Source organism: Hydractinia symbiolongicarpus, chromosome 12, assembly GCF_029227915.1.
Source record: "Hydractinia symbiolongicarpus strain clone_291-10 chromosome 12, HSymV2.1, whole genome shotgun sequence".
Lineage (NCBI taxonomy): Eukaryota > Metazoa > Cnidaria > Hydrozoa > Anthoathecata > Hydractiniidae > Hydractinia > Hydractinia symbiolongicarpus.
This window is the reverse complement of record NC_079886.1, coordinates 16,685,471-16,806,802: the sequence shown is the minus strand read 5'-3', so window position 1 is coordinate 16,806,802 and position 121,332 is coordinate 16,685,471. Positions and strand designations below refer to the sequence as shown.

General features: G+C 33.3%; 9 protein-coding genes and 1 long non-coding RNA gene across 12 annotated transcripts in view; 5 read left to right on the top strand and 5 right to left on the bottom strand.

Moving 5' to 3' along the window:
• Positions 1-1,960: 1,960 nt before the first annotated feature.
• On the bottom strand, positions 1,961-13,539 carry LOC130621991 (sorting nexin-13-like). Its single transcript, XM_057437384.1, has 30 exons — positions 13,407-13,539; positions 13,024-13,139; positions 12,215-12,413; positions 11,819-11,940; positions 11,210-11,328; positions 10,823-11,136; positions 10,465-10,514; positions 10,305-10,396; positions 9,700-9,824; positions 9,505-9,610; positions 9,249-9,304; positions 9,070-9,150; positions 6,603-6,674; positions 6,429-6,533; positions 6,286-6,350; positions 6,148-6,182; positions 6,050-6,067; positions 5,601-5,635; positions 5,088-5,181; positions 4,868-5,007; positions 4,682-4,786; positions 4,236-4,346; positions 3,795-3,929; positions 3,618-3,671; positions 3,268-3,335; positions 3,106-3,183; positions 2,870-2,938; positions 2,672-2,784; positions 2,513-2,564; positions 1,961-2,430 (listed from the first exon to the last, which is right to left on the bottom strand). The coding sequence occupies exons 1-30, from the start codon at positions 13,437-13,439 to the stop codon at positions 2,286-2,288; spliced, it is 2,907 nt and encodes a 968-aa protein (XP_057293367.1). The 5' UTR covers positions 13,440-13,539; the 3' UTR covers positions 1,961-2,285.
• Positions 13,540-15,719: 2,180 nt separating this feature from the next.
• Positions 15,720-21,263, top strand: LOC130621997 (uncharacterized). The gene is made up of 2 exons (XM_057437390.1): positions 15,720-16,207; positions 17,337-21,263. Exon 2 carries the CDS (start codon positions 18,045-18,047, stop codon positions 19,122-19,124), a length of 1,080 nt encoding a protein of 359 aa, XP_057293373.1. The 5' UTR covers positions 15,720-16,207; positions 17,337-18,044; the 3' UTR covers positions 19,125-21,263.
• Positions 21,264-23,217: 1,954 nt separating this feature from the next.
• On the bottom strand, positions 23,218-26,090 carry LOC130621894 (uncharacterized). Its single transcript, XR_008980954.1, has 2 exons — positions 25,925-26,090; positions 23,218-23,949 (listed from the first exon to the last, which is right to left on the bottom strand). It is a non-coding gene; the product is annotated as an uncharacterized LOC130621894 (long non-coding RNA).
• LOC130621893 (uncharacterized) lies at positions 24,618-29,127 on the top strand. The gene is made up of 4 exons (XM_057437262.1): positions 24,618-24,746; positions 25,103-25,307; positions 26,727-26,852; positions 27,150-29,127. The coding sequence occupies exons 2-4, from the start codon at positions 25,112-25,114 to the stop codon at positions 28,214-28,216; spliced, it is 1,389 nt and encodes a 462-aa protein (XP_057293245.1). The 5' UTR covers positions 24,618-24,746; positions 25,103-25,111; the 3' UTR covers positions 28,217-29,127.
• LOC130621891 (tripartite motif-containing protein 3-like) lies at positions 28,965-36,806 on the bottom strand. Its single transcript, XM_057437261.1, has 11 exons — positions 36,023-36,806; positions 34,498-34,707; positions 34,282-34,376; positions 33,540-33,940; positions 32,679-32,952; positions 32,249-32,336; positions 31,961-32,026; positions 31,209-31,871; positions 30,971-31,112; positions 30,770-30,891; positions 28,965-29,856 (listed from the first exon to the last, which is right to left on the bottom strand). Exons 1-11 carry the CDS (start codon positions 36,413-36,415, stop codon positions 29,548-29,550), a joined length of 2,763 nt encoding a protein of 920 aa, XP_057293244.1. The 5' UTR covers positions 36,416-36,806; the 3' UTR covers positions 28,965-29,547.
• An 8,856-nt stretch (positions 36,807-45,662) lies between these two features.
• On the top strand, positions 45,663-57,386 carry LOC130622032 (ATP-citrate synthase-like). The gene is made up of 30 exons (XM_057437426.1): positions 45,663-45,825; positions 47,103-47,225; positions 47,301-47,363; positions 47,444-47,542; positions 47,756-48,058; positions 48,196-48,314; positions 48,387-48,526; positions 49,481-49,542; positions 49,623-49,740; positions 49,922-50,076; positions 51,008-51,202; positions 51,282-51,352; positions 51,777-51,829; positions 51,908-52,023; positions 52,113-52,217; positions 52,302-52,393; positions 52,747-52,933; positions 53,251-53,361; positions 53,444-53,509; positions 53,632-53,693; positions 53,769-53,862; positions 54,070-54,174; positions 54,444-54,493; positions 54,584-54,648; positions 54,901-54,986; positions 55,078-55,221; positions 55,316-55,429; positions 55,925-56,007; positions 56,355-56,431; positions 56,731-57,386. Exons 1-30 carry the CDS (start codon positions 45,679-45,681, stop codon positions 56,838-56,840), a joined length of 3,315 nt encoding a protein of 1,104 aa, XP_057293409.1. The 5' UTR covers positions 45,663-45,678; the 3' UTR covers positions 56,841-57,386.
• Positions 57,387-59,182: 1,796 nt separating this feature from the next.
• On the bottom strand, positions 59,183-71,974 carry LOC130621305 (dnaJ homolog subfamily C member 10-like). Its single transcript, XM_057436605.1, has 31 exons — positions 71,823-71,974; positions 71,458-71,569; positions 69,693-69,780; positions 69,407-69,481; positions 69,289-69,334; positions 69,107-69,199; positions 68,945-69,005; positions 68,613-68,680; positions 68,224-68,315; positions 67,918-67,986; positions 67,142-67,290; positions 66,854-66,921; positions 66,442-66,727; positions 65,763-65,931; positions 64,506-64,726; positions 64,022-64,244; positions 63,801-63,940; positions 63,654-63,724; positions 63,250-63,331; positions 62,908-62,920; positions 62,745-62,813; positions 62,509-62,645; positions 62,358-62,428; positions 62,190-62,271; positions 62,062-62,074; positions 61,619-61,831; positions 61,261-61,544; positions 60,905-60,917; positions 60,284-60,501; positions 59,506-59,613; positions 59,183-59,439 (listed from the first exon to the last, which is right to left on the bottom strand). The coding sequence occupies exons 1-31, from the start codon at positions 71,874-71,876 to the stop codon at positions 59,294-59,296; spliced, it is 3,534 nt and encodes a 1,177-aa protein (XP_057292588.1). The 5' UTR covers positions 71,877-71,974; the 3' UTR covers positions 59,183-59,293.
• A 5,132-nt stretch (positions 71,975-77,106) lies between these two features.
• Positions 77,107-94,551, bottom strand: LOC130621461 (uncharacterized). 3 transcript variants are annotated; one of them, XM_057436747.1, is made up of 19 exons: positions 93,697-94,551; positions 89,139-91,724; positions 88,405-88,918; positions 87,886-88,085; positions 87,261-87,412; positions 86,516-86,660; positions 84,996-85,136; positions 84,011-84,136; positions 83,658-83,798; positions 82,862-82,990; positions 82,341-82,466; positions 81,889-82,188; positions 80,840-80,982; positions 80,243-80,337; positions 79,348-79,568; positions 78,719-78,978; positions 78,190-78,406; positions 77,708-77,886; positions 77,107-77,298 (listed from the first exon to the last, which is right to left on the bottom strand). In XM_057436747.1, exons 1-19 carry the CDS (start codon positions 93,749-93,751, stop codon positions 77,206-77,208), a joined length of 5,823 nt encoding a protein of 1,940 aa, XP_057292730.1. In that variant the 5' UTR covers positions 93,752-94,551; the 3' UTR covers positions 77,107-77,205. The 3 variants fall into 3 exon arrangements, with proteins under 3 accessions (XP_057292730.1, XP_057292729.1, XP_057292731.1); XM_057436746.1 differs by lacking the exon at positions 93,697-94,551 and adding an exon at positions 92,956-93,576; XM_057436748.1 differs by lacking the exon at positions 93,697-94,551 and adding an exon at positions 92,929-92,982.
• A 4,508-nt stretch (positions 94,552-99,059) lies between these two features.
• Positions 99,060-114,313, top strand: LOC130621462 (uncharacterized). The gene is made up of 16 exons (XM_057436749.1): positions 99,060-99,387; positions 104,900-105,022; positions 105,218-107,769; positions 107,847-108,079; positions 108,560-109,402; positions 109,536-109,747; positions 110,553-110,713; positions 111,051-111,186; positions 111,579-111,701; positions 111,948-112,070; positions 112,462-112,593; positions 112,709-112,831; positions 112,903-113,055; positions 113,134-113,250; positions 113,336-113,458; positions 113,760-114,313. The coding sequence occupies exons 1-16, from the start codon at positions 99,306-99,308 to the stop codon at positions 114,026-114,028; spliced, it is 5,505 nt and encodes a 1,834-aa protein (XP_057292732.1). The 5' UTR covers positions 99,060-99,305; the 3' UTR covers positions 114,029-114,313.
• Positions 114,314-116,441: 2,128 nt separating this feature from the next.
• The window catches only part of LOC130622134 (WD repeat-containing protein 37-like), a 7,138-nt gene continuing 2,247 nt past the window's right edge, over positions 116,442-121,332 (top strand). The window contains exons 1-12 of the mRNA XM_057437546.1: positions 116,442-116,475; positions 117,416-117,658; positions 118,070-118,204; positions 118,557-118,615; positions 118,688-118,829; positions 119,177-119,248; positions 119,391-119,435; positions 119,519-119,607; positions 120,224-120,263; positions 120,366-120,425; positions 121,017-121,133; positions 121,264-121,332. The exon at positions 121,264-121,332 is cut by the window's right edge and continues 73 nt beyond it. Coding sequence (XP_057293529.1) covers positions 116,442-116,475; positions 117,416-117,658; positions 118,070-118,204; positions 118,557-118,615; positions 118,688-118,829; positions 119,177-119,248; positions 119,391-119,435; positions 119,519-119,607; positions 120,224-120,263; positions 120,366-120,425; positions 121,017-121,133; positions 121,264-121,332 — 1,105 coding nt within the window. The remainder of the gene's footprint in view (positions 116,476-117,415; positions 117,659-118,069; positions 118,205-118,556; positions 118,616-118,687; positions 118,830-119,176; positions 119,249-119,390; positions 119,436-119,518; positions 119,608-120,223; positions 120,264-120,365; positions 120,426-121,016; positions 121,134-121,263) is intronic.

The following is a 121,332-nucleotide window of genomic DNA, read 5'->3' as shown; positions in this document are numbered from 1 at the left end:
TTTATTAATTAGGTAGATACATAACGACTTGAACAATATTGTACCTTGATTGGTGACATGTGGTTTGTGCTGCTGGCAGTGTACTGATGTAATGTTTAACAAAAGTCTGAGAATAAGTAAAAACAAGTTTGGAGGGTACTTATTAAGAATACATAAAACAACAATACCCATGTTGAGAATACTGTCTATATCTTCTAAAGTGCAAAAGTTTTTTAAAGTATACATTTTCTGAAGGTCCCAATTGCATGGTGTTATTTTTGTCATAAAAGAAAAAAACGGAACACATAACAAATTATCAAACACATTTTTTGAGTTGCTCTAGAGCAGGGTTGCCATCCAAAACAAAAACTGAAATTCCAAATCTTTCCAGGACACGTAACAGAAATTTTCAAAATTTTCTATATGATGGTTCAAATTTTTAGGGACAAGAGGAAAAGATTATTATACATAAAATTGTTTTTTTTTATATATGAGTGAATACGAATTCTTAACAGTATAAGGTAAATGTGGGATGAAAATACAAATCATCACAGGATAATGAGATCAAATTAACAATTAGCTGCACATAAATAATTAATAGGGGCTAAGTTCAGTGTGTTTTTAGGAGAAAACATTTTAACTTAATACAAATTTGGGGGGCTTTTAATTTTATTTTAAGGAATACTTCTAGACCAATCTGATCAAATTAGCACAGTATATTTCTAATATGCAATGACACACCAAAATTATGCAAGAGCAGTTTACCTGCAGTGATACACCGAAATCTCTTTGCTGGATGGCTAAAACATGTCACTGTTTTCCAATGTTGTCTAGTTCCTGATAAATAAATAAATAAAAACAAACATACCTTATGGATGATTGAAATCTTCAGCATAGAGTGTAAACAATGAAAACAACCTCTCCCATCTACAATTGGGTTTTCCACTGCCATCTTAAAACTTTTCTCTCTCGACCATTTGTTTTTATGTTGCTTGATGTCACTTCTTTTTCTATATCATCTTGAGGAAAGTTATTTTCGAAGTAAGAAATTTTTCGTGAATTAGCAAAATTTTGTGATTTTTCCATGCCATTCATAAAAAAATTTCTTACAAAAAACATACCAAAATTCACAAAAATTTAGTGGTGAAAATTAAATATTGTCTGTGCACAATCTAGTTAGATAAGATAGGAATGAGACGGTTTCCTAGATAACTCGTAGAAAAGTGAGAAAATCATCCTCATCAATTATCCTCATCAATCACAACCACACTATTACACTTTGGGTTTTTAAAATAATTTCTAATGTCTGTACATTTATAAACTGCTATTATCCTTCACTTTCTATCAGCACTTTTAGCATTTAACACTTTTTTGTAATAAATTCCTGCAAAAAATATTGTACACGCTGGATTCACAAAAAATTCTTTTTGTAAAATGAAGAAAAAATGATCTGAAAAAAAAAATACTAAATTTCTTATAACTAGCATAATACAACACAATATTTTACGAATACATTTTACTAACAGATAGATAAACAGAGACAACTTCACTACAAAATAAATAAATAAATTTTTACTTACCTAATGACACAATCAATAACACTGGATGGACTGATATAAGGCTGGCAAATTTCGTATCATAAATGTTTTTTCACTAGGATAGGACACCACATTTTCTGATTTAATTTGCGGAATATCTCCATTGATTAAAATAAACAGAAAAATAAAATCTTCTCTTTCACATTTCACATTTTGCAAATTTGTATTTATCGATAATCCTCAGGTCCTTTTTTATTGGCAAGGTATAGAACAACCTCATTATGTTTCCACTGAAGGAAAGTGTTGGCTTTGTGGAAAGGACACTATTCATTATAAGTAAATTGTAAAAATATGCTTTTTTCCGTAATTTCATAGGTCATTTTTTATTCCTTAACTTTCCATTTAACATACCAGTCCACTTATATACCAGAAAAACAACAACGTCAATATAAATATGTCTTTCAAAAATAAATTCAAAATACCTACATCTAATTCTTTAACTAAATTACACATAAAAAAGGATCATAAAAAAATGTGAACAGGTTGAAAGTAAAGGAAATTGAACAGGGAGAATATCAATTCTTGCAAATCTTGGGTAGCCCTGTCACTGGATTTTCATAATCATATATGCTTTTAAAATTCAACAGAGTTTTAATAGAGATTTCAGATTTTGTGAGGTTGGTGCAGTGAAGATGTGAAATAAAAAGTTTAACCACGGTACCTACTCAAATTGTCATAAAAAATAAACATATAATATACAATTAAAAATCAAGTTCTGGATGACTTGCTTTTATGTATTTTTTGAAATATTTCATCAAATTTATTTTCTGGAAATGTTGTTTCTAAAAATGCTTCGAACATAACGTAAAAAAGTCTTTTGTTGAGATTTACATGCTGAAATACATCGAATACTCTGAAAAAATGATAAAAGAAATAAAGTTGGCGATGCCTTGTTTACAAAATCAAATTCAAACCAAAGAATCAAATAGACATACCTACTACCACCTTCACGGACGACTTCAGCTCCTAAGAATCTTTTTAATTCATCTATTGGAAAAAACATCTTAATTAACCATGAAAATCCTAAATTGTATTTCACTTTGGTTTTCACACAACATAAATCGCAAACTGTTGGTGACACTAAAAAGTAATACCTGGTATGGAACCAATCATTTTTGCTTTTGTAACCATTCTAAGGCGACGTTGAACATCATATGGTCTTTCTGGTGCAGCCTCTGCCAATACTCCACCAGGCCAATAGGAATCTCTAAAATAACAACCATGAAAAATAAATAATGACAGCTTCAATAAGGTCAGTTCTTGACCATTGTGTTACCAGTTCAAATTATTACCGAAACTGTTTTAAATATTCTGCAATTTGTTGCGAGTTTGTTGCAAAATCCACGTAATCAACAATTTTTCTAAACAGAAATATTAAAGAACATGTAACATTAAACGTGCAACAAAAACCAACTTACCATTTATTATAATCTGTGGCATTTTTGCTGCATGGAACAAATCTACTACTTAAAAAGGGACATACTCAAAAGATGCTCTATAATTGAACTATAAATGCATCAACTCTTACCTGTTAATTCGATCACCAAAAGTTGCTTTAATAATTTGTCTTAATATAACCACAATACGCCTACGCAGCCATTGATTTCTAAAAAACCAAATTGTTTCTCTTGCCGCAATTCATAACACCCGTACCAAGCATATTAGATATACAACAATAACAGCTTTATACCTGTGTTGCAGATCAAAAACTTCATCCATGAGAAGTAACAAAATTCGCAGAGGAATGTTTTCATCAACCTGGAAAAGCCATGAAGAAAAAAAAACATTCTCTACACTAAGCACTTTTGAAAAAAAATATACTGCCATTGAGTGTGGTCAGGTGTGTTAACTATTTCAATAATTTTACACTTTTTTGAAAAAGTAAATAGGTGAAGATTAATACTTTTATTACAGTCAGTTGTTGAATATTTTTATAACCACCCTCCCTTAATCAAAGAATAAGAGAATCCATTGGAATATTACATAAATAATGATGACAAAATGGAAAAAATTACTGCAAAAAAAAGGATAACAACAAACCTCAGTATCAAAAGCATCTGATAGTTTTCCAATATTTACATCTTTTTCTACATTCTAAAAAATTGATCCACCATTCATTCCTGATTAAGTTACCAAACTAACTTTCTCAGAACAATTGGTTTACAATAAATGCACTGGTATTTTTAAAAGAAATGTAAAACCACTGTCAAAATTTACCTTCTCATTATTTTTGCTTGACTTCAATGATTCACCTAAATCGCCAGACCATCTTGACACTGTATCAGCTCTGCTTTTGACAGCGCGTGTCACTGACGAGAAAGAACGTTGCATGGGTTGCACAATGTGATCCATCTAAAGTGTTTCAGTAAAAAATTGATTACAAGTTAAATAAAATAGATAATATGCACCTATTATTTTACATTACAGCTTGATGTGCAGTTTTTGTCAGGGAACTTGGATTGTTTTTTTTACAGTGTTACAAAAAAAGGCCAGCTTGTTGTACATATTCCAGCCATCATATTTGCTTGATCTACACATCTTGTCTCACTATTTTGTGCATCCTTATGACAAAGTAACCATTCAGCTACCATTTTTAACACACAAAATACAGCTACATGTATTAAAAAATAAAAACAGTTAGTTGAAAATTATTCCCACCTTTCTAGATAATAAAGATTTTCCTTTAAAATAGTCTCCTTGTTCAAGAAATCCAGCAATTAATTCAAACATTCCAGGAAATCCAGACAGCAAATTTGTGTCTAGTAAAGGCTGTAGTGTAAAAATGACAAATTTAAGAGGCAGCTGTTAAAAGTTGTACAGAAGAAGAAAGTACAAACAACTCTTGAAATAGTGTATAACAATATTGAATATTAACAAAAATCACAAATTTTTTGTTGCAACCAGAAAAATTTCCGCTGAAAAAACAAAGAAAATAAAAAGTTTTACAAAAACAGAATTGTTTTTTGAAAATCAACAAGGAAGTATCACAGCATTTAATTTTTCTTGCACAAAATTAAACAAAGATGTGGAAAATAAGGGAAAACGAAAGGAATTTTCAAGGAGATTAAATGGATTCGTCACCCTGAAATAAAAACAAAAAATACCTGAATATAATCTTCCAAGGCATTGCGTCGTTTCTCAATAAATTCTTGATCTTTATTTCCAAATGTCTTTTTAGAAGGGAGATTTAACCAAGTTAAGGTGGGAAACTAAAATAAGCAACTTTATAGCATATACCATAGCATTATGAACCCACCAGATCGAAGTACAAAACTTAATGGGTTAATTACCTTCTCTCTTAACTGCATGTGTAAATCATGAAAATCAGAGTAACGTCTCATAACAATCCAATTTCTGGAACCAGAACTTGTTGTACGACAAACATGAACAGTATAATTTACAAAGGAATGTCCATCTTGCGTATATAAACCTGTGTATAAAAGTTTTATAAATCATCCTACTTGCAACGAAACTGCTTCCATCAAGTTAAAAGAATCATTGTATTTTTACCTGCTTGTCCAATAAGTGCTGAGTAGCGCAAGTCACAATCAGGAGTCCAGGTCTGACCATGAAGAAGATCTTCTTCTAGTGTTGACCGTGTTGCCTACATGGAAGATAAAATTCCTTACATAACACATCAAATAAAAAAGTTGAAAAATCAGGTATTACTCCTTACAAATGGACTTTAGTGTTTTAATAGGCCAAAACTTAAACGAGCTACACGCCTGGCTAACGTTCTTGTTGTGCAATAAAAATTGCACTTCACTGTAAAAAATGAATGGATAAAGTGTGCAGCATTATAATATTTTCTGCAGATATATACTTAAGAACTTGAACATTAATTTCGCACATTCATTTGTAAAATTTAAATAAAAAAATTATTTGTTTTAAATTTTGTAACTAACTCAAAGTTCTAGTGTGCATTTTACCACATCCCGAAATAAATTATGTCACCAGTGGTTTATGGGAGTGTGATCACACACCACTTCTGTCTGGGCATTAGTTATAACTTCACTAACTTACTGTGGTTGATGTACTGGCAATCGAGGCTGTGTCGTCTGAAAGAACAGCATACAAATGATGGAAAATGTATTCTATCTTAAGCACATAAATTGTTGAAGACAGAAATAATTGTGGTATAGATTATTGCGGTTTTGGCTCAAAATGACAAAAATTTATGTCACAAAATGCAATCTACCTTTTTGAATCGCAATAATTAATGTCACAAAATTATTGAAAACATACCAAAATAATGTGAAAAAATAGTAATCCATTTGAACAAATTTCAATGTTAACTGTAGATTATTTTAAGTTTAATAGAATAGAAAACCTGTAAAAGCAGGAAAAATCATGAAAAACACTTTTATTGAGAAAATAACGTCTGAATGTCAAAAGAAATTATTAAACACAATAAAATATGTTGCAAAATGCATATAAAGTAAGCCAAATCATACAAAAATTTACAATCTTACCATCCGAATGACCATCATCTAGAAAGGATCAAAAAATTATTTTTGTATATTTATATTAACTTTATATACTATAAATACTAAATTGACAGCCATATTACCTGACTTATTTAAAAGGTCAAGCTCGACAAGACACCTAAAAGAAAAAAGTAAGTGAATTATTTATCTGTGACCAAAATTTTTACATGTTTTGTGGGTATTACAAATTTAGTAAACTGGTGTATGAAAGATTATCATACTTCAAGTAGGAGGTGCTGTTTAGAAAGGCACCATAATACTTTGGACTCTCCAAAATCTTGTAAACCTAAGAAAAACAATTATTTTTAGGTAATGGGCATAACAATATCAAGATCAATAAAATATTAATAAAAAAACAACATACTGCCATATGAGCTGCATCAAAGTAAGCACCACTGGGCTCGCTACTTTTTATATCCTTTACAATTTTTCTAACCATTTGATCATCAAGAACTATTCTAGGTGAAGCCTAAAATACATTATATGTTAAGTAACACTTACTAAGACATTCTAGGAATTCCTGGTAGTAAACGCATACCTTAGGTGATATGTATTCTTCGTAAATATTTGTAGCAGCTTGTTTAAGTTGTTCAAAATTCTCTGATGTTGGCTAAGTAAAAAAGACAAAAATCTAATTTTAATATCATACTCTTAGACCATCTATGTTTGATAGTTTCTTTATCGTCTTTGTTGCTTTAAACAGAAATGCAGGATGGATATGTATATATTTAATAAAAATAAAGAATTTCTTGTAAGGCACGTCCACAGAATTATCATAAAAAATGTTGTATCATGTTTTCATCCTGCTTTTTAGGTCTCCCCATAAATTTTAAGTCCCCAATAATTTTAGCTCATCCCATAGAAAAACTTTCTTATAGGCCCTCAATAATTTTAAGTGATGTTTTAAATAAAATCAGCTTCTCAAAATTTAAAAAATGTTGTGTATAATAAAGATAGTTGTTTTAGTTAGTTACATTTATTAAAGTTTATCCCTAGCGGGATGACCTTTTCAGACTTCAAGTCCTTCTCAACTTGATTAAACTCCTCTTTTAGTGCTACTTCTATGTTGACCTAACTAATACAGCTTTTCCTAAACAAACATGTTATATAAATTTGCTAGATTTTAGTAAGAAGGGGGTAGGTTGGGTGAAATTAATGATAAAAGCATGATCGACAGGTTGCAAACGCTTATGTTCGGTACAGCATTGGTCTAGCTTAATTAGAACATTTGCTTTTGTAAAGGGTGGATGAAACAGTAAGCATTTGCCATTAATATCAAAAAAGCGCACAGGGACTTATTTATCAAAATGAGTTAGTGGGGGCTTATTCATGAGGGGGGGTAAACAGGAGGCTTATAACATTATGCAAAATTTTAGTGTGCAAAAAAAGAAGAAGAGCGATTTCAATAAACACAACATATTTTTTTCAAATGTAATAAAAACAACGAGAAAATCGTTCTCAATATCACTATCTCCTTCTTCCTCCTTGTCTACAATTGTCTCTAAGGAAGCCAAATCAATCATTTCTTCTGCATCTGGGATAAATGGGTTGTCTTCCGTCTTGTTTACCAATATTGTATTTATTCACTGAGCATTGCAGACCAGCCTGACAGGGCTGATGCTCTTTAAAACAATGGTTCCCCTTATCATTCCAGCAAAGTATGTTGCTTTAAGGAGGAATATATTCGAAAATATATTGTTCCACAACTTGCACGAAAAAAAAAAAACACCCTAACTATATATTGAATGTTATAACCACGAGTGTTATTAATACCTTAACCTGCGAAATAAATACCACTAATCAATTGTTTACAGTAGTATTTTCTCAGTCCCTATCAACTATATTGAAATTACTGTGAATTCAAATGGGGTGGTTTATTTTTCAAACTGAGTTTTGGGGAGGGGGCGTATTCGGGAGAGGGGGTTATTCGGGAGTGGAGGCTTAATCTATTATTTCAGTAAGCAGCGTTAGGAATATATGGCAGCATTCAGCAATGTCGACCTAATCTAATACAGTGAAGGAAAAAATTACAGACATAAAAAATGGCCAAATTGCAAACAAATGGAACATTAAATAATTTTTTCATCCTTTCTGTTCCTGTAGTAGTAACATCTTCAGATGGGGACTGTAATAAAAACTGTGAAAATATTGCTTTATTCCATAAATACTTTGTGTTCTTTTTACTGGAAACAAAGTTCATTATGGATCTCTGATTGCTTTTACTTTATGCAGTTTCAATCGCCAGCTATTATGACACTAAGTAATAATGGTGAATAGCGTTTTTGAAGGTCTAGAAAATTCATGGTATGTTAGGCCACTATAACTACACACCAAAAATTGAAAAGAATTTTGTATATCGTATAAAAAAAGGTCTAGGATGTTATACGGATGATCTCTCTCCTGTACGGCACAGTAGGCAAGAGTCAGACCTGTCCTCGGTTTGCATGGAGAGGTTATATTGAGGACTCTATCATTGAGTATCCTGTACAGTTCTACCTTGTGGAACTGTGTCTGTGACAAACATTTTTAAAGCACGTCTCTGACAACTTCTGCGATATACAACTCTGCAATTGTGAATTATTTAAGCAATCTCATGGTGAAGGTAGGACAATAGGATTTTACTTCATCTGACTGTATCAGTTGTTATGGAGGAAAAATGTATATTATATGAGGCTTCAAAAAAATTTTGCTGTCGTAAATATTGTGCTGCTGTCGTAAATCAAGGTTATTACTGAAATTTCTGAAAATTATTTGCTGTCGCGAAATTTATTAGATTGCCTCTTTGCTGGTAAGTGGGTTTTGACTTGAGTGTATTGCGTACACTCATCCTCCACTCTGCAAAAGGAGGATTTTTTTTAACAAAAGGGAACTTTATCCAATCAAAACAGTGCAACATCACTACCAAAATTCTGAATCAAGTGCTTGATGATGAGATGTCTTTTAAATGTAAATAGCCTAACATAATAATAACAGAATTTCGAAAAAACTAAGGAACATGAACCCACAGCAGCTTTGTGTTTATCTTGAGCTTTTAAGGTTTCTTCTGCTAATATTGACAACTGTTGAATAGCGGTTGCACGAAAACCCTAAATTTATCAAAGAGAAATACTTGTACATGAGGCAACTTTGATGGATTATTCTATTCTAAAAAAAAACAAAAAAACAAAAAAAACTAAAACAATACCTCAACAGTAAGGTGAAAGAAAATATAATGTTCTGCATTGTATGATGCCATAAATTCTAAAAACACATAGTACTTCAATTAAATTACAAAAAAAGGTTTTATTGGAAAAACAACCTAATGTAAAAGCTCAAGCAAATACCTGTGCTAAATTGAACAATGTGCCTATTAAATGAATTTTAACCAAAAAAAATTGTTTGTCCATCGATGTTTAAAAAATTTTTATTGAAATTATGTATTAAAAAATAAAACAACTTACCAATAAAATATGATAACGCTGTGTTGTCATCAAGTAATTCTCGTAATGTTAACTTTGGAATATTTTGATTAGGTGAAAGTAATTCCATTAAATCAGGCTCTGGTTCCTATTACACAAAAGAAGGTGTTGTTAATAAAAGGACTGCTAAAGAAAATGACAAACTTATATAGATCTTTTGATGAAATTAATACTTACCATTGCCATCATGGTATCACCGACCATGCCACTTTTCAGTCCTCTGATAGTTGTTATGCATAGTTTACGCACATACATTAAACTACTCAACTGTTTTTTCACACTTATTTCTGACTGATTTGAATCTAAAAAACAAGTATTAAATCATAAGCTACTGCTAGTTGTTCCATAAAACCTATTATATTCTGTAAAAAACAAAATACTTTGATGCAAAAAATCATAAAAGCAATAAGAATTTTCTTTTTTAGGTTTACTGATTTGATTTATGACATTATTGACGAGTTGTTAGAAAGTTTAAAAGTAAGAGGGCTGTGGTCCAATCAACAGCACAACAATTAGCAAGTGCCATTACCACACTTACAAGTCAAACCCAGAGTTTTTCAGGAGAAACGTGTGATTGCATGCGCGCATCACCACGCACAAAGTGATTAGGGAGGTGCTATTGATAGCACATAAAACATCAAATTTTATAAAAAGGCAAACAATGTAGCACACCTAAAGACACACCTGAAACATTATTGTGTGCTTTTTTGCTGCACACATGTCAAATCAAAGTTTGTGTGGCATTAATAACGAGTAACTGATATTAGGGAAAATGAAAAAACCTAAAACTTGCAAATCTTGTGAGCGCAACTTTGCAATTTCAAGATCAACTTTCTTTTTAGTTTCTTCTACATCTTCAATATCATCACTGAATCTAAAGTAAAAAGTTTCAATCAGCAAAGCAGGATGTCACATAAATACATAGAAAAGAACTGACCTTACCTTATAGTGGTTAAGAAGGATTCAACTGTAAATGTAGTTTCTTTTGAACACTATAACAAAATGCAGTGTTGTCTACAAACTAAGGTCTTTACCTGACACTGGTTTTAAGGGGAATTAAGATCTACATTTTTTGTATAAAATTTGAACATATATGGGAATTTTATGAAGAGGCATGTTTTTAAAACGAGAAAAGATAGAGCTAAAATTTCAGGATGTCCTATCTTACATATAAAAACTCAGCTGGTACATGTTGAAACCTTAGTCCATTTTATGTGGAATGACTCACCTTTTATTCCACCTTTTACCATAAGTTTTTTTATATTAGAAGTATAACATAAAAAAATTAAAAATAACTCACCAACCAAGATATGGTTTGGTTTACATAATCAGGGTCACATATCAGATTAACTGTAGGAAGAATAACACTTGTGGCAATAATTTCCCGCAAGAAAAGTCTGATCGTTTTACTATGAAAGTCTTCAGGAGGTAACAAAAAGTACAGAAGTACTTCAGTTAAATCCTGCAAATAAAGTTGCTCAGCTTCGTCGTCCAAACAAATCGGACCACGTGAAATACCCTTTTCAACTTCTGATTCAACAGCAAAAAACATTTCTTCTAAATCTATTTCAGCTTGTACTTTACTCTCCTCTGGAGTTAAATTGCTTTGAGGGACTAAAATATGGAAAACCATGTGTAAACTATAAAAAGGAAATCACTATACATAGTTAGGAATGAGAAATCTTACTTCCATCCATTTTTTGACGCTCCAGCCGTTCTCGTGTTATTCTAAAGATTTTCAAATGTGTTGAAACCTCATCTACAAGCCGTGTTGTTAGAAAGGGAACCCATTCAACTTCTTTTACTCTAAATAAACCAAGACATTTTCATCATGGATTTTTTAATTGATCAATTTACTAGAAAGCAACATCAACAGAGATTAAGGCTTTTGCCAGAGAGGGACACTACAAATTAAACAATAAGATATTGTAACTCCTTTTAACTAGCCTAAATCCGAAGTTTTTTTGAATGCATTGAGTTATTTTAATAACTGAAAGCTGTGTGTTTACATTCTTACAATCCAGGTCATGTGTTAATTCAAAGAGACGTTTAGAAGTGAAATTTTCAATATTAGCTAACCTTATTTGCTAAATTAAAAAAAACATTGAGAAGAACTCTTCAGATTCTATATATAGTAAACTTCTTTTTCTTTAGATTAGCTCTAGTGAGTTATGACGGCATAAAAATGTTGTCATAACTCACTAAAAATACCATAGGCCAGACAAACAATGATCATTTTAACATAATGTTATTAAGCATTCGTTTCGTTTCATGTTTAGAATGTATACAGACCCACCTTGTTGCAAAGCTTATTATACTTTTTTGAATAATCAAACGCAACTCATACAAAAACCTCTCATCATCTGAGATTGTAGAGTACCAGTAATGAATATAGTCACGAAAGAAGAACTGAAGAATCTAGAAAAGGTAGAGAAATGAATAATAATCATACATGCAGTATTAAGAATGAATATAAAAGTAGTAAAAAAAGACAACTAATTTCATTATTTTTAGTGTATTTTATTCATTTTACTTAAACTAATTATCTAAATACAACAGGGTGATCACTGGCTATTTATGTACATTTTTTCTCCAATATCATTTTCAGGAAGCAAATTAGGAAGTCACAGTTCACAATTTGTAAATGAAAAATGCACAGTTGGTTCATATTAATAATCAGCAACTGACTAACCTCCTGTAAGACTTCATCAATGCAACTTGATCCTGTTAATCTCTTGTCATACTTGTAGCCTTGTGGAGCTTGTTCGATATTTTTAAAAACAGATGGAATACCACAGTAAGGCTCTTCATAAGCAATTAAATGTACATCATCTGATGCAAGAAGTTCATTAGATCGTTTAACACTCCAGTTTCCTATCGCCACAAGAAACCTAACAAAGATGCATTGTGTACAGGGTAAACAAAGTGTATTGTGTATAGGGTAAACAGACATGAAATAAAAAATGTGACAAATCAGGACTTTTTATTGCGGACCTTTGGTCAGTTCAACAGTTTATCGCAAAGTTCTATTGTTTGTAAAATGGCCATAGCCAGCTTTTCTACTTTGGTGATTGTTTAATTTCAAACTCCCTTTGAAAATTCATTGTTGTTACCAAAATTTCCTTGCAAGACAATGAGGTTGAAATTTATAATCAAAGTAATCAAGGAGAGTTACATTCTCATTTTTGTAGCTACAACCCTCGTAAAACCTCTGTTCTCATTTTCAGTTGAATAAAAAAATAACAGTGACTCAATGAAAATTGAGGGCCTTTGTGTGAACATTAAGGAAATGTGCAATACACTACAACTGAGAGCATATAATAAAAAAAATTAATGACTTGTCTTTCTTATGATTATTTGAAAAGGATTTATCACTAAATTTTAAAATTTCTAAATAAAAAAGCATATAAATTGTTGTTTCACGCTCACTATAGTTTGAAATGCAACATTATTACATCAGACACAGCTGTATGTTAGTTGATGCAATTCCATTTGACATACCCTGCGACGAATAGTAAGATGTACAGGATAAATGAAAGTGATCCAGCTATTCCAAATGTAGCAATGTAAAGTACCAGTGCCAGTGTAGCCCAGTATAGTGCATAAGAACTGCCTGTCTGAAATAAATTTTATAGATTTATCAACAAAATAACAAGGAAAATACACATTATAATATATGTATTTTATTTTAAAGGGAAGAAATTTTGGCATGAAATAGTAGGAATTATTAAAAACCCATTAAAATTTTTTTGCAAATATATTCCGGTAAAAATTATTTATCCTTGTACTTTGCCATAAAAATAGAATTATTAAGGCAACTTAGGAAAAATGCTGGTGAACGTTGCAACTCATAGTGCAGTGCAGGTCTATAATTTTTCACAAACCTGATTTCTACTATTTTCTTCTGTTGATTCCATTCTTACAAGAATCTTTTCAATACTTGTGGCGCTGTTCTCATAAAACCCATATCAATACCATAATTTACTAGCTCTAAATATTTAGCATGACAAAATACAGAGAAATGTAATAATATATAATGGTTTGACTGAAAAGTAATTGCCTATGATATATGATAAACAGTAACACAACCCATTTAAATTCAAGCAAGCTTAACAGCTGGGCATTTTCTAAAACCAAGTGTTTAAACTTTCTTATATTTTATAGCTAGTTCCACTGACATTGAGGCAAAAGTGATTTTTTATCTAAGGTTCTTAAGAAAACATTTCTTAAGATAACATTAAACAGACGTTTTCACAAGTTACAAACTTGTATAAAATAAATTTAAAAAGTGTATATGGAGTGGAAATTACATAGACATGACATTATTTTTAGGGATTATTACATAGACTATGATTTAAAGAAATGAATGAAATTTTCTACTTTGAAAAGCACTACAATTAGATGATTACATAGGCGTTGCGAACATTGCAATCACACACAAACCTTGCATATACCATCATTACTATCTTAATAATTTTTTTCAAAATAGCATCAGACCATCTTTAATAACATCCTTGTTTCAGAGCAAGCAAGCGATGCTTGTCTTTTTCAGCAGATGCTGTGTATAAATTAAAATTTTGGAACCATAAATTATATTTAGCATATAATATAAAATTCACTATAGTATAAATGATGTTTGGACGTAAGTGTCAGCAAAATTTTGATGCCTAAAGCAGAATTAGTGCAAACTGATAGTGCAAACCCTTCGTCGTTGGTAATCAGGTCTTACACAAGAAATTCAGCCATGCAGTTCTTAACGAATGCAGAGGTGAACACCGAAGGAGCACAGATGAAGCAAGTCTTCAAAACTGCACCTACAGGCGGAGCAGCCATTACCATGGATTAACTTGTAGATTTAATTGTAGATATAATTGGACCTAATTTCTGTCACAGGAGCTCGATAACGAGGATTTCACTGATCAGGTAAATCATTTATTCTGTAAAGTATGAATGTTAAAAAGTTATATGTCAAAATGGGGAGTTCACTTCGACGAGCCAACATTCCTTCGTTCGTATGATATCCATAACCTGAAAATGATACAAAATTCAAATTCTTATCAACTGCAAATAAATTTTATTTTAACATCTAAAATCAAGCTGTTGATTTTCTATTTTGTGCATCACTCTCCACATAGGTCCTGAAGCGTGTGAGACATCACACTATAAAGCAAGTAAAGCTTCAAGCGAAATATTGAAGCAGTACCAGTTCATTATAGCTATATTTTTTATATATACTTATTTGTGAAAGGTCGGTTTTGCCAACCTAATAAATTAATTTTCTCGGCATGCCAACCATGGAAAGAATATAGGTCAGCATGTATACAAGCTGACTTCAACTTAATAAAGGTTGGTTTTCAGGTCGGCATTGCCGAGCGCCGACCTAGATTTACAGGGCTGTGTTTAAATTTTCAAGAGTTGTTATTTTTATTATTTAGATTTTCTAGTGACCATGAATGACACCTACAATCTATAAGGCCATCATTAAAAACAATTTTGTTTATGATCAATCCACTAGGTGAAAATATTTTCAAATAATTTTACCTTGACCATCTGTGCAACAGACAACTATCCTTGTTTCCCACACATAGTCTTATTCAACACTTACACTTACTTAAATTTTTTATTAATTACAAAAACAAAATTGTCTTGCCATGCAATCTGGTTAACTTATCCTTGAAAACAGTCAACCTCGTACCCAGCACAGTTTATTTCTTACCTAACGAAACTGAAACTTAACCTTGCCATCCCTATATATTAAAAAAAACCTAAATTGGATTGACGTTGCAGTGTCTTTTGTGTTTTGACAGCTGTGAGAATTTTTAGCTTACTTGTGAAAGTCGTTTTTCATTAGTTTGTCTTCACTTGAAGGGATTGATGCAATGATTTAGTAGAGTTGCTGCACAGATGGTTAGTTCTTTCCAGAATTTTAAGAAAAGGTTGGTTGAAAAATTTGGTCTATAAAGGAGGGATTTAACATTAATCCTTTAAGAGTACTGTAAGCTAAAAGAATCATCACTTATGTAAAACTTTTAACTTTACTACATAGGCTAGATAGTTGGTTAGATGTGCATATTGTACATGGTTATTCATCATCATCATCATTCTTGGCTTAACTTCCGTTTTCCATGCTAGCATGAGTTGAACGGGGTATATTAATGACCCTCTTCCAATCTGACCTAGACTGTGTTATCGTCCACAAATTTCGTCCCATTAACGAGACGCTATAAGACGAAAAAGTTAAAAAAAATTCGTCTCGTTTTGTTCTTAATTGAAATTGAGACGATTTAAAAATCGTCTCATAAATATCAGGAGACGATATTTTGTCAATTCGTCTCAGAATAAAAAAAGTGGAACAAAATATTTTAAGACGAATTGAGACGAATTGAGACGCTGCGGTAAAATCACGGAGACGAATTGAGACGAATTAAGACGCTGCGGTAAAATCACGGAGACGAATTGAGACGAATTAAGACGCTGCGGTAAAATCACGGAGACGAATTGAGACGAACTAAGACGACAGGGTTTCTTAAACACGAAAATTTATTTAAAAAGCTAGTGTTTTTTAAAGTGGTTTTAATGTATTCAGATATTTCAGATAGCGACAGCGACCTAGATTGGTTGTTTACGGACGATTCTTTGTCCGATGATGAAAATGAAGATTACATCAACGAAATTTTACAATGCGGTAAATATTTATTTTTATCTCGTCGTAAAATTTTCAGCAACGGTCTTGAAAACAAAAAAATATATAATTGCCCAATTTATCTTGTGATTTTTCCGTAGTCATGAGAAAAAAACTACTATAATTATAAAACTATATATTTTCTTTATTCGTAAATTTAAAGCTCGATGATGCAAAATCTTTAAAAGATTTGTTGTTTTTTTACCAACAACACACAAATATTCGAAAAACCTCACTATTTTAACTTTTCTCTTCGCACATGCCGGTGTGAGCATAAGAAGTAAATAATAGCAATTGAAGTTTGTTGCGATATTGCTTCTGAAAATTACGAAAAAAAACTATTTTTGCTTTATTATTTTTGTCAACTTGCACTGTTATATTAACTTAATGTATAATTATACTTATACAATTGATTATGGTGGGCTGCACATTGCAAAAAAAAAATTATTAACAATTTTATGTGACAGAAACGGCTTGTCAGAAGCAAATAATGTTCCGCAAAAAAACTGTGTGACGTGCGGTTGCATTACGTAAAATGATTTCAGACAAATTAGATAGCCGCTTGTTTAGACACTCAGTTGAGCAGCCTAGTGCCCATGGATTAAGATTTGAATCATTTTTTGTAAACTATCACAAAAAAAAATCAAATGGATAAACTTTTTTCCTTTAGCCTTCAATTTTGTCAATTCAATACGCGATTTGTTTTATAAAAACTGCGTTTTTAAGAGCGTTGAGGCTGAGATTTTGCCAATAATTAAGAACATATTAAAAACGTACTCAACCTGAATTCCTTCACAGATTATAAGAACAAAATAATGTATTCCAGTAATCTTTTTTTGTTTGCTTGAATTTTTTATATTTTGTGCTGGACTTAAACATATTATCTCATGTATATAAATACATAAATTTCAGAAACTTTGGGAAAAATATATCAATAAGAACAAATAGAGGCTAAATTCTGAAGTCGTGTTCTTACTATTAAGAACAAAATAAGAATAAAACAGACTGAAAGTCTCAAAAGTAAGAATAGCCAGCCTCAAGTCAGATTTTACTAAATAAACATTAATAAACTTGTTTAGTAATCACTCGCGTCATTATTTGCATTTATAGAATAGTCTTTTTCTTATTTTAGCTTCAAAAAAACGAGGCAGACCAGCGCTACACGAGCAACATCCGGGCTTGGTTCCATGTATCGCATCCTACATAAGTCAGAACTCGGCCGAGGCCCATTTGAGGCGCAGAGACAGTATTATGTACACAAATGGTGTAAGCTTAAAAGATATTGTCTCTCACATAAAAAGTACGCTCGGGTTAAATGTGAGTAAGAGCGCAGTGCATTACCTCATGAGACCGAGGAGAAAAAAAACCACTTCGAGCAAGCGTCACAAATCGTTGGTTGATGCACGTGTTCCGCCCAAGCGCAACACGGGAGAAAAAAAGATCCATGAAGATTTTCATTTTTCTTGCTCCCAAGTTAACTTGGTTAATGAGTTAGCGCAGTTATGCAATGAAAACACAATCTCCTTGTCAGTTGACAACAAAAACAAGGTGGATGTTGGTATTCCCGCCACGAGTAGACGTGCGCAAATCCGACGTTATCACATCGAAAATGAGGCTCCCATTTACAATGACCACGACTTCCCCTATCCGAATAGTAAATTAACCCCAGCAGGTTATCAACAATTAAAGGTGAGAATAACAAGATCACGCTCATTATCTCCAACCCGCCAGCCTTTAAAAATAAATAGAAAAAGGTCTTTGTCTGAAGGAAGCATCCAGTTTTTAAACTTTCCAAAACTTACTTTTTGCGAAGGTTACCACACGATGCGGCAACTCGGTCATGTACGAATACATGGAGGAAGCCAGTGAAGAGGAAGCCAGTGAAGAAGAGCCCACAGGTAATGTGGAAGATAGCGTAGCAGATTCTAGCAAAGAGATTACGGATGAGAGCCACCTACCAAGTGATCAACTAAAATCCTTGGACTTGGTATTTGCAACCAAAGCAGTCAAAAGCCTTTCACCGTATAAAACCTTGCCAGGCCTTTCACTATCTAAAACCTTGCCTGACCATTTACCATCCAAAACATCGCCTGATCATTCACCTTCTAAAACTTCGCCAGCCATTAATCTTTTGACTCCGGAAAATTTTCTTTTTAATATCACACCAGAATTACCGTCAATCGTGTCCACTTTAAAAAATGATCCTGCTACCGTCTCCACAAGCTCTTTCATTGCTGATTGTGTTCAAAACATTCCAAATTTTAACATTGCCGACCATGAAATCGATTTTGAGTCCAACAATCTGGCACAGGTAATCCACGAAACAAAAAGAAACACTGATTTGATACTGGGCCTGTGTCAGAAGTTGGACACAAAAGTAGACGCTATAAGCGCAAGAACTGCTGTGCTTGAGAGTTACATCATGAAAAAAAGAAACTTATACGAGGCTAAAAATAAAATTTACCAGGAACCATTGCCCTTGCCAGCAACAATTACCCAGCCACCGAATAGTTATGTTGAGATGCTGGAAAATAATTTTGATCCGCTACTTTTCTTGCCCACAGAACATGATGACATGGGCATGGAGACCACGCATGTTGAAGCACGGCCGCAAGTCGCAACTCCGCAAGCCACACCACCCGTTGGTAAAAAAAACCCGCTACGCAAAATTAACCCATGCTCCGCGTTAATTAAAAAAGAGCTGGGTAAGCGTTTCACCCTTGCCGAATTAGCAGGTGGCAGGTTGAATGGTGGCAAAAATAAAAACGTGTTGTCACCACGAAGAATGGGAATAATTTTGCAGAAGGCCAGGAAGGAGCATAAGGAGGAATTTGAAAATAATATAAAAAACAATTTAAATGAAATCATTAACTCAAAATGTCGAAAGGCAAGTCAGAAAATAAGGGACACCACGGATTGATAAAATAAATAGACGAAATTATTTAGGTCAATTCTCACGTTCCGAACTTTTTTTTTCTCGCATTCTATAAAAAACCTTAGGCACAGAAAGGTCAAAGTAAAAGTGTTTTTGCATACGTATTTAGCTACGTATTTATGGACTGGTTTCTTATAAAAAAAACGTGCATAACGTAAAATGTTGAGATGATTGATTTCCTAAAACCGTGGAAATTTCAGATAAAATTTTTTAGCTCCTTATTCTGACTTGTCTTCGTATTTTAAGTTTTTATTTTAATATTGTTTGAAAAAGAATTTGTTCTAATTTATTCCGCGCTTTTTTATTCTCGCACTTTTTTTATTCCCTTACAAAATAAAATGTCTTACAAAATAAATTTTAGATATTTCTAACTATGATTTATCATAGTTAATAGAAATATCTAAAATTTATTAACTCCCTATTTTAACTTTTCTTCGGGTATAGGTTCAGCATGTTTATGTTTCTCATAACATACTTAAAAAAAGAATCAAACTGATAAAAAAAACGACAACTCACTCGCACGTGTGCTCTGACCCTCTGAAACCAATGAATGAATCACGATTCGAACACAGAGCAGAAGATAAAAATTGTTACATTTTTCTTCTTGAAAAATTCGAAAAGGACGGTTTCTCTTAGCTCCCCAACATAACATTTAAATGTATTAAGTTAAAAAGAGCTAATATACTGAAATGTACGAACCATTACAGGCAGAATACACCTAAATACACCTAAATACACCTGAGAACAAACATCTTGACATAAATTTTGCTTTTATCCCTGATCTGTGTACTGGTTTCGTTTAGTTAATGAATACCATGTTAAGGCTATTTTCTACCTCAAGAAAATTTTCGGCGATTTTTGATTGGCTAATTTTAATGTTTTTCGATGATGTGACGTTTGCGGAGGAACGCCAGCCATTTCGAATATATCTCCCAGTAAAGACGAGCTATGTTTCGCATCTAACTATCTATATTTAATATCTATATATTCCTTCCTAACAACATATTTAAAGAATCCTAATCTTAAAGAATATTTATGGCTAAATTCAGTTTCAGATATACTTACCAGTAAATATCGAAAATAACTCAAGATTCCATCTGTCACGACCAATAATAATATTTTTTGTGAGATTTGTTTCGCTTTTCCACAACATAGTTCCAGCTTCGAACGACGAAGTTTGCTGTGATAAAATGTTGCCAAGTTTGATAAATATACAGACCGTAACATTCAACAATCGAACGAGTACAAACAATGTAGCTTAAGTTAATCAGTAGCTGTGCCACTGCTAGCCAGGAGACCCAGCGTAATTTTTCTTACCACCGGGAAATCGGAGTAGTTAAGGTGGGAAAATTACGCTGGGTCTCAAACGATTTTTCTGCGGCCAAAATCTGGCCGCGCTTTTTGATTGGCTAATTCTATTGTTCTCTGCTCACGTGATTATTATCGGGGAAAGCCCTTTTCATCCCGAATATTCCAGCGAGTGGTTTCACTCACCCTAACAAACATTAGTATTCTACAAAGTTTTTACCAAAGTAAGATTTGACCAAGCTTGGTAAACAACTCACAGATAAATTAAAATGTCCTCCGAAGCGATTAGTCACATTGTTCGATTTAAACTCGGGGTTTCCGCTGAGTCATTCGTTCGCGTCTAAGCTTTAGTTTGAGAGAAACTCATTTTATCAACTGAAGAAGAAAGCTTAGTTAACTAGGCTATGCCACTGCCGTTCCGCTAGAACAATGGAATAATTTCTTTTTCACGGAACAAAATCACGCTGGGTCTCCTGGCCAAGATTTAAGTTTCGTGTTAAACTCACGGAAGTGTTCGAAAATATTTTTCAACTTTTGAGACGAATTTATTATAGCAGAGACGAATTGAGACGATTTGAGACGAATTAAGAAAATTCATAGACGAAATGAGACGATTCGGAGACGAATTTGTTTTTAAAATATGATATTCGGAGACGAATTTGTGACTATCAGGAGACGATATGAGACGAATTAAGACGGTTAAGACACTACAATGTTATCACAAAAAATCGTCTCGTATGAAAGAGTTAAGACGAACAAAACAAATTTACAAGACGATTTAAAATGAGCCGAATTTAGACGAAATTTGTGGACGATCCCTTACAAATATTGAGGGATATTATACCCTGTCTGTTATTTCCAGGAGTCATGGTTTAGATGGGGAGTTCTATAGCTAGTATTTATTGTTCATTTTGATTAGGGTAAGCACTCCACCAGACAACTCCCTGCAACAACCAACGGCCCACACACAGTGTGCCATCTTCCCAATTTCCCTCACTTGGCTTGGGTTAACACAGGGCTATGGTAACATTCATTCGCCTCGATATCTGTGAGGCTAGAGCCATGTAAAATATGCACATCTATCTATCTATATTAAATCACTGCTATGGGGAGTCGAATCCTGGTCTCACAAAGTGCAAGAGTTATAACCACCTTATACTGTTATGTATTGAGTAGATTTTTAATTGCAATAATAAAACACAACACTGCTCCACTCCAAACCCTTTCTCCATTTGATAAAAGATATATTTACACTATATGTTTTTGATGGTGTAAAAATTTAATTCACCACAGTAGTGTTGTGCACAAATACTTTTTAATTTATAGCTAACTAGAACAGCAGTTGAGTCTACTCATTTTGTGCTTCTTAAGCCTGCTCAAAGGCCTGCAGTGTGGTGTTTTTCTGCTGAGTGCTTTAAAAAGGTTTGGATCTTATAAGCTTGGTTTCCAATAAAGTCCATTATTGTTGTGCAACAACTGTGCAACAAAATTTAGGTAATTGGAAACCTAGCTAAACGTTCCTAAGAAAGGGGGTGATGCCAAGAAAGGAAGAAAGATTTTGATTTGAGAGGGGGAGAGCTTTTTCTGGACCCTTATTTCCATGGACACAGGGTCGTGGAAAACCTGAACCTGGACCTGAACCTAAATCTTAGATGTTGGGATCCGATAATCCCGATAAATTGTTTTGTTTTCTTTTTGTTGTTGCACGTGAGTAAAGTATAGTAGAAAAGAAAGGAAAATTCGAGAATTCAAAAATTCAAGAATTGTAAAAAATTTGCATATAATGGCAAGGTTTACCTTATATTTTTAAGTTGAAAAGTTTACATAGCTATACACAAAGTATTAGGAACATAACTTCTAATCTCATACCTAGCTAGCTGTGTCTTTTTATTCTTCATAGGGTTTTTCTTGTAGCACATTTTTGTTAACAATTTATATATTAACAAATTCAATTACTGCATTGATACAAACAAGATTCCATGATTGGATAAAGGAAATTTGAAGCTTGTCACATGCAGCTCCTGAAATTCAGGAAAATAGAGTATTTCGGAGATTATGCGCCATTATGGATTTTCGAAGCCCTGTGGTGCAAGTTGAACTTTGAACCCTATATGCCATAGTAGAAAACTTTCTTAAAACACACAAAAAGAAACGATTTTTGTAAACACTCTTAGCGTGCCTAGGTCTTCGTATGTTTTTATCTAAGTAACAGGGGATAGCACCAGACAACATTTATTTAAGCGTATTGATTTGATCTATTAATTAATTAGAAATAGCAATTAAATACACGTGTAGGACATAGGGATACTGAGTGTCTTATTATTATTTTAACGCTGAAGTGATGTATTTAATCAACTTTAAACATATTTTTACGATAGGATTATGCCGCTTACAACGTATGAGGATTTTTAGAACTTAGTGCGAGGCATCTGACTGACTTCTTTTCAGCTCTTACAACGTATAAGGATTTTTTAAAACTTAGTGTGAGGCAGCTGACTGACTTCTTGTCAGCTCTTACAACATAAGATTTTTTAGAACTTAGTGTGACGCAGCTGACTGACTTCTTGTCAGCTCTTACAACATATGAGGATTTTTTAGAACTTAGCGTGAGGCAGCTGACTGACTTCTTGTCAGCTCTTACAACGTATAAGGATTTTTTAGAACTTAGCGTGAGGCAGCTGACTGAATTCTTCTGGACTGAGTAATAGTTGAATCAATTGCTAGAGCTTTTTCTGCTATGGAACTTATTATGCCAATAATTCAAACGAGCTTCAAAGAGTAATTTATTTATTTATCATAAAGATTTACACTTTAGTAATAAATTACTGCTATAATTGCGTGTCCTGATAAAGAACCGATAAAGACATACGTATATATAACAAAAAATCATGTAAAATATACATTGTGACTGAAACAAATAAAACTAAACTCATCATTTTTCCCTTTTGATATTTTTCAATAAGGAAAGCGTACAAAAAAATTATAGGGCAATAGCAAAAGCAGGGAAGAGAGACAGGTATTATTTCTAATACCGCTCTTGGAAGACTTCAGATAGGAGTGTTTAGGTAGACGAATCAAGGGACAAACATACGATTAGTGTAATTATCATCGAAAAACAAAATTATCAAAATATCAAAATAATAAAAATTATTTGCAATTAAAATGACTACTGACTCTATTCCTAAAACTTTGCGACCGAACCTGTTCACTGTATCTCTTTGGGCAGTGTATTGAAAATTTTTACACCCATTATAGAGAAGAAGCCAGATTATTTTGCGAGCTTAAGTTTCACTTTAGGAATAAATAACATTGTAGAGTTTTGACAATGGATTATAACTCTCTAGACCTTCACAAATATTACAACCTAAACATTTCTTTACAAATCCAAAAACAAACTTCAAGTCCAAATCCAGTAAAGAATTTCCAAAAGCAAAAATTTCTCTCTAAAAATCCAAGTTTAAAATCCAATGACAATATCTTTATAATACACAATTTTAAATATCTAAATATAAAATGAAATTACCTTTAATCAAGCATTAATTACTAATTACAGACTTATAGCTAGCTACAGTACAGTGTCCTAAAAGCATTTTTGGGAGACCTCTAGCTAGCTAGTTTAAAGATTTTTAGGATATATTAAGTTGCCTTTATTGTACAAAAAGAAATTAAAAGTACAAATAAGTGCATAATAAAAGTATCTTTCAAAATATATATGATAAAATTAGTATCACAAACATAAAAACAGATAACAAAAAGCAAAACTGTCCTGCCGCCAGCACGTCCTTTAGGGAAAAGACTGAATAAAACGTGAAGTCCAAAGTTCAACTTGCACCACCTGGCTTCGAAAATCCATAATGGCGCATAATCTCCGAAATGGTCTATTCACTTTGGCAGCTATATTGCCGATGTGATGTAAGATCACGTACACAAATACTGTTTTTACGTCGGCAATTTTGGAAATTTGGTTAATTCACTTACATGTGTTCTTCTCTTGTTTTGAATTATATATTAAAATAATTATATAGCTGTGGAGTTAAAAAATAAAAATACCTGCATGCTCAAGAACTTGTTTTAAAAGTGTGCAACAGTCATAGAGAATAATACTTGTGTTGTTTAGAAAATTATACAGCAAGTTATTCTCCTCTCACTTAAAGACAGAATATGTTTGCTGTAACACCCTCCTTTATTGTTACATGTTTTTCTCCTTGTTGTTGACAAAAATATGTTATTTAAATGTGATATTGCAAGATTGTTGTTAAATAGACCACCATATGGGAAAAAAATACATGAAACAACAAGGTAGGATAAGTTTTCGGCAATACCTTCTTCGCTATCAATTCTAAATAATTTTAATGCTGCAGAAGACTTTAAATATTGCTAACTAAACTAAAGCCCCCAAAAGATTTTTTACTAAGATTTAGATTTTCTTATAGGCACAAAAAAATTAGTATTTTTTATAAAAATAACATTTCTGTTTTTCTTATTATATATTTGTTTCTTAGATTATTTTTCCTAGTTAGATTATTTTAGCATTAGTCTTACATTTTAGCTAGCGTATTTTCACCATCATTATATAATTATCATAACAAAGGCTTTTCAACCTGTGTATATATGGACGTCAAATAATGTGACAAAAATGCTTGTTTTTTTCATAGACTAAAAAAATGCCTAAAACTATTGGTAGTAATAGTGAAAACATATCGCCAAATGCATCAAAAGATACAAATCATTTTTTCCAAGCAAGTGATAAGCCTGAAGAGTTTGCTGAAATCACCAATATAAACTTTGTTCGTCGTAAACGAATACATTGGCCATTTCTCTTGTGGTTGTATCTAAAAACGCTTGGATTATATCATAAAGGTGAACCTTACAATTTGTGTTAATGTTGTTCTAAAATAATCTTTTAGTTCCAAGTATATACTTTAGTTTTGTGAAAAAAGGAAAAAACTAGACTTGAGTCATTATTCAAGGAATAACCAGGATAGGGCAATTACTCTTTCCCTCTCTGAATATTGGAGACCTTTTGGTCAGGTCATATAAATAATATACAAATAATATCATGAAGAAAAAGGGAATATATAAAATGTTGTGTGTTTAAATGTCTTTTTGTTAGTTTTTCTTTGTCAGTCTTGCATTTATTTTGCATTTGTTATAAGTTTGTTTGTTTGGTTTGTTTTTTCACGTTCATTTTTGTTTCATTTTTTGGTAATTATTTTTTAGTACGTTTTTCTTATAACAGGCCTTTACGAACATTTATAGACAATGCTGCGGCAAATAGCCCTCATTGTTTCGTAAAGTCCCTGAATGGAAAGAAATGATTTATGACTCTTTATAGGACTTGAGCCCATTTGTAGTCTAAAAAAGACAATTGCCACAAACAACACAAACTGTGTAACCAACAAATGTTTTCAATGAAATAGAGTAACTTTACAGATTTCACTTGTACAGGAGGGAGTACATGGATTTGACCTTCTTACCTTCAGGTCTGCAGTACTGTGAAAAGTTTTTTAACATCGTGGTTTATGTTTATTCCATGTTACCACGTTAACGCACAATGGTTTTTTTTTAAACAAACGTGGACTTCACCATGGACTTCACCATATGTTTCGTGGACTACACAAACAAAAATTAAATATTAAACAATGGTGCCCACGGTAGATTACTTCTATTGTAGAACAAAAAAGACTATTAGTTTATCAATTATATATATTAAAAACCGAAAGCAAAAAAATAAATTAGCATTTGTTTTATTAATTCGTTGTCATAAAGCAAGCTAATATTAGATTTTAATCCTTCGTGAATCAAGCGGAGTCAAAAAGGTTTTAAATAAAACTGTAAAGTTTTAAATAATTCTTCCACAAAATTTATCTCCATTTTTTGGTTAAAAAAACACAGAGATCTGTTTTAAATTATAAAATAATAAAAAAATTAAAAGTTCCTGTCGTTTTCTGTAAGTTTAAAAACGTGATCTTATGAATCTCTTCACTCTTGAACTATATGAAATGATAATTTCTACGTCTAAGATTCTTTATGCGTTTAATGCGGACCTAGAAAACGTTTATTTATAGGTTGTTTCATTTTTTAGTGTTACTTGTCGCCAAGTCTTGCTTTTTAGACAAGGCATATTTATTCGAATTTATTGCATGGTATATACAATCTAGCGACTTTATTTCATGAATTTAACTTTTAAGGTCAAAATTGTTGGTTTAATTCTGTAATATTGTCATAAGATGTTAAGAGGACCTACTTTTCCATGCATTTTTTTCTTGTTTTGCGTAGCACCATTTGTCACCGTCCGTCGATGTGCGAGATGCAAAGAAGTCGGTCATGAGCAATTCACCACATCTCAGTCATTCAAGTTGTTTCATTGCGATATTTGTGAAAGTTTCTTGTGGGATCACGAAGGTATTGGTTTGGTTTTAATATATTAGAGTGGTTGTTTAAAGCAGATTAATTTTTTCATGAGCATTAACTCAAATTTTCTGCTCGCAAAACGGGAAAGGCTTCCTTGCGAAAACCAATTTTTTAGATTTCCACTATTTTATTCTTAAAATAACGCAGTCATTCGCAAAAATAATGCTCGCCAAAAATCTCACAATATGTTTTACGAAAAAACTTTTTACTAGTAAAAATTAATATTCTTGAGCGTATTGAGAATTATTTAGGAATACTTAAGTATGCATTTTTTTATTACCAATTCAGGCGTGGTGTCGTATATCACAGACCGTGATATTGGCGCATCCAGGTTAAACCACAAGTTCAGTTTCTTCCTCTCTAACTTTTGGTTGTTTCTCATACTGCTTTCCACCGTTTTGTTGTTTGCTGTGGATTTTATAAGATATGAAGACCACAATGACGACCTTGTAGAAACGATATCAACGTTATGCATCCAAGGTTTATTGACGGTGCCAGTGCTGTGTGTCTGTGCTTGTAATTTGCATTCAACTTGGCCGCAGTGGGCACCAGGTGGATGGGCGGCCGCATTAGGGCCAGTGTTTTTAGTGCAACGTTTGCGATGGGTGAACATGAGAAAAACTAGAGTGGCCGGGTATGTTTTGTTTTTCTTAAGCATTTTGTTTATAACTTTGCAATGCACTCGCTTAACGCAGGACTTATACGCATATGGCAAGCACGTAACGTACATCACACCCATAGACTATTTCACTGTATCCATTGGTATTTTCAATTTCGCCGGTATAGCTTTTGTTGTGTATCTGCTGCGTCGAAGTTTTGAAAAAGAAGTGCGTCTGGTCTGCAAGTTTACCCGGCAGCACATACTTGATATGGATATATGTCGGCAAAGATTAGCCGAAGCTTTTGATACATTTCATAAATTCCGGGAATTTACGTCGGGCTGGATGTCGATGAATGTTACTTTCGCCGTCGTCTCTTTCTTACTTGAAATTCATGTGTGGATCACAGCAACAAAACCAATGCCGTACTTTCGCTACGAGCGGTTGATTTTTCTTTCGGCTTGTTTCATACTCCCGATATTGGCTGTCGGAAACGTGAGCGTGGATTACTTGTGGAATCGAATGATTCGGATGATCAGTCGCATGAGGAGTGCTGACAACGAAATGCAGTGGGACAGAATTATGCAGTTTCTTCAGGAGCAGAGACCTGGAAATCGACCGTGGCAGTCGTTGATGGCTTTTATACTTTCGATAATTGCAGTTTTTGCCGCTATACAATTCAGGATACTTATTAGCAAAGCGATCAATAGCGCAACCAACATTAGCAGTCTCAACGTTACAGAACTGTACAACTAAAAAGCTGGTACTATTTTCCCCTATTACCATTTGGTATTATTAATTTGTTCTTCAAACACTGTTGCGTGTACAGCTTTGTTTTGTTAGTTCACTGTTAACCAAAGCTAAACCTTAGAATTCTGAAAACTATCTTTCTGTGAGAAAATGCTTTGTTGCGCGAATGAAGTCGAGACCTGGCACTAGATAAAACCTTCTTAATTTTGTTACGGCATGTTTCTCTTTATCATCCATAATATTCAATTTTAAATAGTAAATAATGTAATTTTATCAATATTAGTTGACTTCTTTTACGTTTTTTATATAATTTTTTTAAGATTAGGTGTCTATTTTATTTTTATAGGATTATATTTTTATTAAGTGTGTTTTTTAACAGGTGTGTATGTACATATCATACGCAAATCCCGTGTATCGATTACATGAGTATCTATTTTTTTATAAGAAACAGAACATTTGGCTTATTTTACTTCACATGTTCACCCAAAAATCATTCTTAATTTGTTTCGCAAATTTGCAACATTTTGACTTTGTCTTCTTATTTTTATCAAATTATAAAAAAAAGGAAAATGAGTTTCTTTCTATTAATTAAACAATTTCTATTGCCGCGTTAGAACAAAATAATAGATACAGGAAAAAGCTTGGCATAGTCCTTTATTCCTAAACCGATTGCAATATGAAGGTGGAATGATGCTTTTTGACTGATTTGGACAGGTTTTGACTTGATATGGATAATCGAAGATAATCTAGAAAATGTGATTAACATGGACGATTTTTTATATATATAAAAAAATTATTTATCATATTCAACAGTAACACCAAGAAATAATTTATTGGGCATCTAATTTTCATATATAAAGATGTTTTTTTATGTTTGTGGGTTGTAATTTTTGTTATTAACGTGTATATATTATATAGATGTATGTGTTTTTCACTTTTCGGCCGACCACAATATATACAATATTTCAAATGTCTAACAATACTTTCTCTGCCAATATTTGGTTTCTATCATATTCGCGGGAAAAAGGAGAGGCGGAAAAGAGCTGTTTTCCAGTACCCCTTGTGTCTTATGTAAAATTGAAATGAAATGGAACGGATCGGATCGGATCGAATCAGAATTGACAATTGTGATTTCCGAAATCTGATTGGTTGATAAAATGTTTCGTTTTGATCCAAATTGAAGGGTAAAATCTTTTCTTGCGAACAGGAACGGACGAAATAATATAACTTATAAAAGAACAAAAACTAACTACGGAAACTTGAGTATCTATAGTTCTTTAGTGGAAATTCAGCTTCGCCTATTTGATCGTTCTCGTTCGTAAAGAGCTACAGACTTTTTATTGATGGTTTGCTATACTGAAAATCTGGATACGATTATTTTTCAAATCTGCAGCAGCAATGTTGCCGTTAGAAAGAACAGCCAATCCGTGAGTGTCATTTAGCTCTCCATCGTGCTCTCCTTTTGATCCAAACTTTGCGTAGAACTCTCCTGTTGGCTTTATAATTTGAATGCGATGATTATCACGATCTGCCACTATTAAGCGACCTTTAATATCTATTGCAATTCCTGTAGGATGAAGAAATTCCCCATCTTTATCTCCTTTCATGCCAAAGCTTCGTATGAACATACTGTCGGAGTCGTACATCTAAAAATAAGTAAAACATCACACGAACAAGGTATTAAATGCAGAGTACTCGGCGGTGTAGAAACCAGGGCGAAGTACTGAAAATCTGTGGTTTTTTAAGTCACATAGAAAAAAAAGTTGTGAAGTTTGACAAAGTTTTGATTATGCAACCAAAAAAAGTTGGCCGGAACTCTAAACTCGACTTAATGTCAATGCGAACACAAACTGAAAGATTAAGTAGGGCTCTTCTGCGCTTTCTTTTAGGACGGCTAATATTGGAAATGACCATTTCGAATGACTTTTATTTTATATTTTATTTTTGAAATGAGAAGTAAAGATACTTCAGCAGAAAGTTACAAATTTTCTTGCATAGTACTACCTTAGTCGTGCTAATTTTCACACGTAATAATTTTTGTACAAGGAAGTTTAGTGCAGAATTACCCATGACATAACAATAAGACACATCAATGATAATGAGCAATAATGTTCAGGCTATGGAAATACCACTATCTCAGCCTGAGCATTAAACATCATGTTGGTTCAAATCATTTTCCACCAAGCGTACGGTGGTCACGTAACAAATTTACACAAATGTGAGAGCACAGAGATGCGAGATTGATAAATAAATGTAAGAAAGAAAGGTAATTTCAAACATAATCAGATAAAAAGTTGTGTTTGATGAGAAAAAAAAGAGTTTCACGAGATTCACCTTAGGAAATTTGGTTTATAGACTTTTAGTGCGGAGAAATTATTAATACAGTATACGCAACAGTATAATTTACTGGAAGTATTGTAAAAATCAGGGAAAAAAGTCTTACAAAACACTTTTTTGTGATCATCCTGAAATGTGCTATTTTCGGGGTACTGATTTTCATGACTTTTTGTTAAAATTTTAAAAAGTTCATAATAGTAAATAGGAAAGCTATGTATTTACCTGCACTTTGTTGCTATTCATATCTGAAACATATATATTGCCTTTTAGGTCTGTTGCTACGTAACAGGGATATTGCAGTTCTCCCTCGCTTTGACCAAAATGACCAAACTTTGACCATCGCTCTAAAAAAGAGTTTAGCTACATCGCGAATTATTTGCGTTTGGAAAGAAAAATACTTTTACTGTAGAACAAAATAACAACCTAGTATAGGATCCAACACATAGACGCAACAGTTAGTGTAATCCGCAATGATGATTCTACCAGAAATATCAACGGCGAGTGTAGAAGCCTTTAGCTGGTTCAAAATAAAACGTCGTTGAAATTCTCCATTGCTATTAAAAATCTAAAAGTGAACAAGGGTGTGTTTTTCAAGTTAATCTTTTTCCAGGCTTAATTTCTAATTGCGCAAAAAAGGAAAAATATCTATTCAAGTATTTACCTGTATTCGACCTTTCAGTCTCTCACATACAACGATTTCACCATTCGTTCCAACTCCTACCCCAGTTGGACTCTGAAACTCACCATCATTGCCACCCTTTTGACCGAAACAAAACAAAAACTTTCCACTTTCATCAAATACTTGTATTCTGTTGTTATGGCAGTCTGTTGCTATAACTCGTTTATTTATATGATCACTCGCGACGCCAAACACACCATGAAATTCTCCATACTGCGTGCCTCGCCTGCCTATTGAGAACATGAATCTTGCAACAGTTTCTACCCTCAGGTTGTGAAAGTTCGAGATTTTGATGTTGTTCTCCTCCTTACTGTCTAAATAAGCATTATCCATGTCTCTCTTGTGTTTTGATTTTGCACTTTCCATCGTATTTGTTCTGTGAGATACTTCCTCGTTGTTTTTGTAGCTATATTGGTTAATATCCAAACTTAACGGTTTGGAGTAACTTGGGGGAGACCTCTGTTCACTCGGCGCAGGACTTCGATTGACAGACTGCGGAGCACTAACTGCGTGTGCGTCGATGGTGAGCTCCTTCAGAAGAGACGTGTTCGGCTCTGATCCTCTTCGAGACCCTGATTGTTGATTAGAAACTATCACAGAGAACGGACTCCCTAGTATTGGTTTGTTTTTTAGTTTAATTGACAACTAAAACGTAAAAATAAAATTCTGTTACAGTTGTTTACCAACCGCATGAACTGGTGCATGACAGCTTGGAAAAGAAAGTGACTTCTCACCTTGTGTAATCCAACAGAATACGTGCGATACGACAAAAGAAACGTGCTTTCATTCTTTTCGCGAATCTATAAAAAGTCAAGAAAAATTTATTTTCCTCAGTTGGACATGTTTTCATAGCTACTGTTGTTGCTATACGGGGGTTGAAATTTCAAAATAACCTGCTCGTACTATGCCAATCTTAAATAAAAATAACCCCCGTCTAAAGGTAAATTTCTTGCTAAGTTTTGGTAAATTAAATAAAAATAAAGGATTTATCGGGACAAAAGAGTAGATTTGATATAACTTACATCAGGTAGCAGTATTCCGTACTCTGGTGTTTCTATCTCTGCGTCAATGTCACTACGTGCACACGGTGTTTCGACTCCATGTTGATTCCTATAAACAATTTGCGCCACTTTTCATTTTCCGAAACAAGGAGGGCGTTATATTAGAACAGTAAAATTGGAACCAGGTGCAGATCAAAATGATGTTTCTGTATTTGAATTGTATTTGAAAAATGCTTACGTACACCTTAGAACGATTATAAATTGATAAAGGAATTGGTTATGCTTAAAATATTTGTCCTGTAAATTCGCCTAATTCAAATTATTTTCACACAATCGTAATGGATAACCCGAGGCTCTCTATTAATAAGTGAAGACCGCCATACGCATATTCCACTATTGGGGCACGGGCGTTAAATGTCTCTCAAAGCATGAATGTATCATATAAGCTTACTTGACGACAAGTGTTAATTGGGACATTTGTCCTTTGACCGCCGATGTGACATCTCCCAACACAAAACAGTTGAGGAACACCTCTCCGTTTGCAGAAAGTTGTCCGTATGATTGGATGGCGGTAGTGATGCTGTCAATGTTGGTGTCGCAACTGATTTGATCGTCAACCTCTGGTTCGATAGGATACTGTATTTTTACAGAGTTCTTTAACTTTTCACATACTGCGTGTTTGATGGATAAGATTTCAGCATCGGTGCCGGTTGAAAGAACTTGTTCTAACAATCAAAAAAAATTTCATTGTAACGATACACGATAAAAAATAACAAATGAGCAGTTGAGCTACTTTATTGTAAGAAAAATTCGCGAAAATGAATTCCACGGCACTTTTGAAAGTCTCAAACATTGAAATTTCATTCTGTGAAATGTTAAAGATTTAACCTCAAAAATAATTCCTGCGATATTCTTAGACGCTGCATTTAATTTATAAAAGCCCTACTGGTTATAGTTAAAAAATTCACTGCAAAGTATTAAAAATCTTTAAGTGGGTAATCAACGTTTAAAATGTTAATTCAAACTCTAAAATTAAATCGCTCAAAATTTCCTTTTTTTCATTTTGAGTGATTTAATTTTTGATCATTCGCTAAAATATGTTTCCGCTAAATTCATTGAACTTGGTCAACTGCGAAAAGTAATTTCGTGAAACTGCAAATATTTCGCGTTTTTTTTCAAAACGCAAAAAAAAATTTCACACAAAAAATAGCGGTACAACATCACAATAAATCGGCAAGGAATGTATTTAGTCTATTCCAGGAGGATAGAAATCTCTCTATCTTAATCTCCTAAGTCTATTGGCACAACATACCTGCAAATTTCTGCATATCTTCCAGCTTTGAAAATTCTGTTTCTAGTTGCTCTAACTGTTTGTTTAAAACAAGTTTTTTCTCGTTTACCACCTTCGATATATCTTGTAACAACATGCGTTCTTTCTCTTCGATCATTTTGATTAAACGAGGTGTTCTTTCTTCAATTTCGGACTTGATGAGATCAGATCGCGTTTCTAACTTATGCTGTGTGTCGTGTAAATGCGATGTGGCGCGGTTGAGCATGGGTAGTTTTTGCTCGATTATTAATTTTAAAGAAATAATTTCGTTTCTTTGTGAATCAACAGCTTGTTTAATTGGTGTGTATTCATGCTTGTTTTGCTGGTGTGTGGTGATGACACACTCGCGACATATAGTCGTTTGACATGTGTTGCAAAAATACCTGAAAGGTGGAGGCAATAAAATCTATTATTTTAAGTCACTGCCAGGAGGATAAATAGACATCGATAGATGTTAAGGTGGATGTTTGTCTATCTCCCTAGGCCAGTGTCTCGCTGTATCGACGAAAATAAAAGGTGAAGGTTGTTATTCCCAACTCAAAATCGTCATATTGTATTTCTCGCTTACCTATTTAGAACGCAATGTTTATTGCTTTGCTCAACAATCCATAAATATACCTAAAAATTCTTTTCAGGTTCTTTAACCCCTAAAACACCCGGTAATTCTCAGAGGATTCTTATTATCAATGAAGTCAAAAAAGTTATGTTTAGTGGTACAACTCACGTGACTTTCTCATCTTTGTGTAATTGGCAGAACACTGGTCTGTGTAGTAATCTCGCTATATCATCACTTCTCTTCAGCTGTTCTAACGTCAAAATCTAAAAAAACTGCAGTGTTTATATTCTTACTAATACCCTTCAAATGCCACCAGACAGTTTGTGTATGGAAAACGTATATACCTTAGTACGTGTAACCAATGTAATGCACAAGAGTACAAACCTGATGATCCTTAGTCATTCTCACCCTACCATGTGCATTATGACAAGCATAGCATAGGAAATCCATGCAGTCGACACATCTGGCTGTAGCAGGTAACTGCTCGTTGCAGCTACTACATAACATTGGAATCGACGTGCTGTTTCTCACTGCTTCCATATCAATCATATTGTTGATGACGAAATTCGGTGGAAATTCTGCTATTCCGTTGATCTATAGAAATTTGGAGTAGTTTAGTTAAACTATGATACAACATTCGAGACAAGCATGTGACTAATCTTTCGTTGTAGAATGACCACGAAATGACGTGATTATTTACTTAAGCTCCCTAAATTGTTTAATTTGAAACATCGTCTGTGCAAAAAAATGAATAAGAAAGTTTGAAATCATGAAATTATAGCATTGCACATTTGGTTAGCTGAAAGATATATAAAAATGTGGTCGTTAACCCGTGAAAATACGTAGCGACTCGGCTACCATTTTTAACAACAAATGCAGCCATTATTACAGAAAAGCCATCGTTCTGTCAATATACAGCCTTCAATAAAGTGTTTCTTATTCTATCTCCACGATTTTTCATGATATGCGAATGGGTGGGGTACCGCAACAGTATGTTTTTCTTGTATAATTATTATTTATTCTTTCCTATTTATTTCCATTTGAAACTTTCTTTTATTCTTATATTTTTGTATATATATATTGGATTACAGTGAATAAAATCAAGATAGTTTTTGATTAGTTTTTATTTGAAGTATATTTGCTTTCACAACGCGCTAATTTATCTATTGTTTCTTTTCGTTAACATACTTATTTTCTCATCATTTTGTAGCATCTGGAAATATAAAATCCTGGAAATTTACGGACAAACTTGTATATCTCTCAGCGTATATATAGCGACAGATTCCATTTCCCGAACAAGTTGATTATTGAATAAGTTTTAAATTATCATAAAAATCATTCTCATAGCCTATGCAAGTATCAGCTCTAATCAACGCTGGTAATTATTATTATTCGCCCTAGTTGAAATTGCCGAATATAATAAACTCTATTTATGTCAAATTCGCAATAGACCGGAAAGCCAAAACTTAATAACATCCGCAATTTTCAATGTTCTTGCATATTTTTTTGTAGGAATTGAAATTCTTGCTTATTTTGAATATAAACCTTTTTTTTATAAACGTTTTTTCACCTTATTTTTTTATCACAACGTTTCGTAATTTTGAATCTAGTTTTACCCTAATTCCAATTATTTTCGTCTCTCTGTGTGTTCAAAATGATCACCGAACCGCTACTTCGTGTTAAGGATACACGAATTAACCATGCTTGAAATATGTACACTAGGAAAACACGTGCAGTGTACCACGGGCTACATTATGTCTATATTATGATGATCAGCGTCTGTCTGTCTGTCTGTCTGTGAGGCGAAATAATAGATACGAGTAGCAACAGGCGAATTTCTGTGGATTTTTCCACGGATTAAACACTAGTGGTTAAAATCTTTCAATGCAACTTCAATTACTTGACATACCTTTAGCATTACTTCTTTTCGACACAAATGACATGTGAGCGTAGTTGACCTTGGGTTTACGGTATGTTCTAAACAGCGTTTACAAAACGAATGTAAACACGGAAGTAACCTTGGATCCGAATAAATTTCACCACACAAAGCACATAATATTTCTTCTTTTACAGAGTTCTTCTTGAACGCTAGAGGCGGAGGTAGGGGTGGTGGTTGTGAAAAAGAACGCCCATACTCGTCTCGAGAAGATTGGCGTTCTACACGTCTAGTTTGTGCTGATCTCTCGTCGTTGGTGTACGATCTCTGGTCATCGTGTTCACTTGTTGATCTGTGATCTTCTTTACTATGATCCGTAGAAGACTGGTTACGAATAACGTTAGGAACATTTCGAAACCAATCCATATCACAAACAGTTTATTGTCGTTGAAAGAAATTACCACCATATGTTTATAGCGATTATTTTTTGTACAAAAACGCGTACATATAATCTTTGTCGTCGTAACCGTTTTTTAAAGGAGAAATTTAATAATAATTTTTATCTCCTTTTCTAGAATTTTTTTCCACAGCGAAATAAAACCCTGAATATATAGACTACGGAAATTTTTTTTTCGTACTTCACTTGCTTATGAGTTAAACAAAAAGAGCTAGCCTTCCTATTGTTATACCAAGCCGTTGCAGCTGCTTTTCCATTAGCGACTATCAATGAAAACAGTTTAAAGTTGTTCTTAACAAACGAATTTGCAATCAGCTTAAAAATATAACCCACCTGAAAAAAAAAGTGGAAAACTCAAAATAATTTTATAATAGCCGTTTTTTAAAATACAATTTAAAATAGCCCTGGTATTGAACTCTTAGTACTCAGATTTTTTTAAGACTTTCTTAGCAGAATGTAAACGAGAACAAAAGAACTAAATGATTGAAAAGGGGGTCACTTTTATAAAAAAAACCTCTACCCTTTGCAACAGGCCTGTCTTCAAAAATAGGTTTGATTATGAAAAAAACGTGTGTCATATTTATCATAAAGGCAAAATACCTTGCGAAAATTCAGTATTCAAAGTTCTCTGAAAACTACGCTCTCACTGTTTTCTTGTAGAAATAAATCGCAAAATACGTTGGATGGAGTGTTACCATTTGTAAGAAAACATATCTTTGCATAAATCATCCTCGTCCCCAGGGTCTCCCGGTTCCTGGGTCGTTATTACGGAGCCGCAAATAAATTAAACAATGCAAAATGCCCTGGGAATGAGGTTGTGCGGGAATAAGGCTGTGCACAAAAGTATGTCATTGTTTTATCATCCATTAAAAACCAGCTCATATATTTTTAGTTAAACTCTTTCTTCTTTAAGAACTTTTATTATTTTACTTTGTTGTTAGTTAGTTTCATTTGACCCGCTTCACCTTCTTCAAATGTTTGGTCAAGCGATCATAATTATGATTTTTTCCCGCCACAAACAGATAAAGTTGATTATATCTAAAAATAGAATTTGACAACTTGGTTGTTAGAAAAAATCTACAAAAGCGTGGGAGGTACCGTCCTTCCTTCTACTGCATATTCTTTTAAATGTTTTATAACAAATGTTTTCAGAATTTAAATTTTGATATGTAACAAACAAAACGCACGTGACGCATATGATAGCTTTCTGAAAATTTTTTTGGAAAGTTATAATGCGGCATTTCCAGAAGAAATTAAGTTTATTAAGACCAAAACATTCTTTAATCCCTGGATGACTAGGGGCCTCCAAAAATCTTCCCGAAGAAAACAAAAACTATATGAAAAGTATTTAAGAAAGAAAACCTACGGGAATGAAACACTGTATAAAAATTATAAAAACCTTTTTGAATTGATAAAAAAGCGTGCTAAGAATTTTTACTTCAATGAACAAATTAATAAATACAAACATAATGCAAGAAAAACATGGAATATCATCAAGGAAGTGATTGGTAAAATAAAAATTAGAAGTAATAATTTTCCTTCAAAACTTGTAAACGACGAAAATGAAATTGAAGAACCATCTTTGATAGCTGAAGAATTTAACAATTTTTTCACTAAAGTGGGGCCGACCCTGGCGTCGAAAATAGGTCACAGTGCAAAATCCTTTAGATCGTATTTGTCATATTATGATAATGAAATAGAGAAAAAAGAGCTAAGTGAGGAGGAACTAGAAGCAGCATTTCATTCTTTGCAAATCAACAAAAGTCCTGGCTTTGATCAAATCAGCAGCAATGTCTTAAAGAACTGTTTCAATGAACTAAAATCTCCACTACTGCATATATTTAATTCATCTCTAATTACAGGCATTGTTCCTAAAAAGTTAAAAATAGCTAGAGTTGTCCCAGTCTTTAAAGCAGGAGAAGTTTGTAAAGTATCTAACTACAGACCAATTTCAATACTCCCTTGCTTCTCGAAGATTTTAGAGAGAATCATGTACAACAGAGTTTATTCTTTCTTGAACACTAACAATATTTTGTATAATAAGCAATTTGGATTTCAAGCAGGTCATTCAACTGATCACGCAATCATTCAGTTGAGTCAGGAAATATTTCAAGCCCTTGATGAGAATAAATTTACAATTGGGGTCTTTATTGATCTCAGTAAGGCATTCGATACAGTCAACCATGAGATTCTATTAGAAAAACTAAAATATTATGGCATAAGAAATACATATCTCGCATGGTTCAATAACTACCTCTTCGAAAGAAAACAATATATTTCTTATGACGAAGGAAACACTAACTACAGGATTATAACATGTGGAGTACCTCAAGGGTCAATTTTAGGGCCACTGTTGTTTCTTATTTATATCAATGATATATTTAGAGCATCTAGTGTCTTAAATTTAATTTTATTTGCTGATGATACAAATTTATTCTTTACTCATAAAGATATAAACGTACTTTTTGAAGCTACTAACCTAGAATTGGCTAAATTGGTTGATTGGTTTAAAGCGAATAAATTATCCCTTAACACTTCAAAAACTAGATATCTTTTTTTTCACAAACTTAGTAAAAAAGATGAAATACCTCTTAGGTTACCTGGATTAGTTATTGATCATGTAAACATAAGAAGAGAATATTCAATGAAATTTCTTGGAGTTCTCCTAGACGAAAATTTAACTTGGAGAGAACATATTAAATTAGTGGAAAACAAAGTTTCCAAAGGCTTAGGAATCTTATATAAAGCCAGTTCCGCTTTGAATAAGAACTGCTTAAGAAGCATATATTTTTCCTTTATACACTGCTATTTAAACTATGCAAACATTGCATGGGGTAGCACTAATATAACAAAATTAAAAAAACTGCACATTCAGCAAAAACATGCCAGTAGGATTATATTACGACAGAACAAATGTTCCCATTCTAGACCATTGCTAAAAGAACTGGGTATTCTTAATGTATGTCAGCTAAACATTTTTCAAGTCCTTATTTTCATGTATAAGATTAAAAATTTAATAGCACCAAATATATTCATTACATTATTTAAGAAAGTTCAACATAAATATCCAACTAGATTTTCAGGTAATAATTTCCTTCGGCCAAAAATCATATCTAATGTAACAAAATTTTCAATATCAAACCGAGGCCCAAAACTCTGGAGCATGCTTCTAAACGATGAGATAAAAAGCATTCCATCTACAAAACAATTTAAAATTGCACTAAAAAATCAGCTGTTACGAAGTAATAACGAACAAGTCTTCTTCTGAAACAACACTACGTGTGATAATTAAACGCTTTCTTTTATTTAACATAACATTTAATATTTTATTAAGTTTTTAATTATCAATTTTTATTTGACGCTCTTTTTAATGACGGCTATGTAAGGTGTGAGATGATAAGACTGCATAGTCTTCTACTTACTCCTGCCATTTTATTCTACGTACGTGATACAGTTATGTATATATATATATATCCCAATGTAGAAATTTATGCCTGTACTTATGTGTATGTAGAACTTGTATCTGTAATTTTGAAATAGTTGTATGTAAATTTCTTTTGGCGAAAAAAAAACAAAAAAAAACGTGTATGCTCACCACGTAAAAATTGCACGCTGGACGTCAAATTAACAGAGGTGCTGCATTTTGTCTTATGAATTTCTCTTCAAGAAGGCAGACGAAATTAGGGAGGAGGAGGGGGGGGGGGGGGTGGTTGGGTAGGTGGGGATCCTAGCTGTGGGAATTGAAATTTAATTGCTTAGTTTCTTTTGAGATGGATATGAATCCATATGATGTGCCTTATTTTTTTACGGGAGATTTAATTTAATCTTCCGCTACAACCCCGTTCCCAGGGCATTTTTGCCTTCATCTATAAGCTACATCGCTTTAAAACTGTTGTGATTGTTGTCACGCATCAGCCGTATTCCATTATTAAACTCCGCGGTAAGATGTGAAAAACTTGGGCCACGCCTATCATAAGTAGAACTTGACATACCGTATAAGTATGGCGATAACCTCAATGGAAAAACAAGCAGTCATATCTGCTACAAACAATATTCTGTGTCAATGAATATCCTTATAAATCCTTGTAAATCTGCAAAATTCCGTTTACTCTATTATACCTACCTCTCTATTATTTCTTTCTTAATAATATTCCTGCCTCTCTTTTAAATTCACCTCTCTTGGCTATGGGTTAAGAAAATAGTCCCGTCTCTCCGATAACCCCGCATACAAGACTTGACTGTAATTTTATTAAAAGCTTCATTACTTCTGATTTGTTTTCATCAAATCTGTTGTTAATGGGACGCTGTATGTCATAAATACTAAAATGGTGTTACAATTAGAGCACCTTAAGTATAAGGGAAAAAGAGGTTGGTTAAATATTATTATAATAAGGAATTCAAGAAGAAAAACGCTTAAACAACCATTATATAATACCTTTAGTTATTTAAGCCTAGACGACGCGGATGAATATTCGGTACCCCTAAATTCAAATGCAGTACTAAACACAAAATGATCTAAATAAATATTAACCAATGAGCATAAAGCTATTGTGGTCACGTCCTACCCTTTTAAATAATAAGGAAATTAATCATGTTTGTTTGGGCGAGTGAGACCACCATTTTCGCTTAAAACATTATAAATTTCCTGATAATGATCACGTGAGCAAACAACATAATAGTAATTATTAAAAAATACGTTTGCTGCCTCAGCGTAGATTTTCCCACCTTACTATTCTGGTAAAAGATTTCCGTTGGGTCTCCACAAAAAACGCCGTGGTTTTATCCGCGTCAGGTTAACCGACCGAGGAGCAAAGAAACCCTGGGACTAAAATGCTAAAACTCCTCGGGGAATAATAATATCCCTTTCTAGTGGAAACTGACCCTTAAACACGTGGCCACTTTCGTGCAGACGTTACAAAGCTACAAAGAGTGGAAAACCTAGCTAGCAGCAAAGTATTCTTTCAAAGCCAAAGGATAGAGATAGATAGATGTGCATATTTTACATGGCTAGCCTCACAAATATCGAGGGATATACCCTGTCTATTATTTCCAGGAGGGGCCATGGCTTAGATGGAGAGTCCTAGAGTATTTAATGCTCATTTTGAGCTACGCAGACCCAATTAGGACCCGCGCTCTACTAGACAACTCCCGGCAACATCCAACGGCCCACATAGTGTGCCATCTCCCCAATTTCCCTCACATGGCTTGGGTTAACCCGGGGCTATGGTAACATTCACTCGCCCATGTTGAATCGCCGTCAAGAGGAATCGAACCCCGGTCGCCCGCACAGAGTACGAGAGCTATAACCACTAATCTACGGCGCCACAAGGCATGTATAATTCGTACCTGATAGTAGAATTTTTTGTTGAATAGTGAAATTTTCCAGCATCTGTTTTTGAATATGACTGGCTAGGACACAAGAAACTGTTATGTAATTTGCCTTGGTCTTATCAAGTTTAACATCATTATATCATAAAATCATAAGGAACAATACTGCACGATCACAAGCCCCTAAAATGGCTCACTTTTCTTCCAAATTAAAAATTCTTCTCTTCTATGATCCAAACAGTTCTCTTCTCTATTCTTACACTTATCTTCTGCATGTTGGCCATTCTCTTCTGCACTTAACACTTCTCTGTGTGTGGCCCCAAACTTTCTCTTTGCAACCAAATTTACAATCTGGTCTGCAATTCTACACCCATGGTCTGTATATTTTTATTTGCTTTTCGCAAGAATTATACTTGGCTAACACATGTTTTATTTACCAACAGCTTATTGTAGCAGGTCTTGATGCATGTGCATGAATAAAAAAATATCACGAATCAATTCAAATCATTAGCAGAAGTAATTTTGTTTATCAACAGACAATAAATGGCAAAATAAATGGCTGTCCAGACTCCTCAAAATCATGATGGTAGTGTCCACCAAGCAAATCACATGCTTTTCCTTTCTAATCAGCATTAGGATTTTAGGTTAAAAACAAAGGTTTTTGTTTTTAACCTAAACCCAGACCAATAGAAAAATAAGAATAATGACCAGCAATTTATTTTTATAAGGATAAAAAGTGTGTATTGAATAAAAAAGAAATCCCTCAAATGGAATACCACAATATATTGTTATATAAAGTTATATGGTCCACTACACATAAATTTTTTTGAGATTTACTAATTACTGAGAACACTTGATCTTTTTTATGGCTAAGAGATGTTATTTATTCACCCTTCTCCTTAGAAATTTTCGCCATCATCTCTTTATATTATGAAAAGGCAAATTTCCTCGGGACGAGGGTGGTCATTTATTCAAAAACGCGAGTTATAAAATCCAGCACAATCAATATTTGGGATTGAATTGGGTCTGGGATTTTTTTAAGTTCATGGAAGGGAAGTGTTTTTACAGAAGAGAAGACAGTTTAAGTTGTTGGCTCATTTTCTGTATTAAAAAAAAGAAGTAAACAGAGTGACTTTGATGACTATAGACATTATGAAAATTTAGTATATAGTGTTTTATAAAATTTAGTGTTTAGTAAACATGGCATCATAGAGTAGTGGTTATAGCTCTCCTACTCTGTGCGGGAGACCGGGTTCGATTCCTCTTGACGGCGATTCAACATGGCCTAGTGAATGTTACCATAGCCCTGGGTTAACCCAAGCCATGTGAGGGAAATTGGGGAGATGGCACACTGTGGGCTGTTGGATGTTGCTGGGAGTTGTCTAATAGAGCGCAAACTCTAATTGAGTCTGTGTAGCTCAAAATGAGCTTTAAATACTCTAGGACTCTCCATCTAAGCCATGGCCCCTCCTGGAACTAATAGACAGGGCAATCCCTCGATATTTGTGAGGCTAGCCATGTAAAATATGCACATTTACCTATAGTTATTGCCAATAACCCTACTTAAAACATATCTTAAGCATTTGTAACTTTTTTTTTCAAAATATTTCAAAAAACCTATTTCACTTTTCTTCATGGTCAAAGCATTCTTAATTCATAACAGTTTACTTCCTTTTTATTATTCCTTAAGAGCATTGTAACAAAAAAATATTTAAACAATCGTTATCTGAAACTTTGGATTGGTGTATGCAATACTTTAGTTCTACTGCACATAAAACTTATCTAAGGCTAAAAGAATCAAATTGTGCTGGGAATAAAGCACAATGTTTTTTTTGGCATTTGATATTTTTCAAGATATAAACATCAGCCACAATATGTTATTTTAGGATAGGATACCATCATTAATTTTTATAGCGGAGGGGCAAGTTGGATATAGAACACTCCATTCTCAGTAGCAAGGCCTACAAAAATTTCCTAAAAAAAATTTGAAAATCCTCAACTAAGTTAGGATCAAAATAGTATAGTAACAGAAAAATTCAGCACCATATTGGACCAAACAATAATAATTGTTCCCTGTATAAATATATGACTCTATACCAATTCTATGTTAATTTTTGTTGTAATCGTGTTCAAAAATTTGTGACATAAAGAATAGTTTCACCATTTAAGGCTTTTTTTATAAATGTGGGTTGACTTAGTTACTGTCTAAAAATTTATTAAGTATCGATGATATAATGTGCTTAATCAAGTATTTTGAGAAACTGTAGGTTATCGAATTTTGTGAGTCATAGGGCTGTTTATATCTTTTAACATTTTTTTTGAAATACTGTGTGTAATATATAATTAAATTTGACAAATTTAAAATAAATAAAATTGGTTATAGGATGTTATAAATTTCCAAGTGATGTTATTATATAAGACAGTTATTGTGAGTTTAATTTGAGCAGTTTAAAGCGTCAGTTGTTTATTGAAGTGAAGCAACTGTGGATTATATACATTTATCAAATCAAATGATCTGAAAGTTGGCACAATTGTTCTTTCAACATATTTGGACATGCTGAATAACTCAGATGTGTAAGATTAAAATAATATCGCTTCCAATGTGTGAATAAGACCAATAAATGTGCAAAAATATCAGAAAACTTGAAGTATAATAGTTTATCATATTTTAGAAAAGTTTATAAATATAACTTAAAGACACTGTTATATTCATTAAAATTCATTACTATGGTGGTGCTGGGAAATATTACTTGATAACAAAATATAACATAGGTGTTTCGAACTTTTCAGTAAAAAACAATTATGTATATTTATGGCTTCATATAAAAAATAATTTCATAATTATTTTATTTTATAGAAATTAAGAGGCCTGGGATAAGCAAACAAAAAAGTGTCATTTTGTCAAAAAAAATTTGTTAATCAGTTCAGCTTTATAATATCTATACATTGATAAAGATCACACATACCTTAACAGGTCTAAAATTAATGATGACAGAAAATGTCAAAATTTGCTATTACTTAAATATGATGACATCATAATTTATGCAAAATAATTAAATCTGAAATTCTTTACATGTGAATATCTTGAGAACGAAAAAATCTTTTTAAAAAAAATAAAAAGACTTGTTACCAATTTTTTAAGCCCTGTAATATAAACCCAACGTCATTTTATACCTCAGGTTTCTTTTAACCCTATTCACCCCCCTCCCCCCACTTTTTTCATAACTTTTCATAAGCATATATATAGTTAAATAGTTAAACGTTGATATTTTGTTAGTTTTTGTAACATTTTATTTAGCTTTAATTTTCCAGGAATTTTGTTTTGGAAAGAATGCTGAATTTTTCATGTGTGGAATATTTTTTTTTAATTTTTAAAATATTTTATAACCTTTATGATGGGACCTCTGTGTATATTAATACATTATTTTCTGTTTCACATTAGTGAGATCTACAAGGCAATATATACAAATATTTTTCACTTTTCAAATTTAGGATAATTTTTACATCAATCGTTGTATCACTTAATTCCTATGATAGTTGCAACAAAATAAGCATTAACAGTGACCTAAATGTCAAGTTCACAGCTGCAAGAAGGTTTTCTTCTATACCGTCAGTCTGTATATTTTTGTGAACTGAATTTATATTCCTAATTCAAACCCTAGCATGGTTTATTTTTTAATCTAATCTTGTACTTACTAACCTTATTTCAGGAAATTAACTAGTCACAAAATTAACAAACACGAAATTCACACAAAGAAAATTAATTCAAGTGCCTAAAAAATTTAATTAATGCGATTTAGCTCAACTGTCTTACAAAAAGTATTAAATTAATGCGAATTACAAGCTTTCTCCATAATTCTAATGTCCTATATTTATACACCATTTTAGTTAAATATACCCAACAATGTCATCTAAAGCAATTTTCGAGGGAGATGGAAAGCGTTTATTGAAGTTACATCTCAAGGACGATTCCTTCAAGAGTCCATCATTCATCAACATCTCTGAGCATGATAATTTGGACGAAATATCAGTGGATTGGCCTAAAGAAGAGGTAAGGTCTTGTATTGTTGTAAGCATGCTACATAACCTTTAAAACTGATGTTGCTTGCTTTATTTTTTTACACCATTTCTTAACACTGACATTGTCTCTAACTATTGAGGGTACTAAATGGTACAATGATATTATAGTAGAAATGGTTAAAAAAAAATTTTGTTTTTACAATTTTGTATTATTTAAGACCAGTTTGTTTAGCTGTTGTATATATTTGTTGTTTTTAGGAAATTTATTGTTGTTTGCCAGGATATTTTACTGGCTTTGTGACATGTAACATTATGCTCACATATATCATGTACAATACCCACAATTCATGACACTATTGCAATCTTTGCGATGTTAAAAATCTGAACACAATATCATGAGCAGATTTGATTCTGTAAAAATAGAGAGGCAACCTTTTCACATTTGATAGTTATAGGATTAAATTGTGTATTATGTTGTAAAAGTGCACTCTGTAATTTATTTTTATTTTTTTGAGCATCAATTATTAGGATTTTTAATTATAGGAGGTACTTGGTTTGCTAGTGGGTACAGTGTACCCACTAGCAAACAAAATATTATTTTTAGGTGAAATATGTGTAAAGTGTTTGGCAAGGATAAAACAAATGATTATTGAATAAACATAGAGCGAATACTATGAAAGTAGTTAATAACTAAGTATAGCAAGAAAAAAGAATTTTGTAGTAAAGGAAAAAGTGTAAAATGTAAACAAAGTTGAGTATCTGACTAATATCTACTTTCTTATATTTACTAAGTGAAAAAATAGTAATTAATTAGGGAATAGAATATTATAAAAAAATTAATAGTAAAGGTCAGCTAATGGACTCAAACCTCAGTTCTCATGCATTAAACTTAGACCACTTAACCATTAAAAAACTGCAGTGTGTAAAATTTATCTCTTTGAAATAACTTACTAAGCTCTCTCTCACTCTCTCTCTGTTGTTTTTGTTTGCTTTCGTATGAACCCTGTTCTTATGCCTAGGGTGAATGTAATCTTTAAGTGCTCCCTAAGTCGTTCTGATGACAATATTTCCAAATGCCTTCTTTCATAATTTATTTATGAAAAAATTTGATGTGATGATATTAGACAAAAATAAAATCTTTTGTCCTGTTACAACTACTCCTCACAACATTGATGAGTCACTTAAAAATTATTTTTGATTATTTCTGTCAACATAACTTTGTGCAGACTTCTCGAAAATATATTTTATATGATTAGTATCTTTTATATGATTAGTGGCTAACATTTTCATGGTAAATATTTACTTTAGAAGTTGGTTGTAAAGCCTGATCAGTTGATCAAGAGACGGGGTAAACTGGGTTTGCTGAAAGTGAACACAGATTGGACTGGTGTGAAGGACTGGTTAAATTTGAAACGTGGTCACGAAATTCAAGTATTTAATTACTTGTTTTTTTAACAATTTAACTTGAGAATTCGTAGCTTTAAAAATTTTGCTTTCTTTTACTAGGTGGAGAAGACTACTGGCAAATTAAAGAATTTCATTGTGGAACCTTTTGTTAAGCATGAACAGGTATAGTGTCAAGTAACAACAGCAATCCAACATTAATCATAAATTAAGTTTAAAAAATTATTCTTTTATCTGTTATTCAGAATGAAGAGATGTACGTATGTATTTACACACAAAGAGATGAGGATGTCATATTATTTCATCACCAAGGTGGAATGGACATTGGCGATGTTGATGGAAAAGTATGGGATTGTAACTTTACCCTGTGTAATTTAAAAATCTATTTAAAATGCTATGATCTTTGATATAATTAATGTGTACCTAACACTTAATACAGCAGTTTGCGAAAAAATTTATGTGCGACACATAGTGTAATGATACAATATTTTGTGTTTGTTTTAGTGTAGTATTATATTATAAAAATGTTCTCTAGTTCTTGTTAATTTTGCTTTTAGGCGCTTCGGTTAACGATCCCCATAGGAAAGGAATTGGAAATTTCTCGTATTCAATCGGAACTTCTGAAAAATGTTTGTGACAGCAGCAAAACACGCATTGGAAGCTTTATCAAAAATTTATTTGTAGTTTATGTTGACCTTCACTTTACGTATTTGGAAATAAATCCTCTTGTTGTAAAAGAAGATGGAATTTATGTTCTTGATCTTGCTGCAAAAATTGATCAAACGGCAGAATATTTGTGCAGTCGGCAGTGGGGGAAAATAACATTTCCACCTCCCTTTGGTCGTGAAGCCTACCCTGAGGTTAGTAAAACAAAAATGTAAGATTTTTATCCAGTTTTTGTGATATTTCAGCATGTCACTTAAAATTATTAGGATGATTGAATTTTAGGCAATTTCAGTTTGATTTATAAAGAACATTTCCCTTTTTCTTCCCACAGGAAGCATTTATTGCTGACCTTGATGCAAAAAGCGGTGCGTCATTAAAATTAACAGTTCTAAATAAGAAAGGAAAAATTTGGACCATGGTTGCTGGTGGGGGAGCATCTGTTGTATACAGGTAAGATTTTAATTTGCTTTTGTGGCATAGAAATGTATTTTGTGAGCATTAAGTATAATGATTTATTTGTAGTGATACCATAGCTGAACTTGGTGGAAGCACTGAAATGGCAAACTATGGTGAATACTCAGGAGCACCCAGTGAAACTCAAACTTTTGAATATGCAAAGACGATTTTAAAATTGATGACCGAAGGGGAGCCATTCCCAGATGGTATATTTGTTTTTTCTTTTTTTTAAATTTTCTAAATTAAAGTGGCAGTAACCCTTTTAAAAATCGGATTTTTTTTTTACATAATTAGTTACGAAAAGTTATTTTCCGACTATATATCCATATTTTTTCTGTTATAACACACTTGTCACGATTACATGGCTACAATACTATTATCTTTCACCAAAAATATTCAGCCTCAACAATTCCTCTTTAAAATAAAATTCATGAATAATTAATTAGTTCTGCCGAATATAGTTTAAGTCTACGCGCTTGTGAAATTGCACAGAAAGAAATGACGTAATTATTAAAGAGAAACGTTAATAACAACAAAGATGGCGCATTATGTAGAAATTTAAGATGATCTTCATTATGTTACACTGCACAAGCTTCAAATTTTTATAGCATTTTTGTTTTACTTTAAAATTTTCAGACAAGTTTGGTGAACCATGCAGCCATGATACGGTGTGCGGAAATCTTTTTATTCGGAATATTTTAACAGCGTTCGATGCAGCAGGGGATGCTAACAAAAAATCTTTTGAAAAAAACAAAAGGCTATTGTTAAAAAAATAAGAATGAACAAAAAAAAATCTGCACACCGTTTTAGCAGGGTTAACCCAAGGTTCATTTAAAAATAGAAGCTGATGAAAAATAACGAGATTATAAAAAAGCGGAGCTTGTAGAAGCCGATTTTTTTCTTGTTTATGATACATTTTTAAATATAAATTTCTGCTGACTCAGCAATTTTAGTGTAAAGTTAAAATCATTTTATTATGTTTTAAGGCCTATATTTTTAGGAAATGGCAAAAAAATGGTATAAATAAAACACTAAGTAAATAATTCAGCTGTTTGGACAGCTAAAAATGGGTTACTGCCACCTTAATAATATTTTCAGTTCAGTTCTCTCTTTGATTCCCTTTATATTTTAGTTGTGTTTATGTATGTATGTATTTTTAGGAAAAATATTGATTATTGGAGGTGGCATTGCCAACTTTACAAATGTATCAGCCACTTTCGCAGTAAGTGGGATTGTCATAAACTATTTCTAGCCATCTCCACTCAAATATTTGTGTTGAAAACATTCTCTAATGATTTCTAGGGTATTGTTAAAGCTCTACAGATGTATCAGCAGGAATTAATCAAGCATCAAGTTAAAATTTTTGTGCGAAGAGGTGGTCCTAATTACCAAGAAGGTTTACGCATCATGAGGGATCTAGGTAACATTCTAAGCACTTGATTTTACAGCTGACTGTTATTATTCTGAATTTTAACCTTGATGTAGCTCTAGCCTTTTATCTGAAGCGTTTTTCATGTTCAAAGTAACTACTAATTCTTTTTTATGGTTTATTTTACCTCCTTATAAAAGTAAAATTGTAATTGAACATTTTTGGTTTTTAGGTGAAACATTAGGAGTCCCTATGCATGTGTTTGGAACAGAAACTCATATGACTGCTATTGTCGGTATGGCTCTTGGTAAAAGAGAAATACCCGAGAAAGCATCTGTTTGTGATTCAAATGATGCAGCTAGCAAAATGTTTTTCAATTCTCACGATGTAAGTAACATAATAATCTGTCGATATGTAACCAATGAAAAGAATTAGTATTGGTAATAACCAGTCTCATTTAGTGATGGTGTGATAAGTGTAAAAACACTATTACTGAGTTTAAATAATTACAAGATTATCAGGAAATATTTTAATTCTCAACATTTTAAAGATAATATGCATTATATGTAATTAAGGGCTAAACTGAAAATGATTCAGCTGGGTTTTTTCCCCATATGAACAACCGTAAGGAATTCTGTATAAAATTTCTGTATAAACTTCCTATGAAGTAAAGTGAAACATTTAAAACGTGTTAATAGCTACCTTACAAATTTTTTTAAAACTCTAGAGTTTGATATTTATTTTAGGTTAAGATTTATTTAAGGTTTATCTCTTGTATTTATTCTATATGTCTTGTAATATAACATTTATGTATACCTGTCTTCTGTATGGTCGTAGAGTAAATAAAGCAGAATTCTTCCATTTTTGAATTTCTTTCTATGGGCAACAGATCACATGACTATGTACATTAAGACATTTTTACTGCTGACATCAGCACACTGAGACCTTCATTGCTATGTACCATTGCATATATATTTTCTTTAAATAGAAAGTGAGACACTTTAAGTACATTTTTGGCTAAATACCTTAAACATAGGTTGCTGTAAGATGCCTAGAAAATTAGAATATTTGTTATTATTTTAAACTAGTCGTTAGCCCGTGGAAAATCCACAGGTTCGCCCATCCTTTTTATACCGCATTGCGTGCTTCTCGCTATTGCACAGCTAAGCTACCACTTTGCGTGACAGACAGACAGACAGACGTATACAGGCATTATAATATAGATTGTTACACAGTATTTACAAAGTTTTACTTGTTTTTAAATAGTCAGTGTTTCAATCTTATTTATTACAACTGAGCAATTTTTTTATTTTTTAAGGAAAGTACATCTGGTTCTGGTACTCCGAAAAGAAGGCATAGTTCAGAATTAACGTCCAGTCAAGAATCAGCCAGAAAAATTGCCACACACGACAGCGATTATGTGATGGTTGACAGTCAGTCCCATCTACCTACAGAATTGTTTTCGAAAAGAACAAAAGCTATTGTGTGGGGAATGCAGCAGAGGGCTATCCAGGTAACGTCAGACACAGTGACATCACTATATCAAAGCATCTATATAAAGATGTAAATATTAAACTCTGTTTTTATTCTAGGGAATGTTGGATTTTGATTATGTTTGTTCAAGGAAAGAAACATCAGTGAAAGCTATTGTGTATCCGTTCAGGTTTGTGCAGTTCCCTAAAAATACATAATGAAGGTTCTTACATGTGTGAAACAAAACTTCAAAAAAATGATACATTCATTATAACAGGCATATTATCTGTATGTCTACTTTGAAAGCTCTCTTTTTAATGCATAAACAGTGAGAGAATGCATGTTTGTGAAATCCCTGAAAATGTATTTGTTAGCTTGACTATGTGATGTTTGGCTTTGTGCAGCACAATATTCGTGGTGCAGAAGTGGAGCCAAGTTTCTGTGTGATGGGATAATATGTAAGCCATCCAGCAAAGATTAGCTTCTGATTAGAACTTTTTATGCTAAGACTGCTTTTGAGAACTTTGCTACTTTAAAAATAATAAAAACTTGTTTTCAAAAATAAAATCTAGCTTTTTAGTTCATACATTTATTTATTCTGTTTTGTTTTGTAGTGGGAACCATAATCAAAAGTTTTATTTCGGTCACAAAGAAATCATGATACCAGGTATCTTTTTGGAAAATATTTTTCTTAATTTTTGAAAACATGATGCAACTATTTAACCTAAAGAAATATTGCTTTAAGTTTACTCCAAAATGGAAGACGCTGTTAAAAAATTTCCTGATGTTGACGTGCTTGTAAATTTCGCTTCATTGCGATCAGCTTATGATGCCACCATTGATGCTATTCAACACAAACAGGTCGGCTGCCATTATGGTTTTCATGTTATATGTGGTCATAACTACGCCAATGCGTTTAGTTATGATAATTTAAAGTATTTTCTTTGTAGTTCCGCACAGTTGCTATAATTGCTGAAGGTATTCCTGAAAGAGTGACGCAAAAACTCAACAAGAAGGCTAAAGAACTTGGTGTAAACATCATTGGACCTGCTACTGTATGTAAACTACGCAACCTTTGATAGATTCTAAAGTGTTGTTTTTGAAACTCTTTCTCTGGCTACTATTTTTCTTGTGTTTAGGTTGGTGGCATTAAGCCAGGTTGTTTCAAGATCGGAAACACAGGTGGCATGTTAGATAACATTCTTGCGTCAAAACTTTACAGACCAGGAAGGTGAATTGATGTCCTAGCAACCTTATGATTTTTTACGTGTTGCCAAAAGGACGATTTCTTTTTCATTTAACGATTTTTGTCAATTATCTAAACATTAAAATGTTTAGCAGTCATGGAACCAGGAAACCTGGGAATCTACTCCGAAAAATATTTTTCCTTAAAAGAAAGTCGAAAATTGAATAATCACCTTGAAAGACACTCGCCTTACGCCAGTAATAAAGCAAGAAGCATTGCTTTTGACATAGCAAGTTTTCGTGTCTTCTAGAATTCAAAGCTTTGTAGAAATGCAACTTATAGGTAAGTAGACAAAAATGTAAACTTTTTGACAGTACATGTCCTCCTATTACGTTTAGCGTCGGATACATTTCACGCTCCGGAGGCTTGTCAAACGAGTTAAACAACATTATTGCACGCAACACTGATGGCGTTAATGAAGGGATTGCAATTGGTGGAGATAGATACCCTGGGACTGTATTCATTGATCACTTCATGCGCTACCAAGCAAATCCTGACATTAAAATGATGGTGTTGCTAGGGGAGGTTCGTTTTTTGTGTATACACATTTAAAATGATGAAATCTACTATGTTTTAAGGGGATCTTGAAGATATGGGAAAGGATTTTCTCTGGATAGCTATTTCATGATTTTATCACATCTAGAGCGTCTCCATACACCTTTTATCTTAAAGGCTTGTTTTTAGTGAACTGCATTTTCGGCTTTAGTGCAAAAAGCTCATATTTTTTTTTGTTAGCGTTTTTTTGTTAGCACAGTTAGAGATTTTTGAGAAAACTGTGAGGACAGTATGCAAGGTGTTAACGTGCTGTGAAAATTACTATGAATATTAATATTAATTTTCAGGTCGGTGGTGTGGACGAGTATGAAATCTGTCAAGCGATCAAAAAAGGACAAATAACAAAACCTGTTGTAGCATGGTGCATAGGAACTTGCGCTGGAATGTTGTCTACTGAAGTAGGTGTCTTAAGTGTTTCAGCAAGTTAAAGTAGTTGCTATCATCTTAACTATTTCTTCACTCATTTTTTGATTTTTTAAGGTCCAATTTGGTCATGCTAACGCCTGTGCAAACAGTGAGATGGAGACAGCAGTTGCAAAAAATAAGGTAACTTTTATGTGTTCGTCTTAAACTTTATTATCGCATCAGTTGATGTTAACTTGATGATGATCTTAGACAAGCAATGCTTTTTTGTGTGTTTTTATCTGGAATGTTTTTGTTTCATCAAGGCTTTGCAAGAAGCTGGTGCACACGTCCCTCGTTCGTTCGATGATCTCGGAATAACAATTAAGTAAGTTTCTGTTTTCTAAAGCTTTCTCACCGCTGAATCACAACAATTTTTTACCATATTATGTACCTTGTTTAGACAAATCTTTGACAATCTGGTGGCTGATGGAACTATTGTTCCGAAGCCTGAAGTTCGGCCGCCCACGGTTCCTATGGACTACAGTTGGGCGCAAGTAAGATTTTTGTAAACCACAATGGTATACTGTAAAACCGAATTTGTTGACTATATCGGAAATTACCCAACCATGTTAAAAAATTTACGTCTTAGGAATTAAACAAATTTCTTCATAAATCTGGTGTTACAAATAAAGTCAACTGGCAGCTTGCTAACAACAACATTCCTGCATATTAGGGAAGTTTGAGGAACTTGATATTTTTAGGAACTTGGACTAATTCGAAAGCCTTCGTCGTTTATATCTGCGATCTGTGATGAAAGAGGACAAGAACTGCTATACGCTGGGATGAAAATATCAGATGTATTCAAGGTAACCACAATATAGCTACAATCAAAAACTTGTGCGTGTTTTCTACTTCGATATGAAGTTAATTAACCCTTTGCTTTGATCAGAGCACAACAGGTTGCGAATTTTATCCGAATTTCATGGGACAACAGAAGTCACTTTTATCTTGAAAATGTTAATGTTTTAGCATAGAACTTTTTTGGCACTTGGTATTGCAGATGTCAGGGACTTTCAATCGTGGATCGGCTCCACTAAGTTGGGAGTAATTGCTAAATTTCTTATTTTATTTTTAGGAGGAGATGGGCATTGGGGGCGTGCTTGGTCTGTTGTGGTTTCAAAGAAGGTCAGCTTGCACAAAATATATCTAATTTTCCTAAGAAGGCACATTGATTAGCTTTTAATTTTGCTCATTTAATATGTTTTCGTAATTTAGGCTGCCATCTTATGCTTGTAAATTTATTGAAATGTGTTTAATGATTACCGCTGACCACGGACCAGGTAAGGCATTGCACATAAAAATAACACTTGTTGTTGTTTCATCACATTCATTCGCTATTATTTCAGAGACTAGTTGTTAACCCGTGAAAAATCCACAGGGTTGCCCGTCATGTATCTGTCGCGTCTTGTGTCCTGTAGCACGACGTTTTTCTTGGGGATGACAGAATGCGGCTATTATTAATATGTCAACCCTAAAATAGTCCCAAAATAACTAAATGAGCATTTTTTATTGTTATTATTATTATTACTTAGCTGTATCTGGCGCACATAACACCATAGTGACGTCACGTGCTGGCAAGGACTTGATATCGTCTTTGTGCTCAGGTCTTTTGACCATCGTAAGTCCGTTCTATTTTTTCTTGACAAGCGTGTTACTGGAAACAACGTGTTGTTAATTCTTTCTTTTCGTTTCTAATTTTTTCACCCTAGGGCGATAGATTTGGTGGGGCGTTGGATGGCGCTGCTAATCAATTCTCTGAAGCGTACGATTCTGGTAAATCACCGATGGAGTTTGTAAATGACATGAGAAAGATGGGAAAGTTGATTATGGGAATCGGTCATCGTGTAAAATCGGTCGGTATTTGCATTAAAGAGGTTTTTCTTGTCGTTCGAATAGAGTGCTCTTTTTGTCTTCTACAGTATTGTAAGAAAAATAACTTTTTCTTAGATCAACAATCCAGATATGCGTGTTGTTATCATGAAAGATTTCATAAAAGAAAGTTTCCCACAAACACCATTGTTGGATTACGCTCTACAAGTTGAAAAAGTTACAACAGCAAAGGTGATTATGTGCGCCTTTTTACGCCCTTCCACGCCAATCCGGGTTTATGATGAATCTGTTTACACCTTGTATCATTCTTTTATTTACAACTTATACTGTTACGGCCTTAATTTTGCGGAACACAGTGCTCTATTGCAATTTTGATTTTTTCAACCCCTGTACCATTTTATTATGACCCTCATTTAAATACGAAATAGTGATTAAAACGGTTCATACAACGGACAAGAGTAGCTGTTAAATAATTTTGAATATTTTATATCGGAAATTTACCTTCTCATTTACCTCGAACCTCTATTATGATTAAATATACTAGACAGTAGACACAACGTCGAACTTGTCTTTGTACCACCTTATACAGGTGTAGAGAAAAGTCGCCAAAATACCTTCGAAACACTTTGAAATACATGCACAGTGCGTTAAATCTATTTTCAAATTTGTATAAGCTCTATTTGTTGACACGTAAGTAATAAGTACGTGACACTTGTATAATTGTAGAAACCGAATTTGATATTGAATGTGGATGGATGCATCGCTGTTGCTTTTGTTGACATGCTTCGTCATTGTGGATGTTTCACAAGGTAATTTGTTTGTTTGTTTGTTTAAAGATCTTCTTGTGTTTCTCAAAGCAAAACCTCCCAACACATAAAGCTTGTTTTAATTGTTTGAAAACTCATCAAATTTCAAAACACGAATTTGATTAACGCCACTTAGCGTTTCATGCTTTCCAACTAGATTCCACTACAGCAGGTACGGTTGAAATAGCAATTCTGTTACAGTGTTCTTTTGTTCGCGGATGATGTTACATCGCCTTGTTGTCATGCAGTTGAAACAGAACGAAAATAAACAATACAGCACGTATTTAGATGCTGCGTGAGCACTATTTTGATGAATCATAGGTTAATAGAAGTTGTTCTATTTTGTGTAGGACGGAAGCAGACGAGTATATCAAAATTGGCGCGATGAATGGTTTATTTGTGCTTGGACGCTCAGTTGGCTTCATTGGTAAGTTCCATCCATCGAATGTTTCTGCTACATTGTCAACACAGACACTTGCTTACGTTAAATTAGTAATGTTCCGGGACAATGTTGACGATGTAGTTTTTTTGTTGCGTGATATTGCGTGACACTTGGAAAAAAATTGATATGGATAGTCATTTTCTCTTTTTTTTTAGTTCGAGAATTTTTTTTTTATAAAACTGGTTGAGATGTGAGAATTTCGTCTTTTATATTTCACCTATCATTGTAAATAATGTAGGTATAGTTCGGCCACGAAAATGATCCTAACGTGTTTATTCTTGCAGGTCATCATCTGGATCAAAAACGATTAAAACAAGGTTTATACCGCCATCCATGGGATGATATCTCTTACGTCATACCTGAAACCGCCAATCCACCTGCGCCCTTTGAATAAATGTAACAGAAAACAATTATTATTTATTATTTTTTAATATTATTTTTTGTTTATGTGCCAGTGAATAAAAAAGTAAATAGTATGGAATGTTAAAAATAAAATTTTATGTTTTCGAAATATCCTCAATGACAAATCATGGGTCTAAAAAGTGTTAAATTTGTCAACCATTTTTCCAACTTGGAGCAACATATAGGTTTGGATTTACACGCTCTGTTGTCATAAACTCCACCTTAGCTGCATTAACGATATCAGTTACTAAACTCGGGGAGGGAGGGTTTGGGGGTTTCCTTAAGTAGTGTCTAAAACGCGACATATTAGGTTTTTGGAATCTTGAGATTTAGTATGTTGAAATTTTGGTAAATTAATCGAAATATTTATAGTTTTGATCTACTTGGTGTTTCTGTTACACGAAGTTTTTAGGACGGGGTGGAACATGGTACTAAAAAATTATTTATATTTTATTGTGGTATATATTTACAAAAATATGAATTTTGGGATTATTAAATCTTTGATAATTTTGACAGAATAATAAATCTTGGAGTAAAACCTGTTGTTGTTTTTTTTGGTTGGATTCTGTTGACTCCGAATAGACATCTCCAGGGGCAACAGGATGTCCAATTTATAGTGGAACCTTCTGAAGACTTTATACGTTAACATGCGTCCCTATCCATATTTCTTTATTTCCGCTATTCTCTCGAGCCTTTCATTGTCTATGAGTCGCAAAAATAAATATTCGCGAAAAAATCCAAGTAGTTCATACTTGCGAGAATTTGCAAAATTACGAAAAAATCCCTTCGCGGAAATTAATCTCGTTAGTCCAGGTAAATTAGTCCTAAATTTAAAGGTAGTACACAAGGGAATTATTTTTGCGACGTTGGCAAGTTCTAAGATTTTGTGGGAAGTAAATGTCGCGAGTTTCGCGAAAAAGAAGTTTCATCGCATTTTGGTTTCCTAATTTAAACAAATTAGTTCAATTAAGTTGTGTTTTTTTAAAAAAAGCAAATCACGAATTTCGCGAATAGCGAGTTTCTCAATAATTTTCTTTGGAACCAATTTTCGATAAATTGCAAAACTCGTAAAATGCCAAACATTAATTCCTTAAAGTAAACAAATTTTTATTAAAACATGTCTAGTTGTTACTTTTTAAATTGTTTGTTTTTTCTTGTGCCAGTCAAGCGATCCACATTTTATCTTACATACGGCTTTACTTTTCCTTTCTACATTTTCATTCTTTCAACAAAATACCAAGATAGCGGTGGACACGCTCTTGCTTGTTCTTGTATCAGAACTTATTGTGGAAAGACTAAAGAATCGATAGAGAGAATAAGCCAGCGTACGCGTTTCTTCCTCATATCAAAAAATGCTACAGGCCCTGGGATCGAGGTTGGCCAACTAATTATTGAAGACTGAACTGGTTTTCAAGAAATGTTTAAAATGAGTTTGGAGGACTTTTGAAATGTGCTGGGAAGGTATGATTCTTCTTTGGGCAATATAAGGTGCTTGTTCCATACGCTAACGAAAGGTTGACATTAATTCTCAGATATTTAGTTACCAAAGAATCGTTTAACTTTCTTTTCATTTTATTTCACACTTCGAAAAGAGATACATCATCACAGGTTGCTATGATCCCGACATTTATATTTTTACCTCCCTCTTGTAAAAAATGGCGCAAAAATGCCCAATAATGTGAGAATCCTTAGAATTTCTCACATGCATTGAGGTGGAATGACAGACAAACCGAAAATGTTGATTGAAAAAATGTGACCCGGAGCAGATTAATCAACACCATTTGGCTTCTTCCAACCCATTTTTTTCTTCTCCTTCAATTTTTACTGCCTGTCAAACGTATCCAACATTTCAACCAACAACAAAATTCCGCAATGTTAGATAAATGTTGGACATGTTTGCTCGTAGCTTTAGATATTTAATGGTTAGATACAACAAAAAAGTTCATGCTGTATCAGTGCATTTAAGGCGCAAGCAATTATATTGTTCAAAGTCAGGAAAAAGGCGCAGTTCCATTATCTAATAGGACTATTATCTGGGTGAACACGGAAAGAAAGGTAAGCTTTGTCAAAATCGTGGTACGCATGCAACTCATTTTCGAATCCGCAGCTTGAACATAATTTGTTGCTTGTAATCAGTATTGTTTAGACTAAAGTTGCTCGGTAATGTCGCAGACTTTACTACAGTTGCGTACAAAGAAGTTGCTTATAAAAAATACGTGTAACTTGGATGTCCCTTCTTCTTCTTTAACCGTGACGCGTTCTAATCTACCTTACGTAGACAAGAGAAAAAGCAAGTGAGGGCTGGGAACTACAGAAAACTAAAACTAACATGAATATCATTAAAACCTCTTCTCTTCATTTGAAAAATGTAGCCGTGTAAAAAGTACACGTAAAATTTGTAATTCAAAAATTTTCCCTCCCTATAAAATATAAATGTATAATTTGTTACAGTTCTTCTCTTGTCGCTTTTGCTTGCAAATAAACGGTGAACGCATCAGCATTCAGCTCGCCAGAATAATTTTCTACAAATTTACCGTTGCCGTAATATTTGATGGTAGGAAATGACGTCACACCATGACTATGACAGTGTTCTATAAAAAGTCATAAAAATATAGAGAAAGGCAATAAAGATCTGCACAAAAAAAAATCTCGCTTACCTCCATCAAGATCGCAATTTACATCAGCTATTCCCATATTAGGAGAGCTGGATAATCGAGAAGCTGCTTGCATTAAGTCAGCACGCAATTCTGCACAATGTTTACACCCTGGAATAGATTTGCAGTGTAGTTATGACGTAATACATGCTTTTTTTTGTTAAAAAACGCATTTTTTAGATCAAGTTTAGTATAGCTTAAATCTTTGATGATTTCAGGAAGGTAAGGGAAGAAATTTTTCAAAAATTATGTTTTATAAATTATGTTTTGTTACTTGCAAAATTAAGTTTCGCCAAATTGCACTTTTTAGTGCTTATAGTTCCGCAAAAAATAGGCAAAAGTTGTTTAATCGCGAAAAAAGATTCTCCATTCTTTTTAAAAAGCTATCAAACCGGAATATAAACGTTGATATTAAACACAGTAATTTTTCTTAGTCAGGACAGAATTCGTCAAAAAACAGTAGATCTTCTTGTATGTCAACGTGACATTATTGGCATGTTAAAATTCTAACACCCCGCGTTAATTATGAAAAAAGCGTGTAAATAAAAACACAAGAATCCAACGACGTGCATCTTTTGACACATAAGACCTTTTGGGGAATATAGGATAAGCTGCCTGCACCTTATCTAAAATCCTTTACGTAAATTCACGTAAAATACAAGCAATTGAAGGACGCAGTGTCAGATTCCACAAACTTTTTAATACAGGATTTTTTAATTTCTCGGTTTCAAAAGCGAAAATCTCCTACAAACTTTTTAAGAATGACAACAAACAAACTTACACTTCACGTGGAACATCACAAGTACGTGTTGCGTTTTCTCAATATGCGGTTCAAACGTGTCTTTTTGTAAATGCACCACAGAGCTTGGTATTTCCTCGAACGTATCTTCATCAACAGAAGCCGCACGCCGATCGTTGGAATCTAGGTTTTTCTTCATGAAATTCAACAAATTTTCATCAGTTCGGTGCTCTTCGAAATCCTCCACAAATACACCATTACTGAATATAAATGGAAAAACCATCTCTAGTCGGTTGGTTGAGAATAGGAACTAACCTGGTATATAATATACAACCCTGGCATGTCTACTTTGGCAGGAGTGTAGCTTAAAAAAACAACGCCGAAAATGCGCACAATATAAGCATTACGAAATCACCAACCCCAACGTCCTTTTCACTAATTTATGTAATGTTCATTTTTGCGCCTAACTATCTTTTTATTAAGATATTGTAAAGTATTTTTTATTAAAGCGGAAAATCAACACTACTGCTACTAAAGTCTTCTCCTCCAACCCGTACTTTTTGTGTTAACAAATAATTTCAAATCACCGTTTTCAAATGAGTCAATAGTTTATTCAATGACTTCAAGATGTAAAAAATATATAGGAAAAAATATCATCCTTACCTGTAATATTTCACTAAAATAGAAAAAGAGATTTAAAATTAGAAATACAAAAGAAAAACATTCGATTTAATCCGCCTCCTTGAACAACATTAGCAAATTTCGCGGGTAAAAAATTCGTGTAGTATTAAAATGAAAGAAACTTTGTACAGCTACAAAACTAAGATTGATTAGTTTATAAAAATCAAAATAATTAAAACCTGTTGTGCTGTTACGTTTTTTGAGTGGGTTTTCTAAAATGATAACTTCAGATACAATTCCCGCGTACTTATTTTCCTCAATTTAAGCAAATTCTAAAAATTCGCTAAAATTAGTACACTGAAGTACATAAGGTTGCGCAAAAGTATGTGACTACTTACAAGTCGGATAACCAGTCACTCCCTCGCGCTTCACTAATTCTCTTTCCTTCGTAGCATCAACAGCCGCCAAAACACCCGGGAAGTTTTCCTCTTTTAAATGCTTTGCAACCTGCATATACGCCGGTTTCATGCTAGTGCAATGACCACACCAGGGGGCGTGAAACATCACTAAAACGTCTTTGCCTTTTAAGAACTGATCAAAAACTGGCATTGTAAGATGGTGCACTTCGGATGGCTCATCTTTCCACTCCTTCACTACTTGTTCGCTCTCCTTCTGTCCAGGACTAAAGAGAAAAAAATGAAAACAGAAAAGTGTTTACGTGAAGACAAATAACAGTTGAAGCTGAAATGAACTTACCTTCTCATGAACTCTATTAAAGCTTCTTTCGTCCGTGGTTTTTGATACTTCATCACTTCTTTTCCATCCCTATATAACGACAGTAAAAAATACACGGCTTTTTTATTAAAGGCTGATATTTCACTTAAAACTAAAAACTTTTTAATAATCTGCTGAGCTACAGACAAGTTTTGTGGCTTTGATAATGGGACAAGGAAAAATTTTCTGCTAGTTTAGATATCTTTATAGCAATATACACATAAGCGTTTTCAAATCAAAGGTGAGACATTTCTTCCCAGCAAATCTCGATTTAGTCAAAGAAACTATAAATAGCTTTTAAAAATGTTCTCAACGATTGTTCAGTTTAGAACGTATAATAGGAAAAATTATGCTCAATGTTCTCAAAAAAATTGAAACGCTTATAAAAAAAAGCAAATAAAATAAATCAATAAAAAAAGACTTACTTGAAGTATTTTACTGAACAGCACATAAAAAATAATTCGATTCATTAGAAACAAGGAAAAATAACTTAACCAACAACAACAACACTTAACCAACAAACGACAACAACGACACTAAAAATCACTCTTACATGTTGGATACCCCTTGATATCATATTTAGAAGGTAACATCTCATTCGCAGTACAATCAACAGCTGCTAATTTTCCATCAATCTAAAATGGTTTAATACGCCATTTACAGCAAAGAAACAAACATTAACAAATAAAAACAAATAACAACCAAAAACAAATTTATGTACTTCACTATCATTATTGAGGGCTTCAGCAGCTTCACTGAACGCTGGTTTCATCTTTTTACAATGACCACACCCTACAAAACACAAAATATTAATTTCCTCGTCATTTACCTCCCTTGCAATCGAAACAATCAAAACTACGAAGACATCCTACACGGTGCATAAAACATAACAAGCACGGATCTGTGTTCCTCCATGAAACTACCAAATGTATCATCGGTTAAGTGAGACACATGTTGGTCTTCTTCAGCCCAGCTTTTTTCGACAGGTTTAGGCGGTAGCGGTTGTGGGCTGAACAAAAAAAAAAACGCATGAAGTTAGTAAGAATACGAGTTGGGTTCTCAAATCTAAAATGTCAGGTTGGAATGAAGAAAAATCCCAAAATCGTACTTAATCATGAATTTGATGATTTCTTCTTTCTCTCTACCTCCATCATAATCCTGATCTTTTACGCCATTTCTTAAAAAAAAGTAAGAACAGATTCCATACAAAATGTACTGTCACATTTAAAAAAAAATACTACTCGTTCGCAAAAACCGTAATTATCACGTACTTGAAATACTTCACTGTCATAGCAACAATGACGTCAACATAAATAAAAGAAGAGAAACAAGAACAGTAACGTTAAGCTTTGATATTGTCTGTTGTGATTTAGCTGGAGTTAGAATATAAGACGAATTGGACAGCAACATCCATCTTAACTAATGTACAGTTTTGTCTGGTTGTTAATATGTTTCAGAAAATTAAAGGTACGTATTCGTAGCCAAATATTACTCGTAAAAAAAATATTCATACAGAATACACCACTCACAATTCGCACCGTGGAAAATTGACTTTATAAAAGGGACAAGCAGGCAAACTTGAAAAAGGCATTTTAACAAACTACATCACTCACGTGTTGGGTAGCCTGTTATACTGTATTGTCTGCACGTGCCTGGGTTGGTCGTACAGTCGACTGCTGCAAGTTGCCCATCAACCTAAATAAATATAAACATCTAACCCGTTAGCAGAAGAAGCTTTTGGTGTGTATTACACCAGGAAAATTTATTTTTGTTGTTGTTGTTGTTGTTCAATCACACGTTATACTCTCCAATATTTAGCCCTTTTCAACTTTTTTACGTTTTTAAATGAAAGCTAACACAAATATCACATATTAAAAATTTATTTTATTTTCTTGAAATAAAAAAAACTTTGTAAAAATGTGTTAAAAAATAGAATGTGCGCGAAATTTAGCCGAAATATAGTAAAAACGTCTATAGATTATCGTAAATTAAACTGACCTACAGAAAAAAAGCTTACCTTGTTTTCCGTGTTGACAACTTTAGCAGCTTCCCCATACGCTGGTTTCATCCTTTGACAGTGACCGCACCCTAAAGCAAAGATGTAAACACACCTATATCTATTCCATTTAACACACTTCACATCTTTTTTACGTTGGATACTTACAAGGGGCATAGAACATGACCAACACTGAAGGATTACTCGCTACGAAATCATCGAAAGTACCGTCATTCAAATGTTTTACGTCCTGGTTTTCGTCAGCCCAAATTGGTTCTTTTGGTACTTCCTCTTTCTTTGCAGGCCCCCTATACAAAACCATGTGTTGTATATAAAGTTGTATCAGCACACAAACAAAGTAATTAATGCTAAATTGTTGCCATGCTCACCCAGTTAAAAAAGAAATTAAATCCTCTTTGTTTCTTCCACCTTCGTATTCAGAATTCTTTCCATCTTTGAAATATTTCAGAGTTGGATAACCCTTGATCTCGTATTTGCCAGCCACTTTACGATTTTTCGTACAGTCTACGGCAGCCAAAACATGGTCCTTTCCAACAAGATCGCCAGCTGCTTCAGTATACGCAGGCTTCATAGATTTGCAATGGCCACACCCTATGAAAAAATATGGTCGTCTTAGCCCCTATCCTTATGATGGCCCAGCCAATGCAGTGTGACTTCACTGTGCGGTAACTACAACTTGACAGGGGTAAAAGATAAAAAAACACTAAGTTGAAAAAGTTAGTCCGAGTGCAGTCTACCAATAAAATAATTTTTTCTGTCTTGTTTTCGACTATTAAGAACTAAAAACACAAAACGATGCTTGCGTCAAATTGGAAATAAAAAGGACTCAACAACAAAAGAGACATAACTCACAAGGTGCATAGAACATAACCAGAACAGAGGGATTATCTGAAATAAACTTATCAAAATCATCATCCCCCAGGTGTACAACATCACTGGGCGTGTCTTTCCACTCCTCCTCTGCTGGAGGCACTGGAGCAGGTTTATCAGTGGGATCTTTCATGAAGTCGATGAAACCATTTGCAGTTCGGTCTCCATTATAAGCGAAATCTTTTTTGCCATACAAAAAGTATCTATGGAAAAGTTTGATAAGTGTTTACATGTAAGGAATCAACTGAGAGAATATAACTTTTTTCTGATATTTTCCCTTGATAATCTTTTTGTTTTTTTCTTTGTTTTTTCGAGCATGCCTGGGGTCAGGGTGGTGATGTGGTATTATAATAAATTGGCAATGGTTGTACAAGTTGTAAACAACGGACTTGCACGACCGTTGTTTTCTTTAATTTCCTGGATTCTTCAGACATTTCGACTAAAGTTGTGTGAAGTTCCCTGACCTCCCTCACCTGTCACGCAAAGGTTTTCGGATTCCGCCCCCCCTGACGGTTTTTTTTTAATAACTCCTGATTGCTTTCTTATATGGCTATGATACTTACTGAGTTTCAACATTTATCTATTAGACACCTGCATGCTAAATTTTTAGGTCCCATACCTTTCAGAGGCTTTGATATTGGCCATTACTCGAAACTACCCTAAAAATCTCTATGAAATCCTTATAGTGGGGAAAATATAATAACTCCTGTTAGGATTATCCTTAGAACTTGAAACTTGCAACACAACTTTGTTTCATCAAGAAGAATCATTGTGAATAATTTTGACACGTGACTAATCCGATTTCCCGATTTTGTCGGATTTTACTCGAAAATCGAAAAAAAACGGATTTTCGGGCAATTTTTGGTAATTTTTTTCCGATCCATGTAAAAACCGTAAGATATGTTAAAAAATTTTTATTTAGCTTTCAGAAACTTCAAACAGAATGTAACAATTCGCTCTAGAACAAGAGTAATTATATTTTAAGCAGATAGTGGCATTTTTAACAATTTTCAAGCTTCTGATGACGTCACAGAAAATGTGCTGACGCAAGCAAAAATTTATTGCCGCCATTTTGTTTCTTTTATGACGTACTATAAGTGTGCCAAGTTTGATTCAATTTGAACAATCCTATGAAAAGTTATTGAGGGGGGCGGAATCCGCCCCCCCCCCCCCCCCCCAGGTCATAGTATGTTCGAAAAACCCCGGACCGAATAGGGTTAATCTTAACAATCGACCTACCTAAAAGTCGGATAACCAGACACGTCAAATCGTTCACAACTTTTGCGATGCACTGTACAGTCAACCCCTGCATACCAGACCTTGCGATCATCTTTATAATGCTCTGCAGCCTTTTCAATCTCAGGTTTCGCTTTCTTGCAGTGTCCACACCAAGGTGCATAAAACATTACTAGCAATAGAGATGTAAAAATTTCGATTATAGCTATAACTTGCATATAAATAGATACCTTCTTAGTTGTTCCACAATTTTCTGGTCTGTATTTTATTAATTTTAAAACGGTTAAAACTCAAGATTTTAATCCAAACAGCGAGGGTTATCTACTGATATCTACCCTTTTTACAATTTTAATTTAAAAACTTTCAACTATAATCTTCCGAGAAATTTTTTTTCTTATATAGCACCCAGATATAAAAGTTATTATCAATTATCAATCAAAAGGATTGATTCTAAAATGTCAATACACACGAAGCTTAAAAACGCCGCACAAAATATTCTGATATATTTTAAGGTATTAAAATCATATCTAAAAAAATTATTTATAAAGATTTTTCTGTACTATGCAGGGCTCTAACTTTTTTAAATTTTAATTTTTACATCCTTTCTTAAAACCAAAATGACAAAGATAAAAATGATGAAAATTTGTTTGCATAACATTTTATCTTCCGGTCCCTTACTCACCAAGAACGTGTTTCTTTTTTTTTAGACTTTCCTTGAAACTGTCATCTTCTAAGTGGAGAATTTCTGGAGAAGAAACCTCTGCCCAAGGCATATCTTCAGGGGGAGGTGGTGGAGGTGCTTCAGGATTTTTCATGAACTCTATTATTTTATCTTTGGTTCGAATACTGAGTTTAAATTTGTATTCTGCGTTGGCAAAATATTTGATAGTTGGATAACCACTGACATCAAATTTTTTACAAACACCCTGTTCTTTGGTGCAATCTACAGCGGCTAACGAACCTGCAATCTAAAAAAAAAAATCAAAACTTAAAAAACATTTTATAAAAAGACACTAAACATAGAAATGTTCTCACTTTATACCATGAAAAAAAGAGAACTAAAAAGAACAATAAAAAAAAATCAAATAATAAACCTCTTCTTCTTTCATTTGTTTCGCTGCGTCAACATATTCAGGTTTCATGTTCTTGCAATGCCCACACCCTATATCATCACAGAAATTGAAAATAAATGAACAAAGAACACAATAATTGCCACTGCAATAAAATTAATTGAGGAAGCGTAATTTTTTTCTTTTCTGACAAAAAGCCAAACTTGCCACACAATCCATATTTTCTAATATTATAAGTGGTCTCATACTTGAGCAACACAATTTTTACAAGATAATCATGATATTACGTTTATATAGAAAAAGCATACTTACAAGGTGCGTAAAACATCACAAGCATCGATGGGTTAGCTTTTAAATTTTCATCAAAAGTAGCATCAGTGAGGTGTAATATTTCAGGTGCTTGTGAAGACCACGGTGTCTCTTCTTCTTCATCTTTTTTACCAGAACCTTCAGGCTGAGGACTAAAATGTTAAGCCTCGGTGTCACTTATAAAGTCAATGCAGATACAACAGCTGAAGCAAGAGAGATAAAACACACAATGCAAGTGTCAATTTTTTCTTATTTGTATCTATTTTGCATTAGTTTCGCAAATTTTTTTGTGTGGTCATAAAACACAAGGTGTAAAAAGTATTACATTAAATAGACTCAGTAACAATAGAAAACACAATTGTGCATGTTTATTAACCACAAAAACTTTGATTGTCCTTTCCATTGACCTTCCAATTTTTAAAATGACGAATTCTAAACTAGCCTCAATACTCAAACACTTTATCAGGAATAGCAAATAGATGAAAAGAAATTCTAAAAATTTTGATAATTTTTTAAATTTTATTACAAAGATTTGTTTACTGTTACGAAGATATGTTGTGTAAAAAGAGAAAGAATTTAAAAAAACAAGTAGTTACAATGGATAACATAGGAAACCATGACAATTACTAATACTCGAAATTGTCCGTGATTAAACGATTTAAATTCACAAAAATCAAGAACTATACCAATTATTTTTATCTTTACCTTTATTTTGAAGGAATACACATTTATTACGTCAAATTGTGCCCACACTATATAAAGTATGAAGGAATTCTTACTCTGCTAGCCAATCAATAAGACCCTGCTTATCGTATTTACCAGCATATCTGTATTTCTTTTCTCCTTTCCTATAAAAGAAATCGTTTTATATTATCATAAGTCGTCGCTCACCATGTAAAATTTCAAAATGTTAAAACAAAGAAACACAAATGGAAAGTCACTATACGATAATTACTAAAATTGATTTCCTTTCCACTAAAATTAGGTGCACAATCAAAGATCTGAAGTCAGCAGACTTGTTAGAAAAGAACACTGTTGAAAAAACTGAGGCAATTACACAATATTATTATCTGTAACACACTCACTCAAAGTAGATAAGAGTTGGGAATCCAGTAATGTTGAACTGGTATCGAACATTGAATGCATCTGGTTTGTCTACATCCATGCCTACCAGTACCTAAAAAATGGTAAAAGGCGATAGAAAGTGCAGAGAAATGCATTCTAAGAAAGATTTCTGAAATAAGGCATCATTTGGGTAGCATTTTAACAGGCTTTTAATATTTGCCTTCTTTCAAAAGTAAAAAATCAAAGCTACAATTTTTTTATGAAGCCCTCCTCCTGTTTTTTACACAACCTGTTATTAAGACATTGATATTAATATAAAAACTTTACAACACACCAATACTTTTAGACTAGATTTATAGGCTTTGAAAGATTGTTACAATATACATAGCTAATTTCTACTTTTACTTACAGCTTTTCCCTTAAGTTCAGAAGCAGCTGCAGAGTAATCAGGTTTCAATTTCTTACAGTAACCACACCCTAATAAAAATGAGAACAGTTTACATTTTTGAATAAGATTGAACAACTCATTCAAGAAATAAAAGATTAACAGGGAGTGACACAAGGTGATCAATGTGTTAGTTTCCTAGAGAAAAAACAACATGCAAACACTTTAATTGCTTAAATTTCTAAACTTCTGGTCGTTTAGGTATCTCAAGACCCACACAGGTTGTTTTTCAACACCCATATCCATGTCATATATTAACTCTTGATTCATAACGTAAGTAATATCTGGGTACTTACAGGGCGCATAAAACATAATTAACATTGGACCTTTTTCTTTTCTTCGAAGTTTGTTCAAATCCTAAAGACAATATTAGAAACAAAACCTTTTCTTTCTTTACTTCAAATCACAAAATCATGTTACTCTTCAAATAAAAAAGACAATGTAATAAAAAGGCATACTTTCTCACTATTAATATGCACAACACTTTTAGAAGTTGGATCCTCTTCCCATGGTGCATCACCCGATGGATCAAGCATAAATGTCAACATTGACTATGGTAAAAAAACATTAAATTCTAGATTGTGTTAAGCTATAGATCGTCAGGAAAAAAAATCCTGTTCAAAATGCATCAATAATGAACCTTTGAAGTTTCTTTCCTGTCAAAATCCTTGTGAAAAGCTCCATCTCTAAATGTAAATTTTTTGAATTAATGCAACAAACTCATAATTCATTTCCATATTGTATTTGTTGCAACTTACTTGTAATGCTTGAGTAATTTTGGTTTCGGGTTAACACTATATTTCTTGCAGAGCTTTTTAGATTCTTTATCTTCTCTGAATATATGAAAAAATCAGTTTACTAACTTTAATGAAAAACCTCAAATAAATAGAAATTGAGACATAATATACTCCATAGCATCAGTAAACTAAAAATGAGTAGAAATGAAATAGTGCAAACAACCAATAGTTGCTGGTTAAAAATATGTTGATGTTTGTTTTCGAAGTTTCAAGTTGCTAGTTTTTCATTCTGTATAAAAATACTTACCCACAGTTAATATAAACAATAGTTCCCTTTCCTTTAACTTCCTTTGCTACCCCATCTAACAATCGTAATGTGCTTAAAACTGACTTATCTAAAGAGCAAAAAATAAATCAATTTTTAAAAAAAATACAAAAAACACAAAAATTCTTAAAGGCTACCCAATCTATAAAATGACGTTGGATTTATATTATGGAGTTCTTTCTAAAATTTTTTTAAAAAGCTCTATTCTCAAGATATTTAAACAATTTCAGATTTAATTAAGTTGCATAAATTATGATGCCATATTTAAGTAATAGCAAATTTTGACATCTTTTGTCATCAGTAATTTTAGACCTGTTAAGGGATGTGCATTCAAATTTTATTAATGCAAAGATATTAGAAAGTTGAATTGATTAACATAAAATATTTTGCCAAAATGACACCTGTTTGCTTGTCCCAAGGCTAATATCATTTTATACCTCGGGTTCCCTTAAGTTGGAAGGATAGATACACACGTAACAAATAAATTGTATAACCTATCAGTAATTTATCACATTTTATGGGTTTAATAATCCAAAATAGTATATATTATTAATTCTATAGCAATTAGTGGAGATATAACTGCTCATCGTACTGTGTCAAAAATTTGGTTCAAGGTAGAGTTTTTTTTTTCAAATTTACTACAAAGAAAGAATGCATAAGAGCAACCTCTGTAAGTTGTGTCGACACTCAGGATTTGCTGACGTAGCAGACATATTTTTAAAGTACACAAGCAGGTCATGCATAAAAAGGAAAATATATCAACGAAAAAATTAAAGTTTTAATTTTTCTCCAGAGTATAGTTCAGTTTTTTCCTCAGCAATGTATGAACATTAAAAGCTCTTAGCAAAAATCAATTCAGCTACATCATAAAAAACAGTTTCTAACCACTGGGGTTTAATTAAATCATTGCAAAAAAGCTAAAATTTACTTAATTGTCTTTTTTTGTGTCAAAGTTTAATATTTATTAATGCATTTCAAGTAATGATTTTTATTTTTATTATTTTATACAATAGTATTTATAGAGTATAGCCTCACAAATATCGAGGGTTATACCCTGTTTATTATTTCCAGGAGGGGCCTTGGCTTAGATGGATAGTCCTAGAGTATTTAATGCTCTTTTTGAGCTACGCAGACCCAATTAGGGCCTGTGCTCTACTAGACAACTCCTGGCAACATCCAAATGGCCCACACAATGTGCCATTTCCCCAATTTCCCTCACATGGCCTAACCTAACCCGGGGCTAGGGTAACATTCACTCGCCCATGTTAAATCGTCGTAAGAGGAATCGAACCCCGGTCTCTCGCACAGAGTACGAGAGCTATAACCACTAATCTACGGCGCCACGTATGTATAATGTATAAATTACGTATGTATTATGTATAAATAGTTTTTTTATAGAAAAAAAATTATTTAAATTTAGTAGCTAAAACATAAAAACTAGCATTTCCTAAACAAAAGGAAATATATTAAAAGTCTAAGTGGGAAAGCTATAATTATGTTGCTAAATATATAAAAGCATAAATCACTGAGAAAAATAAGGATTTTACTATATATGTTTTGTTAAGAAAATTTTGCTGATGTGAAATACAAAAATGCCACAATGTTTGAATAAGCTCTCTTTATTACTTACAGGTTTTGTGAATTGCTGTCAACTTCAAAGGCTTGTCAAAACTGTATATTTTACTGGATTTTAGCCCACAATATTTAAACAGGTGATCTTATTTATTGTAAAATAACAATGGCTCACCATCTTTAGAATATAGTGTCAGGACATTGGTATGTGTTTTTAACACTTTTTTATATTCCTTTACATTGCCAACAACATGAACATTTTTTACATTGACTTTTCCATTGCATGTCTGGAATAAAAAAAAACATGATTTGTTAATTAATCATGGATAAAAAGGTGGTCAGTGATGTCTCTTATATACATGTAAGCACAACAGAATAACTGCACTGACAATTATTCTTGTACAGTCATGCAAAACTTTACCAAAAATATTGTTTAGTCAAAATATGGGGTTTTAATGCCAACATGTTTTCCTGGCCAATACACCAGCTCCTAACCCAGCATAATACGAACTAGCAAAAATAATTCTAATCTTGACTTACCAATAACAAACATAAAATACTAGCCAGTAACACAAATATGTGATTTTTTATCATTGTTACTTTCTAAAAGAAAAACAGTCAATAAAAAAATTAGAGTAATTAACCCTAATTGTTGTGACAACAAAATATCCTTGTAATAATTAAGGAGTCAATTTGTATTAATTTCACATAATTTTCTCAAAGCAAGGCTCATTAAACAATCAAACAAGCACAAACCATGAAAATAATCTACATTTCCTACAACTTCTTATAGAATTTTTTTTTCTATATATTACATGGAGCTGGACTTGAGGGTTAAAATATGCTGATATTTTTAAATTACCCAGAGCTCTACAACATAGTGCATCAAAGTATTGGCTATTGCTGAAACTATAAGGCTAAGACTTGAAACCAAAGACAATGCAAAGAAATGCCATGATGAGTAGTAGCTACAAGTAAAACAAGAAGTTTTGAACATTTTTTTAAATTGAATTTACAAGATTTTGAGGCACTCCACAATCAGAATTGCAAAACATAAACTCCTTTCTGATGTCTGATGACAGGGAATGGCAACATCTGGAGAATATTTATTTAAAGATTTAAAGCCATCTAGTATCATACCAGGGTTCCAGAGCTAAAAGAGTTTACCACTCAAAATGTAAACAAAGGAACCAATGGTGGAATACGCTCTTTCAGCTGTGCTGCCTGTGCATTCCAAATACGAAAACTAAAACACATTTATGACAGCTAAGCTAGGTTCAAACTGGTATACTGTAACACAAGATCCCTCATACACTTTTTACAACACAATAATTTGAGAAAACCAATACTCCATCCCAACTTATTTTGCGATTGGAGGAGGTAAACATCACACTTTTATAAGGAGAAAACACGTAATCTAATTAATTACTATAATTTTCTTCTTTCTGTAAACAATGACCGTAGCTAAATAAATCCTAAAATATAAATGTGAAAAATATGAAATCGTTCACGCTATTTAAGGATTGTGTTAACTCAAATTGCCTGACCTTATATTGCGTTTGGATCGTAAAAAAAAAATTCCGAGTTTTTTCCAACTTACCGACTCGGGTTTTTATTACCAAAAGTGAGTCATTCGGAGGACGCGAACATAACATATTGGCAGCCTCTAGCTAAGTGTGAAAACATTCTTGGGGGAACCTGAGGGGGGGTTCCGATCCAAACGCAATATAAGGTCACAAAATTTGAGTTAATACAATCCTTAGCTAAATAGCTTGAACGATTTCATTCACACACTGCATGATCCTTGTTGTAAGTTTAGCCCAACTGCCTTAGCTATGTCTGTATGTTCTTAATCATATTGACAACCTAACACATTCTTCGTAGATAAAGAGAAGCGAACATATCTAATCTAATAAGATCGATGGATTTTTATCATATATAGTGTATAGCTAGCTAGCTAATATCACTAGCAGAAATATTTAGTTGGATAAAAAGTTTATAGTTAGAACACAATATACCAATATTTTACCACTCACTTAAGTTAGATTCAACATCTTTTTTCTGCATTGAAAAAGCAAATAAAATATATGATTTTCACAAACAAAACAAGAAAGAAGAAGAAAGAATGACCGCGTTTACGTGGACTTGTGCAGCCATATTCCCATCCCAGCGTACTAACAAAACAACGGCGACCGAACAAAAACATGTGCTTTGTGGTTCCTATCGGTCCGCTGCAGAGAGAGAGCTAAACCTCGTTCTCAGGGCTTTTTTGCTTGTACTAACGACATAAAAACATGATGGGGTCACTCCGCCACCTAGTGTTCACATGATGGACGTCCCAACATAAAAGAATAAGAAACCCTGGGAACGAAGTTGGGGATACCTGGCTCATTTGTCTAATTAACATTCTCTTATTCTTCCTAAGGTGAGTTGCGAACGTTTACAAAGTTCCGTATATGCGCGCACATCTTAACAGGCAATAAAAGAAGGACCACATAAAGAAAATTGACTGTTTCCTTTAAGTTACAGATTTAAGGAATAAACGATCTAAAAGGAGTTGGAATTGGTTTTTCTTAACTATCATTTTAAGATATAAGGTTTCAATTATTTCAAAAAGAAAGTTGTTTTTTAAACTTGATTTCTCGATCGTTGCAGTCCTGTTCTTGATATCCTTTTTAATCCTTTCTTCACTCTTCATGTATTGAAGCAAATACAATAAATATATTTATACCCGTAAGCTGATTAGAAACATATTAAAATGCATGTTACCTAGAAATAAAAAAACACCCACACCATCGGCTCTTTGTTTATTTTAAAACTGGCGAATAAAAAACAGGCGTCGATTTAGAATCTGCATATATAATCTTACTACGTCAATGAAAAAATTTCGTCGGTTAAAATTTTCGTCACCAATAAAAAAATCGTCACTTTATCGATTTTTAGGTTGTGTATATAAAACATTTTTTTTAGAATAGATATAAATTAATTGATTACACTTTATCCATATCAGTCTGCTCAATGTGTATTGTAGAGAGTTATTCAAACAATGCTTGCAAACAATTTTCTTCTTCTTCTAAAAACATGATTTCAAGACACCTGAAAATTACATTCTAGGCAGTATAACCGAAGAAGGAGAGTATCGGAAGAAAAAGTGAAAAGGCAAACTCGTTTGAAAAGCAAAAGCAAGATAGTGGTCAGCTATAAATCATCAAAAAAGCGTCCAACAAAATGAAGAAACATCTAGCTTCAACCAAAAAATATGTTTTTTTCCATAAAAAGAAAAACGTGGAGATGTTAATGTTGTCATGGCAATACCTTGTGACTACGTCTAGATTAGAAAACAATAGATATTTTTGGCGCGTTATTAACGCATCCACAACAAACTTTTTTAATTTATTTCGACACGTGTATTCCTTACTTAGAGTTTATGATTTCCTTCTACTTTACAGCTTTCATACCTTCCAACCTCACATCCAAGCATGTTAATGATCATTTCTTTCTTGTCGTCCACATATCAAAAGGAGAAAAAAAAACCTGGGGTTGAGGTTAATATTTACTTGAAAGTCTACAACGACCAAAAATATTCGGACTAATATTTAAGACGCTCGTATTCATGAGTAATTTTCGCTAAAGAAAATTAAGTATCACGATGGCGACTTTTGTCGTGACTAAAATTATCAATAAGGCGATGCAAAAAACATCCTTTATTTCATTGTAAACATTTGTTACTCCAAAGCTTGGCTTGGTGTTGACTTTTAGTGGAATGCATTTTTAATTCCCCTTATTATATTGGCGCGATAATTTGGGAGAAATTGACAATACTAAATGATGAAAATAACAAATTGTAGATTGAGAGACCGAACTAAAAATCACATGGAATCAATGGCATACTTTGACTAAAATTACCTATATATATACAATAATTTATAGATGCCCAAAATAATTACGGTAGTGGTATTACAGCACTTGCAGAGCCACCTAAGTTATAGCTAGCCTGTTTATAAGCACTGCATGAACAGGCTTCTGATACGTATCTTTAAAAGGCAATGGGATAAAACAGTGGTTTCAGGGAAATTTCGCGTTAAGCCAATATACAAACAACAATGCTATCATAGTGATAATAAAACTTCTGATAGATTCTACACTACAAGTAATTATCTCCAAATATTAAAAATGATTGTTTTATATCTTAAAATATCAAAAGTGATTTGCACAACAAAGGCTTAGAAAGTTGTTTTGTTAAAAACGTGTTATGATCTCCAGCAAAATCGTTTACGATTTCAACACCATTCAATTACCACACACATGTTGAAACCACGTGAACTAGTGCCCAACAATCGATGATGTGGTTACGTTATCAAGAGGAGGCTGGGGAACAGGTGCGTCGTGACTGTAATCCCCTCGTCGCAGTTTTTGTCCATTAATAACAATCTCAGCAATGAACAGTATCACGGCAAAAAATCCAAATACTGTGCCGGCTTCCAAGGTTACACAAGAAGTTGCACCCTTTTTGTTGATGTATTCGCATTCTGTGATTTCTCTCTGCTCGTCTGTTAACACGTAAATTCTTTTCGCTGATTTCATATCGATGACAGAGCTGCCGATAAATGCTGACGCAAGCAAAAGAAACAATCCAAAGATAATCCCAAGTATTAAATTAACCCAATACCACGGGACAGGTAAATTTCTTGTGACGCGAGAAATATTTAACACGTACACTACTACGCAGGTCACCCACGCCACCGCTGAAACTAAGGTAAAAAATCGTAACTTGGAATAACCTGTATTTTCGTAAACCACGTTCAAATCGAAAGATAAAACTGTCGCAAAAGCAATTAATAAAATCAGAATCTCCAGCAACTTGATGATAGCCAAGATTGATTTAAAATACGCTTTGTCATAGAAAGACGACATCATGCAGAAAAGAAAATTCGCTGTCCTCTTTTAATTCTTTTTTATAATAAGATTTGCTATTTTTCTTTTACAAAAAAACCCTCTTACACTAAAAATGAATTGCTCGATTCATTCATAATTCATCTCTTTTCATTTTTTTATTACTCATTTTTTTCGGCGAGATGTATGCGATGAATATTTCATGTTAATTTTAAAAACGATTTTTTCCACTATTCAAACCGACATGTCACCACAAGAAAGACGAATTCTATTTTTGCTCTGTTACTACAAACAACGTACGGTATTTTTGGAAACACCAACTTCGTGTCCATGCCCTCTTTATTATTTAAATTATTTTTTTTTAAAAAAAGAACCTATTGGACAGATGCAGTCTGCAATAAACTTAAGCCCTTAAAATTTATTAAAAATACATTAGTATTATTCATTATGAAGATGGAGTCAAAACATTGCAAATCCGTTTTAAGCTTCCATTTTGTATCATTTTTATCTCTTTTTTTTCAAAACACCTTTATTTGTGCAACTCCCTCGAATGATCATTTTCAAAAAATTTCACCGGTTAAAATCTGCCGGAGTGGTATTTTTTCCCCGAAGCATTCCGATTTATCTTGTGTGATACATGAGCATTTTTTTAAAAAAATTCTGTGCCTATCTTTTTCTACAATTAATTTTTTTTCACGAAAGAAATTATATTTTCCCCAATATCAATTTTTACAAAAAAATTTGCGCAAAATTTCTGCGCTAAACTTTGAAAATTATTACGAATACGGTTACCCAAACCCCTCTTGATAGCAGTATCCAAAGGGGTTTGGGTAGTATCCAAAAAAATAATTTAGGAAAATATGTCTCTAGGTTAGAAAACCGAATCGCATAAATAAAATGTCTTATTAAATCTTAAACAACATCACACGAATTTAAAGCAAACAAAATAATTTATTACTATAACAATTGAATATACAAATAATTACAAAGAAGTCTTCTGAGGCAATTATTATTATTATTTTGCCTGACGTCACATATCGTGGTTGTCATAGTTACCAAACAAAGCAGCCATCCGTCCGTTACTTGACTTAGATTCGTATTGAGCGCTTGCGTTCATCGGCGACTAAAATTGATTTAAAATGGACCATAATAAAAAGAAAATTTAGTTGCCACCACAGCACCCATACACCTGTAGTATTACTTATACACAACTTTTTATATAAAAATGCTTTTCTCATAAGAATTTCTCGTAAGAATCACGCCAAGTCTGAAATTTTGTAAGATACATACATCCACGGATATGAAAAATTATATAAAAGGATTCTATAGACTTGCTTTGAACATAGAGTTTTTTTATCTTACAATAAAATGAAGCGAGAACACTAACACCTGTGTGGCATATACTTCTAAGCACCTTATCCCCCATACTACAGAGCCGCACCGCACCGTACTGCAGATCAACGGCCCGTATTCTTTCCTCATGAGTGGGATAGTGGGTTAGTATTGAGTCTAAAATTACTTGTAAAACCCACCTTAGCTAGCCATCTTTCCACCCGCGTCAACTGTTCCTCATGCGTTCGTTCAATTTCGTCTAAACGATCGACCCAGACGTCCGAAAATTTGCTGATTTGTTCTTTTAACTCTGATACTTCGTATTTGAACGCTTTTCTTTGATATTCAATAATATCACTTGTATTCCATCGATTGATTTCTACGAAAGAAGTGGTTAAGGAATATAAAACTCGTTAAAAACACAAAATTTTCCTCAATTTAGGTTTTACAATGTTTATTGAAAAGCGAATGAAAAATTAAATTACACAGAACAGAACGTTTATACAACACAGACATTGGAAGAGCTCTAAAAAAATTTTAGACATGGTTTAGGGCGCTCGAAAAAATTCAACGTCCATAAAACTCGCCTACCCATAAAGTTGATACAGAGCCAGTTTGTATAAACGAGACAGAATAGAGTTTGGTGCAACGAGACAGTAAAAAACTGATGCAAATAACTTACTGCTTGTGGCATGCCCGTTGGAATGAACTTCTTTTAATTTGAATTTTTCTTTCAATCTTTTTTTTCTTCTCCAGTAGAAACACTCCCATAAAAAGCCAATGACGAGTAAACAGCTTAACACAACCCCACCTCCTGCAAGCATTCGCAAGAAAAATTCTGAATCGGCATCGAACAGTGAGGAAGAGCTACCGCCAGAAGCGAGGGAAGCTTTGTTTTCCTAGAGGTAAAAAGAAAAGATAAATGCTCATTCTCTCTTCTATCTTGGTTCTTCAGTTGATATAACTGTTAAGGCGGGCTTCCACTTGTGCAAAATTCAAAACAATCGACGACGATCGATGATGAAGTAGGATTGCTTCTTACTTTTTATAGATCGAAGCTGATTAATTCCATCGATTTGACCTTTTAAGTGGAAACCCGTCTACAGTGTTTTAAATAAATTATGCGAAGGTTGATAATTCGAAAAGTGAAACGGTGTACTCTTTAAAGAAGTAAACAGAATGTCAAAATGTTATTTGAGATTGTCACATACTTTGAGAGGCTTCACGACTTGTGATATGGTATTATAAATGCGACTTTGCTTTCGTTCTAAGTAACTGCGAAAATGATGTTCCAACTCTTCTGCGTCACGTGACAAAACAACACCATAAACAAAAACATGTTCTAATATTTCTTGAAGTTTGTAGTCCTCTAGATCGTCTTGAAATTCACCTGCAATATACGTGTCAAGTAAAGCTCCTTGAATTTCTCCGCGGTGGAGAGCCTCTATGATATCTGGCACGGTGCTGTAGCCTAGAAGGAACACATAATCGCATATTGAATGAAGAATGTAAAACGAAAATATATTTAATAAAGCTGAGACTGCATAAAAAAAAAACAGTTTAATTTTTATCAGAAAAAAGCGTGTTGAAGAAAATTCAGCCAAGGTTAAGGTGGCGAAAATTGTGCACAACATAAAAATCATGTTTGGCAAAAAAAGTTTATCAAACACCGATGTCGTGAGTAAGTCAGTGTCTTTGCTAAAATTCGAAATAATCAATTTCAAAAACTGAATTGGATAATCTTTTGCCAAACAAAAGCAACAAATCTCCCTTTGGCACGTTTAAAATTGGTCCCATAAGGTATATTAATAATTGAAACGCGAATAATTGCAAAACCAACCTCTGACGTCAGCATTTCGTTTTACACCTAGCCGAAACTCTTCGCTATTCGACAACGCACCAACTTTGGTTCCGTACAACTTTGCTTCGTTCGCCAAACTTGTAGCAGTTAATACGGTAGTAATGGTAGCAGTGAAAGTCGAGATAATGACGAGACCAACCAAAATCCAAACAATCCCAAATACGCGAGCAAAGAATGAACGAGGGGCTTTGTCACCGTACCTGGGTTTTAAAAAAAAGTTTCCAAACATGACCAGTTTTCACCCTACCAGAAGCTCACTTAGTATAAATTCTTACATTAAAAAAATTCCCAAAACAACTATTACAATTGATACGTTAAAAAAAAGAGAAAAAGTTTGAGCAGGTATTTTCGCAGGGGCACAAATTTAAGATGAATTTCGGAGATTAAACGAACAAAAGATTGTGACGAAAGAAGACAGTCGCATTTTTTTAGTTCACCACTAAAAGTTAATGTGCAACTAAGAAAATATTCAGCTAGTCGATGAAGATACCATTGAATATATAAAATAAGATGAATAAATTGTACCATGCGGGAATAACGACATTTTTAAGAACATTTAAGGAGCAAATTTATAAGAATTTATAAACATTTAGGTGTTAGCCCGTGAAAAAATCGACAGAAATTCATCCCGTCGTAATTAAAATCTTGCATCGGTATTTCGTCCATCTTTGTTCGCCTGTTACAAGCAATTAGATTAAGGTAACAACTCACTAACAAATACTATAACCTTTCATCACGTGTAAGCCGAAAATTTTAGAATAGATTTTTTAAAGCACAGTAAATCCTGCAGCAGGATGAAATACTATTCCTGGCAAGTTCGTATTCACTCATGTTTAGTTTTTCCAAAATAAATATTTAATTAAGTGGAACTTACCCCACGGTCGTCATAGTGATGAAAGCCCACCAAAATCCTTCCCAGGACCCTGCAAGAAAGGAGTGTGGAAATTCCTTTGGGTTATGTACGGTGTCCTATAAATAAAATTAGTCAAGTCGAACAGTAGCATGAAGTATTTGACATATCTCTCCGGTGGAAAGCTTATTCATTCATAAACAGCCAGTGATTCTTCTCTGGGGATCCCCAGTACTTAAAGGCTGGTTTTCACTCAAAAACCCTAATTAATTGATAATTATTATCCTTAAGACAATCGCATTTTATAATTTTTTATGCCGCATAAATTATGACGTCACAGTGTATCAATGTAGACATTTTTGCACGATGATCGTTACAGTTCGCACACAACAAATACGGGCTGAGAACGAAACTGGTAAATGTTAACAGACACTTTGGTGTGCTGAGGTTGTGGAAATAACAAGGCAATGTTTGGTCGATGATTTGTGGTAATTTCAGATATGTGCTTAATGACGAAGCAAAAAATTTTTTTTTCTTGCACGTGACTATCACTTACTTTTAAATATTAACATATTCGCAACGTTTTCTCAAGGAAAAGAAATTTTATAAATTTTTACTTACCAGGAACCATATGATAACACCAGATAGCGAAGCTAACAGTAAGGTGACAACAAGAATGGGCCATGAGCCAGCCAGTGAACCGAGAAGCGGATTGTCTTTTCTCCTTTCTTCTTTCACGAAGAAAGCAACACCAGGAGATTCAACTAACAAAAAAAGAGTGACTATGATCAATCCACTGAACACTGCACAGGTAATGGTTATTTAAAGCAGGGAAGAAGATGTTGAGGTCGTTCGAAGTTAAAAAGACAAACAAACCTGAAGTCCATAGGTTTCAATAAAGACATTAAAATCTATGTTAAAATACACAATAATGAGAAACCAAACCCACGCGGTGAAGCAAAATTCTTCTCAAAAAACGCAGGTGTAAACCAACGAAACCTGAGTAACGGGGGCGTTAATGATTCTTGCTTAATAACTTGTCGCTGGTAGATACCTTTATATAAATATTCCGAATAAACGAGACAAACATTTTGAAGCCTGTGACCTGCAACAAGATCCTTAGCTCTAACGAGCAGAAATTCTAAATATGTGACAATTCGTTGCAATAAAAGCTACAATTAATATTATAATCCGCGTTTCTCCAAAGTAAAAAATTCAATAAAATTTAAAGTAAATGAAAATGTGATAAAACGCACTTATAACTTACGTTACATTGGCGCTACGTGATCCTTATATATATCACATAGCTGTTGCGCCATTTTACCGACAAAATATAAGAATTCTATAAAACAAGTATATTCTATTTCGGGACTTTCAAGGAGTTTTTCTCATAGTAGTTATATATGCAGGACCAACTTGCACTTTGTAACATGCAGCCATGGCTGCAGTACGCAGCAGAAGCCTGTCGTAGCAACCACCAAGAAGAAATGATTTAGTATTTAATACTCGCCAGTCATTATTCATCACATAAATTAGGCCCACTTCCGTTTATCAAGCATGTACATGCACAAAAATAAATGAGAGTAGAAATTTGACAGGCGCACCAAGTTAGAGTCATGTTACATTACCATTACCCTCCCTACCATCAATTAAATTATTTAGACTCTCACCTATCGGTATGAATGGAAAGCCTCGGAACTTTTCTTGTTCTTTCGATCCGTACAGGGGGCAAGCAAAGTCTGTGTTATTCTCTTCAACGCGTACTTCAAGCTGCATTGAGCTATTCAATGGAGGCGCAAATCTTATTTCAGAACAGTTGTTGCATATATCAATTATCATTAACATTAGGATGTCCCGAAAAAGACCTTCTGCTGTGTCAGCAACTACTCCGCGTTCAAGATACGGTGTTCTAGACCACCACGACGCTACGTATTGACCGGTACAAAATGGCGGCGGAAAACAACCAAGTGCTAAAGACAAAATTTAGTACATATTTCTCCCCTTAATATTAAACCACAAGGTATGGCGCTTACAAGAGGGCGACCCAGCGTTGCGTCTGAGATATTTTATCAGACCTTTTCTTTTAAATGGTCAAAAAAACACAAAATCAATCTGTACTTACACGTGCATTTTTCAGCACCATCTCCCTTATACCCACGATCACAGATACATCGATATGATCCTGGCAAGTTGACGCACGATGCATTCTCGGCACAGCTGAATAGACCTTCTTCGCACTCGTCTATGTCTAAATTCATACATTTCATTTATAAAAACTAAACACTTACGTATATCATGCCACGGAGTCATATATCAACACGTGGGGAAGTTTCGATAAATTCTTATCTTAACATCTACAAGATTTTGGAAAAAGTATCTTTCGAGCCTAGTTGCAGGGCGTCCACTTAAAAGTTGAACTTGATTTTCCCGACATTTCTGACATTTTGCCTATATCTTTCGAATTTCATTATCTTTCGAATTCCAGACAAATCCTGACAAAGTGGACACCCTGGGCTACTTCCGAGACGTCTACAAATATTGTGTCCATGGCATGATTTAAACATCATCACATCAGTATAAGTGGCGTTCATACAATGGATTTTCTCTTTAAGTTAGAGGATACATTTAAAATGAGTTTGTTACCTTCACAGTATGTGCCATTCCCGTTCCAGCCTCGGTCGCATTCACATGTGAACGAACCTTCGGTATTGTAGCATCCAGCGTGGCTATGGCATGGATAATCTTGTGGGTCACTTTCACACTCGTTGTCATCTAATTCAAAAACCCAAAAAGAATAATTCAATTTAATTTCAGGTAGCGTTTGTATTATTTTATTTATTATCGTTATTTTAGTTAGCAATATAAAATTGCCGTTGCTGAATAAATATGCCTTAATTACTCAATTAGTAACAAGTAAAGCAGTCCCCAAGATAGTCAGGCTGTGTATAACTTCGATACAGAAAGCAATAGAAGTGGTCTGACAATGACCAATACATCGGAACCTCCTTTATTTATTTGTTTCATTGAATAGAACAAAAAATGCTATCAAAATACTGCATATGATCATATTCCACTAATGTGCTGCTGGGAAATAATGTAGCTCAAAATATTCTAATGAAGTCACCAATTGCGCATTGGTGAGTTCAGACATCGTTTTGTTTACTGTTACTTCTGCACGAGTATAGACACTATGGTTGACCGGAAAGATGTCAGGTTGTGGTATTGGTTTTTCACTAAAATTTCATATTTTTATGAACATAAAATAATGGCATCAATAACATTTTTTGAACTTTTTATATCAACTCTCACTTGTTTTTATTAGTAAAAGGTGAAACGGAAAAAAAGAGAAAAAAGCGTCCTGAAAATATCGATTAGTTACCAATAAAAGACTTTTCAAAGTATATCTTTGCAACAAAACACATTGTCTTTAGAAGCTTACCTATGCACTTTCCATACTTCTTGATATACCCAACAGTACAAGTACATTCATAAGATCCAGGACTGTTCTTACACATCGTGTGATTGCTGCTCATTAAATCCTCACAATGATCAGCACCATATTCCATGCATTCATTTATATCTGTAAGAACATACAATGTTTATGTCAAACCCAGTAGTATCAAGTTAAAAAGATGTTAAGAAACTAATATACCTTTTATATACAAACAATTTCAGGGAGACAACGGAACTAAGTTTTAAAAAAACACATTGGAGTTGAGACTGCTAATATTTTGAAATTCAACGCATTGAAACTAGCCTTGTAGAGCAAAAAAATTAAAAAAAAAGTCTCGCCTGTACAGTTTCGACCATCACTCGAGCCTCGATAACCCGTCTCACACGTGCATACAAAACTTCCCAAGTTATTGTCACAAATCGAGTTATTTCCACACGTGTTGTTTTCCACGCATTCATTGATGTCTGAAACAATGTATTTCTAATCAAATGTCGCAAACAGATTTTTATAGGAGATTTTTAAAGGGAATTGCCAATTGAGAAGGACACCATTGAGGCTACATTTATTTTTCATCGACAATTTAGTAACTAAAATTAATAAACCATTATAAGTTTCAGTCAATTTTACAACAATTTAGTAACAAAAAAGAAATGTATACACAAACGCTAATGGTATTTAAAGGTAACTAGCCGTTACCAGGGTCACCCGTCCTTTACATTCCATCAAATTTCGTATGCCTTAGCACAAATTTATTTTTGAGCACACATAGACAGAATACGGGTATTATTATCACACTAGTCGGTCACCCGTGGAAAAATCCACGGGTCGCCCGTTCTTTATACATCTTATTTTGTGTTTCCGCAACACCAGGTTTTTCTTGTAGACAAATAAAAAAAATATGGCTAATATTAAAAAGAAAATCGGTAAATTCCGTGGATAAATTCACGGGTTCGACTGTCCTTAAAATATCACATTTCGTGTCTCTGTAGCACAACGTTTTTCTTGGGGACAGACTTAATCTGGTATAATTAATATTACAATTACTAATTTTCCAAATATTTATACAGGATATAGCCACTTCAGTGTTGGAAACACTGTTATCAATGTGGGTCCTGTGTCCGGAATGTATACATTAAGTATGCACCGGCAATACCTATCCAATTTCGCTCACATTGCATGGGTTAACTCATAGCTGTGGTAAAGGCACTTGCTAAGCATGCCCGCACTGAACCACGGACCTTGTGATTTCGAAGCAACTCCATAACCACAAGACCACGCGCCATTTATTAAAGGGAAGATGTTATTAACAGTCTAAGAACATACCAATACAATTGTATCCGTCACCACGGAAACCATCCCAACATTCACAATAATATGAACCAATAGTATTTGTGCAATTTGCATTTTCGTGACAGCTTGGGATGGTACTGTTAACATCCAGCATCATTTCACATTCGTCGTCATCTAGCAGAAACAAAATAAAAATGTTGAGTTTTGTGCATACATCCTTAAATTAGTTTATGTGATGAAAATTGTTTACTGACAAATCACAATCTCTGTCCCTCGCCTTCTTACTCTATTTTATGTCAATATATAACCTAAAAGGAAGCAAAAAATGGGCGATGCAGCAGAAACATTTAAAACATCAGTAGAGAAAGTCCTGACATTTCTTGACCAGATTTACATTTGGTTATTTGTTCTGATGTATTGTAAATCTGTTAAATGGAATTTTCTTACCAATTAGCAAACCCACATGGCGTTATAACCACTGGGTTGTCTCATTGCCAAACATTTTGGAGAAAGCCCAAGAAGTAGTTCTAGATTTCGTTTTTAATGTCACGTTTATTGGTGGAGCCCATGAAAATATCAAACATGCTACTTATTCTAATTAAGATAGATCTACAGTTCAACAAAAGTAGTTTGAAGAAAAGGGTTTGGACAAAATATGTTTTCCTTTCCTAAACATTTTACATAAATTTCTAGCTAAAGTTATTTCAAATAAAAAAGGGAAGAGTAAAAGGACTTGACTGTACCAAATATGCCTTCTACAAATACCAATATAAGAGGAGATTTCATATATTCTTGTCATACCAAATATTGACAAAAAACAAATCATAAATCTCCTGATGCTAAAAAAATATAATGGTATTAAATAACAACTCTTATTAAACTTAGCCTCTGGTGAAGTAATCGCTGGCAGCATTTGTTTTTGTGTCTGCAATAAACCTGCCGACATGTTGCTTTTGTTAAAGTTTATTTACTTTCTTTATGTTAGAGTGTTTTAAATACATTTGAAATGTTTCATGCTTATAAAAGTTGTTTTCCACTTCCAGGATAATATTCACAAAACGCATATTTTTTATACAAAACCTTTGTCCTGATCATTAAGACATGACTTTGTACTTAGCATAACTCAAAACAAACATAGCTATTAAACTGAACAAACACACACAAAATGCTGCCAGCAAGGTACACACAAGGAATCCACGTATCCCACGCATCCTGCATTTTCATTTAAATGTGTCCTTAGGTTTACACAAGTAACTACATTATTGATAGCTTATTGGTTTACGAATAAATAAGAATAATATGTATTTATTTCTAAACTAAAAGATTTTAACTTTTTTCCAGGGGGGCAATGTGCATGCACTAAACGAAATTATTCATGTAATGTCAAAATTTTTGGTAAAGTGGAAAACAGCCATGAGAATCAACAATAGATTCATTATCAAAGAATAAAAAAGAAAGCTATGATGCACACTATTTTTCTCACGGTACTTAATTATCAAGGTAATCGAGTCAATCAAGGCAATAAAAATACTTTTAGTTGCATGCAATTGTACCTTGTATATGCAGTGTTGCCGTATCAGATTGTGATTCCAGTCCATCATAATACACAGTGCAATAGTAATGGCCAGATTCCTCAGGCAGTCCATGTAAAGATATATGTTTTGCAACTGATATGTTCTCATGAAGTGCACCAGTAAACTATGAAGAAAATAATAACAAACATGTTAATTTTCAAAAACAAGTACTAACAAAAGAATCAACTATTTTTTATGTTGGAAATTCCTTATTATTTTTTGTGAGAAAGTTTATATTATTTTTGTGAGGAAGACTGTTAATCGAATTTTCAGGCAACGTGCTACCAATCAATGATATATTTAGAGTCATTGTGTAACCAAAGTCGCAAGACACAAAAAAACTCATTTATCATATTTCAAGGTCTATGGAATTGCCAAAACGAACATTTACTGCACCTTTATAAATCGAGATATTTGTGCTATGGATACTTATAACTGACCATTTAAAGTGTGAAAAACGCATATCATTACAAGCTGTTAATGTTATTATTTAAAAATAACTGCATCGCCTATGATGTGATTCGTTACTAGAATAAAAATAGATTGAAATAAAAACTGCCAAAATTGCAAAAGAAGTAAAGTGTCAGAACAAAAAACTACCAATATTTTTTTACGGAAGAAACAAGCTTCAAAATGACATATTTGCGGTTAAATTCAAAAGATTAAATGTTCATTCAACAATTGTAACAAGTGTTGGCGGCTGAGAAAATGATGTTCTACTTACAAAATCAATTTTGTTCCATGTATACATCACATCTGCATCATCTTCACCAGTGGAGCAGGTGTAGTTAAACTCATACGATGTTGTGATCAATTTTGGTTGAGGTTGAACTTCAAACGTTACAAATTTCTGATCCACCTTTTGATGCAGCATGTCTAAATAATAAACATCTCTGTTAACTTCAATGTTTTCTAAATAACTAGACAAAACAATGCAGGATCACCTAGAGATCTAAAATTACCCAGGGGCATTGAAGAGCACTTGGAATCATCTAAAACATCTAAAATCACCCAGTCCTAGATGTAAAAACCAAATCTAGCTTATAATAGCTTGAAATACTTTTGAAAGCTTACTAAAAAGAATAAACCTTTTTATCCAGCACCTAGGATTTCCAAGTGTTAAAGCCAAGAGAAGTAAAATTAGGAAATGGATCAAAAACTTAAATCTAACTTAAACAGACAAAAAAGTCGAAAAAAGTTATTACATTCTCCAGCTTAACTTAATTAAAAACAAAACGCCTTGAGTTAAACCTTGAGTTTTGCTCAAATTTCCTGCTAAAAACTCAAGCTCAAATAGAATTTACTCGCTACATTATTTTTGACATTAAAATTCAATGTTTCAATATTACCTTTTTTGAAGATAGTGATTTTGCTGTTCTTTTCCACCTCATATGTCAAGTTAGCACACATAAACATTACTTGAAGTGTTTGATCTTTTCTTAAAAACATTCTTGCATTTAACTCATAATGATAACCATAAATTGAATATTGTGTTTTAGTGAGCTCCATACCTCCATATGGCTGACCATCTACTGCCAACACAACACTCCTATAATTTAATCAGTTCAATGGTAAAACAACAATTTGATGAATTTATTACCACCTTCTTTGCACCTCTACCCAAGGTGTATTTACCTGCACTGACATTTATTCAATTTAGATTTACGGTATTTGTTCAGTCGTGTATGATAAGCTTTTTTGAAATGTGACCTAAAATCTTTGGATAGTTTCTAATTTTCACAAATTCATATTCTCACTAAAGAATTTTCAAAAGATAAAATAATAAGGAAAACTTCTCAAAGTTCTGTAGTAGAATGTAGGATATCTTTGCTAGATGCAAAAACGTGTTTAAAAAAAACAGGACATACCCGTTTTCATGAGATTGCTCAGTGAAGACACTAATTGTCAAATAAATTATTTCATATTTTTCAGCTTGATAAAACACATTTTCTTTCAATTTTCCCTTCAAATACCAGTTACGTATAACATCCACTTTTTGGTGTGAATCACAAATGGATATATCTTGCTCCCGATTAATCTGTAAAGTATCTTCTTTTTCTTGGCCTAACAATTTAAAACTACTTGATATGGCATAATCATTGTTGTCAATCACAAGCTTTGAATTCTTTGGTAGAGCAGATATCATCGCAAAACCAAACTCACAATATAAACATGTTAAGTTAAAAAGAGTTTTATTAAATGGGTACAGGTAAATAGTAAGCTTATTTAAATTGTCAGATTTCCAAATTTGATTAACTTTATTGCTCAATTTTTTTTCCAATGTTTCGTTTTGACTTAAAAAACTCCTTTTTCTCCTAAAACTTTCTTCTATATTCGATACTGTAAAATAGATCATATACAATCCTGGCTCTTCTGTAGGACCTATAACATACAAAATAATTAAAAGTGATTATTGTTGCAGTTGTAGATGCTATAGCTTCATCACGCTGTTATTTTAAGAGATATTGTTGCTAAAAAAAATATATTATTTTTTTAAGAAAGATCTAGGCTCTTGTTAATGCATAAATTTGAAATCAATTGAGGATTACCTAACGGAATGATCCTTATTAAAAGCATTATAACTTTAAAAATAGGTATATACCTGTGTTTGTAGGTGTTTTCATTTCTGAAGAAAATACATTTTTACTTAGAAAGTAGTTCCAGTTTAGTATATGATCCACCCCATCTTCCAAAACAAGTAATGAAATTGTTGTGCCACGCAAAGGTTTAAATTCAAGACCTTTGGATACATTCACAAAAACTTTAATAATGTCAGTAGGATGAAGTACAACAACACCTGTAACTCGCAAAAATACTGAACCTTGAGATGATATATCCTGAGTTGTTGACACCAAATGTGGCCACACTTGCTTGTATTTAAGTAACAAACTTAATTCAACAAAAGGATTTAATGTGTACCCATGTATTTGACCATGGACTGATACACTAATTAAAGCTGTGAATGTTTTTTCTGCTTTTATGTCATAATAATACCCAAAAAAATCATTGTCATCTTGCAAAAATGTTGGTTTTGAATTCCAAATTTCACCATGAGGTAAGGTGCCAAAGGATGAATAATCCACTAGCAAGAAATGATTTTTATTTTCAGTAAACAAAACTGCTGATATTACTGATTTTCTGTCAATGCTCCAGCGAGCTGCCTTGTCTTTTAAAGTAACCGATATTTGTAAGTCGTCATTTACATCAAGAGACTCAGCAGCAAAGAATGGTAAATTTAAAGTCGATTTGCCTTCAACATTTGCGGTGTATTGAAAAATTCCCTTTTTAGAGCTTTTAACCTTCTTTATACTTAGAGTGATCAAAGTATTTTTCCTAACGTTTTCTATATTAACAATAACATTACATGAAACTAAATAGATGCCTTCTTTTTCTATTTTTATAATTTCATTTTGTGTAACTAAATCTTTGTGAAAAAACGGTCCTAGATTGTCTGGAAAATCACTAACTGCAGTTAATTTCTTTTTATTTGTTGATGGTACGATATCAGTTTTTAGGCTTTGGGAAAAGCCCAAAATATCTTTCACAGGTTTGATATAGCAAATTTCAAAGGAAGAAGACTTGGACAGAATTACATTGCTATCACCCTGCTTAGTTATGCTCAGTTGGTCATCCTTTTTGAGCTTTACAAAAAATGACAAAAAGCAATTTGCATAACGTTTCGAATGACATGAAGAGATAATCCTCCAGCTCCCAGTCATATTCTTATACATTAAATTAATTTGGTTAGTGTCCTGAATTGATTCTTCAATAAATACATTTAAAACAACATAATACACTCCTGCTGTTACAATTTGCAACTGATGTTTACTGCCAATTAACTGATTCACATTGAAGTCTATCCCTGTTTTTTTTCCAATAGAAAAAAATTCACTCTGCGTTTGTGGTATTATTGATGAATTGGAAATTTGCTGAAGTGATGGAATGTAACTTATAGAAAAAAGTGATGACGTGTAAAACTTTAATTCATAAACAATCAAAGTACTGCTTGGCAAAAGCACAATATCATGATCTGGTTCAATATAGCAATAGATGCTTTCTTTTTCTTTCAGGAAAAAAACTCCACTGATGGAAAGTTGAGAAAAAGAGTTTCCAGAAACAACCGATTCCTCAAATTTATTATCATCATCAATACTGAAATACACACGGATTTTATCGAATGGTCTGTGTGTAATCACGACTGATAAGATCACAAAGTAGTATCCAGTCTTCTTTAAGTGGTATCCATCTTGATAAAAATTATTTTTTGTTCCATCCCAATCTGTTATTTTTGATGCCTTCCCACCAAGATATTTAATTTTATCTTTCAGCTCATGGATCATAGTTGTGTTAGAATTTGGATCAGATGTTGACAAAAATAAAATTGAATATGATGATTTATCTGAGATAAACCCATTTTCCCAGTTTGTTACTAAACTCAAAGTGATTTTTGATTTGGAAGAAAATTTATGCACACCAGTGTGTGTGATGGTTTTCCATTTGTTATAACCTTTATACTGTTCTTCTTTTCGAAACAGTTCTCTTTCATCAGCGGAAATGATGACAATAACGCGCCCTGAGATATCTAATAACACAAACTTAAAAGTTACAAGATAATAACCATCCATTAAAATGATATAAGTTCCAGTTGAAGAGGAAAACCCATTAACAATTCCAAAATTAAGTTTCCATTCAGTTAATTGACGTTTCCTGTTGTGTTTCAATGTCCTGCGTGTACTTGGCTGTGCCACAAAACCAATAGACTGTTCATAATGACTTACAAATTGCAATATAAATCTGGACTTTTGTGTTAATCTCAGGGAACTTGAAGAAAAGACATATACTGAAATTCTATCATCTTTGTTAAATTTAATGACGTCATTAAAATGAATCCCTTGTATACTGTTTCTGTTGGAAGTTTTAGATACATGACTGCTTGCTTCTGATGTGATATTTATTATATGATCTCCAGATGTTAGTTTATCAAAATGCAAATGCAGTGCAATATAATATAGTCCAGATTTTGATACAACAAGTTTTGACTCAACAAAATTTTTGAAACCCTGTAAGAAAAATCCCTTATCTTCAGCAGTTTTCTCCCATTGTTGCAGAAGTATCCATTTCTGTTTTGGAACATGTAAATTACTTTTTGGGATATGAAGATGCAATCCATTCTCTGGATACATGTGACCTGAAATATAAAAAAATAATTTTGTACCTCAATAAGGAACATTTTTGATGATAATGCTGTTTTGCAAAAAAATACCCAGTACTATAATCTTTTTTTTCCATAACCAAACTAACCCTGAAAAAACATGGATCACAATGAAAATTTTATACCAATTAAATTAACTCATTTTGTCAGATGCTTTTTGCATTTCAAATAGGAAATTAATAATGTAGATTCTTGATGTTTTTATAGCAGTTAGGTAAATTGAACTTTGAACATTTGTTTTTTGTAGGGAAGCCTTACAAAAAGTTGAATCAATCAATAGAAGCAATAGATAAATAAAGTTTTTTGGTAGATGAAGGGTTATTGTTGACACCATCAAAAAGATTTCTGCAGTTCTACAACCTTTATGAAGCAAAATTTATTTAACTGTATTCAATTTAAAGTCACTTTTATCATTTGTTTCACCAACACATACTTCTGTTTCTATCCAAGGTATAATGTTCTTATCAATGAACTCAATAAAATACATGATTCAACCTAGTTTTCAAAATGGTTTGACTGTAAAACATGCTTGACCTTGTTTGCTGTAGTAAAATAATGAATAAAGGCCCCAGGACAAATTGAGCACTTGGATATTTTTGTACTTGTGTACTTAGTCATTTGACAGCTGCTGAAACATCGTGTTTTGTTACGTTGATTCAAGCTAACTGAGCCCTATACCTAATTGCACAAATTTTAGTTACAAAAATAATTTATATATAATGAAATTTCCCACATTTATTTTTTAATTGTGTCTAGGACAAGAAACTGATGTTATTTCTCTTGGTCTTACTTTTGTGTGTTTAACACCTACTTCCAAAAAAGTTGCCCCATAATGTTAACGGAAAGTTATAGACAAAAAATTAAAATATCGAAAATATTGAACTTTTTATGCAGGTGCTCAAACACATGCAAGCTGTGGATGATGAGAAACTGTGATGTAATTTCCCTACCCCAAGGACAGCTTGAAAGGAATTACCAAGATGCAGTTTTAGTTTGTAACAGAACAGAACCTAAACAAGTGCAACATTAACCTTTCTTTCCAAACCCTTTTGCAGGAATCTTGTTTTAATAAAATTGCAAGGATAACAATTCTTTAGGTGGAAAATCGCTAAAAAACTTTTAGTCCCTGCCAACAAATCACATACAGGGGGGTTGAGGACTTTTCATTATTAATAGGCACCTTAAAAATGAAAAATAAAAATCATACCATCCGCTGTTGATTTTGAGTAGTCGAGCAGTTGTAAACATCCGAGTACGGGGTTTTTCCCCATTCGTTTTCTCGGAATAAAAACCTGTGTGAAGTTTCCAGAGGTCATAGAGGAGCAGGGCCGGTGAAGCAAAAAGGATTTGTGGCGAGGGGCGAGGGGCAAGGCGCAAGGCGCAACGATCAGTAACGGATTTGCTGTACCAGATACACATTGTTTAAATTAAAAGTTTTTTGAGAACCTAGACAGGCCCTACGACAAGCGAAGTTTATATGCCCCTTCCACTTTTTTCTGGCTAATGCAACAATAAGACTTAAGAAAATGACCAACATAAATCCCATACAGGACTCTTGAAGTTGATTCTGCTTTAAAAGCTAAAGAAACATTTTTGGGTTAAAATTGCATTGGATGATAAGAAACTTGGGAGCTTACCATCCAAGACTACAGCAGTTTTTTTAACTATTTTAAAATATGGTTGAATAAAAACGTCAAATAGCCAGTACTCCGACATGAAGCAAAATTGACTTTATACGTGTTTTAGCCTGGTAGACAGCGATTTTCTAGTCGCAATTTATAACACGTTTACATTTAAAAAAATCTACGAGGCTAATGTCTAGCTGATGTCTGTTCTGTGTTGGCTCTGGTTACCGACTAACTTTAAAGTTTCACACGAGCATAAATGTCCCCTTTATCGGTACTGCAATGAACGATCACAGAACAAAGGAAGTAACAAAACATCTTACCTAGATGAAGAAAGAAGAAGTTGATAATGATAGTGGTGAACCCACACCTTGCCATATTTTCGTCTAAAAACACTTCATCATGCGATTCTCTCTGTTGTTCTTCTTGTTCTGTAACCTGTTTCTTTGGTGGCCTAGTATTTTAATCTAAGGTGCCAATCATAAAAGTATAAATTTTATTTTGACGGAACTGTTTTCCAGATAAAATATATTTCTCATAAAGAACTCAATGGCATAAAATAAAGGGTTTTTTTACATTCACCTCAATGCTTTTTTCATTACAGCACTTTTCCATATTCTATTTAAAAGACCGACATTAATTGTCTAATCAAATGTCTGGCTTTTTTATTTTATCTTTTCACGCTTTTCTTTTTCTCACCTTACACCGCTTATTGTAATCATTCCTGAAGTTTTTTTCTTCCAGTGTGACAAAAGTAAAAAGCCCTGGGAATGACCTTGATGTCACATGTTGCAGCAGTGCTTTTTCTTTCGGCTAGAGTTAAGAACTAAAAAGAAGCGATTGAGACTTCCACTAGTAATTAATTGTTATAATGGTAAAGTTTTCGCTATAAAGGCCTCAAAAGCTTTTCCACTTTCTAGCCTTTAGCACTCCCTGAGAACTTTAGCAAAACACCTTTCTCTTGGAGCTTTTAAATTTTCTTCATTATTATATTGAACGGAACTCAAAGTTTAGGAAATTTTAGATTTTGTCCTGATAAAGAAATTGTGAAGCCTGAAGACGAGAGAGGATACGTTTTTCTTTTGTGGAGTGTGAATTAAAACGCATAATTGTAAAGTATTTGTTAAAGGTATTTAAACACTGCTTATCTAAAACAGAAATAAAAAACAGAACGTCGTTCTTTTAAAAAACTTCATTTCCAGTGATAAGTTCTGACTAACCCTGAAAACATACCAGGAGAGCCTGGGGACGAGTTTACCCTTTGGGATAACTAAAACAAGAAACAAAATTAGAAATGAAATTGTTATCTATGAGATAAAAGCTAAAAGATAATAGAAAATACAAGATAATACAAGAAATAAAAAAATATATATAAAAAGAGATAAAAATCTTTATATCTCTTCACCTAACAACATAGTGCAGAAGAAGCGTGTTGCTTTGGAGTGTCAAGATATAAACTCTGATTGCCACCTTTGAGTCTTAAAACACAATCTCTCTATTGTCTTATGTTAGTAGATATTTCTAAAGCTATTTAAGAAATAACCTATGTTTGTAAATTAAAATAAGAAGTAACTGAACAAAAGCTTTTTGGTCCAAAGAATATTGGGTTAAAAATTTAAAGTTTAAATTTAAATTAGTGTGTAAAATGAGATATAAAAAATGTTGTGAAAAGAAAACTATATTTATGGATCACAAAATTCTTATCCCAGTCACCGTGTGATAAACTCTCGCCGTTAGGAAATAAGCTTAATTTTTGATTGACACGATGCAACCCTATGCACCTGCGTTTACTTTTAGCCGATCCATAGCACTATCATTCCAATAAATTGTTCGGAACGGAAACTAATTCCATCAATCAGTTATCGACTGGTGCTTACATAAAATATAACATCTTTCCACAAAGATTGATGGCGTGGTTTTGCTATTCAGCTGCTTATAACAGTGACTGACTTCAACGTTAACAAGAACACAAAAACACATGAAACAAAAACAAGAATAAAATTAGGTGGGGAAGTAAGAATGAGATAAATAAACTCTGAGAAGAAACTAAGCAAGCTGATGCAAGGAAGAGGATGATAACATGACGAATCAAGAAACGGGATTTAACCTGCTAATAAAATTTTATTTCGAATACGGTATAATGTTATTCCAAAACTACTTTATTCCGTCCTTGCTACCAACAAAACAGAATTTAACCTCATCCGCGACTCGTTCTCTTAAGTAAATTTCTTTTTCATTATCCTTGTGCAAAGTATTTGTTTTTATTGTTCCAGATTTTCAACTTCCTTCCCTTAAAGGTCTTTATTTCTTAACTAAACAAGTATTTCCAAACATTTAACTGTGCAACTTCGTCCCTAAGGCTTTGCTTCTCAAAGGAGCTTCGTTTTTGCGCTCAGCTTTCCAAATTCCCTGCTGGTTACTAATGTTTTTACCGACTAAAATTTTTTACCGCCTTTTTTACCACCCTTTTCTACCGTCCTTTTTACCAACTTATTTTACTGATAAGGTAAAAAAGGAGTACTGGGGATAACATTGCGCAATGAAGCAATAATCAATCATATAGTCATAAGTCAATAGGTGTACGCTGTAAAAACAACGATTACATTTTACCTTATTCTTTTAAATCATCGAAATCAACATATATGCAACTCATGGCTCTCTTTGGAACGTGTAGATGACAAAATAGGTTTAAATGCTTTTTGTTCTCCAAAAAACAACAATGTCAAATAGTTTTCTTTCTCCATCTCCGACGTTATATCAACGTGTAGTACAATTTTTAGCTATATCAGTCATCCCTTACAGTAAACAATACTAAACAAGTTCTTGCCGTCTTCCATCAGCATTTCTGATATTATTTTCAATTCTAACGTTACAAAAATGTATATTAAAAAAGACATTAGCTGCCAGAATAAACCTTAAAAGATCAGGTCGAACAATATATAAGAAGGTTATTTTGAAACTCCACCAATCTCCAATTTGTTTTAGCACTTCGAGAAAACACCCTTTTGTATTTGTTTTTCACACTTGTTTAAAAGAAAAGAAGACATTAAGAAATATCAATTCATTAATCAAGCCTCGTTTTAAAACCTGCTTAGAAATGAAAGAGAGGCTAGCGCAACATATTCTGTAAACATAAAGACTTGTTAGTGCAGCAAGTTCGCACACTCACAAGAAGTCCTGAAAATGAGATTAAGATTTTTGCACTTTGCTGTTGCGCAATAAGGACATTTTAATTTTTATCTGTAATGATGTAATTTCTTGTTTGTTTGTTTCTTTTACTCTAAACAAGATCACTTTTCCGTAAGTAAATGAGTAAATACAGCTACATTGCTCCGATTAAGTTAACCTATGAAGTTATAAACCTCAGGTTAAGCAAGACAAATAAGCTTGTTGTTAAAACCTCCCGTTACTTACTTGCTTACTTAATTAATTTTCAACGCATTGTAGAATTGGCTTTTCGACAAAGTTTAACCCACACGCCACATAACCTAGAACTTTTAGACAGCGCAGCGCCGTTGAGATTTATATAGACCTGGGTACAAAGTTGCTATTGATGAGTGAGAAAATTTTATCTTCGTTACGGGATGCTTACACACCTTTTCAATATTGTAACTCTTGGTTAACATGAAAACACCAATTCTTGTTTTTTTTGTTTCTATGACAACGCGGTTTTGTTTTACAACTACACATTTTACTTCTTGTGGTCAGCGGTTTTATAAATATTTTAACTTTCGCGAATTGTCATTGTTGTTACAGAAGTTAGAACATTCTTCTAGAAATCAACAACAGAAGACCTCCCAAATTCATAATCCAATTTCTTAGCTTCTTAAATAGCAGATGGATGAAAGTGGTTTTTCGTAGTAGAGGTGGTCGTCCTAGAAACAGCGGCATGTGTGATATAGGAGTTTATAAAAGTGAAGAACACCATGAAAGTCACACACTTCGTCCATTCATAAAACAGAGGCCTATCCACAGGTTATCAGTTAGAGGTCGAGAATTTGAATTTAAGGATCCCTTTTCGTATTAAGTGAATTAAGGGTGACTTATGATTAAAATTTGACCCTCAATGCATGCCAAATTTTAGGAATATCATATGAAATTGATACGAAGTAGACGAACATTTATATATCCTTTAGTGAATCAAAAAACACAGAATTTTGAAAAAAACCTCATTAAAACTGTACCTTTAATCGTGTGATAACCCGGTCTAAGTAAATCGCATTGCCCTGCGCTAACTGACGGGAAAGAATACACGAAATAGCGAATCGGGTAATATATACGACTAATATTTTAAAAAATTGCGCATGAAAGAATCGTGACTAAAGCAGACTTTTTTAGTGAATGGTATTCTTGGTTATGTTCCTGGTAAAGTAACCTTAAAAATGTAAAATATATTGCATAGATATTTTGTGACCAAGGATGACGTACTCTTCCCAATTTAGAATATCTTTTCAAAAGCATACCGTTTTGGGGTTTGGGTGACTTTTAATCATTTTAAGTTAGCTTCAGGACAATTAAAAATTATTTTTCGTTCAACGTCATTCTCTTGTCATGGTGGCCCATCCTTCTTAACAGTTTAAAGTCATGAAAGTCTCTTTCTCATTTCGAAGTTTATGTTCTACCGTTTCAGGTTTGGAACATGTGATGACGTCACTTTCGACATTAAAACGTCATTAACCTCAAAAGGGCTGGCCTACGAAAGGTTAAGAAGCTTTTAACTATTCGATGTAACTTTGAGCTGCTTTTTGAAGTTAAAATATGTAGGTAAAATCTGAATGCAAATTTTGAAAGTAAAAACCCATTTCAGAAAAGTTTTTTTACAACTATGCAGTCTATTTTTATATTTTAGTTTTATTATTTAAATTTTTCAATGTCCCTGTTTTTTCAACCTGTACACTTACAAGTTGATTAGAATTTTGTTCACTGACTTGTTATAGAACATAGATGCGTGGTTAAATAAGTTATGCTTCCAAAAATATAAAAAAAAATCATCAAATAGATTTTTCTTACCATTGCGGCTGAACCTGTTACAATACAAAACATAATTTAAAGCAGCGAAATATTTAGAACAGTTTCTCATTTTTTAAACTTTAATCCAGGGCTTTTTTCATTTGTAATAAAAGAAAGTTTGATATAAGCTAGAAAAAATGAAGGCATCACAAACTTTAATTGATCTATGAATTTCCCTTGAAAACCTTGTTGAAAAGAGAGAATAAGAAGAATTGCTCTTACAAATATTATTCATTGACATAGTTACATGTTCTTTATAATTTTATAATTTTAATGTTGTGACTTTAAGATCATATGTAGTGTTGAATTGTTGTGTATAAATTTTTAACTTAAACTGACATAAAATGCTGTTTTGGTGGTAATAATGTTACGGTCAAAGTCTTTTTAATTATTAATTTGTACTAATATAAGTCTCGGTTTTAAACATAGGTCAATTATCACAGAATTTAAAAATTTGTTTAGGTTGCTTGTTTGTTGTATGAATCTGTAGATTTCACATTTTTATCAAGTTTCAGGTGAGGGTTTTAAAAAATTATTTTGATTAAAAAAAGTCAAGAAATAGCAGTGGTAGCTACTTTAAAGAAAACTAATTCATTCGAGGCTGCATTAAAAGTTTAAAATTTCACTCTCTATGACCAAAAAGTGTAAGCAAGAAAGATAACATATCTTTTTTCATCAGAGCAATAAAATATCATTAAAAATGAAAAAATTATGGTCAAAAATGAATTTATAATCAATACCTCATTCAATTCTGAAATGAAATTCTAATTGAAGAAAAAAAGGACCATACGATGTGAATCACTTCTGAATATTAAATTGATGTATTGAAAAAAAAATTTAATAAATACATTCCACAGACCAGGGACATAGCAACATAGCAAAACACATTACGGAATAACAAAATACTAACGATTTTTTATATATGATGATTTATCTGCGGCGAATGGTGGAAGTTATCAACATGTGGTTGCTTATAGTTTCCTGCTTTTGGACACTTGCAAAAGGTAGATTATGTTTTATTTCTCTAGCCTTTACGCGGGAAGATTTTTATATCTTCATAACGACAGTTTAAAAAAGCTTTTAAAACTATACACGCAAATGACTCTATTGGTGCTATATAACTACTTTTGGTTCCGAATCAAGAAGAAATAAAGAAGTATATATTAAAAATGAGAAAATTGTTGAACTTTCTCACACTTACATGTGCAAGAACAAGCTTGGTATGAGACAGTGCACAAAAGTTCAGTAAATGAATATTTACAGAAAATTGCCCGAAAAAGAAAAAGATACATTACCGAAGATGTCGGAAAGCTGTGTTAACTAATCCTAAGAAACTTCTCTAACCCAAAATTTTCTTTCTCTTTTTTTCTTCTGTTTTCTTTAATATAATATCTTTTATATATTTTATGATATCTTTTATTATCTTTTTTTTAATTTTATTTTTATTACCACTTTGATATGCAGTTGTTTCTATAAATGACCATATCTACTACTTACTCATCCTTTGGTTAATACTTAAAATACAATCAAAAAACTTTGGATCTAGTGCGGCTTACATTCTGCTTCTTAGAAGAAAGAAAATCCTACTTTTAATCAGCAAGATCAACTCTATAAGAAATCGTAAAATCGAATTACTTGAATGATAACCAAAAACACTTCAACCACCCCTCTTCACCATTAAAATGCGGAAAAAAAGCTATGGAAACAAGAACACTTTAAAACACGAGTCAAACTTCATTGTCAAATGTTTATCAAAATACAAATAGTTATATATTACACAAGCAGCTGATAAACAAATTCTTTTACTCTATAATATAATAGACTCGAACTGATTTATAAAAGTTAACTTAATAGTGTGATTCTTTGGGTACCATCCGTTTCGGAATTAAAAAAAAAACATATCTTCAAGTTTTTTTGTTAAAGAAAGATAGGGGGAACCAGGTGTTTAGTTAGAAGAAGAAGAAGAAGAAGAAGAAGAAGAAGAAGAAGAAGAAGAAGAAGAAGAAAAAGAAGAAGAAGAAGAAGAAGAAGAATTCGGTGTTTTCACCTGCTACATCAAACAAAAAATTATTGACCTGGCTTATGCCATACAATTCTTCTTGTTCTTCTTCTGAATTTGAACAATCACCTAACAACTCGATTATTTTCTATCTATATAGAACATTTCTTACTTAAGTATAAACTTTCAGGAAAAGCATGAATTTTTAAAACAAAGCATGTAGCTAATTCGATTTTTCTAGAATATCACTTCAACAAATTGAAAACATCCAAAGAAAAAACTTTCCTTCTCTAATCTGCTTACTTAATGTAAAAAAAAAAAAAATTGATTTTACCAACTTTCCAAATATAAATATTTAAATGTTTAATCCATTTTTTATTAACAAAAAATAATCCATACTTATTCCAATTCTTCTTCCTGAACTCAATATATACACGATAATATTCTGTGTGCCGGTACAACAAGTGTCTGAATGTTACCATGGTAATGAGTGTCGTGATGGAATAATTGCAAGGCTTGAAATCAAATGTTGGAAATAACTCTTTTCAAATTTGACGCGACGTTTTAAGAAAAACTTTCCGCCCCCTTTTCGCAGGTGGGTCTTCATATTAGTTCTAATGACCAATAAAATAGAAATAAAAACAATATAATAGACATAGTGTTTTTAAATATGTACGCAAATTTCGGAAAAGTAACCTCGTTGTTCGGCCTCCTACGAAAGCCATTGCACTCTGCACATATTGGAAAATATACAATCTGATAGAGTGAGATGATAGTTGGGAAATCGAGACGATAGTGGTGTTAGGTACAAATTCTCTTGCAGCGGAAAGTAAGGAAGTGCTAGAGAGCTATTATCAATAGCTGTCACTTGTTCAGAGAAATTTGAGTTAGATTTGCCTGTTTCAGTCCATTTATAACTTTTATTTAAAGACTTTTAGCTCCATTTTCGTGGCATCTTTTTATTCAAACCTAATTTTCTAGGCAGGAAGGACTCGTTTGTTTGTTTATTTGTTAAAATTTGTTTGTTTGTTTGTTCGAGATTTGTTTACGTTTTTTCTTATTTCTATGCCATTGTTTTTAACAAAAATCCTACACATTTGTTATCTGAGACTCTTTCTGCGTAAAAAAAGAAGAAGTTCCTCCAATGCTATCGTAGATATGATGTAAACTCCCCATTTCGTGCACTGGAAATGAAAAGAAAAGACTCATCTAATCTTGGAGATGCTGCGACATTCTTTTTCTATGATCGTTATCAGTTCAAAACAGCAGGATGTGCAGAATAATCAGGAACACTAATCATACGCCTTTGCTTAACGCTCTATATTTAGAACGTATGATTTTTTTACGATTAAACGAAAAAATTAAAAATTTCTGAATATAAGGGGCCATTCAATAATTACGCAACGCCTGAGGGGTGGGGGGAGGGGTATGATCATTTTTGTTGGGACAATTTAGGGGTGGGTTGGTACTTTTGTTATGTAACAGAGAATTCTTATGTATTACGAATATTTTTAATTATTTTAGTGTATGATCTACATCTTTCATTTGTTTCTTGTCTCTTGACTTACGCCAAAGTACCAAAAATGTCATCTTATGTGCTAGTAAATGGCCCTGTTATATCTTTCTCTCATATAACACTAGTTTGCATGACTGTTTTTGAATAAATGAGGTCTTAAGATTCGAAATAGTACTTAACAAGAGGGGTTGGTGGGTGCGTAGAAGGTACTAGAATTGTTACGATGCGTTACAAAAGGTGGAAAGAGGGTGGGGGGTTAAATAATGACGAGTTTTGGTTTTACGTAAAAATTGAATGCTCCCCCCCCCCCCCCCCCTATGCATTTCTGTGGCGTAGTGTGGTATCTGGTCAACAAACAAGAATAGGCTACTCCTTTTCAATGTGCATATATAGATCAAGTTAAATCCTTCAAAAAAACAAAAGCAAAACCATTTGGTATTGGGTAGAATGTTAGATCTTCTGGCGTAAAAATGTCACAACAGAATAAACTACGGATATATATTATGTGTTTAAGGGCTAGTTTATCACTTTTTCATTGTTAGTGTTTTTGTCAATTTTGCATTTTTTGCAGTTTTGATTGCCATGATTTTTTTCACGTCATCGCTTTTGTTTTATAATTTTAGGACGCGTTTTCTGTTTGACCTAACCTCCTTGGTTTGACGAGCATTCTTGAAACGTTTTGAACAACGCTATTGAAGATAGAGCACCTTTTTGTTTCGTAAAGTCTCGTAACATTCAGGATAACTTTAAAAAGAAATTCTTAAATAACTTAATCAATTAATCTATAAATATGTAAATAAATAAATACATAGAAATAGTACATCTTACGTATTACGTATTACCATCACGTGACAGTTCTATTGTACAAAAGTTCGTAAAGTTAAGCTCTTGATTTGTCGCATAAATATTTTTCAAAATTCAACCGACAGTAAAGAAATAAAACATCACAAATATATTCTTCACTTCACTCTCTATGTATTTCTTCTTATATTTTCTTATTACTTCTACTTTTTATTTACAATATTTCACGAGTTGTCAAAATTCCACTTTTTTTTTTACTTTTTTCATGAATATTTTATATTTCTTCGTATTACGTATATATTTTTTTATTTATATAAACATTATAAAAGGTGTAAGTTTTATCGCCAACAGGATGTGAGAAAATATTAAAATGAAAAATTTTCTGCAAAGACCGTTTTATTTTTATTCTGAAAAATCTATAACACGACCATTCTTGTCTTAACCATAAATTTTCCAGCTGTTGTTATAGACACCAAGTTGTATTAGGTGTAAATAAAGGCCCTGAAAACCAGCCGAAATGCGTAAATTAAAAATACTAAGATTTGCTTAAGGCTAATGCGTTAACATATCTACAATTTCCGGACATAATACTTTTGAATGTGACATTTTTGGCTATATCTCCAAGTTGCCAAACATGATCACCTGACCAATATTCTCAACCAGAAAGCTTCATATTGGCGGACGTATTATGGCCACCATCCACGTGATTCCTCTCGATGAATTAAAGTTACATTGTAAAATTTTAAGGGAAGTTGCGATATTTTTCTAATTGAAAAGATTTCATAGAAATTAGAAAGAGGGTAGTTTCAAATAATAGCCAATATCTCAGGCTCTGACTGGTATGAGACCTAAAAATGTGGGAGGCAAGTGTTCTAATAAAAGATAATAATTTAGTACGTATCGTAGCTATGCAACATAGCAGAAAAGAGTTGATGAAGGGTTTATATCTGTTAGTTGCACTTTCAGCATGTCACGTTGTCGTCGCCTATAAAGGCCCTAAAATTCAAAAAAAAATTCTATGCTGAGGTCGGCAACGATTAGCAGATTTCACGAAAGTTCCAGTCCTATCAAATAACCCAAGATACTAAAACAGCCTAAATAATTATTTGTGGGGATGAACTTCGAAGTTTACAGTTTTATCTACACATTTTTGTGACCAAGACCAAGATTATTTGTGAACATTGAGAAAGTCTGTTTATGAAAACCTAAAAAGTCCTGGGAACGAGGATGTTCATTGCTTACCATTTTCTGCGAAAACAGTAAGAAGGAGATGTTATCAGCTGCAGGGTCATAATTTGATTTATTCATTCAAAGCATAAAAGGGTCCAGAGTGAAATTTCAATTCAGTTCAGAGTTTATGCTAACTGGATATTCTTTCCTAATTTTTTTTATCCTGGTATAAAAAAAGTAGTTTCCATAGCAACACAAAGAAAACTAGGATTTCGCCATTTCTGAAAAATGAAATCCATCTTGTATGTTCAACATCATAGAACTCCTTTACAGTGACCTCCTTCACAGTGATTCTTCCCTAGCGAGTTTCATAAACTTTTGTTAAATATACAGGCAAGCATGACGATAATAAACATATCTAAAAAGGAGATATTTGATGCTGTTTACTCAATGAAAGCCGTTCATCTTGTTAGCTACGTTAAATCTCATTGGCAATCTTCTCATACAATGACATAAAAATTCCAGTTAGATACAAACCAGTAAAAAATCGGTAAAAATTGATCAAATCTTGGCTCAGTGACTAATATTTGTAACGAGCGAACTTTTTCACTGGCTTCATTTTCTGCAGCCTCAGATTTTTAACGTTCTTTGTTTTGTTTTTTCTCTTTACTGCAATAAGAATCCGAATTCCTTAAAAATAAAAGATACAAGAAGGATACAAATTTGTAATAAATTCTTTTGTATAATATATACTGTAATTTTACAAACTCAACAAGCAATTTCAAAATTTAGTTGTTGAAAAGTGACTAATATTTGTAGAGGTGACTTTTTTTTACCGGCTAAAAATTTTTATCGATCTTTTTTTATGTCGAGTTTTTTTAAGCGTAAATTATCATGAGCAGGTTCGGCGTTGACGTAGGATGGTGTCAACCATCATAAAAACGAAAAATATATTATATTTTTGCTTGAAATTTTTCCCACTTTTAACCCTCTACGAAAATGTTAGTAACTCTTCGCATTTATTTTTTAGCATATCCAGAACATGGCTTTAGTGCATCAATAAAAACCGACCAAGATTATTCTTCTGGTACAACTTGGGAGAAAATTAAAGGTTGGGAGATAGAATCTAACTTACCAGGACATTACCTAAGAGGTTAGTTACAGAAAAAATTCCTTTTTATGTTGTTTTTATAACATTAGATTCCTTCTCTTCAATATCTCACTTTCTTAATTCTGAGGTCTAAAGACTCTAACGATTGCCCAAAAAATTAATAGTCTTAAAAGCAAGAGTACAAAATGTCTATTTCTATCCTTTTGAATAACAGGATTTTGTTGGTTTCATATTCAGGTTTGGAATTTGATAGTGAAAAGAGTACCGTAGTTGTTAGAAAGGCTGGTATATACTACGTCTCGGCTCATATACTGTTAGCAGACTCGATCAACAAAGATATCTCAATCGCAGTTATTGTTAACAACGATGTTGATAAGGGATTGGCACTCTATGGAACAGCAAAAGTTCATTATAGTACAGACATTGATATTTTTGGTTTTGTTCAGCTTTCAGCTGGTGACAAAATCACAGTCTATGGTTATTGCGCTAACTCGTATAAAATCCGCCGAAACAGTGCATTGAGTTTTAGATTTCACGACTATAGCTCATCAGTCCCTGGTTTTTTATTTTCATTGGAAAATACAATAAAACTGGAAGAATCTGTCCAAAAGACTATCCTGGGTGGATGGGTGGTGAAGGATCAAGGTCAATTTTCGAGCTCGTCAACATTTCGTGAAAAAGATTCGAAATTCCAAATAGCTGTTGATGGAATATACATGATTTCAGCTAATATATTGATATCCTTGCTGGAAAAATCTGGAGATATTCGACTCAATATTTACATAGACAACACTGTAGCTGTATCGTCACAACGTTATTTAAAGAACATTTCAACCCTTACGATGAACGTGAACGACATGATTAGAATCCCAAGTAGGTCGCTTGTTTCAATGGAACTAGTAACATCTTCATCACGAATTAATGTATTCGATACGAGCACATATTCAATACAGCTAATTACTCCTGCAGGAGTTTCAAATAATGGCTTTCATGCAAACTTGGATGCGAAATATAACAAATCAAGTGACTTTATGAAACTGTCACCGTGGCAACCGGATGCAAACAAAACAACTGATTACCTGAGTTTCCCTTCATCAGCGATTGTTGACGGCAAATATTTCAATGTAGATAATACTGGTTTTTATTATGTTTCTACACACCTGCAATTGACAGTTGAGCTTGACTATCGAAATGACAGTGTTTTGACAGTGGCTTTATTTAATAATGCAGGCTCGATCTTTATGGAAACAAGCATAGAAACAGCTATCCAAACACCACCAAATGCCAACGACACCATGTCTGTGCAATCATATAGCGTTAATCTAGGAGGGACGTTTCTAATGACTCCTACAAAAGCATTATGCGTTGCAATCAAAGGAGACATGAAATCTATTACCATACACGGCAGTTCCAGTTTCTCTTTTGCAGAAATTCAGTCATCGTATCCAGGAACGCATTCTATTATGAGCCAATCAATTGCTGTCAACAGTGGAGAGAAAATTAGCATTTCGAACTGGAAAACGAGTGGCATTCCGGGTCTATATGACTTTACAAAAAGCATGAATATGATTAATGGGCTTTACACTGCAACTCAAACTGGCGTTTACTTGCTAACTGCCAATATTATTGTCGAGGATGTCGATATGGATGGAATAAAGGCTTTTATATCAGCAGATATGACGCAGCTAAATAATGCATTCATTTTTAGTGACGCTAACCCAGTTCTGAAGATGTCAATGAGCCTTGGTGGCTTTGTCTCGTTGCAAGAAGGACAAACACAATTGTTATTTTTGGAAGCCAAAAAGGATGAAGACTGGAGAATCCGCCGTGCTAGTTTAAGTGCTTCGTTTATTGGTGTAAACCCAAATTATTTTCAGTCAAAACTATCCAAGGACATGAAAGTACCTAATGCCAAAAAATTCAAAATTGCAGAATGGAATGAAATTAGTCCTGATAATATTTTAACTGAAGGCGAATACAAGGTGCCATTTGATGGCGTATACTTCACTATAGCAACAGTTGTATTGGATGGTGCTCACAAAACATCTCTTGAAGCATTCTACAAGTTGTATATTGCTGTCGATGAAGCTGAAATCAAAGGCTTGTACAGTAAGAGAGAGACTGCAAAGTCAGAAGGCTTATCAAATGCACCAGTATATACATTATTTCTTTCTGGTTGTTTTTATGCGAAAAAAGGGCAGTTGGTATCGGTGCATTTGGAAATGGGAGTCGAAGACAGTTTTACTATATCTGATGCCAGTAGATGGGGTGTTGTATATAGACCACCAAGTAATTTAAATTCTGGGGCTTTAGCTACTTTATTTTCAGACACAACATTTCCATCTTCATCTTCCGACACAACAGCTACTTGGCAAAATGTTGGTTCATGGGAGTACTCAAGAAGTTTAAGTGATGGTAAATTTGAAGAAGTGAAAACGCTAGATTTCGAGGATCCGCAGCATGTGTTTGTGTCTCAAGAAGGGATGTATGTTATTTCAGGCAATGTCGAAGTGCAATTTAGTGGATCAGACAGTACCCTGCTAAAAATAGCTGTGGTTGTTAATGGCGATGATGGCGTTGACAATGGAATGACGCAATGGCATAAGTCAAGATACGGCAAAGAAACAATTCATGTTTGCGGAACCATATTTTTAAGACCAGCCGACAAAGTCTCCTTTAGATTCTCTGCAAACGATTTTCCAAATGTTAGGATTTTATTTCCCAGTGGATTTTCATTTTTCCGTATCACAGAAATAGGCAAGTCCTCTTCATTCACTGCTAAGATGAAGGTAAAAATACTCTTTACTTACTAATATTGTCATTTGTCCATTCATCAGATGTTTCTGATGCTATTTATCCATTTTAGAATGAAATTATAATTTCCAAAGATAAACAAATACTGAACAACTGGCAAACCGCTGGAGCTTTATCATCAGAAAACTTTAACAGCGATGAAGGTGCTGTATTAATTCCGTTTGATGGTTCATACTGGGTTTCGGGAACATTCAGTTTTAAAGATATGGATGGAAAGGCTAATGGCATCAAAGTATCGATAAATACAAACAATGTTGACAAATTCGCATTTGTGTTACCTTTTGAGTACGTATTTGTTGTTTCAAACACGTGTAACAACGGGAAATTGATGATTGCCTTTCGCATAAAAATCAGATTTTCTGATCTAGAATAAATTTTGAAAATTAGATAAGTGGCAAATACAGTAATGATTATCATAAAAATCCATTGTTGTAGCTTTAATGCGTTTTAAGAAATTTCAAAGAATATTTTTTTGCGTGTGTGTCTCCTAAGTTACGCAATGCTATGTGAATGTCTAGAATTCAGAAATAAAATTAAACAATATTACGGGTTCCCAGTTTTTTGAAAATAGCCACGATCAACAATGATGCAATTTGAAGCTTTCGTTTTCATGGGTAGTCAAGCATCTACGTTATCCTGGCGATTTTAGAAAATATTGGAAAAGTTGCGCATAGCTTAGAAAAGATGGAAGATGTAGATTCTTGACCCGCAAAACATCGCTGTTACTTAAATACAAAATCACCTATATATCTCATCCTTTTTTAGTAACGAGAATATCACATTCACATTTTCGGAACTACTTCACGTGAACACTTCCGAAGTTATCACCCTTGGCGCGTCCTCTCTCTACAACATCACCCAACTGCAGTCTGAATATAATCTGTATCTGAATAAATCTAACACGACTAACGCAACATTGACGGACCCATATGATACCATTCAAGTTGCGTTGCAAGAAAAATGTTCCTCGTTTTCTTTGATGTATTTGAAAGATCTCAAGCTTAGCAAAAATTCGGAAGGCAGTTTCGTGACTAATAGACGTTTTGACAAAATTGGAGAGCCCTTGCCATTGCAACCATGGGAGTATAAACTTAATCCGACATCTACTGGAGCCGGAGGATTCGATGTCGACTTTAATGGTGTATACATGCTGGTAACTTCACTTAAACTCGAGAATGTCAGCAGTAATGTAAAGATAACCTTCTCGAAAGACGATCAAAACATTTGCTCAAGTGTTTTTGAATGCAAATCTTCTTGCACGACCATATTGAAAATGAACTGTTTTGCAAAATTTAATAAGGGTGATTTTATCATCATAACAATAACGATTAATAAATCAGGCCTTCTTGTAAAAAAGGGATCAACGCGTGTAATTGCACAAATCACAACAAGTGCACCGAGTGCGGCTGTACATCTGAAGAAAAATGCAAAACACGATTTGGAAACGAATAATTGGGCTTTGATTGGGCCGTGGTCTAAGAACAATGGAAGTTATGGATTATTCACAGACAGAATCTCCATCTACCATAATGAATTGGTGATGCATGCATCCGGAACGTATCAAGTTGCAGCCAACATTATAGTTCGTGCTACATGTCTTCAACCATGGTACTGGTTTTACTGCCTGCTTTAGCAGTTTACTGGAATAAAAGAACTTTTAAAGTCTTTTTATGACAAACATATATTAGTACGAAAACTTTAAAGCATGTATAAATACATTGTCTAAATATTATTTTTTTAGTTTTGAAGACTTGGAGTTCGGGCTTTTTATCAATGAAGAATTGTACCAAAGTGTTTGCAGATCTGCGGAAGATAAAAACACCACTGTTACAGCAAACATTCTAGTTGGTGCATTGTTACTAAAATGGGATAGATTATCATTGAAAATAAAAGCTTCGTCACCGGTTAATGTGGAAGTGTTAAAAGACAGTACATTTTCAACGGTTCAAACAGGTTTGTGTTTTATTCAATAAGAAAATTTTTTTGCCCCAATTCTTACGGCTGTTAGGCATAGCGTCAATTTTCTACGGGTCTTAAAAAACACAATCACTTTAAGCTCAATTAACACTGATAACAACTACCCCGGGCGGTGTGTTTTAACCATATATGGTGGCCGCAATATGCCGTATGTGTACTTTTGTTGTGTCTCAAAACGCAAAGCTGCGGCATGCCGTGCTACAAAGAACTGCGTTTTTAGTGCAAATTTAATTGAAAGACTTAAAGCAAAATTCACACTGGTAACGCAGTTCCCTGCGGCTTGGTACCTCGCCTCTTAATCATTCTTTTTTTTATTTACAATAAATTTTAGAAAACGTTGTTTTATTTTTGAATACAATAATAAAACATCACGTGATTTCAGAACTTCGCTATGTTTTGAGCAGGCACATGCTGGCATTTGCTGTTTTTTGTTATATATAAAGTTAAACGCAGTTATTTTAAAATTCGATGTGAACAAAATAACCCTCAAATGTCCACTCCACCGCAAGAAGCTGCGTTTTCAATGTAATTTAACTTAAAGGCGTGTTCGCATTGGTAAAAAAGTGTTGCGTCGCAGCAGTGTTCGGCGCGGTATTCTCTTAGTAACACAAACTTTGTGGCCAGACACAACTTTTCTGTATGAATCTGCCTTAAAGTTTGTCGACGAACATTTTAAGTGAAGTTGATAAATAATATTAAGATAAAAACAATGGAATAATTTACTCAATTCTCTGCTCAATATAGCAATCAGCCGTATTTGTATATTTTACTCTCATTACAGAGCCACCTCCTTTTGCAAGGATTAAGGACGCAGGACCTACCATGGTTTCGCATTTAACACCATATTTTATTGAGACAAGTACAATGGGACTGAATCAAACATGGACGTGCCAAGCGTACGGTGATGGAGTGATAACTTACACATGGTACAAGAATGATAAGGTAGGTGTTACTCTCGTTTAAAATGGTTATCTTGTTCCCGGCTAGATGAAACAAGAAAAAAGGGTGAAGAAGAGAAAGAAAGCAAGACTAAAGACTAAAGACGAAAATGGATTTCCAAATTTCTATTATTGATGGTATAGTGCACCCTCGCCCCGTGTAAAACAAACCTTTTAGCTTCGCACTGCATGAATAAATAAATTGACGTTGTGAATCTGTTTTATTGCTTGTTTGTTAGATGTAGTTCATTTGTCATTTTATTTCTTTTTTTTGTCAATCAATATAATGACAAAAGAACAAAAATTGAAGCACTCATGCCATTTTTATATTCACGTTTCAGGTTGTAAAAGTCGAAAATGGTACAGAAAGTGATTTGGCAATTGCCGGCTATATAAACGACACAGGGGTGTATCACTGTGTTGCGGAGATGGGCAACATTAAGGCGCCCACAAACAAGATAAGTGTTGATATACACGGTAATCTTTTTTTTTTGTATTTTCTTTTTATATTAGCATTCAACAGCAACAAAATCAGAACATTGTCAGTTGCCAATTCGTGATAAAAACGTATTTATATAAGGATGGAGACAAACATCTACTCAGAGAAAAAAATTAATAGAAAATTATTTGGATTGGAAAGAAATATAATGGCTACTGCCGTCAAATTAATGGAATTGAAGAACTAAATTTCATGGTTGAATGCTTTAATGAATTTTAATTTGAATAAGACGTTAATTTCCATGTAAATTAATTACTGTCTTAACTGCTAACTTCATACACTTGAGCTGACATCAGGTTTATGCTTTTAAAAGAAATTCATTACGTCAGTGGCTTCTATATAACAATTTATAATGTCGTTCACAATTTAGATATTGATGAATGCAGTTTGAAACTGCATGAATGCTCTGATAAAGCCTCATGTGTCAATACACCAGGCTCTTACAAGTGCATATGTAAGGAGGGTTCAGTTGGTGATGGTCGCATATGTATAGGTAGGTAGCGTGTTAACAGTTGGAAAAAGCCTCTACCACAGTGCGTTTTTATTTGAGGTATTTGACCTAATGTTAAAAAACCGAAGGTAACTGGGGTAGAAGGTTATTTGAAGAAATATGATAATATAAAGGACATTTTCGATACTTTCTTCATTAAGTTGTTTGATCCTCTTCTGCACCCTACCCCATCCCAAAAAATTTGAATGTCTGCTACAGCCTAAGTAATGAATTTTTTCTATCATTTAGATGAAAACGAATGCATGACTGGTACACACAATTGTCATAACGATTCGTATTGTATCAACATGGATGACACATACACATGCTACTGCAAAGAAGGTTTCTTGGGAAATGGAACATACTGTCAAGGTGAGAATTCTGTTGCATCATTGTCAAAATCTTTCTATAAACTATATTTTTAGTCAAGCATTCAAAGAATTGCGAGGTTTATTTAAGCAAGAAGAACTTGAGTATCACTAAAAAGCCACTAAAACAGAGCTTTCCCATTTAAGTGAAAAGTGCCAAACAAGATTTGTAAATTAAAATGGTAGAGCTCAAATGAAAATGAAAGATTCAAGTGAACTGTGTTTGCTATGTGTCAATGCACCCTCGTCTCCAGGAATTTTTGTCTTTTTTAATATGAAAGAAGGCGGCAAAAATATTTAATGCCTGGGAACAAAGGGTGATTGCATTGCTAATATTTTTACGACTGTTTTATAATTTCTTTCAAACCTTATTTCGCCCCCTAATTTTGCTTTAGATATTGACGAATGCCACAAGTATTATTCGCACAGAAATAATTGCAGCGAACTGGCCACGTGTACAAACACTCACGGTGGATTCAACTGCACATGCAACCAAGGATATGTTGGTGACGGGTTAAATTGCACAGGTGCGGTCCAACTTTATCTGCATCAACCCGTACAGTATTAAAAGTCATTTTTGTTGCTAGCACTTTAAAAATATGTAGTATTTGTTGTTGTTTTTTACTTTTTTTTCTTCTTTAGATGAAAACGAATGCGAAACAAAAAATTACGAATGCGATCCAAATGCATATTGTGAAAATTTAAATGGCACTTACCAATGTATTTGCAGCACAGCATATACTGGAAATGGCAAGACCTGCACTGGTAAGTATACATTTCCTCAAAATTGTACAATTGTTTTGGAGTCCAGAAAAATATACTCCGTTCTTTTATAGATGTTGACGAATGCTCATCTCCATTTAACACTTCAATAATTGAAGCAGGTGAATGGAAATGTGTTAAAAATGCTGTGTGTGTCAACGAAAACGGTGACTATGGTTGCACTTGCGACAAAGGATTTGTAGGAAATGGTACTCAGGAATGTACAGGTACGCTTGCCGAAACCCATACATACTTTTTTGTTGTTGAATAAGTAGGATGTTATTTTACTACAACCTTCTTTTCAGATGTGAACGAGTGTCTCGACACACCATGTAATCCGAATGCAGATTGTAGGAACTATCCTGGAAGTTATGAGTGTGTATGTCGTGGTGGTTGGAAAGGTGACGGCTATCAGTGCTCAGGTAGGATATGATAAACAAGATTCACTAGTGGAAAGTAGCGATATTGAAATTGAAAATGAAATAATATTGTCTTTTAATTTCGTAGATTTGGATGAATGTGAGAAAGACTCAACTAACGAGTGCCAAAACGGAAACTGTACAAATATCGTCGGCGACTATATCTGCAAATGTTTTACCGGTTACCGTCAAAATGGAAGGACTTGCGTTGGTATGGAAATAGTTTTTGACTGATTATCGTTGGCCATTATTGGGCTCGTTCACATTAGACGGTTTATTTAGCTACAACGCAAATATCTCACAGTTTTTTGTTAGCGCGTGCGCAATTTAAAAGAATGAGATATTTTGTCCAAGAGCGCATGCGCTAAAAAGAAATCGTGAGTTTTTGACGCCAGAGCCGAAAATGCAGTCACAAGAAACAAAAACCTTTTGTTTTGCTTATATGAGGTTGCTGAAAAAAGTTCAGCTACTGTGTGTTTACCAGCAGTTGTTTAAAAATAATTTTTTTCTAGTTGATAGTGGCGGAACAACAGCGAAGCAAGTAGATGCATGTAAACAAGACTCCTCCTCATTCAAGTGTCTATGCATTGATCCTGAAGCACGTGAAAACAACATTATGTGTAATGGTCTCTTTGTTGCCTTACTTATTTTGGTTCTTGTCGCGATAGTTGTAATTATTTTTGTTGTGAAGTACATTAAGAAGAAAAAAGCGATGAAGATACGACCTGTCAGAACACATCGAGACAAGTACATCGAAATGGGAAATGAATCTGAACTTTAGGAATCTATAAACAGTTTGTAAGATTATCTGTATTTGACATTTGACATTATGGCTTATTTTAAAAATGTCGTTGTAAGTGGATACAGCCGACGGGTAGACGCAGTCAAGCAAAAAAAACAATAACAGAATACAACCCACACTTTTTTTTGAAACATGTTTTTTACTTTGTAACTTTTTTAAGACAGTGCATACACACAGAATAGTTATCAATACTTGTTAATATTATAATTGAGAGTATTACACTTTTTTATATATATTATATGAAAAATCGTTTTATCAATTTGATCCAAGGGGTGTTTCTTTAAGTGTTTTTCTTCACTCACAAGAGCAAATTTCAGATTGGATTCAGAGTGAACTAAGGGGTGTTTATATGGAGAAATTGCTCAGCAAACCAGAGGACCCCAAAAATATTTTTAAAAAGTAAGTCGAGTCGAGCCTGGTGTCGCGATACATGAAAATATTAAGGTGCAACCCCATCCCCAGGGCTATTTCACGTTTATGATTCGCTGACAAGACTTGTTATGGATTATTAAAAAATAACATTTACTCGGTGAATATTAGGTGGTAGTGGTACCTAATCGCTCGTCCCCCAAACGACCGTCCCAACAAAGAAAAAAAAATCGGGTACAATGTTGATATGATAAGAGATAAATAAATAAATCAAAATTAGTGGCGTTCCCTTCCAGGTCCGGTTTGTACAAAATGTAAAAACAAAAAAAGTTACCGTACCGTCTGCTCCCACGGTGAGGTGGAACGGAAAATCTTTGGCAAAAAGGTCCTAGCTAAAGGTTATAAAAGTAATACAATATCATGTTAATACCTTCTTTCCCCTATTAAGCTAGTTAGGTTGGTGTAGCTAGGTAGCTATCTGCATTTTAATTTCTTGGAATATTCGTTATATGACATTCTTTTTTAATCGAAGAGTGAAGCAAGCCTCTATAATCCTGCTACAATACAATACTCTAGGGCTCCCCTAAGCCATGGCCCTTCCTGGAAATAATATACAGGGTATATCTCGTAAAATTTGTTAGGCTAGCCATGCAAAATGCATATTTCTAGCTAGCTATCTGCAATCTTTAGTTTTGGCAAGGGGCCTTTGAAAAAATTTTTTGGGTCCTAGCAGGATATCTCCGCTAAGATTTGGATCCCCTCCCCCCTCTTTCAGCGAATTTCTGGGCATGAAATACACTCATTAAATAAATAAATCTTGGAAGACTGAGGGTGTGTGTTTTGTTATAAGTTATAGGAAGAGGAATCATGCTCGTGAACGACAAAGAATTTTCAGGCCACAAACAAATTTTTGAAATTTTTCAATCCTTTGCTGATTTTTTTTTAAAATTAGACCCCCTCCTCCCTTAGCGGCAATATCCCGCTAACGGAGCCCAAAAAATTTTTAAAAGGCCTCCAAGCAGTTGCTAAATAATAGGAACAAAAATAAGATACATTCCTTGAACTTTAACTGAACCAAAAAGGCATTTTCTGATCTCGTTCTCTCTCTATATATATATTGTTATCTTTGCTCTGAAAATCACCAGGCCATAATTTGTTAATTTAAGAACTGCACATGGAGTGACAGAGACAAGATATATATATATATATATATATATGCAAATTGAAATATGCAACCACAAAGGACTAGTATATATTTACATAGTCCCCTTGACAATTTTTTTTTAGCAAAAAAGCAAACAAATCACTTGGAACCACTAGGGTTAAACATCTAATTTAGTGCAGCAGAAAAACTTATTATTTTGCCTATGCCGCACTAATAATTAGAATAAATTACCTTAATTTTAGTATTTTAAAACCGCACTAATAATTAGAGGGAAACTAGATCACAACCGCATTAAATTAAAGGTGAAAAAAATACTTCCACTTTTTATTTATTTGTTTATTTTTTTCTCATTTCTTTTTTTTCACATTTCTTTTTCTTTTTTGTTCTTTAGCTTCTTCGAACGTAGTTTTATTCTCCTCGAAATTCCTTATCTCCACTATATAATGTCTTTTTTTCCATTTGACGACTGTTAATTTCATTTTTTCAAACCGCACTATAATTTGAGGAAATTTTGAACATTACCGCGCTAAATTAGAGGAGAATAAAAAATTCCTTAAAACTCATCCGCATTAATAGAGGGGAAAAAATCGTACAATTTTCAAAAAATAGGCCATCTGCACTAATTAGAGGGCACACTTAATTAGAGGTTTTACTTGAATTTTTAAGGTAAAAAATGATGTTGGACTTATATTATAGAGCTTAAAAAGTTGGCCAACAAGTCTTTAATTTTTTTTAAAAAAATCTTTTTGTTCTCAAGATATTCGCAGTTAAGCTGCATAAATTATGATTTCATATTTAAGTAATATCAAATTTTTAACATTAATAACAAACATTTTTCGTCATTAGACCTGTTACGGGATGGGCACTCAAGCTATGCATAGATATTATAAAGGTGAATTGATTAACATAATTTTTTTTTCAAAATGACAGTCAAATGTCAAAATTTTGATGGTCATTCACTCTTAAAGGAATGTTATTTTAAGCGCTTTAATCATGCACTGACTGTATGTGTTCATTTTGCTTTAAAGTTGTTAAAAAAGTATTATGTCTTATTCAGCCATGAGCAAATCGTCCCAAGTGATTTGCTGCTTACACAGTAGTTTAAATATTTAAGGCTATAAGCAGCTGGAATTTCATGAAGTTAACAATGACTAAAGAAAGAACAGGTTAATGTTACTCAAGGTAACAAGGTAATGAGTTAATGCTTGATAGGGATTAACATTCATTTGATAGTGGCACAATGTTTCAGGTTCACTGCTCATGGAGCTCACTCTATGAACATCCCCAATACTTGTATTTGGAGTAATGCTAGCATAGATCTGGAGGGAAATGATGATTTCTCATTGTGATTTTTGTGAGCCATTTAATGCTCAGGGAATGATCATTCATGTGAGTACTATGTTGTCAGGACCCATCAATTGTGTTTTGTGGCAAAGCCTGGTTATTTGTTAAACGTTCTGACATGCATTAGACTGACATCAACACGTCTTTAGACAAAATTAGTGAAGTTATTGTATTGCACTTTTAATTTTGAGAGGATTAATGACTTGGAAACTGGTATGCACAAAATGGTATGCAATAGACATTATCAGTAAAAAAAGGGTGCAAAAAGCAACTAAATGTTTGCTAAATGACTAATATTTTTGCTGACTAATAATTTTTGCCATTTTTTTATGCAACCACTGGAAAATAGCCAGCAAAAGGACTATCTTTTTTGCTGAATTTTAGATTTTGTTGACTAGACATTTTCTAACTTGTAAATTTTCTGGATATTGAATTAGATAGCGTGGTTTTATGCTTTTCCATAAATGATATTATCTTATACTTTTTAGAAAAATCAATATTTCTGATACAAACCTTGACAATGGAGAGAAGTGACAAAAAAGAAAAAAATGTGCAACCAAGTACAAAAAGTAAACCAAGACGTTTATTAAGTGTAAAAAGTACAAATTCAAAGGAACGAAGTCAAGAAGAGGAAGGTGGGGGCCTTCCACCAGAAATGCACAGCAAACTACAAAATTTGTTTAGATTAATTGAGAAAGAATTTGAGCGTCTTCATCAAGAAAATGTTTCATGTATGTTTTGTTATCAGACATTTCCCTTTACTTTTTTTTCTCATATTTTTTTATTCAGTCAGTCTTTTGTCCACCACTAAATTTTTTTGTTAGAAAACAAGGTTTGCTTGCTTGAAATATAAAGAAATGACTATTTGCGAACTTTTACTGTCTTTCATAGTCGTTTTTCTCTTATGAAAATTAATTCTGAGAGACTGGTCAGTCAACGTGTTTGAGATTTTTACAAATTATACCATAAAATACTGTTCAGCTAATTAGCCTAGAAAATGTCAACATTTGTGACAGTCCTTGCAAATTTTGTTTCATGAATGTTTGCTCTTTATTGTGATACAATTTAATTGTAATTGTTCAAGACAACATGTGCATTTTCACATTTTTATTAAACTTTTATCTTTTCTAATTTTATTTAAGTGACAGACAAGATTGAGCTGCTGACAGAAAAATACAATTTATTAGGGAGTAATACAGAAAAAGTCAATAACGTTGAGAAATCAGACTTGAATGTTGAGTATACGGACACATCTAATAAAGGTTCAAAAAAACCATGTAAGTAAAACATTAACTGAATGCCTAGATACCAGGCTGCCACAGAAAAAAGACAGAAGGGGGCTGAAAAATAAAAGCGTTGTTATTATTATAGCACTTCACAGTACTACAAACTACTTCTTATTGCTGCAATATTTGCCATATATTTGTTATAAAATGCTGCCATTATGCCTGTTTTTTTCCTGTTTTCAAGAGCAATCGAAATGTGGTGAAATGTTGAGTTGTTTGGGTTACCATACTGGTATACCGTATTAAAATCGGCTTTATACAATGCCGAGTTTAATATTTGTTATGCCCTTCTTTATGTACTGCTTCAAAAACCCTAAAAATAACAAAATTTCTCTGTTTTCAGCAACAAGTCAGTTGATGTCACAAAAGTTAAAAACAACTTACAAAGCTTCAACAAGTAAAGTGAGTGTTTGTCCGAACAGAGAATTTGTTTTTACTGTACATGGATGTAATTTTTTTGATAACATTTTTTAGATTGTATCAAGTTTTAAAATTCCAAACCAAGGTGGTGGTCTTTACTGTCAGTTAGTACAGAAATATAATGGTCATCGTGATGGTATATGGGAGGTCAGTTGTTGCAGATCTGGACAAGCTGTTGTGGGAACAGCATCTGCCGGTGGGGAACTTTTTTCTTAGTTGGCGTATGGACATTGTGTTTATTGCACGAATGTAACATATAAAGAGTCAAAATACATTCTTTTAAAAATCTAATCCACCTAGTTAACAAAAATTTAGAAATTTTATAAAAATTTCTTCAGCCACTTAAGATTTTAATGTGTTTTCAATAGGCCACGATCACATTTGCGATTCTTCTTTTTTTTTTTGAACTCAACATATACAGCAGAAAAAACCTGACTTTATTATTTTAACATATTTCATCTCCATCCCTCACCATCTTAAGCTTACAGTGATTTTCTTGTTTAAGAAAAGAAACCTTTCATGTTTTAGTTTATATTTATTTAGATCGCACAGCTCGTATTTGGAATATTGAAACCGGGCAATGTTTAATATCCTACCATGCACACAATGGTTCCGGTAAGAGGAGTATTTTGTTAGAAGTAAAAGATTCGTACGAATTGTTGCAAAACCCAAAAGACAGTTGGAGAACTTTTCTTCGCATTGAATATCGGTTTCCCAATAAATTTTTTTAATTTTTTTTATTCATTTTCTTTTTTAGTAAATTCAATTCGATTCCATCCAACAGATTCTTTGGTATGCACAGGTAAAATGTTTTTTTTTGTTTAAACATTTTACATTGTGAGACGAAAAAGGTCACGAGTACACCCCCTGCTTCTTTGAATATAGGATCAGGCGACGGTAGCTGTCACATATGGAAGGTTCAAATACCAACGATATCTGATCTAAAAAGTAAATCGCCTTTAGAATCTCCTGCGGTAGGTTTTTTTTTCGTTTGGAGAAAAGTTAAACAGTTTAATACCAAAAACACATATTGTTTTAAATCTAAGAAGGTGTGCTTATATCCGATCCAGTTAGCTCTATCCGAGGGAAGAACTTGATCCCCCATGCTTTATGTCATTTTGACACATTTAGGTATAATCTCACACATTTTTGAATACCATGGAAGCAAGTTATAGCAGACAGATAAAAAAGGGGAGGGAGGAGAGCAGGTAAAATAAGGAAGGTTAAGCCATAAAAATGTAAAACAGGAGAGAATTTATTTCAAAAGTATAGAAAACAGATTTTCGCGTGCGGAAGGGGATGGGAACCAATCAAATTGCAGCTGTACGTGTTTCTCTATCGCGTACCAAAATTTATTTTAAAATTATGTCGATATGCATGCATGAATTCATTTTTAAAAAATATTGATAATGACTTCTTAATTTCTTAACTTAATGGATAAATTAAATGTGATACCTTTTTCTGACTTGATTAGCAATTTTTTATTCTAAACTGGGCGTAAAAACACTTCTGTAAGCCAAACGGGCAGCGTTAATTAAGGGTGGGCGTGAAAAGCGTGGATGAAAGCATGAGGATTTTTTTATATTTTAGGGTTCTGGAGATGATGAGCAGGAGGACGATATAGACACTGGTAAGTTTCTCTATTAAATTCAATTCAATCTTTTTTGACAGGTTCATTGGATTTAATTAAAAAAAACAACCTTTTTTTCTATCTCATACTTTTTCTTTTTAGCGGATAATCAACAAATCAGTAAGATAAAAGTTCCAGTGAGTGAATTCACGGGACATGAAGGTGAGGAGTGGTAACGTTTTCACTGGTATAAAAGAAAGCACACCTCTGTTATGAGTTGAATTTGCAATAAAAAAGAATGATTAAATTGTTCTAGCCTAGACGTACCACGCTTGATGAAATTAATTTTCACGAGTTGAAATTTTTCTTTGGGGAATAAGCTTTCGTGAATCGAAGATTAAGATTAACCGCAAGATTTAAAACACCGAAAATCGCTTTTGCGTATTTTGCGAAAATGTTCTTTTTTTGCATGTGCACTAAAAGTCGCTCCTCTTTTTCATTCAACTTAACTTTTGACCTGGCACTTCGGTTGCTAAAAAAAATGCCTTAACTTTGATAAAAAAAGTTGCTGAAAAGTTGCTTAGCAGAAATTTTGAAGGTTTTCTAATTGTTAGTCTGTATTTTTTATGAATAGATTGATAGTGGAAGATTCGACATTTCTTATAAAAACTTGTAACCTGCGGAAGCGCTTTGTTTGTTTTTTATCGTTTATCGTTTGAAAACATTCCACGCCCAACGAGATTTCAGAAGCACCCATGATTTCTTCATATTGCCCGCACTTTTTTGTTCGGAAAAGAGAATGTTTGTATTTAGGACCTATCGCATCTGCTGATTGGTGGTCTAACGGAACTCAAATTGTGACTGCATCATGGGATAGAACAGTAAAACTATGGGATGTCGAGGAAGAGAAAGTTATTCACACTTTAGAAGGTAATGCGTTTGCTGGTTTTTGAAAAAACTTATTTCAATATGGCCGTGAACTTTTGTTTTTATGTACGTGATATATTTGAATGTGCATTCTGCAGTGCAATGTAGCGCCTACCATTTTGTATTTGTTTAGGTCATGAGTTGGAAATCACGCACGCGTCTGCACATTCCGTTCAAAAATTAATCGTGACGTCATCACAGG

What these genes read in the sequence shown, in the direction of transcription:
- LOC130622032 (XM_057437426.1), top strand. Translation starts at nt 45,679, where the DNA reads ATGTCATCTAAAGCAATTTTCGAGGGAGATGGAAAGCGTTTATTGAAG. An exon ending in GTCGTGAAGCCTACCCTGAG is followed by an intron (nt 48,059 to 48,195) that starts GTTAGTAAAACA and finishes TTCTTCCCACAG; the next exon opens with GAAGCATTTATTGCTGACCT. An exon ending in CATTGTGGATGTTTCACAAG is followed by an intron (nt 56,008 to 56,354) that starts GTAATTTGTTTG and finishes TATTTTGTGTAG; the next exon opens with GACGGAAGCAGACGAGTATA.
- LOC130621893 (XM_057437262.1), top strand. Translation starts at nt 25,112, where the DNA reads ATGCCTAAAACTATTGGTAGTAATAGTGAAAACATATCGCCAAATGCA. An exon ending in GCTTGGATTATATCATAAAG is followed by an intron (nt 25,308 to 26,726) that starts GTGAACCTTACA and finishes TGTTTTGCGTAG; the next exon opens with CACCATTTGTCACCGTCCGT. An exon ending in TTTCTTGTGGGATCACGAAG is followed by an intron (nt 26,853 to 27,149) that starts GTATTGGTTTGG and finishes TTACCAATTCAG; the next exon opens with GCGTGGTGTCGTATATCACA.
- LOC130621461 (XM_057436746.1), bottom strand. Translation starts at nt 93,064, where the DNA reads ATGACCTCTGGAAACTTCACACAGGTTTTTATTCCGAGAAAACGAATG. An exon ending in GAGCAATCTCATGAAAACGG is followed by an intron (nt 88,086 to 88,404) that starts GTATGTCCTGTT and finishes ATTAAATTATAG; the next exon opens with GAGTGTTGTGTTGGCAGTAG. An exon ending in GGCAACACTGCATATACAAG is followed by an intron (nt 85,137 to 86,515) that starts GTACAATTGCAT and finishes TGTTTCTGCTAG; the next exon opens with ATGACGACGAATGTGAAATG.
- LOC130621305 (XM_057436605.1), bottom strand. Translation starts at nt 71,876, where the DNA reads ATGATAAAAAATCACATATTTGTGTTACTGGCTAGTATTTTATGTTTG. An exon ending in AATTATGTTTTATGCGCCCT is followed by an intron (nt 68,681 to 68,944) that starts GTAAGTACCCAG and finishes CATTTTTATTAG; the next exon opens with GGTGTGGTTACTGTAAGAAA. An exon ending in CTTATTGATTGGCTAGCAGA is followed by an intron (nt 67,291 to 67,917) that starts GTAAGAATTCCT and finishes TTAACATTTTAG; the next exon opens with TCCTCAGCCTGAAGGTTCTG.
- LOC130621991 (XM_057437384.1), bottom strand. Translation starts at nt 13,439, where the DNA reads ATGGAATCAACAGAAGAAAATAGTAGAAATCAG. An exon ending in AGCACTTATTGGACAAGCAG is followed by an intron (nt 5,008 to 5,087) that starts GTAAAAATACAA and finishes TTTTATACACAG; the next exon opens with GTTTATATACGCAAGATGGA. An exon ending in GAATATTTAAAACAGTTTCG is followed by an intron (nt 2,785 to 2,869) that starts GTAATAATTTGA and finishes TTGTTATTTTAG; the next exon opens with AGATTCCTATTGGCCTGGTG.
- LOC130621891 (XM_057437261.1), bottom strand. Translation starts at nt 36,415, where the DNA reads ATGGATTGGTTTCGAAATGTTCCTAACGTTATTCGTAACCAGTCTTCT. An exon ending in GAAAAGAAGTAATGCTAAAG is followed by an intron (nt 34,708 to 36,022) that starts GTATGTCAAGTA and finishes AAATTTCTATAG; the next exon opens with ATCAACGGAATAGCAGAATT. An exon ending in GACTGAAAGGTCGAATACAG is followed by an intron (nt 31,113 to 31,208) that starts GTAAATACTTGA and finishes GTTCACTTTTAG; the next exon opens with ATTTTTAATAGCAATGGAGA.
- LOC130621997 (XM_057437390.1), top strand. Translation starts at nt 18,045, where the DNA reads ATGTACGAATACATGGAGGAAGCCAGTGAAGAGGAAGCCAGTGAAGAA.
- LOC130621462 (XM_057436749.1), top strand. Translation starts at nt 99,306, where the DNA reads ATGATGATTTATCTGCGGCGAATGGTGGAAGTTATCAACATGTGGTTG. An exon ending in TGACGGGTTAAATTGCACAG is followed by an intron (nt 112,594 to 112,708) that starts GTGCGGTCCAAC and finishes TTTCTTCTTTAG; the next exon opens with ATGAAAACGAATGCGAAACA. An exon ending in AAATGGCAAGACCTGCACTG is followed by an intron (nt 112,832 to 112,902) that starts GTAAGTATACAT and finishes GTTCTTTTATAG; the next exon opens with ATGTTGACGAATGCTCATCT.